The sequence below is a fragment of the Papio anubis genome, chromosome 15 (genome assembly GCF_008728515.1).
Source record: "Papio anubis isolate 15944 chromosome 15, Panubis1.0, whole genome shotgun sequence".
Classification (NCBI taxonomy): domain Eukaryota; kingdom Metazoa; phylum Chordata; class Mammalia; order Primates; family Cercopithecidae; genus Papio; species Papio anubis.
In genome coordinates this window covers 48,819,756-48,963,934 of record NC_044990.1, presented here as the reverse complement: position 1 = coordinate 48,963,934, position 144,179 = coordinate 48,819,756, and positions in this window count along the sequence as shown.

The window sequence follows — 144,179 nt, the reverse complement described above, 5'->3', positions numbered from 1 at the left end:
AAAATTTTTTATTTATAAATTTTTAACCAATAGACTGCTGTGTTTAACATGAATATCTTTCAGAAATGCCTTAGCCTATCAAATACAGAAACATAATGACATTTCAAGGACCCAACATTTACATAGCGCAAATCAATATTGTAAAAATACATTTAAAATGTGTTATTGAGAATATTTTCTAATGGACATTAGTGTTGTACTGTTTTATCATTAAATTCTTAAAATTACATAAAACTGATAGAAATAAATCATTACAAAAAGATAATATGCCCAGTTCCATTTAGACAGTGATTCACGTAAGGCGATTAGATACTCAACAAGTTTTTCTTCACTTGCACTGACCCTGCTTTAAATCAATTTATTCTCACAAAATAAAATTGATATTAGCAAACCACATCTACTATGTGCTGACCACAATGCTCTTCTCTGCTTACTAGCAAAACGTTTTCATGAGAAACATGGTAGATCCAATAAGACTGGTTCATTGATTTATTTTGGAATACTAGGCTGCGTCTCTTCAACTCTTCCCACAGCAAGGAATGAAGTGATACTTTTTTCTTTTGGAAATCTAAAAAGCCTTCAGGGTGGATCCCTAGGTTGACTTTCAAGGAATTGCTCTGGAATTTTGATTCAGACCCTTCCATTCTGTGAGATATGCCATTGCAGTTGGTCACAAATAAAATTACACCAACTTGTTGCCCATTATTTCTAATATCAAATAATGAACACACCTCAGTGTTACCTCATAATTCCTAGCTAAAAACAGAATCTAGAAATAGATATAATCAATATTCTAGCTACAGGAAATATAGTACCCAGGATATGTATTTATTTGTCTTTAAACTTTTCTTTAAGCCTGCATAGAAATAATTGAGGCAAGTCCTAGGGCACTGTGCTATTAATAATTCAATAGCACTGACTGTGCAAGTAGTGACATATCGAGCAATGAATATCTGGCAATTCATATTAATTGATATCCTCTAATAAGCTTCTCCAGGGCATCTTTAGTAGTTTGTACCACCTTTCACCAGACCATTTGCTTGAGGGCATTGAGATTTAATAGTAAAAGTCTGAATATATATTTCCTTTTTATCTCAAATGAAATCATTGAAGACTCATTTTCAGGAAGAGTAGAGACTACCAACTCATTTAATGCTAATAAGAGGTACAGATCTATAATTAGAGAAGTTGAATTTTAAATTAAACTGGAAACACATTTTTTTGAAGAGGTTGTTTTCTAAGATTGAAACAACCTTTTTAAAAAAGTCATTCTGCAATCTTCTTGAATTTCAATGGCAAATAGGATGCCTACTGTAAGATCACCATGAATATCAGTATTCTTTTTTTGAGGTCATTGTCATTACACAATTAATTTAAGACAAGTGACAAAACTTCTTCCTGAAGAGCGATAGTGAACAATTCTTAAACTTGACACATTGAGTGCGTCAAGATGACGTGAGATTATCATCTGAAGGAAAACTGTGTTTTCATCAAAACACAGAAACTCCACAGCTAAATTGCTCATGTTAAAACCTAAACATTGTTTTTATTTCCTCAAGTATCTTATATTCCAATCACCAGCTTCACATTCAATGTGACATTTCCTTTTTAAGAAGTGGCCCACTCTAAAATCCTGTATGGTTACAATGTGATCTGTTCGGCCTGAAAGGGTAGGTCAAAGAAGACTTCTTATATAACTCCCAGGGAAGTTGACCCAGCACAATCTGAGAATGTCAGTGGCAGATGGCTCATAGAGTCTGCCTGAGCTATTACTCCCTCAGGCTTTGAGACAGGTGTCTGGTGATAAGCATTGAACAACAACAACAACAAAAATCTACACTGAATGCATAGTACCACAATTAACGGTTTAAGCTTAGAAAATAATTCTCAAATAGAATTACGATCCATCTATGCTAGAGGCAACTGTAAGTACTGGTTGCTTTTTAAAGAAAGAGACAAAGATAAGTAGTTCTTGATTTTGGGATTCTTGATAATATCAATATTTTCACCCTTGAAAAGTAAATAGATCTTCTGTAGCTGTCATGGGTCCTTAGTGGAATGCATAAGTTGAAGTCTCAGTGATGGCTCTAGGGAATGGTTGAATATAACTGAATTTGGATGTTTAAGTGAAGGACTTGATGAATTTGTATAACTCATAAATTATTTGTCTTAGAGTCTTTTACTTAACCTGTTTATTTTTCTTGGTTTTCTTATCTGTAAAATAGAACACAAATAACATGTCTGTCCAACGGGGATGTTAAAGAAAAAAAAGGATGTGGAAACTTACCTTTAAACTTACGCTTAAAAGAGTACTTCCTGTAATAAAATGTAATCCGTATGTATATTTCTTGAGTTAGCTTCAAAAGTATTGTTTTATAATTCTAGAAATTTTGAAATGGTCACTCATTATTAGGAAAAACATTATTCACCTTTTATTGCACATAAGTTTTAAGGCCTTTCTAATATTATAAGTATGTAATATTTATAATATCGTTATAGTTGTTAGATAAATGGAATTCAGATGAGAAAAAATGAAGACAGGTAAGAATGGCCTACAGATTTGTATGCCCCAAGACTCTATTCATCCCTACGTCCCAGCAAAAGTTTGATGCCTTTAGTAGTTAAATAAAAGAGAACAATGTTTTCACAATATAACGTTCATAAACATAAAATCATAGATATTTAAAATAAACAGTTTTCTTATTGCTGAGACATTTTCATAAAGACTTCAGAGTAATTAGTGAAAAGTCCTTGAAAACATTTTCACAAGACATGCAGTAAAGGATTTATGTGACTCTTAATAGAGCATCTCTAATGCATGTAGATAATATGATAAGGGAACACTTTTAGGATCTAAAATGTTGTGTTTTATTTTCTGTTTATTGAGATGTCACATGTTGGCACTTTTATAATCTCTTGTGACAACAATGGTGACTAAGAAACCTATCATTGCCATCTTTATGGTGTTTAAAATTTTGTGGAGTGAGATGAAAATTAAAACACAGGTAAGTCAATAATGTAATTCCAAATTGTGATCTGTGCTGTGAAATAAATTTGAAAAGAGACATGAGGTCAGATGAAACTGGAACTATCCAAGTGAAAGGTGTTTGGTGGCTGCATTAGCTAGAATGGTAAAAGAAAGTTTTTACAATTAGGTGAAACAACCTGAGAACCAAATGATTAGTATAAGCATTTAGGTCTGGACAGGGTAAATCCAGAGGTAATGCCTTCAAAGAGAAAAAATGGAATGCTCAAAGGACCAGAGCAGAAATGAGATTGGTATGTTCAACAGAGGAAGAAAGGCAGTGTAGGCAGACACAGCAGATGGTGAACAGTTCTTAAACTTGACATATTGAGTGCAATCAGTGTGAGAGGAGGTGGAGGAAGCAGATTAATCAGGCCATGGTTGGTCTTTTAGGCTAGATTAACATATCTAAATTTCATTTTAATTTGCAGTAAGGACTTATTGTAGATCTCTAAGAAGAAAAGGGGTGGCACACACATTTAGCTTGATAAAAATTTTAAATTAAAATTATAAAATATAAGAGAAGTATATTGACTATTTTTACTCAATTCTTCCCTACAAGTTACTTTTTTTAACTTGGCTTTTGTCAAGGATTTGAAGGTATATTCTTAAATTTATAATACGAATAATATTTGAAGAGTAGGAATATATTTTCTTGCTGACCAAAGTTAATTTTCAATTCATATATTGCAATTTATTGCAAAGTTACATGTTGCAATTCATAGAGCTTATGTCAAACATGAATAATACTCTGTCTGGTGGTGAACCAGCAAGATACCATAACAATCTTCAAAGCAAAACAATGTTTGAAGAATAAATATTTACAGTGCACTGAGAGGAGAAAAATGTTAATACATCCAAAATAGTCTAGAAAGTATCCTCATATAGCTAAGTAAAATGTAGTATCATTCATCCTTCCAGTAAGCAATGAAGGAGCTAAGAAATCACTGCATTTATTCAGATGTGGTAGACATTAGATGTCCTATTGTGTCCTAGGGAACTTGCTAAATTGTTTCTGAAGTACACTCCCTGTGCTTTCATACAATTTATTTTGGAATTTGATGAATAGCAATAATATTAATACTGAAAGTTAATAAAGTTACAGTGAACATATATTTTCAAGACTCTATAGCTGACCTTTTTTTTTTTTTTTTTTAGATAGAGTCTAGCTCTGTCGCCAGGCTGAAGTGCAGTAGAGTGATCTTGGCTCACAGCAACCTCCGCCTGCCGGGTTCAAGAGATTCTCCTGCCTCAGCCTCCCGAGTAGCTGGGACTATAGGCACGCGTCACTACGCCCAGCTAATTTTATTTTTTAATTTTTTTTATTTTTAGTAGATACGGGATTTCACCATGTTAGCCAGGATGGTCTCGATCTCCTGACGTCGTAATCTGCCCGCCTTGGCCTCCCAAAGTGTATATCTTACTTTTTCACTCTACAGGATGCATGAAGATGGCATGAGTTTACATGTAGATGTGTGTATCATCAGAACATCGGTAAAAAGAAAACATCCTTCTTCTTACACAATCAGCGTATGTTTATATGAATATTCTTACTTTGAACAGCTTCATACTTTAAACAGCATTTGTACTAAAAACTGTGTCTTTAATTTCTGTGACACCATGTAACTGCATATTTTCCCTCATGGAAAATTCAAATCTGTTAATATTAACTGTCCATCGTCAAACTACTCCTCTCACCTTACCTCAAATAACTCGTTTGCTCATTCCTCACATTTCAGCAACATAGGCCCTTTTTGTTGTTTCTTTCTTCTTCTCTTTTTTGCTGTTGTTTGTTTTTAAAGCCATATTGTTTTTCATTTTGTAATCCTGTGTCTGTAACTTAAATGTTCCCTGCTCATAAAGTCTTTTGCTAACACAACTTTCCTTCAGACCTATTTCTTTCCTTTATAGTTTCCACCTTATTTTAATTACATAATGTCACTCATTTAACTTTGTTCTTATATTGTTTTTCTCGTTTGATGTCTGCCTCTTGCTCCACTCCTCAACTGCAGATATAAGTGTGTAAGAACCACATAGAAGTTTATATTGCCCATTCTGGAACAGTGCCTGGCTCATGTTAGGCATTCAGTACATTTTGCTGAATGAAGGGTATTGTAGATGGAAACAGAGTTCCAACAATCCAAGTTCACGGTTCTTTAAATTGTCTTCTCTTTAGTGAAGAAAAGGGCCTGAGTGACCTTACTAGGATATATTTAGGTCCCATAAACTGATGGGTGTTTTTGCTTTCACACAGAATGAAAATTGCTTAACCTTTAACCCAGGGAGCTCTTGAAGTCAAATAAATATAGAGACTCATCTTTTCAATGAAAACATTTTATTTAGGAAGAAAGAATGGCAATTTGTGGCATGCACGCACATGGGATGGTCTTAAGTATGTCTCAATAATAAATAAAAGGTTAGAGCTTTTATTTAAAAAAGGGAAATATTATGCTTTGTTCTTGGAGAAAATTCATTGCCATTAGTAAAGTCTTGGGGACCTGGCAGCTTTTGATTGGCAAGTGAAGGCCTTAGATAAAACATTCAGGGTTGTTTCAGTGGTCGTTAGATAAAACTGGTTTCCGGTTACAACAGGCAATTTTAGCAAGTTGACTTGTAGGAAATTATCTTCCTGGAGCAATGTTATGTGCTCTGAGTGCTTTCTCCCCCTGGCTTTTTGACTCTGTTTTAATTGGGTATGACAAAATGACCTAATTTGTATGACCAAGTTTCATAAAGTAAATTGACTAATGTTAAGTGTCTGTAACAGATTCCAATGTAGCCATTTTAAGCACGGAGTATGCTCAAATACTAAGTTAGAGGTCAATAAGACTTGCTCACCATTGGCTAAGTATAATTATGCTGTCTCCTTCTTTTTTGACAATTCCTCATCCTTACCGACAACAGATTTTGTTTTGGGAAATTGTGAAGGAACACAGGATGAGCAGACTTTCGTTAAACAGGCTTTGTTTACCTAAATGAAAATCTAAACAATAAACAAATGAAAATCTAATTATAATCTATTTCAAACTTTTGAAAGAGAATATAGTGAAAGCATAGTATACGTAAGTATACCTTACGGTTCCATGTTTGCCTTTACTTTTTAAATTTTCTTTCAGGTTAAAGGGTCCATGTGGAGGTTTGTTACATAGATGAACTTTTATCACACCCAGGTACTAAGCCTAACAACCAATAGTTATTTTTTTCTGATCCTTTCCCTCCTCTCACCCTCCACTTTCAAGTAAACCCCAGTGTCTTTTGTCCTCCTCTTTGTGTCCATGTGTTCTTATCATTTAGCTCCTGCCTGTAAGTGAGAACATGCGGAATTTGGTTTTCTGTTCCTGTTAGTTCTCTTAGAATAATGGCCTCCGGCTCTATCTATGTTCCTGCAAAAGATATAATGTCTTTTTTACGGCTGCATGGTGTTCCGTGATATGTATGTACCACATTTTCTCTATTTAATCCACCATTGATGGGCATCTAGGTTGATTCCCTGTCTTTGTGATTATGAATAGTGCTACAGTGAACACACAGGTGCAGGTGTCTTTATGGTAGAGTGATTTACATTCCTTTGGTTACATGCCCAGTAATGGGATTGCTGGGTTGAATGGTAGTTCTATTTTCAGCTCTTTGAAGAATTGCCACACTGCTTTCCACAATGGTTGAACTGATTTACACTCCCACTACAGTGTATAGGCATGTCATTTTCTCCACAACCTTGCCAGATTCTGTTATTTTTTGACTTTTTAGTAATAGCCATCTGACTGGTGTGATATAGTATCTCATTATGGTCCTTATTTGCCTTCTCTAATGATCAGTGATACTGAGCTTTTCTTTCATGTGCTTGTTGGCTATGTATGTCTTTTTTTGAAAATTATCTGTTCATGTCATCTGTCCACTTTTTAATGGGGTTGTTTTTTTCCTTGTAAATTTTTTTAAGTTTCTTATAGATGCTGGATATTCGACTTTTGTCGGTGCGTAGTTTGCAAATATTTTATCCTATTGTGTAGGTTGTCTGTTTATTCTGTTGATAGTATCTTTTGCTGTGCAGAAACTCTTAAGTTTAATTAGATCTCATTTTTCAATTTTTGCTTTTGTTGCAATTGCTTTTGGCATCTTTGTCATTAAATCTTTGCCCCTGCGTATATAAAAAATGTTATTGCCTCGATTGTTTTTCAGGGTTTTTATAGTTTGGGGTTTTACGTTTATGTCTTTAATCCATCTCCAGTTAATTTTTGTATATGGTGTAGAAAGGGGCCCAGTTTCAATCTTCTGCATATGGTTTGCCACTTATTCCACCACCATTTATTGAATAGGGACTCATTTCTCCATACATGGTTTTTGTCAGCTTTGTCAAAGATCAGAAGGTCATATTTGTATGGTCTTATTTCTGGGTTCTCTATTCTTTTCCATTGTTTTATGTGTCTGTTTCTATAGCAGTACCATGCCATTTTGGTTACCGTAGCCTTGTAGCATAGTTTGAAGTTGGGTAATGTGATGCTTCCAGCTTTGTTCTTTTTGCTTATGATTGCCTTGGTTATTTGGGCTCTTTTTTTATTTCACATGAATTAGAAAATAGCTTTTTTGTAGTTCTATGAATATCATTGGTAGTTTGATAGGAATAGCATTAAATCTGTAAATTGCTTTGGAGAGTATGGTCATTTAATTTATTGATTGTTCCAATTCATATTGCTTGTGAAAATTGACTTCATTCTCAAATCAAACTCAAATAAGTTGAGAAGTTGTGTATATGTAAATAATTAATACTAAAAGAGACTCTGTGCCTTAATCATTATGCACATGGATTTAGGAATCAGAAACTGAACTTGAATCATGGTTTTGTAATTTACTAGTCTATGACCTTGGATAAGTTATTTTAATCCCCTGAGGCATATTTTCATCTGTGAATTGAATGTAATATTGTTTGCACAGAGATTATTGTGAGGATTATAAGAGATCACCCTTACACAGTGCCTGGAGCATTGTTTGGCACATAATAAGTGCTCAATAAGCAGTAGCTTTTATTGTCATTATCTTGAGTTATTGAAATGCTGAAAATTTCAACTTTTAGAGAAAATCATCATAACAGAAAATAATTTAATAATAGAAATATTAATTGTTATATGTAAACAAGTTAAAATTCAGAGATATTCTCTAAAAATAAAAGCCCCATCAAAAGCCCCATGAAATTCAATTTCTCAGTAAGAATAGAGTTTTGAGAGTCTAAATTAGGAGCTGTGCTATATAACAGTGCTTAGAATGACTCCACACTAAAACATGTTGTCAATATCAAAGATATTGACCCTAAGAGAAAATCTTACACCAGACAAAATTAATCTGCAAATCCTTGCCACCAAATAAAGTCTTCTCATGTTCCCTAAATAAACACGAGTGAAATGTTTGTATATCAATATTCATTGATTTAATATTACATCATAGGACATAGTTTTTCAACATAATTTTTGAATATGAGAGTATCACTATGAAAGAAAGATAAAATTTGTTTTAAGAAAATATATCTTAAATACTACATACAATAAAATATATAAAACTTACTCTTTATTTAGTGATTCTGGAAAATTAGAAATAAACTTTCAGGCCGGGCGCGGTGGCTCACGCCTGTAATCCCAGCACTTTGGGAGGCCGAGGCGGGCGGATCACGAGGTCAGGAGATCGAGACCATCTTGGCTAACACGGTGAAACCCCGTCTCTACTAAAAATGAAAAAATTAGCCGGGCGAGGTGGCGGGCGCCTGTAGTCCCAGCTACTCGGGAGGCTGAGGCAGGAGAATGGCGTGAACCCGGGAGGCGGAGCTTGCAGTGAGCCGAGATCGCGCCACTGCACTCCAGCCTGGGAGACTAAGCGAGACTGTGTCTCAAAAAAAAAAAAAAAAAAAAAAAAAAAATAAGAAATAAACTTTCACCCCTGATTTTTAAATTTTACCTCCTAATCTGTTCTACTTGCAACTTTTGTTTCTTCCTAAGCCTCTATTTACTGTAAAATATATAGCATAAAGTAAATGGAAATATTAGACAACCCAAAACCCAAACTACAATTTCCTCTTTTTCAATATCTCTCTCTATTATATATGCATTTAATAATGCAGCTAATTAAGGTTAATGCCATTCAATCAATTGTAGTCCAATCAAGTCAACATATTCTTTTCTTGTACTGTGTTTTTATTTTAGAGTTGATCAAATATTCTGTACTAAGATGTGAAAAGGTTGTTAAAAATATTGTGTTTCAATTATTTGGATATTCAGGAATATCTATAAATCAACCTCTAGTTTGAACCACTAATACTGGAATGAGAAGGTGAGTACCCAAAAATATTCAGTGGAAATGTTTCATGTATTGTAACAAAATTGGTAGTGCATTTGCAATATCCTTTCTTGTGATGGCAACATACTTCACAGTGTCACAATTAACTCAGAAGATTCATACAGGTAGTCACACATACGTCATTGCTTTTTATTGTGGAACAGTATTCCTTGGAAACAAACATATTGACTCTGCCTTATTATGCTGTATAAATGTAATTGTAGATTTTGCATGAGCCTATTCATGCATTCTTTGGCTCCTATAGACAGCAACCTACTCTTTCCTTTGCTCAGTTTATTAATTTTAGAAAAAAAGGAGTCTCTGGGGCTTTCATCTCAAAGCAACTAGAATAAGCATTAAAGAACTGGCTATACTCTTGACTCCACTAAGACCAAGAACAACATGATCAAGGTTCAGGAACTACTTTTAAACTCCAGTTGCAAACACTTTGTCGATTTTATACTGATCATCTTAGCAAAAAAATAAAATATGTCTCTCTAGGCAGAAATCCTCTTACAAAGTGCATAGACCTTGTGCACCCAGCGACAAAATAGATGATAAATATGGAACAGGCCTAGGAGAAAAATACCCCAGCTTCCCTACACCAGTGTATCCATTATGCTAGCATATAGAAAAGGCCATGTACTCTGGAAAGTAAAATCTAAATGATCCATTCTTCATCGTACTCTCTACCATTTATACATCGTGTGAATATTATTCTACCAAGAAATGAAGAGCTCCAAATGTGCATTTAAAAATTCAATTTGACTGGCATTTATTAAGCATTCACTATGAACTTTGCCAGGCATGGAGAATTATAAAGATGACAAAACTTTGAAACACATGCATTCTCAAACTAGAAATAAGGTAAAATATTATATTTTTAGTTAATCATTAAAGATATAAACCTCATTTCATAAACTTTGGGCCTGAATTTATGAAATGTGAACACCACTACTCTCTTCACTTATGTAAGTCTTTTCACCTTCAAGTATTATATATATTTATATATTATGTTTACATAATGTATAGATATAAATTATATGTATAAAATATACACTATGTATATATGCTGAGTAAATATTTCCCTTCTCATAATGTTTTATTTATTTATTTTTAAACTTTTTCCTCATTTAATTTTTATTGAAGGATTGATTGATTTTTATTTCAATAGCTTTTGGGGGAACAGGTGGTTTTTGGCAACATGGGTAAGTTTTTTAGTGGTGTTTTCCCTTCTCATAACCCTTAATGTCACTAAGCATCTAGTCAATTTATTGGAAGATGCATAGGAAAAGCTTTCTGTAAAAAGTAGAAATATTAAGGCAAAAATGCCTTTTTAATGGGCACATTTGCAACAACACTGTACAGTTTCAGATTATAAGCATTCTATAATTATTCATCCTATTGCCAATGTTTATTTTTAAATAAAATATTTTTATTTAGAAAAATAATTTCTTTTATATTTATAGTTTGTCTCAGTAGAATAAGGCATTTAGCTTTCACAAATGACCATAAATGATCGAAAATGTGAACAATTTTGGCAAAAAAATAGAGTTTATCTTTACAGCATGTATTATTTTCTATGCTAAAAACATGTAACCTAGAAATGAATTTTACATATGGTACAGTATTTTATAGAGAATTTCGTAGTTTACACATTTTAGTGACATATTTTCTTCAGATTACTTTCTCAAAGCTGTTATATATTTGTGGTTGTGTAAAATTTGAAGCCTATACAATTTCTGAATTTAAAAGATTGCTCTCAAGAATTTGTCCAAAAGTTGAAAATAATTTAGAAGAAATCAATTCTTTAGCAAATATTATTTTACAAATTAAATTCAGAGGAAAGAGTACAGAAGAGGGAACACTGGGCTCCCCTAGAAGACACAAATGTTAATTTATATCATTAGTCTTTTCTATGACCTTAGGAAAACCATTTAATATTCAACATACTTAGTGTTATTATTGTAATTTGACTGTTCTCTAGCAACATTTTACAAGTTGTCTATAGGAATTCTGAAATGCTTACTGTTTGTAAAAGTAAATATATTAGGGAGTATGCAGTCTGCTAAAATCTTGTTCTATAATGACAATTCACTAAACATGTTCCACAAAACCCAAGAGTTTCATACAGACTTTCTGGGGGATTCCCTGTAGTTCACACTCTTTAAAATAATAGTGCGGAACATCATTTCTCATATCTACTGAGTTGATATATTCACTGGTCATGCAAAAGCAATGAAGGGTAAAATTGCTCATGCCTTAGCATGATTCAAGATACTAAAGCTTGGCCTAACTAGTAGTTAGTCTTTACCAGCACACACTAACAATAATAGTAATGCTAAAAAAACAAGAAGCCAAATTTGATTTATGAATGCTCTGATGAAGCAGCAAAAAGTCACTTTTATAAATCTCGATTTTTGAATACAGCTCTTTTTAATAAAATATTAGATAAATAAAAACTAGATATATAAAAGATATTAAAAGGGTGTGAAAAATGCGAAGTACAAATGAAGTACTTCTGCTGCATATGCCACTGCAAATTATTGTCTCAAGCAAAAAGCATTTACATGACTGTGAAATTTAGCATTTAACTGCTACTATTTTCATGAAGAGTTCTTTTTACTTCGAAGAACATTGATAAACTATGGTTATTTAGATATTGGTATTTAGTAGATGCTTCTCAAAAATTAATGAAATGATTCTGCCACCTCAACAAAAATAATAGTGTTTCTGTCAATGATAAAACTGAAATTTTCAAGTGCAAGCTAGGATTTTGGAAAAATAGCACCCTTCCACGTAAGCTTAACATCTTCCCAGTGTTAAATATTTTTCTCATGAGCTATGGTAATATTAACAGATGTGATTTTAAAAATATATTGTATATTAAAATGTTTAAATATTGTGGTGGCTCACACCTGTAATCCCAATAATTTGGGAGGCTGAGGTAGGAGGATCGCATAAGAGTTCAAGACTACCCTAGGCAGCATAGAAAGACTCCATCTTGGTACAGTGGCTCACGCCTGTAATCTCAGCACTTTGGGAGGCCAAAGTGGGCAGATTACCTCAGGCTGGAAGTTCGAGACCAGCCTGGCCAACATGGTGAAACCCGTCTATACTAAAAATTTAAAACTTAGCAGGCTGTGTTGGCACATGCTCATAATCTCAACTACTTGGTAGGCTGCGGCATGAGAATCACTTGAACCTGTGAGGCAGACGTTACAGTGAGCCAAGATCACACCACTGCACTCCAACATTGGTGGGGGGCGGGAGGGGAAATAAAATTCAAAAAACAACTAGCTGAGCATAGTGACACACAACTGTGGTCCTAGCTACTTGAAAGGCTGAGGTGGGAGGATTGCTTGATCCTTGGAGGTCAAGGCTGCAATGAGCTGTGATCATGCCACTGCACTCAAGCCTGGGCAAAAAAGTGAGGCCCTGTCTCAAAAACAAATTTTAAAACACCCTCAATAAATGCATACATATATTTGTAAGTAAATATTGGTAGATGTGTATAACTTAGTGAGCCAATGGCGATCATTAAAAAGTCAGGAAACAACATGTGCTGGAGAGGATGTGGAGAAATAGGAACACTTTTACACTGTTGGTGGGATTGTAAACTAGTTCAACCATTATGGAAAACAGTATGGCGATTCCTCAAGGATCTAGAACTAGATGTACCATATGACCCAGCCATCCCATTACTGGGGATATACCCAAAGGATTATAAATCATGCTGCTATAAAGACACATGCACACGTATGTTTATTGCGGCACTATTCACAATAGCAAAGACTTGGAATCAACCCAAATGTCCATCAGTGACAGATTGGATTAAGAAAATGTGGCACATATACACCATGGAATACTATGCAGCCATCAAAAAGGATGAGTTTGTGTCCTTTGTAGGGACATGGATGCAGCTGGAAACCATCATTCTTAGCAAACTATCACAAGAACAGAAAACCAAACACCACATGTTCTCACTCATAGGCGGGAACTGAACAATGAGATCACTTGGACTCGGGAAGGGGAACATCACACACCGGGGCCTATCATGGGGAGGGGGGAGGGGGGAGGGATTGCATTGGGAGTTATACCTGATGTAAATGACGAGTTGATGGGTGCAGCACACCAACATGGCACAAGAATACATATGTAACAAACTTGCACGTTATGCACATGTACCCTAGAACTTAAAGTATAATAATAATAAATAAATTAAAAAAAAAAAAAAAGAAAGGTGGGAGGATAGGAGGCGGGGGTGAAGGATGAATTACCTGTTGGGTACAATGTACACTACTTGGGTGATAGCTACACTAAAAACGAGACTTTACCATTACACGATATATCCACGCAACATGTATCCCATGAATTTACAAAAATAAAAACTAAAAATAAATTAAAATAAAAATTTCAAAAAACAAACAAACAAACAAACAAAAAACAGTATTTTTCAAAATATATTGCCTAAGATTTTGAAATCATGTATGGGTAAAAACTGCATTCAATTGGCAAGATAGAATACTGGATAAATGTAGCACAATACAGTAAATTCATTTATGTGGTTTAAGATTCTACATTGCAATTTATTTTAAGGAAACTACCACTTGTCTGTTTAGTGGAGTTTCAAAAAGAAATACTCATAATTATCAGACAAGGCTTTTAAATTCACTTTCTGTTTCTGAAAGAATAAAAACCTGAGGCCAGATTTTCTTTTCATATTTTAGCCAAAACATATATATTATAGATAAAGTGCAGTAGAATATATGAAAATCTAATTGTTTTCTAAAAAGACAAATTTGCCAAGATACATTTCTCAATAATAATTGCATGGGAAAATATGTTTGTTTTTATAAAAATATAAGTCATTTTTGTTTAACTGTAATAGATTTATTAATGTTGGTATGTGAATTAAAAATAAGTATTTTAAAAAGTATTGGGTATAGTATTTAATTTAGTAAATATTACTAGATAAAACTCAAAGGAACAAAAGGGTTTTGGGTCTCCTCAATAATTTTTAAAAGTGTAAAACACCTGTGGAAACCAAAATGTTTAAGACACTCTACTTCTAAGGAACACAATTTTCCCTCTCAGTTTATTATCAGTCTCATGTGACCACTGTGTAATGCCATTAATACTAGATAATATCTGTAGCAAAAAGAATGAAAAGTCCACATTAGGAGAAACATACTCCAAATTAATAAAGAGTTGTCTGGTAATATTCATGTTGCAAACTTTTTCTGGTGTAGTGTTCCTGGTAAATATACGATTACTTTTCAAAAACTTAGAAATCAGCTATTTATGTCTTTGTCTGTTAAGGACAATAATTTAGAAAAGATAAATATTCTATAGAATATGGAAATATTTGAAATAATGGTAGAATACATATATATTTGAAATATTGATGGAATAATGATGGAATGAAATAGTGATGGAACAATGGTGGAACAAGTATATTGAATTGTTTGATATTAATTTTGTTAATATCAAATATATAAAGGATGTCAAATTTAAGACTTGTTAGTTCCATTTAATATTTTGATATAAAATAGAATTTTTTGAAACATAAATTAGTATAGTTATAGTCAAGAAATGTATATACACACACACATATATATGCATATACATATGTAGAGAATAATATTTTATTCCATTCTGTGTTTTTTCTCACATACATATGGAAAATGCACAAAGCTCTTAATGAAGACAAGGAAATTTTCTAGGGAAATCCAATCTGCCTGTTGCATTTCATAGGTTGTACAGCATATAAAAATACACATTTGATTCTGAAGGTGATAAATGAGAAGCAGTAAAATGTGCTAGCACTAACATTTACACACATACCATATGTAATGCTGTGTAGAGCAGCATTTTAATTAACACTTCATGAATTTAATAGGAATTATAATTTATGTTGGTATCAATATTCACTCAGAGGAATACCATTAGTTTTGATTTGTTTCTTTTCATGCCTGTATCTAGGGGTTCCTGTGCTGTCACTTTGAATCATACTAATTTATTTATTTTTTCTACACATTCAATTTGACATTTTTAAACACTCTGTAATAGTGTGAGATGGGTAGAAATAGTATTGTAGACGCCATTAATTAAATCCTTTTACATCCTGATACTTTTTCTTACAGGTTTCTATCACTTTTTGCTGATCATTTAATTTGTTCTAGCAGGAAGAATTTAATTTCCTGAAAGATAAAAAGATCCAGGAGTTACTTGTGATTTTTCTGTTGCCACATTTTATATAGCTCAGATTGTCATAAGTAGGTTGTGAGCTTTTCTAAGGCACAACCTTGAGTTACAGTTCATATGTACTCCAGCCAGACCCTGGTATGAAGTTGTTTATTCACACGTTGTGTGCTCTGTGGGGGTGCTCTATCAGGCTTTATGTTAACTACCTAGTAAACAGATATAAAACAAAAAATTCTTCCCTTAGAAATTCATGGGCTACTGTGTAGATTAAAAATCTACATGCAATTAAAGTGAAGTGTAATCAGTGCTCTGAGGTTAAGTACAATATAGTGATATGAAAGAAACAGGCAATCCCCCAGACACAAAATTTTTGGCATTTATTGAGACCAACTGATTGAAAAAATGTTTTCCAAGAGGGGAAAAAAACTAAAAGAAGTTTGTCACTCTCAGCGTTTCTGATATAGGCCAGTGACAGAAACAAGGAAATATGGCCCGTGAAAGTGATGAGGCGTTATGAGTTGTTACGGTAGATAGTAAATTTGAAACTGGGAGGATATCACTAGCAAATTTAAATTTAGATGTTGATTTACTCAGGTTGCAATTTTCAGGGACTGTCCAAAGGACTTCAAAGGCCAAATGTTGTAGCAAGTGAAGAGGAAGACCTAGTGACTCTCACAGGTACAATAAGATTCAAGTATAGGGCAGAAAACTTACTTCCCTACTTTTATACAATGCACTTTTACTGAGTCTCAATTTTATCCTTCATGTACGTGTAGCACTATTAGGTCTTTGAGGTAGGAGCACTGCAGAAGAAAGGGAGTCACCTGAATGAGTAATAAATAGCCCTGACTTTAGTATGGAACAAAGACAAATACACCAATATGGACCATATATCAGAATAAATACTTTAAAATTGATATATATCAGCTATAGAATTTTAAAGAAAAGATTCTTAATGTTGGCTTTAGATGATTAGGGAAGGCTTGCACGTTTTAGAGGTGTACTTTTAGGATAGATAATTGTTAGTAGTCTAGAGTTAAGTGGGCAATGAAATTATCTATACATATGTGATGAAATTAACATCATAGTAGAACACAGGATTTCAGAACTCAAGAGTTTTTAGAGGTATCTTAATTCAAGCTCCCTGATGGACAGATGAGAAAACAGAGACCCAAAGAAATAAAGTGACTTACCTAAGGAAAACCTAGTGAATAAATAGGAGTCATAGGACCATTACTCACATTTCCCAGTTGTCAGAATTGTTTTTTTTCCCATTATTTTCCTCTATTACTTCCTTTGCTGATGAATAACAACCATTCAATATTATGTACCTCTGAGGTCTTTTCATGGGTTATGAAAACTCATAACTTACAACTTATAAAATAAAATATTCATAAAATATTAAGACTGCAGACTCAATGTTTAAAAATATACTATACTCTAGAGTCATATAACACAGTCCTAATGGTTTTGAACTACACTACACAGTGACCACTATTAGCTCCAATTTATAATAAGGATTTGATTCCTCCCAAGGCAATGAGAGTAAATCCCCACGCAATTTCTTACTCTCACTTGTTCCAAGCAATTTTGAGGGGTGGATTAGTCAATGAAATGTTGCATTCTTTTGCTGCATTGTATGATGTGACTTGAAATGAATTGAAACAAATAGGTTTAATTTGCCATGGAAAACGTGCCGTTAAATGGCTGAAAGCTTGTGTTTTACCACACAGAAGGTATGTAAAGAAAATAAGCACTAAGGAAAAATAACTTAAGCATCATGATGTAGTTTTGTCTCCCCCAGTCTTCTCAGGTATAATAGCTTGATTTAATTTTTGCTTGTAGATCGACTGCCAATACTATCTATGGTATTGACTAAAGTGACACAGGAAAGCATTATCAAGAAATTGATTAACTTTTAATATGTTGTTCCAATGTATGAATGTTTTGGTTAGATTAACACATCTTAATTTTAAAATAACAACAATAGTCCTAATAGACCCTGGAGTTTGTCTAAGTTATTTTAAAAAACTGCATTCATGCCAAAATATTACCTTTAGTAAGAATTCCAAAATAAAATATTATTTTTGAATAATCTGGGCTTACTTAAGTTATTTTTAAGAACATGTATGTGTTTGCCAACAACATTGTGTGACACAATAGTGTACTACTTCAATTAATAGAGACTAATGAGAAAAGAAGGTAGATATACTACATAAATGATGATTAATTTTAGCCTGGGAAAAGGTGTAGATAATAATGAATTATTCAAATGATCACGGTATATGTTAGTATAGAAATGCTAACCTTCATAGAACTATTGTCAGTAGTGGCTACTATCATAGTGATGTTGAAAGAAGCTATTTTGTTTCATAAAAACAGCATCATCTATCACATGAAATCGATGACGTTTTAAATGTGGTATTTTGTATTTAATTAACTTGGATTTGTGTTTGGTAGAATCAGAAGAATATGTAGTTTACAAGTACATTTAAATTTGCTACATGATGAAGTATATTATAATAAAAATAATTTAATTAAAAAGTAAATGTTCATGTGAATATTTTACTAGGTTTATACAACCTTCACATTTTGAGAAACAAATATATATTCATCTTTAAATATATTTAAAGACATTCTAAGTGATATTAATTATGTAATAAAATTTCAAATTCTAATAGCATATTTTTAGTGTTATTCAATTAGATACTATTAATCATAATAAAGAGTACCTCAGTTTATACAATATTTTAGGAGAACAGAAGTTGAATTTTACCAATTTATTTTCAATCCCTATTAGAATAAATTTTAACCACTTTATTAAACATTAAATATTTTCATTGAACGTTATAATTGATTGTACTAATTGACTTTCTAACTTTTTTATTACCCTGAAAAGACTCTTATTTGTCTATGGTTATCTATTATTTTATTTTACTACTGGATTAAGGTTCTAGTGCTTTTTTCTAATATTATTTGCTATTTTTTCTAATATTATTATTTTCTAATATTACTTTTATAATGTTATTTGAATGAATGCTTATTTCAAAATTATGCTATTTGAAATATATAACCATAAATTTAATAGAAAAAAGTTTTAGTCTTTTGTTTGTATTGAACTAGATTACTGGACATGAAAATGATCAGCATCTTGAGAGCCTGAGAGAATTTTTGTGATGCCATCTTTAGATGTAGTTCTTTAAAATAATTAATTTAACAATATCATATTTATTGTATGCATACACTTTGCATATTCTATTTTCTCTGAAAATTTTAATCAAGTTTATAAAACAAGTGCCATTAATTTTAAATGAGACTATATTGCTCTGTCTTGCATCATTCATGTTTTTACTTTTTGTCCCTTGATTAGATTTTATTAAGTTAAATTTATTTCTTTTGTATTGCTTATTTTATCAAAACGCACTTTTTCAAATATAAAGTATCACATTAAATCATTATCCATGTTTTAATTAAAATTGTTTATTGGATTTTTTCTTTAAATTCCTAAGTAATATTTAACCTTTTGTTGATAAAATATATATGATATAATGTGATTCAAAAATGAGCAAAATAATAATAAGGATAATCCTATAGACTTTACATGTATTTTCTTTTTATATTTTATTTTCTATTTTATTGAATGTTGTTTTGGTGCCATGTTCTACTTTTTCTTTTCCTTTCAAATGGTTACTTTATTTACTTATTTATTTTCACTTCTATCACTATTATTTGAATTTACTATGTCATTTGCAAAAAGTATAGACTGAGTAATTTCTAATTGGGGAAATTTATCAAAGTTTTATTTAAGATTATTGTATGTTTACGTAATTTTTACACAATTTCACTGTTGAAGAAAAAACAGAAAAGGAAACGTATTATCTGCCTATAGCACAAATTGTTAAAGTTCTAGCTATTAAATATATCTTAGTGATTTTATTGTTTTAGTTACCTGTGTTCTTTCCTTTTGTCTAACTTTTCCTTCAAAATGAAAGCTAATATTTTATTACTCTCACATTTATTTTGATATTATAATATTACTTAGAGTGCTATATTGTCAATCATGGATGTTAAAAATAAATGATCTTCCTAAAATAAATTAGAAAAATTGGTCATTTTTCTTTATTCTGGAATATATTAAATAAACTAAATATGTAGTGAGTAAATATTTATTCATTGTAAACATTTGCAATATTTTATTTATCATGAATATTACCTTCTCAACACATTTATTGTAAATGTATTTTTTATATAATATAAAATTTGCATTTGTTATGGATTTTACTTTAAATCCTAAGACATAATTTGTCTTTTTAAAATTTTTTTTATAAATACTTAGCTCAGTGAGTTGGAAAACCATGCATAAGAACAAAGGAATATTTTTTACTTGCTTATGATTTCCTTTTCCTAGGATGATGGGTTACAGAAACTCATAAATAAAGTGGCATATCTTTAACTGCAAGCAATAAAAATGAAAAAAAAAATAGAATGCAGATGAATGGAGAGTAAAGCAAGACCTGTGCTTGCCATCATGGCCTATGCAGTATTTTATATGAGTCATCAATTTGACTCCAGGATTTCTGATAGCTAGTGTGGAAAGAGAAACTCTGGCTGTCAAAATACTTCTGTCCACAAGATAACAAATAAATAAACAATTTAAAAACCTACTTACTCATGAGAATTAAAGCTGTTCTTGGTACTTACAGCAGTGGGGAAGTAATCTAAGGTGCCCTAGTTAGAGGACATTAAATAACTACGCGTTTTTGAATGAGAAACATTATCATCTTTACAGTGCATTTTATAGGATTCTTTTTCAGAGCAGACTTCAATATTACTCAGTGACTTCAAATCAAAGTAAAAATAATGAAAGGCAGCTGAATGGGAAGCAAATACAATATGACCAAATGTGAGTGTGAGGATGCTGTAGAATGTTCTGGTCAGGAAAGTTGTCGGAGATTTATAAAACAAACAAGAACAACCAGCTGGTCTCAGTCTATAAAACTGAGAGAACTTGATTGCCCAGGGGTGAATCAGAATCTAATACTCCAAAATTGTCTTCCCTAGCCTCTTCCTTCTGGTAACATTGATATGGAATCTAAAGTCAATTTTATGCCTTTTCAGAAGGAAATTAATGATTCTTGTCCAAAATGACCCTGACGTGTGTGATCTAGACTATCTCATCTTTGGAAAGCTTATTGGTGAAACACTCAGAGAAGGAAATTCAGAAATTTCCCTGGAACAAGATAGGTGACAGAGGACTGCAGATTGCCCTTGCTTGACTGTAATGAAGAATTAGTATTAGATATAAAGTTGCGATCGCTAAGCAGTTTTCTTCCTTTCTAAAGTTAATTTACTCCTAAAATGTTTCTATCATATAGATTTTCACGTGGACATTTCCTGAAATGTAGACAGCTCCTCCTTAAAGAATTCTTGTGGGCTGGACGCGTTGGCTCACCCCTGTAATCCTAGCACCCTGGGATGCTGAGTGGGGTGGATCACTTGAAGTCAGGAGTTGGAGACCAGTCTGGCTAACATGCTGAAACATTGTCTCTACAAAAATACAAACAAAAAAAAAAAAAGAAAGAAAGAAAAAAAATTAGCTGAGCGTGGTGGCGCACACCTGTAATCCCAACTGCTCAGGAGGCTGAGACACAAGAATCGCTTAACCCCAGGAGGCAGAGGTTGCAGTGAGCCGAGATGGTGCCATTGCACTTCAGCCTGGGAGACAGAGCGAGACTTCATCTAAAATAATAATAATAATAATATTAATAATAATAATTCCTATCACGGAACCCCATGTGTGGGTTTGCAGAAGGAAGAATTGCCAGAATTATGAGCAGTGTGTACCAAATCTTGTAAGAATAGATTGTGATAAGGTATTTATGGCTCTGATATAGATGAGTATGATTGTTGGTCTGGAGTTGCCAAATGAAGACGTGATAGCACAGTGATTTTGTGGTTTATTGAATTCTTTTTATTCCAATTTTAACTACTATTTGATAGTCTTTTAAAAACTTCAAAAAGTATTGTTTTCTACATTAGCAATGACCTTGGAATTTTTCTTAGGAACTTGTTTAAATTTTACCATTTGTTCATTTGATTTTACATAATTTTTTAACAGTCTCTAAATTTTTAAAATTTAGAAATTGGTTTATTGGATGCTAGAAATCAGGGACTAATTCTTCCTATGACAGATTTTGCTAAATTTTCATTAAAATGTAAAAAGCTGTTTGAATACGTCTTATGATTATTAACTAATTCATAACTTCAAATTAGGAGTCTGTAAAGAAAAAATAATGAAAATATTTTGTGTAAAATTAAGTAAATTACATAATAAGTGAATAGAGAAATTATAAGTGAAAGTATCGTCTATTCTCCCAGGAAGGTGAAAAATATATAAGAAGAATACTTTTCCTCATTTTCTTACATGGTGATATTTTCTTTTATCTTTACAAACAACAGATTACCTTATTTTTGTTATCTACTTTGATAAGAAAAATTAGTTTAAAAATGTAACACATATGCAAAAGATACATAAATGTACATCTCAATGCATTATATCACAACAAATAGCGATGTAATAATGTTAGCACTCCAGAGTAGGCATTGCATTTTCTCCTTGAGTCATTGCACAGTTCTCACCCAAAATAATTATTGACTTCATGGTAACATTTTTTCATGTCTTTCTTTTGTTGTTTAGCAACTAAGCATATATTTCTTAGTAGTATAGTTTAGTTGTATAGTTTAATTTTTAATGAGTGAAATATTTTATACATTCATAGAAACATTTGGATATGTATTAAGGCTTATGTTATATTACATTATATTATATAACTAATCATCTATATACATAATTTTGTGCATACACAACTTTGCACACTTTCTTGATGCACATATATTTCTATTTCTATGTTACTACCTCTAAAAGTAGAATTGTTGGCTCATCTCATAGGAAAACCTCCACTTTTAAAATATAATGCCTAACTGATTTCAAAAATATTTGCCAATTATACTTCCACCAGCAAAGATGCAAGGCCCTTTTGCTTCAGGTTCTCACCCAAACTTTACAGTCAAGTTTTAATTATAGCTACTTGGCAGATGTGTATTAGCACTCCATTGTCTATGTGCTTTCTCAAGTGTATCAAACTGTTTTTTACTGAATGAGAATACTACATAAAAGTACTAATTCAAAAACATAAATATTTAGCAATTACAATTTTACACAATTTCATTTATTTGATTTGAACACAGTTATTTATTTTTCTCTTATGAACAAAGATGTCAATTAGCAATGAATAATGTTAATTGGTTAGTAAAATTCTTAACAAAACTCATTATTGAGTCTATTAACTAGGAAAAACTTTGGTATTTCCCAATATAATAGAATGGTTTACACAACGTCTTTTTTATAGTATCTATTTTATATAATCATTTTCAGTATGTTATACAATTTTGGCATTTCAACATTATCATATTTAGTGTCCCATAGTTTGGTACTTTATATGAATCAATTCCATTTATGAGCCTTAATTTATTTTCATATTAGTTGAAAAAGAAAATCAAATGCTATTAAATCATTTTCGTAAAGTTTGAAATTAGGGAACAGTTTTTGTTTTAATCTGAAACTCTAAAATTATTGGAATGTACCTTAGATCATCACTTTTATTTTCAAAAGCTGCTTTCAGTGTAGCATACTCATTTAAATTGTTTTTGTCAAATCCAATTTCCAAAGATACATTTTTGCTAATATTAAACTAATAGAACAAACATTTGACTAGTCATGGAAACCCTTCCAGAGAAATGAGCAAAGTGTTAAAATGTTTTGTAACATCAACCAAAAGAAAAAAAAAAAAAAAGAAAAAAAAAGGTAAACCTTAGTGTGCAGATGTCTTATAATGGCAACCCCAAATGGCTAACCCTTGGAGGAAATAACAAATTCCATTTCTTTTCAACAGTTCAAAACACAAAATTGGTATCGTGTTCATACATCCTTCTGTAGTATAACACTCTCGTGCTGTCTTATTCTGTGCTGCTATAACAAAATATAAGTAATTTTTTTAAAGGGAAAATTTACTTTCTCACAGTTCTGGAGGCTGGGAGGTCCAAGATCAAAGCACCTATAGTCCTCACATGGCAGAAAAATGGAAGAGCAGGCTAGCAAACTAGCTGAATGTAGCATGAAACGTCTGTTATAAGGACTTTCATCCCATTAACAAGGAAGACACCTCACAGCTTGATCACCTCTTCAAGTCTCCACCTCTTAATACTATCACATTAGCAACATCTGAATTTTGGAAGAAAGACATTCAAATCATAGCACATGTCATGCATGTATTTGATCAAGGAGAGCATTAAACTTGTGGTTCAATGCAGTAAGTGAAACAAACAAACAAACAACAACAACAAATCTAACCCAGCCATTTATAACTTTTTGAAGAAGTGTGGTGTGCTATCGAGATTTTCTCCTTCAGGAAGGAAGAACTCATTGTCGTAGATTCTGGGAGTACTGACGGTTGAAAGTTCTCGGCTGAGTAACCTCTTTGCAGTTGGCTTGGACTCAAGAGAGCTTCCTTGCCCAAAATTTTGTTCACCGTTTCCGGGACAGGCTGAATCCAGTGATAGCTCAATGTAATGTATAAATGTCCCGATCCCCTGACCTTACTTAGAGCAATTTTGTAAGCCTAACTCTGCTCTAGAGCTCCCTGAAGAATTAACTAAAACTTTTACTCTTACTTCAGTACATTTCAACTTTTCCCTCTTTCCCATCCTACAGTTGTTCATCCTAAGAACATCCATTAACTTCTTGCATGAATCTCTTTCTTAGAGTCTTGCTTTCAAAGACATTTACCCAACCTACTAGAGTCATTGCCAGGAGAGGTCCAAAAGAACAGACTCAAAACTAAGATTTTGGAGCTAGATCGTTGTTAGCAGGCAATGAGAACCACATCAGTGTTTGTAGATGGACTATTCATAGTCCTTGGCATGTGGTAGCAGTACAATTGTTAAAAATTTCACTCAACTAAGGTTACGTACTGGAAGTAGAAAATGAAACGCCTGATGCAACATATTAAGAATTCAAGATGTAATGGAGGAATCAGAAAACATAATTGTAAGGGAAACAGAATTGGATAGCTGTTGCTTGGGTGTTAAACGCTTTAGAGAAAGACAAGAGAAGTGTGAGGCCAGAAGGTCCCCTTAAAAACTATAAATAGACTCTTATCTCCTAAAATCAGTGGGCAGAAAATCCAAAGACTAGGTCTAGGACTCAATATAGGAGTAAGCAGGAACCTAGAGAAGATTGAATTATCAGTCCTAGAAGATACACCACACTAACATCAAGTTGAAAAGTAAGTGTGTAGGATAAGTGATGGGAAGATCTGGTTGAAAATTTTGAATTTCTGGATTTCCCTGAGAATCAAATTTCTCTGCAGTCATAGCCTACATCTGGCTATTAAAGGCTAGCACTCTCCCTGTTTTGGAAGATAATGCAAAGGGCTCTTCATTACAAGACAGGAACTACCCTAGGTATCTGGACAAATAAATAAGGACGTAAAATGTAACTTAGCCAGCATAGTGCTAGACATCCTAAGGAAAAAACATAAAACTATATCTAAATCCAAATACCCAGTAAGTAAGTATTCACATAACCCAATAAAATAAATATAGGACTGCATTCTGAGGGTACCGAATCAAGAGAAGATATGTAGATAACAAGGTCGGTTAAAGGAGAGTTTATCAATATGGAAACATTGTCTTATGATACAAAATGTAACATCCCGGCAAGGACATTGACATGCTCTTAGGATGGCTATTAGAAGCATAAAGACATAGCTGTAAACATTGAGTTAAAATGCCAAAATTGCTCTGGTAGATGGTAACAGAAGAAACCAAAAGGTTCAGATAATTGGATATTCTAGAGTGCATATATTCTGTAAGGTTGGAAAACACACGAAGTGGACATTCTGTGAAAATGTGTGAACATGCCATTATAAAATCAGTAAGTGACTCTCTTAAGACAGGCACCAACATCACCAAGAGAATCAGTGGAGGTTGTGCTTGTAGGTTACATTTTATGATGGCAAAACCATCTGTGAAAGGGCACTCTAACTGTACTCAGGCTTTTATAGTCTGTGCCACACTGCCGACCTGTGTGAATGCCTCCTTACCAAACGTAAGCTTTAACACCTCATGCTTGTTTGCTTTATTTTGCCTGTGTATTTATTACCCAACATGTGATGATCACGCACTTTGCACTTGTCCATCACCCTCCTGCACAGATATTCTTCTCACCTGGCTTGAGTTTCAACACCCTGCTTTAGATCACCGATACTCAACACTCCACACACACACTCTTTCTCACACACACACACACACACACACATGCAGACACCAGCTTCTGTCCTACTTAATAGATTTTCAACGGATCTATTCAGGAAGTGAAAGCTAAGGGGAAGAAAGGCAAAAGTGAAAGATACAAGAAAAATGGAAGAAGAGATACAAAGAAAAAAAAAGAAAAAGACTTTACATTATGGTCTGAAATCATATTGTTCTTGCTTTTACATTGTTGATTTCTTTGTGCTTTTAAGTAAGATCAAGTTTCAGCTTTCTTTCTAATTTAAATATTTGCTATTGTTCAAGAATAATGTATGAAAAGTTTCATACTTTCTACTTTGGAGACCACTTTTATTCCAATATGTCTTATATTAATCTTTCTTTTTAAAAATTTTATTATTATTATACTTTAAGTTCTAGGGTACATGTGCACAACGTGCAGGTTTGTTACATATGTATACATGTGCCATGTTGGTGTGCTATACCCATTAACTCATCATTTACATTAAGTATATCTCCTAATGCTATCCCTTCCCACTTCCCCCGGCCCACAATAGGCCCCGGTGTTATGATGTTCCCCTTCCTGTGTCCAAGTGATCTCATTGTTCAATTCCAACCTATGACTGAGAACATGTGGTGTTTGGTTTTCTGTTCTTGCGATAGTTTGCTGAGAATGATGGTTTCCAGCTGCATCCATGTTCGTACAAAGGACACAAACTCATCCTTTTTATGGCTGCATAGTATTCCATGGTGTATATGTGCCACATTTTCTTAATCCCGTCTGTCACTGATGGACATTTGGGTTGATTCCAAGTCTTTGCTATTGTGAATAGTGCCGCAATAAACATACGTGTGCATGTGTCTTTATAGCAGCATGATTTAGAATCCTTTGGGTATATACCCAGTAATGGGATGGCTGGCTCAAATGGTATTTCTAGTTCTAGATCCTTGAGGAATCGCCATATGGTCTTCCACAATAGTTGAGCTAGTTTACAGTCCCACCAACAGTGTAAAAGTGTTCCTATTTCTCCACATCCTCTCCAGCACCTGTTGTTTCCTGACTTTTTAATGATTGCCATTCTAATTGGTGTGAGATGGTATCTCATTGTGGTTTTGATTTGCATTTCTCTGATGGCCAGTGATGATGAGCATCTTTTCATGTGTCTGTTGGCTGTATGAATGTCTTCTTTTGAGAAATATCTGTTCATATCCTTTGCCCACTTTTTGATGGGGTTGTTTGTTTTTTTCTTGTAAATTTGTTTGAGTTCTTTGTAGGTTCTGGATATTAGCCCTTTGTCAGATGAGTAGATTGCAAAAATTTTCTCCCATTCTATAGGTTGCCTGTTCACTCTGATGGTAGTTTCTTTTGCTGTGCAGAAGCTCTTTACTTTAATTAGATCCCATTTGTCAATTTTGGCTTCTGTTACCATTGCTTTTGGTGTTTTAGACACGAAGTCCTTGCCCATGACTATGTCCTGAATGGTATGACCTAGGTTTTCTTCTAGGGTTTTTATGGTATTAGGTCTAATATTTAAGTCTCTAATCCATCTTGAATTAATTTTCGTATAAGGTGTAAGGAAGTGATCCAGTTTCAGCTTTCTACTTATGGCTAGCCAGTTTTCCCAGCACCATTTATTAAATAGGGAATCCTTTCCCCATTTCCTGTTTCTCAGGTTTTCAAAGATCAGATGGCTGTAGATGTGTGGTATTATTTCTGAGGACTCTGTTCTATTCCATTGGTCTATATCTCTGTTTTGGTACCAGTACCATGTGGTTTTGGTTACTGTAGCCTTGTAGTAGAGTTTGAAGTCAGGTAGCGTGATGCCTTCAGTTTTGTTCTTTTGGTTTAGGATTGTCTTGGCAATGAGGGCTCTTTTTTGATTCCTTATGAACTTTAGAGCAGTTTTTTTCCAACTCTGTGAAGAAAGTCATTGGTAGCTTAATGGAGATGGCATAGAATCTATAAATTACCTTGGGCAATATGGCCATTTTCACAATACTTATTCTTACTGTACATGAGTGTGGTATGTTCTTGCATTGGTTTGTGTCCTCTTTTATTTCACTGAGCAGTGATTTGTAGTTCTCCTTGAAGAGGTCCTTTACATCCCTCGTAAGTTGAATTCCTAGGTATTTTATTCTCTTTGAAGCTATGGTAAATGGGAGTTCATTCATGATTTGGTTCTCTGTTTGTCTGTTACTGGTGTATAAGAATGCTTGTGATTTTTGCACATTGATTTTGTATCCTGAGACTTTGCTGAAGTTTCTTATCAGCTTAAGGAGATTTTGGGCTAAGATAATGGGGTTTTCTAAATATACAATCATGTCGTCTGCAAACAGGGACCATTTGACTTCTTCTTTTCCTAACTGAATACCCTTGATTTCTTTCTCTTGCCTGATTGCCCTAGCCAGAACTTCCAACACTATGTTGAAAAGGAGTGGTGAGAGAGGGCATCCCTGTCTTGTGCCAGTTTTCAAAGGGAATTTTTCCAGTTTTTGCCCATTCAGTATGATATTGGCTGTGGGTTTGTCATAAATAGCTCTTATTATTTTGAGATACTTTCCATCAATACTGAATTTATTGAGAGTTTTTAGCATGAAAGGCTGTTGAATTTTGTCAAAGGCCTTTTCTGCATCTATTGAGATAATCATGTGGTTTTTGTCTTTGGTTCTGTTTATATGCTGGATTACATTTATTGATTTGCGTATGTTGAACCAGCCTTGCATCCCAGGGATGAAGCCCACTTGATCATGGTGGATAAGCCTTTTGATGTGCTGCTGGATTCGGTTTGCCAATATTTTATTGAGAACTTTTGCATCGATGTTCATCAGGGATATTGGTCTAAAATTCTCTTTTTTTGTTGTGTCTCTGCCAGGCTTTGGTATCAGGATGATGTTGGCCTCATAAAATGAATTAGGGAAGATTCCCTCTTTTTCTATTGATTGGAATAGTTTCAGAAGTAATGGTACCAGCTCCTTCTTGTACCTTTGGTAGAATTCGGCTGTGAATCCGTCTGGTCCTGGACTGTTTTTGGTTGGTAGGCTATTGATTACTGCCTCAATTTCAGAGCCTGCTATTGGTCTATTCAGGAATTCAACTTCTTCCTGGTTTAGTCTTGGAAGAGTGTAAGTGTCCAGGAAATTATCCATTTCTTCAAGGTTTTCTAGTTTGTTTGCATAGAGGTGTTTATAGTATTCTCTTATGGTAGTCTGTATTTCTGTGTGGTCCATGGTAATATCCCCTTTATCATTTTTTGATTGCGTCTATTGATTCTTCTCTCTTTTCTTCTTTATTAGTCTTGCTAGTGGTCTATCAATTTTGTTGATCTTTTCAAAAAACCAGCTCCTGGATTCATTGATTTTTTGGAGGGTTTTTTGTGTCTCTATCTCCTTCAGTTCTGCTCTGGTCTTATTTATTTCTTGCCTTCTGCTAGCTTTGAATGTGTTTGCTATTACTTCTCTAGTTCTTTTAATTGTGATGTTAGGGTGTCAATTTTAGATCTTTCCTGCTTTCTCTTGTGGGCCTTTAGTGCTATAAATTTCCCTCTACACACTGCTTTAAATGTATCCCAGAGATTCTGGTATGTTGTATCTTTGTTCTCATTGGTTTCAAAGAACATCTTTATTTCTGCCTTCATTTCGTTATGTACCCAGTAGTCATTCAGGAGCGGGTTGTTCAGTTTCCATGTAGTTGAGTGGTTTTGATCAAGTTTCTTAATCCTGATTTCTAGCTTGATTGCACTGTGGTCTGAGAGACAGTTTGTTATAATTTCTGTTCTTGTACATTTGCTGAGGAGTACTTTACTTCCAACTATGGGGTCAATTTTGGAATAAGTGTATGTGGTTCTGAGAAGAATGTATATTCTGTTGATTTGGGGTGGAGAGTTCTGTAGATGTCTATTAGGTCCACTTGGTGCAGAGTTGAGTTCAATTCCTGGATGTCCTTGTTAACTATCTGTCTCATTGATCTATCTAATGTTGAAAGTGGGGTGTTAAAGTCTCCCGTTACTATTGTATGGGAGTCTAAGTCTCTTTGTAAGTCTGTAAGGACTTGCTTTATGAATCTGGGTGCTCCTGTATTGGGTGCATATATATTTAGGATAGTTAACTCTTCCTGATGAATTGATCCCTTTACCATTAGGTAATGGCCTTCTTTGTCTCTTTTGATCTTTGATGGTTTAAAGTCTGTTTTATCAGAGACTAGGATTGCAACTCCTGCTTTTTTTTTGTTTTCCATTTGCTTGGTAGATCTTCCTCCATCCCTTTATTTTGAGCCTATGTGTGTCTCTGCATGTGACATGAGTCTCCTGAATACAGCAAACTGATGAGTCTTGACTCTATCTAATTTGCCAGTCTGTGTCTTTTAATTGGAGCATTTAGTCCATTTACATTTAAGGTTAATATTGTTATGTGTGAACTTGATCCTGTCATTATGATATTAACTGGTTATTTTGCTCGTTAGTTGATGCAATTTCTTTCTAGCATCGATGGTCTTTACATTTTGGCATGTTTTTGCAATGGCTGGTACCGGTTGTTCCTTTCCACGTTTAGTGCTTCCTTCAGGATATGTTGTAGGGCAGGACTGATGGTGACAAAATCTCTAAGCATTTGCTTGTCTGTAAAGGATTTTATTTCTCCTTCACTTATGAAACTTAGTTTGGTTGGATATGAAATTCTGGGTTTAAAATTCTTTTCTTTAAGAATGTTGAATATTGGCCCCCACTCTCTTCTGGCTTGTAGAGTTTCTGCCGAGAGATCTGCTGTTAGTCTGATGGGCTTCCTTTTGTGGGTAACCCGACTTTTCTCTCTGGCTGCCCTTAATATTTTTCCTTCATTTCAACTTTGGTGAATCTGACAATTATGTGTCTTGGAGTTACTCTTCTCGAGGAGTATCTTTGTGGCATTCTCTGTGTTTCCTGAATTTGAATGTTGGCCTGCCTTACTAGGTTGGGGATGTTCTCCTGGACAAATATCCTGCAGAGTGTTTTCCAACTTGGTTCCATTTTTCTCCTCACTTTCAAGCACACCAATCTGACATAGATTTGGTTTTACATAATCCCCTATTCCTTGGAGACTTTGTTCATTTCTTTTTACTCTTTTTTCTCTACATTTCTCTTCTCGCTTCATTTCTTTCATTTGATCTTCAATCACTGATAATCTTTCTTACAGTTGATCGAGTTGGTTACTGAAGCTTGTGCATTTGTCACGTAGTTCTCGTGTCATGGTTTTCATCTCTATCAGTTCTTTTAAGGTCTTCTCTGCATTGATTATTCTATTTACCCATTCATCCATTCTTCCATTCTTTTTTCAAGGTTTTTAGTTTCTTTGCGCTGGTTACATAGTTCCTCCTTTAGCTCTGAGAAGTCTGATCGACTGAAGTCTTCTTCTCTCAATTCGTCAAAGTCATTCTCCGTCCAGCTTTGTTCCATTGCTGGCCATGAACTGCATTCCTTTGGAGGGGGAGATGCACTCTTATTTTTTGAATTTCCGGCTTTTCTGCCCTGCTTTTCCCCATCTTTGTGGTTTTATCTGCCTTTGGTCTTTGATGATCGTGACGTACTGATGGGGTTTTGGTGTGGGTGTCCTTTCTGTTTTTCAGTTTTCCTTCTAACACTCAGGACCCTCAGCTGCAGGTCTGTTGGAGTTTACTTGAGGTCCACTCCAGACCCTGTTTGCCTGGGTATCAGCAGTGGAGGCTGCAGAAGATAGAATATTGCTGAACAGCAATTGTTGCTGTCTGATTCTTGCTCTGGAAGCTGGGTCTCAGGGTGTACCCAGCCTTGTGAGGTGTGATGTGTCGGTCTGCAACTAGGGGGGGATGTCTCCCAGTTAGGCTACTCAGGGGTCAGGGACCCACTTGAGCAGGCTGTCTGTCCTCAGATCTCAACCTCCATGCTGGGAGAACCACTCCTCTCTTCAAAGCTGTCAGACAGGGACTTTTACATCTGTAGAGGTTTCTGCTGCTTTTTGTTTAGCTATGCCCTGTCCCTGAGGTGGAGTCTACAGAGGCAGGCTGGCCTCCTTGAGCTGCGGTGGGCTCCACTCAATTCAAGCTTCCCCGTGGCTTTGTTTACCTACTTAAGCCTCAGCAATGGTGGGCGCCCCTCCCTCAGCCTCGCTGTCACCTTGCAGTTAGATCTCCGACTGCCGTGCTATCAATGAGGGAGGATCTGTGGGCATGGGACCCTCTGGGCCAGGTGTGGGATATAATCTCCTAATGTGCTGTTTGCTAAAACCCTTGGTAAAGTGCAGTATTAGGGTGGAAGTTACCCTATTTTCCAGGTGTCGTGTGTCTCAATTTCCTTTGGATAGGAAAAGGAATTCCCTTCCCCCTTGCGCTTCCCAGGTGAGGCGATACCTCGCCCTGCTTCAGCTTTCACTGGTCTGGCTGCACCTGTGGACCAGCATCAACTGTCTGACATGCCCCGGTGAGATGAACCTGGTATTTCAGTTGAACTATACTACAAGACTAGAGTAACAAAAACAGCATGGTACTGGTACCAAAACAGAGATATAGACCAATGGAACAGAACAGAGTCCTCAGAAATAATACCACACACCTACAGCCATCTGATCTTTGACAAACCTGACAAAAACAAGAAATGGGGAAAGGATTCCCTATTTAATAAATGGTGCTGGGAAAATTGGCTAGCCATAAGTAGAAAGCTGAAACTGGATCTTTTCCTTACTCCTTATATGAAAATTAATTCAAGATGGATTAGAGACTTAAATGTTAGACCTAATACCATAAAAATCCTAGAAGAAAACCTAGGTAATAACATTCAGGACATAGGCATGGGCAAGGACTTCATGTCTAAAACACCAAAAGCAATGGCAACAAAAGCCAAATTGACAAATGGATCTAATTAAAGTAAAGAGCTTCTGCACAGCAAAAGAAACTACCATCAGAGTGAACAGGCAACCTATAGAATGGGAGAAAATTTTTGCAATCTACTCATCTGACAAAGGGCTAATATCCAGAACCTACAAAGAACTCAAACAAATTTACAAGAAAAAAACAAACAACCCCATCAAAAGGTGGGCAAAGGATATGAACAGACATTTCTCAAAAGAAGACATTCATACAGCCAACAGACACATGAAAAAATGCTCATCATCACTGGCCATCAGAGAAATGCAAATCAAAACCACAATGAGATACCATCTCACACCAGTTAGAATGGCAATCATTAAAAAGTCAGGAAACAACAGGTGCTGGAGAGGATGTGGAGAAATAGGAACACTTTTACACTGTTGGTGGGACAGTAAACTAGTTCAACCATTGTGGAAAACAGTATGGCAATTCCTCAAGGATCTAGACCTAGAAATACCATATGACCCAGCCATCCCATTACTGGATATATACCCAAAGGATTATAAATCATGCTGCTATAAAGACACATGCACACGTATGCTTATTGAGGCACTATTCACAATAGCAAAGACTTGGAATCAACCCAAATGTCCATCAGTGACAGACTGGATTAAGAAAATGTGGCACATATACACCATGGAATACTATGCAGCCATAAAAAGGGATGAGTTTGTGTCCTTTGTAGCGACACGGATGCAGCTGGAAACCACCATTCTCAGCAAACTATCGCAAGAACAGAAAACCAAACACCACATGTTCTCACTCATAGGTGGGAATTGAACAATGAGAACACTTGGACTCGGGAAGGGGAACATCACACACTGGGACCTATCATGGGGAGGGGGTGGGCGGAAGGACTGCATTGGGAGTTACACCTGATGTAAATGACGAGTTAATGGATGCTGAAGAGTTGATGGGTGCAGTACACCAACATGGCACAAGTATACATATGTAACAAACCTGCACATTATGCGCATGTACCCTAGAACTTAAAGTATAACAATAATAATAATAATAATAAAGGCACTTAATGAAAAAAAAAAAAAAGAAAAATGTGGAAATCACCCATCTTCTGTGTCGCTCACGCTGGGAGCTGGAGGCTGGAGCTGTTCCTATTTGGCCATCTTGGGCCATATTAATCTTTCATAAAGTCATGGACGTTTCTGCACTCTCAATTTTACCTCTTTTGCTATTTATCTTCATTACTGTAGTTTTATTATATTTTTTGACATTTATTAGAGTAACTTCTCCCACTTTGTTCTTTTCATTAAATGTCTTTAGATATTCTTGGTCCTTTGCATTTCTGTATACATTTTATAATTAGTTGCCAAGAATTCCGTTTATTATCTGCATTTGTCATTATCAGAAGTGGAACTTTTTTTTATTTTTAGTATTCTCCAGGCAAATAACTTTAAAGCCATTCCCTTGTAAGCTAGTGCAATGCAGAAAACACTACATTTCCTGAAAAAATTATTAAGTGCAATATTAATTTGTATTCTATACTTTTAGTAGTTCAATTTGTCTCTAAATTTAATGCAACTTAGCTAACATAGAATTTTCCTATACTTGAAAAGGAAATTAACTCCTTATATTCCTTCATTTAGTTCTTTCAGATTTTACCTTTCTTTGATTCTAAGTGGTGACTAGAGTGTTTTCTAGAACTGTTTTGGAATTTATTTGTAGGGTTATCTATAGAGTTTATTTATTCTTGAATAAAATAAATGCCTATTACTGTAAAATTACCTAAAAGTTCCTAATTTTTATTTCACTATTTATTCATGTCCATTTCACCATACCCTTTTCAACTCTTAATATAATAGAATGCTTTTGATTAATAAACACTGGGATTCTTGGCATTTTACTGTTATACCTGCATGTTGCTAAATTCTCTCTTTCTGCTATTTTCACAGTCAGGTTTCCTTATGGAGATACATAGTTCTGATTTTGTTATTCCTAGGTTTGCTGCTTATTACCACTTTATGCATATATTTTAAAAACTTCTGAAAATACCCATCCAATAATGTACAATTGTGAGGTTCATTTGACATTAAGTAAAATTCTCAGGCCCCAGATGAAAGTGTTAAATATGAGGTCTAGGAGCATCCCCCACAGGATATTTTAAAAAATTGTTCTTCAGTTTGACACTGATTAACAACTATGTAAACAAGGAATACAGTGTCTTGTGGTTTGTAGGAAAGAGTGAAAATTTATGGTATTGATTTTGTTCTAATCGCAAAGATTTTTTATGGAATGAGATGTTTACTTATTATAAATATCAATAGTGGTGTATTCAAATAAAGTAATTTATTTACATTAGTGTTACTTTGTCATAATGTAATTATTCAAAATGTAATCCATGTGTAAATCAAATTAATTAATATCATAAAATAGACACAACAATTCCAATTTTTGCAGCAATTGCAATCAATAATATGAAAATGAGAAAGTAAATGTAAGTACAAAACCAGCCTCTGTTGAAAGTAAATAAGCACAAGCTATGCAGAAAAATCAATTACAATATTAACTTGATTTATTCAGTAGGTGACATTTTATTATTATATTTGCTTAACTACATAAAATTAATAGTAATTATAAGCAGAGTACTTGAAAATAAAAATAAAAAAACATAAAATGGTGTTATTGTCTAAGTTCTTAATTGCTTTTTGGAAAAAAGAAAGTAGGGGGGTGTATAGGGAGAAAAGAAGGAAAGAAGAGAGGAAGGAAGGAAAAAACCAGAAATTTCACCTAGGATTTAAATGAATTCTGTACTTTCACTGAAACTATTTCAAGTTCAACTACTGTATAGATGATTTTTCTTTAAGATTCTTCGAGATTCTCAATAAATTTGGATTAGAAAATAATACTAATTTTTTACCACTGTAGTCCATTTTATGTAAAAGCCTGTGCCTTATTTAAGGAAATATTAATAATGCCCCAAATTAAGAGCCTATATGAAATTTCACTAAGTAGACCTGACCAGCTTCTCATCATAATTCTGTTTTCTAGTTATGCAAGGGGAAACATTTTCTGAGTTCTTTACATGTTCCATAACATGTTCATGCCTGAATTAAAAAAACAAAAAAACACCAGTGCATGCTATTGTTAACTAATAATTATAAATTATCTTTCATGTAAATGGAGACATTCGTTTTTCTACTGAATGTTTCCTATTCTAATCCAATTTAAGGTAGTATTAATGTAAGAACTGTATTTCACCCTAAGAAAAATAATTCATATTTTTATAGTATTTTTAATGAATCTTTCAAACTGTATCATGTGTTTTATTTTACCTATATTATTTAAAGGAATTATTCCATTTTGGTATATAAAAATATCATAGAATTAAATAACACTAACTTTGAATGTGTGTTTTATCAAAGATGAAGACACAGCTATATTTCTAGTGTTAAAGAGAGGCTATCTTATATTTAAACTATATTTTATATCTTCATGAGTGTTCAGAATGGATTAAATTTGTTTAAAAATATGTTAGGAAGGGCCAGGCGTGGAAGCACATGCCTGTAATCCCAACACTTTGTGAGGCCGAGAGTGCAGGATTTCTTGAGGCCAGGAGTTTGAGAATAGCTTGATCTATATGGGGATTTTTTGTCTCTAGAAAAATAAATAAATATAAATAAATAAATAAATAAATAAATAAATAAGTAAATAAGCTCGTTTTGGTGGCATGAGCCTGTGGTCTCAGGTACTTGGGAGGGTGAGGCAGGAGGATCCCTTGATCCCAGGATGTCTAGACTGCCATGAGCCAAGATCACTCCAGCCAGGGTGAAAGAGCAAGGCTCTGTCTAAAAAAAAAAAAAAAAAAAAAAAAAATTAGGAAGAATTCAAGCACTTGATTGGTGGTGTTTGTGGTATCTTAGAATGTATTTAAGTTATCTGAAAAATAGTAGTGCATAAATATTTGATTTAATGCTTATGTGCAAAATACTGAGAGATAAAAAGAAATATAAGGTTTAATCTTAAGTAAAAAAATTCAGAGTTTATATGGAAAGAGAAGATACATGTACATGTATGTGTATAAATTTATGTAAGTAACACCCTGATTTTAGTTTGAAGAAAGTTAATGATTTACCAAGTGAAAGTTACAAAAACTTAGTTTATTGATTTTAAAGTGAAAGAGATCATGCTTCCACCTGGGGTGTTCAGTAAAAGTTTCACAGAGGGAGAGAAACCTGAATTTCCCAAAGACTAATTAGATCAGACCTGGCTTAGTTTCTTCCCAGATGTTTGATATGAGAATCACATCCCTGAGATCAGATGTAGGTGGGGATGTGTAGTTACTTGAAATGGTGAAGAGTGGACATTGTCACATGGCTTAATCATTGCAGAGCACTGATTGCATAAGTAAGAATAACATTTCTGGCACAACAAAGGATTCACAAGACAAGGAATGATGACAAAAACAACAGGTCCAGAAGAGGTACTAATACAAAGACAGAGGGGATACCAAAAGAAATAGGGAAAACAATAGACTGGGTCAGATTACAATAACAATAACAAAAAAATGGTGCTGGAGAATTGAGCATTGTTTTTGATTCTGACCACCTATACAGTAATTTAGTAGAGAAGGATGGGGTTTTTGTTGTTGCTGTTGTTGTTTTTTAAGTAACCATTTTACCTACATAGATTTCATATTTTGTTTAAAACTTTGTCAAGTATCTGAGAAAAACAATTTCATGACAAATTTCTACGGCAGTGCGGTTTAAGTCTAAAATGATAGGTGTTCAAGTGAACATTGAATTATTAGATACATTTTAAATTTTAAAGATTAAATTGAAAGATTACATTTTATTCCTTTGGCAGTATGATTTCTGTACCTGCAGTTGCCCAATTTCCCTCATAAGTGAGATATTATAAAATTATAGGACCCTATTACAATCAGGAAATTGACAGTGACAAAATAAAGATACAGAATATTTCCATCACTGCAAGGATCCCTCATTTTGCCTGCTTTTGTTTTGTTTTGTTTTGTTTTTTGTTTTTTGAGACGGAGTCTTGCACTGTTGCCCAGGCTGGAATGCAGTGGCACTATCCAGGCTCACTCCAAGCTCCACCTCTCGGGTTCACTCCATTTTCCAGCCTCAGCCTCCCCAGTAGCTGGGACTACAGGCACCCACCACCACGCCCGGCTATTTTTTGTATTTTTAGTAGAGACGAGGTTTCACCGTGTTAGACAGGATGGTCTTGATCTCCTGACGTAATGATCCGCCCACCTCGGCCTCCCAAAGCGCTGGGATTATAGGCGTGAGCCACCACGCCTGGCCCATTTTGTCTGTTTTTGGCCACGTCAAATTCCCATCTCCATTCCTTGCTTAAACCCAGACAACCACTCATCTTTTCTCTATAATTCGGTCATTTAAACAACAAATGTTATGTTAATGGAATCATACAGTATGCGACCTTTTGGCATTGTTTTCTTTTTTTTTTTTTCCGCTAAGCATAATCCTCTGGGGATTCATCCAGGGTTTTATATGTACCAATGGGTGATTGCTTTACATTGCTGAGTAGTATTCCATGATATGGATCTACTACAGTTTGTTTAGTCATTCACCCATGTACAGACATCTAGGCAGTTTCTAGTTATTGACTACTGTGAATAAAGCTGCTATATACAGTCATGCACATGATTTTTGTCAACGTAAGGCTTGATTTCTTTGGGATAAATGTTTAAGAATGTTATAGCTGAATTATATGGTAGTTGCATATTCAGTTTTATGAGAAACTGCCAATTGTCCACAATAACTTTACTAATTTACATTCCCACCAACAGTATATAAATGATCCATTTGCTTTTCATTTTCTCTAGTACTTAATAATATCATCCATTTTTAATTATATACATTCTTACAGGTGTGTGCTAATATCTCATTGTGGTTTAATTTGTATTGCCCTAATGGGAAATGATGAGGATCTTCATGTTTATTTGTCAGTAAAATGTCTGTTTGTCTCTTTTGCCCATTTTCTAATCAGATCCTTCATTTTTTTTTAACTGATGAATTTTGAGGATTGTTTATTTATTCCAGATACTAACATTTTGTTGAATATATGATTTGCAAACAATTTTTTTCCAAGAGGTAGCTCTTAACAGGATCTTTCTTAGACCAAAAGTTATTTTTTTTTTGATTAACTAAAATGTATCTAAATTTATTTATGAATTATGCATAGTATCAAGTCTAAGAACATTTTTTGCCTAAACATAGGTCCAAATATTATTCTCTTATGCTTCTTTCTGAAATGTTTATACTTTTAATTTTTCATTTATAGTGCATGGTTTGACTTCTTATAACCAACAGACATAACTCATTTTGAGTTAATTTTTGCACAAGTCTTAGAATTTTTTCTTTAATTTGGCTATGGATATCTAATTTTTTAAGTAAAATTTGTTGAAAGGTCGTATTTTCTTTATGGAGTTACTATTGTTCTTTTGTCAAAAATAAAACAGGCATATTGTACAGGTCTATTTCTTCTTTCTCAGTTGTGTTTCATTGATGTGTGTGTCTCATCTTCTAATAAAACAAGTCTATTGAGTAGATTATTCCTCCCACTTTATATTTCTTTTTCAAAATTATGTTGCCATTTCTGGTTCCTTTGCCTTTCTTTACACGTTTTAGAATAATCTTGTCTATAGTATATTCGTCTATTGCATATTTATGTACAAAAATTAATCTTCCTGGATTATGATAAGAATTGCATTAAACGAAAATATCAACTTGGGGAAAACTGATATCTTTATTAGGCTGATTGTTCTAATCCATGTACACTATTTGTCTCTTCATTTATTTAGATAATCTTTGATTTCTTTCATTGACGTTCTAAGTTTTCAACATGAAATTCCTGGGTGTGTTTTGTTAGATGTGCACATTAAGTGTTTAATTGGTTTAATTATTGTAAATGCTATTGCATTTTAAATTTCAATCTCCACATGTTTACTGATGGTATATAGAAATACAAACTGAATTTTAATTTTGTATTATATATACATAATATATTTTAAATTTGCCATGTTGACCATTTTAGATATACAGTTGAGTAGCATTAATTGGATTTACAATGTTAACAAACATTTTCATTAGCTATTTGCAAAACTTCTTCATCATCACAAACAGAAGCCCTGTAACCATTAAAAGGCAATTCCCAATTCTTCTCTACAGCCAATGGTAATCATTACTTTGTCTCTATAAAATTGCCTACTCTGGATCCTTACTTCGTACAATTGGAATTAAACAATATGTGTCTTTTTGTGTCTGGATTACTTTACTTAGCATGTTTCCAAAGTTCATCCTTATTGTAGCATGCATGAGAATTTCATTCCTGTTTATGGCTGAATAATATCCCATTGTATGTATCTACTACATTTTGTTTTTTATTTATCTATTGACAGAAACAGGGGTTATTTCCATCTTTTGCGTGCTGTGAATCATTTTGCAATGAACTGTGGCCTACAAGTATCTGTTTGAGTCCTTGTTTTGAATTATCTTATGTATATACATATAAATGAACTGCTGAGTCATATGCTAATTATAATTTTAGTTTTCTGAGGAACCACTAAAGTGTGTTCCACACTGGCTGCACCATTTTTCCTTCCCACCAACAATGCATGAAGCTTCTAATTTCTCCACATCCTCACCAGCACTTGTTATTTTCTGTTTTATTTAAAATAATAGCCATTTTATTGTGTGTAAAATGATATCTCATTGTGCTTTTGATTTACATTTCCCTATTTACTAGTGATTTTTCTTCATGTACACATTGGTCATCTTTATATATTCTACAAATAAATGCCTATTCCGATTCTGTGACCATTTTTTAATTTGAATATGTGCTTCTGTTGCTGAGTTTTGGGGTTTTCATACATTCCACATATTAATCACTCACCAAGCATATAATTTGCAAATACTTCCACTCATTCTGTGGGTTGCCTTTTTACTCTACTGATGGTGTCTTTTAAGCTGGTAATTTTAATGAAGTCCAGTATATCTATTTCTTTTTGTCTTGTTACTTATGTTTTAGGTGTCATCTCTAAGAAATAATTGCCAAATTTAATGTTCTGAAGGTTTTCCCCCAGGTTTTTCTTCTAAGAGTTTTATAATTGTATTTCTTACATTTAGGTCTTCACAATAGGTTTTTACATATTTATCTTATATGTTATCATCTTGCTCAGCTAACTTAGTTCTAGGAATTTCTCTGTGTGTGTTTTACAAAACAGGAACTTCTATGTAGAAAATCATGTTATGAGCAAGTAGGGACAGTCTTATATGATTTTTTTTCTAATTTGTATGTCTTTTATTTCCATATTTCTTATTGCACTGGTTAGAACTTCCAGCACTATATTGAATAAATAGAATGAGAGATGACAACTTTGCCCTATACCCATCTTAGAAGAAAACCATTTAGTCTTTCACAATTAAGCAAAGGGTAGGGTGATCATATTTCTGTACATTACATGCTCTTTTATAGAGTTGGGTAAGTTCCTCTATTTTTCTAAGAGGTATTTTTGTTTCATTTAGTGTTGTGTATGTGTGTGTGTATTTTTTGTTGTTATTTTGCATTATGAATAGATGTTTAATCTTGAAAGCAAATTTTCTTCTCCATCAATTAGTGTGACCATCCATTTCCTCTTTTACTGTTAATATGGTGCATAATATTTATTGATTTTCAAATGCTGAACCAGCCTTTGATGACTAAAATAAACCCTAGTTGTTCAAGAGGTATAATTATTTCTATATGTTGGTTTACTTTTTGGCTAATATTTTATTAAGGATTTTTATGCCTACATTCAAGAGGGCGTATTGGTCAGTAGTCTAATTTTTGTGTATCCCCTTTGTCTGACTTTGATATCAGAGTAATACTAGCTTTATAAGAGAGATTTTGAAGCTTGATTTTCACTTCTAATTTTTCAGAAACATTGTGTATAATTGGTGATTTTCTTTAACAGCATTTGGACTAGAGGGTTTTTTTCTGGGGGGGTAGGAGGAGGTGGGTGGTATTAAACGATAAATTTACTTTCTTTAAGAGTTATAAGGCTATTCATGTTATCGATTGCACAGTGAGACAGTTGTGGAAGTTTCTTTTTTTTTTAAGGAATTGTTTTATATTATCAAAGCTGTCCAATTTAGCTGTCCAGATTTATTCAAAATATCCCTCTATTCTTTTAATATCTGCAAAGTCTATAATGGTATCCCCTATTTCATTCCTGTGAGTTTTTCTGCTGTAGTATGGAGAGTTACTGTCTAGAAGTTTTCTGTGTTTCCAGCTGGCTCCTTTCCTGTTCCTTCGGCTAGAGAGAGGAGATCTTTGTTAAGACTACTTTTGCTTGTGCCTTTGGTTCTTTCCAGCTTGCTCACTCCTTGTTTTAAGTCTGGGATATATGAGAAAAAGAAAACTCAGGAAATTCACCGCCATACCATTCTTCAAACTCTGCTTTTTAAAGAGTTTTCTTATGTTTTTGTTGTATATAGTGTCTAGGATTTTCAGTTGTACTTAGTAGAAATAATAGACAATAGTTCATCTTCATCTTCCTGAAGCGGCATTTCCAGAAAGTTTTATGAGCAGCTTTTTGGTTGATTCTACCTGAGATTGTAACCTAACAGGAGTAACCCAGTAGAGCACTGTTGGAAAAATAAGTATCACAATTCTGATTCTTAGTCTATCCTTTGACAAATTATCTTCTATGGCATTCAATTTGTTTATTTGTCCTTTATCGGTAATGTAAAATATACTACAATATAAACAGATTCTAGAAACATTAAGATAGTTACTTCTTGGCTCAATAAATGCAATTTCACTAATAATTCCTTTTTCTTCTCACTGAGATGGCCCAAGAGGAGAATTTTCCACACAATTTAAACTGCATCAGATTGCCTCGCTAGCCTTGCCACATAGATTTTGTTCAATATCTCTTTGCTTATTCCATGGAGACCTACTTGTATCCTGCTCCGTTATTAATGAATTCAAATGGAAACTTTCCATGAAGTGTGAATAATTGATCCTATTTAAAAATTTTTTTTCTTCTATCATCTTGACTACCATCCTCAATTTTCTTCACATCCCTGTCATTTCTTGCTGCATCTTTGCTGCTCCAAGATTGCTATCCTGTGACAATATTCTTCAAGAAGGGAGAAATTCATTCTTACATGAATGAAACCTACTATGGTTTGAATGTCATCCAAAGTTCATGTGCCAGAAACTTACTTTCCAGTGCAACAGTGGTGAGAGGTGTGTCCTGAGAAGTGCTTATGACATGAGAACTCTGATCTCATGACTGCATTAATTTTGTTATGGTGGAAATGGGTTAGTTATTGTGAGAGTGGCTTTCTTATAAAAGCAGGTTTTGCCACTTCTTGCTCTCAGACTCCTTTGCTCTTCAGCCATGGGATAATGTGGCACAAAGGCCCTTGCCAGATGCTGGTGCCATGCTCTTAGACTTTACAGCCTCCAGAACTGTGAGCCAAATAAATATCTGTTCATTATAAATTACTTAGTCTGTGGTATTCTGTTTTAGCAACACAAAAGTAACTATGACAAAATATAAAATAATTTTAGGCATCACACATGCACTAAAAGAAAATGCTGAATTATGTTCTTCAGAAAGAACAGAAGTTATACCAGAAGAAACAAAAAATATTAGAAATAAAGGAAGAGCAGCAGAATGGTAAATATTTACATAAATATAAAAGACTATTCTCCTCTTGAGTTTTTAAAAAGTTTTATGGTTTAAGGCAAAAAAATAGTATTATTGGATGAGTATTTCAATAAATGTAGATGTATTACACAAAATGTTATAGCATGGATGGGGTAGAGGAAAATCTCTATTGTTGCAGTAAAGTTTCTATATTCAAAAATGAAGTTGTAAACTACTAATTCTAGTTAGATATTGAGAAGTTAACTACTACTATTTAATCACTAGAACAACTATTAAAATATATAAACAGAGATATTTTCAAAATCATGATATATCAATTAACATAGAATCCTAAAACATTCAAATAACCCAAAAGCTGGCTAGAACCTCTAAAGAGGGGAAATACAAGCAAATAAACACACAGAAAACACATGATGAACTGATAGACCTATATCCAAATATATAAGTAATTATATTAAATATAAATTCTCTAAATACAACATATTGTCAGATTAGACTTTTAAAAATGATCCAACAATATGTTTTCTACAAAAAGTTCAAATATAATAGTATGTTAAAAAAATAAAAATTGAAGAAGATATATCAAGCAAGTATTAACTGAAAGAAAAATAGAGTGACTATGTTAACAACAGTTAAAGTGGACTTCAGAGTTAATAAAATAAATACCCAGGGATAAAGAAGAACATTACCTACTGATAAAATGGTCATTTCGTGAAGAAGATTTTGATGATCCTAACTGTGTGTACACCAATAACTGAACTTCAAAATATGCAAAGCAAATAATGACAGAAAGAAATGAAAAAACAAGTAAACTTATATACAAGTCTACAGTTATATTTTGTGACTAAAATTATATTCTATCAGTAGTAAATAAAACCAATAATGGAGAATACCATCAACAACAACAGAAAGAACTAATACCACCAATCAATAAGATTTAATTGATATTCATAGAAACTCCATCCAACAATAGTAGAATATACATTCTTCACAATAACAATTGACCCATTCATCAGCTTGCCTATATTGTGGGTCATAAAACAAACTTGAATAAATTATAAAAATTGAAATAATTAAAAATACTTGCTGATTATCATAAAATTAGATTAGAAATCAATAACAGAAAGATATCAGGGCAATATCCAATCATTTGGATATTAAACTACATCATACTAAATAATTCATCAGTATAAAGGAAACTTCCAAAGGAAATTGAAAAATATTTTTAAATAGTGTCCCCACTGAAATTTCAACTTGAATTGTATCTCCTAGAATTCCCATGTGTTGTGGGAGGGACTCAGGGGGAGATAATTAAATCATTGACGCTGGTCTTTCTTTTGCTATTCTCGTGATAGTGAATAAGTCTCAAAGATCCGATGGGTTTATCAAGGGTTTCCACCTTTGCTTCTTATCTCATTTTTCTCTTGCCACCACCATGTAAGAAGTGCTTGTCACCTCCCACCATTATTCTGAGACCTCCCCAGACATGTGGAACTGTAAGTCCAATTAAACTTCTTTTTGTTCCCAATTTTGGGTATGTCTTTATCAGCAGCATGAAAATGAACTAATACAATAAATTAGTACCAGGAGTGGGGTGTTGCTGAAAAGACACCTCAAAATGTGGAGCATCTTTGGAACTGGGTAACAAGCAGAGGTTGGAACAGTTTGGAGGGCTCAGAAGAAGACAGAAAAATGTGGAAAAATTTGGAACCTCCTAGAAACTTGCTGAATGGGTTTGACAAAAATGCTGATAGTGATATGAACAATAAGGTCCAGGTTGGGGTGGCCTCAGATGGAGATGAAGAACTTGTTGGATCTAGAGCAAAGGTGACACTTGCTATGTTTTAGCAAAGAGACTTGTGGCATTTTGCCACAGCCCTAGAGGTTTCTGGAACTTTGAACTTGAGGGAGATGATTTAGGATATCTGAGGGAAGATATTTCTAAGCAGAAAAGCATTTAAGAGATGACTTGGGTACTATTATAAACATTCCATTTTAAAAGGCAAACAGAGAATTAAAGTTTGGAAAATTTGCACCCTGATGATGCAATAGAAAAAAAAAAACACATTTATTTTTTAGGAGAAATAGAAGCCACCTGCAGAAATTGCATAAGTAGTTATTCATAAGTAGCAAGGATTCTAATGTTAATCCCCAAAACCATGGGTAAAATGTCTCCAGACCATGTCAGAGAACTTCCCAGCAACCCTTGCCATCACAGGCCCAGAGGCCTAGGAGGAAAAAATTGTTTCACGGGTTGGGTTCAGCATCACCATACTGTATTCAACCTAGGGACTTGGTGCCGTGTATCCTAGCAGCTCCAGCCATGGCTGAAAGGGCCGATGTACAGCTCAGGCTGTGGCTTCAGAGGGTGGAAGCCCCAAGCCTTGGCAGCTTCCATATAGTGTTGAGCCTGAAGGTGCACAGAAGTCAAAAATTGAGGGTTAGGAACTTCTGCCTGGATTTAAGAAGATATATGGAAACACCTGGATGCCCAGGCAAATGTTTGCTGCACATGTGGGACCCTCGTGGAGAACCTCTTCCAGGGCAGTGCAGAAGGGAAATGTGGAGTCAGAGCCCTCACACATAGTACCTACTGGGGCACCACCTAGTGGAGCTATGAGAAGAGGGCCACCATCCTCCAGACCTCAGAATGGTAGGTCCACCAAGAGTTTGCACCATGTGCCTTGAAAAGCTGCAGACACTCAACTCCAGTCCATGAAAGCAGCCTGAACGGATGCTGTACCCTGCAAAACCACAGGGTAAAAGATGCCAAAGACCATGGGAACCCATCTCTTGCATCAGCCTGACCTAGATGTGAGAAATGGAATCAAAGGAGATCATTTTGGATCTTTAAAATTTGACTTCCCAGCTGCATTTTGGACTTGCACGGGCCCTGTAACCTTTTTGTTTTGGCCACTTTCTCCTATTTGTTATGGCTGTATTTACCCAATACCTGTACCATCATTGTATCTACGAAATAAGTAGCTTGATTCAATTTTACAGCTCATTGGTGGAAAGGACTTGCCTTGTCTCAAATGAGACTTTGTGCTATGGACTTTGGATTAATGCTGAAATGAATTAAGACTTTGGGGAACTGTTGGGAAGGCACAATTGGTTTTGAAATGTGAGGACATGAGATTTGGAGGGGCTGGGGCAGAATGATATGGTTTGGCTGTGTCCCCACCAAAATCTCAACTTGAATTGTATCTCTCAGAATTCCCATGTGTTGTGGGAGGGACCTGGGAGGGTGGTAATTGAATCATGGGGGGCCATTCTTTCCCATGCTATTCTTATGATACTAAATAAGTCTCCCAAAATCCGATGGGTTTATCAGAGGTTTCTGCTTTTGCTTCTTCTCTCATTTTTTCCCTTGCTGTGGTGATGTCAGAAGTGCCTCTCACCTCCTGCCATGATTCTGAGGCCTCCCCAGCTTCTTCTCTCATTTTTCCCTTACCGTGGCCATGTAAGAAGTGCCTTTCTCCTCCCACCATGATTCTGAGGCCTCCCCAGTAATGTAGAACTATAAGTCAAACTAAACCTCTTTTCGTTCCCAGTTTTGGGTATGTCTCTATTAGTAGCATGAAAACAAACTGATACAAGCACTAAAGAGCAAACATTGCAAGACTTAGCTAAGATATTGCTTCAAGAGAAGTTATAGGAATAAACACATATACTAAAAACAAAACAAAACAAACAAAAAAAATAAAATATTGGTAAAAAGAGTGGAATAAATCCAAATCAACCTAAGAAAATAAATAATTAAGATAATAAATATATTAAACCAAAAACAAAAGAATAGTTGAGAAAATAAATGAAACTGAAAGCTGTTTTGAAGGGGTGGCCTGCCCCTCCACACCTGTGGACGTTTCTCATTAGGTAGAACGAGAGACTTGATTAAAATAAATGAGACACAGAGACAAAGTATAGAGAAAGAAAAAGTGGGCCCAGGGGTACTGGCACTCAGCATACAGAGGACCCACACAGGCCCAGTCTCTGATTTCCCTCAGTATTTATTGACCATTGTCTTTACCATCTTAGAAAAAGGGAAGTGGCAGAATAATAGGATCATCATAGGGAGAAGGTCAGCAGTAAGACATATGAATAAAGATCTCTGTGACATGAATAAGTTTAAGAAAAAGTGCTGTGCCTTGATATGCATATGCAAACATCTCCATAAACCTTTTTAGTGCATAAAGAGCAGCACGGCCGCTAGCACATCCCACCTTCAGCCCTAAGGCGGTTTTCTCCTTTCTCAGTAAACAGAATATACAATCAGGTTTTACACCGAGATGTGAGGCCTTCTTTCCTCTTATACTAGTCCTCTTCATCACAGACCCTTCACAGGTGTCAGGCTGGGGGACGATCTTTCCCTTCCCATGAGGCCATATTTCAGACTATCACATGGGTAGAAACCTTGGACAATACCTAGCATTCCTAGGCAGAGGTCCCTGCAACCTTTGACAGTGTACGTGTCCCTGGGTACTTGAGATTTAAGAGAATGGTCATGACTTTTCATGACTGCCTTCAGGCACTTGTTTAACAAAGCACATCCTGCACAGCCCCAAATCCTTTAAACCTTGAGTCACCACAGCACATGTCTCTTGCAAGGACAAGGTTGGGGGTAGAGTCACAGATTAACAGCATCTCAAATACAGAACAAAATGGAGTCTCTTATGTCTACTTCTTTCTATATGGACGCAGTAACAGTCTGATCTTTCTTTTCCCCACACTGTTTATTTTAAAAGACAAATAAAATTGGTAAATCTTTAGCAAGACTGACAAGACAACGACTCAAATCGGCAATACCAAATATGAAAGATAAAGTATCTCTACGGACACTGCAAATATTACAAGAATAATGAATGAATACTGTGAAAGCTGCACACATAAATTCAACAACCTACATAAAATGAAGCAATAATTTGAAAAGCACGAACTACCAAAGCTAACCCTAATGAAATAGAAAAGTTAAGTAATCCCATAGCTATTAAAGAAACTGAATTGATAGTTAAGATTTTCTGAAAGAGAAAATCTCTAGGTATAGAGCATTTCACTGAAAAATTTGCCAAACATTTAAAGAAAGAATAACTCCAATTCTGTCCAACCTCTTCCTGAAACTGGAAACTGAAGGAACCTTTCCAAACACATTTTTGAACCCAGCATTACCCTGAAACCAAAACCAAAATAATTACATAAAGAAAACTTTAGACTAATACTCTGAGAAAATATAGACACCAACATTCTCAACAATATATTAGCAAATGCAATTCAGAGATATATAAAAAGAATACATCATGGCCAAATGGAGTTCTTGCAATAATGTAACATTGGCTCAGTTTTCAAAAATTAATCTATGTAATTCACCATGTTAATGATTTAAAGAAAATAAAACATAATTGTATCAATAGATGTAGAAAAAACATTTGACAAAATTAAACACTCACTTATAAAAACTCTAAGCATTCAAGTTTAAAAAGAAAGAAACTTATTTAACTTAATAATTGGCATCTGCAGTATACTTGCAGTAAACACCATGGTTAATAGTGAATGTGAGAATGCTTTTTCTAGATCAGGAACAAGCTGAGAATATTCAGTCTCACTACTCCTATTTATCATAAGACTCTAAGTCTTAGTCAAAACAATAAACAAGAAAAAGAAATAAAATATGTAACATTTGCAAAGTAGAGATAAAATTGCTCCCATTAACAAATGACATTCTTTTCTGTAGAGAAATCCCAGGAATATACAAAAACTTTCCTAGACATAATAAGTACTTTTAGTAAAGCTACAAAATACAATGTGATCATACTAAAATTCATCATAAAATTTTCATATTGAAGCCAAAAACAATTGGAATCCATACTTTAAAAAATACCATTTATTGGCCAGGTATAGTGGCTCATGCCTATTATAATCCCAGCATATTGGGAAGCTGAGGTGGGCGCATTGCTTGAGCCCTGGGCAACATGATGAAACTCCATCTCTACAAAAAAAAAAGTTAGCTGGGCATGGTGGTGAGCACCTGTGGTCCTAGCTATTCGGGGGTCAAATGTGGGAGGATAACTAGAGCCCAGGAGGTCAAGGCTACAGTAAGCCGAGATCATGCCACAGCACTCCAGCCTGAGCGACGGAGTGAGTCTGTCTCAAAATAAATAAATAAATGAATAAATAATAAAATAAAGTACCATTTAGAACTCCAAAAAATATAAAATAAAATATTTTGAATATTACAGAAGGTTTATATAAACAGAGATAAATACTATGGAAAATTCAACACAATGAAGATGTCAGTTCTGCCCAAACTAATCTTTAGTCTTAATGCAATACATGTCAAAATCCCAAAATCCCATGTATTTTTGTAGACATATAGAAACAGAATCTAAACTATATAAGGAAAAGAAAAGGAATTAGACTAGTGACAATAACTTTGAAATACAACAGTGTTTGAAAATAAGCATTACACAATTTTAAGAACATTTAGTATTAAACCTACAGTCAACAAAAATTGTATATTTGCAAACAGATAGATAGGCACATAGATAAATGGACCAGAATAGAATCCAGAAAGAGACCAACACAATTATGACTTTTTAATAGCGCTCCATTTATTCTCACCCCACTGGGCTATGAAGCACATCTTCAGTGTTGTCCAACTTGTCATCTGTCAAGAGTCCAGAACTGGCACATCTCTAGTTAATGTCTCTAAAAATGGTCCTGAGGGATAATTTTATATCCTCAACAGCCTAAGGTTAACACTCAGATGATCCAGAACTTCCTATGTGATTTGTAGAGGTAACTCAGAGTGCAGAAAGAATCTTCAATGGAATGGCCTAAGGTTGGAGATAATGAGATTCAAATTTGAGAAACCTCATGAATAAAGACTCCATTGGGGGTGGAAGATTTCAGTAGCAGTTCCCATCACAATGCTCCCATGTTAGGCAAAAAGTGTTGCCTTTTGTCATATTAGCACAGGACACATACTGATATAGTTACATGAAGCATATCTTAGCATTGTGTGTTAGTCTACTCTCACACAGCTAATAAAGACATAACTAAGACTGAGTAATTTATAAAGAAAATAGGTTAAATTGATTCATAGTTCCACATGGCTGGGGAAGCCTCACAATAATGGCAGAATGCAAATGAGTAGCAAAGTCACATCTTACATGGTGGCAGAAAAGAGAGCTTGTTTAGGGGAACTCCCATTTATGAAACCATCAGATCTTGTGAGACTTATTCACTGCCACAAGAATAGTATGGGAGGAAACTTCCCCCATGATTCAATTGTCTCCCACCGGGTCCCTCCCATGATACATGGGCATTATGGGAGCTACAATTGAAGATGTGATTTGGGTGGGGACACAGTCAAACCATATCATTCTGCCCCTGGTTTCCCCAAAATATCATGTCCTCACATTTCAAAACCAAGTATGTCTTTCCACCAGTCCTCCAAAGTCATAACCCATTTCATCATTAACTCAGAAGTTCACAGTCCAAAGTCTCTTCTGAGACAGGGCAAGTCCCTTCTGCCTATGAGCATGTAAAGTGAAAAGCAAGTTAATTACTTCCTAGATACAATGGGCATAAGGCATTGAGTCAATACAAGATAAATTGGCCAAAACGAAGGGGCTAAAGGCTCCACACAAGTCTGAAATCCAGTGGGGCAGTCAAATATTAAAGCCCCAAAATGATCTCCTTTTATACCATGCCTCACATCCAGGGCACACTGATGCAAGAGGTGGGCTGCCATAGCCTTGGGTAGCTCTGTCTCTGCGGCTTTGCAGGCCACAGCTCCCCTCCTGGCTGCTTTCATTGGCTGGCATTGAGTGTCTGTGGCTTTTCCAGGCACACAGTGCAAGCTGTCAGTGGATCTACCATTCTTGGGTCTGGAGGACAGTGGTTCTCTTCTCACAGCTCCACTAGGCAGTGCCCTAGTGGGGACTCTGTGTGGAAGCTCCAACCCCACATTTCTCTTCTGCACTACCCTAGGAGAGGTTCTCCATTAGGGCCCCACCCCTGCCACAAACTTCTGCCTAGACATCCAGGTGTTTCCATACATCCTCTGAAATCCAGGCAGGGGTTCCCTAACCTCAGTTCTTGACTTCCGTGCACCTGCAGGCTCAATATCATATGGAAGCTGCCAAGGCTTGGGGCTTACACCATTTGAAGCCATGGCCTGAGCTGTATCTCAGCCCCTTTTAGCTATGGCTGAAGCAGCTGTGATGTAGGCACCAAGTCCTTAGGCTGCACAGACTAGGCAGACCCTGGAACTTGTCCACGAAACCATTTTTTTTTTTCTCCTAGGCCTCTCAGTCTGTGAAGAGAGGGCCTGGTATGAAGTTCTCTGACATGCCCTGGAGACATTTTCCCCATTGTCTTGGTGATTAACATTAGGTTCGTTGCTACTTACGCAGATTTCTGCAGCCTGGTTGTATTTCTCCTCAGAAAATGGGTTTTTCTTTTATATCACATCATCAGCCTGTAAATTTTTCTAACTTTTATGCTCTACTTCCCTTGTAAACATAAGTTACAATTCCAAACCATATATTTGTGAATATATATAACTGAATACTTTTAACAGCACCCAAGTCACATTTTGAATGCTTTGCTGCGTAGAAATTTCTTTTGCCAAATGCCCCAAATCATATCTCTTAAGTTCTAATTTCCACAAGTCTCTAGGGTAGGGACAAAATGCCAGAAGTCTTTTTGCTAAAGCATAACAAGAGTCACCTTTGCTCCAGTTTCCAACAAGTTCCTCATCTCCATCTGAGACCACTTTAGCCTGGGTTTCATTGTCCATATCATTATCAGCATTTTGGCCTAAGCCATTCAGCACACTTCTTGAGAGTCCCAAAATTTCCCAGTTTCCTGTCTTCTTCTGAGTCCTCCAAACTGTTCCAACCTCTGCCTGTTACCCAATTCCAAACTTGCTTCCCCATTTTTGGGTATCTTTACAGCAGCACCCCACTCTACAGGAACCAATTTACTATATTAAACTGTTATCATGCTGCTAATAAGGACATACCCAAGACTGGGTAATTTACATAGGAAAAAAATTTAATTGACTGACAGTTCCACATGGGTGGGGAGGCTTCACAATCATGGTGGACAGCGAATGAGGAGCAAGATCACATCTTACATGGCAGTCTGCAAGAAAGCTTGTGCAGGGATACTCCATTTATAAAACCAACAGATTTCATGAGACTTATTCACTACCATGAGAACAGTATGGGGGAAATCGCCCCCATGATTTAATTATCTCCCACCAGTCTCTCCCACGACATTTGGGGATTATGGGAGCTACAATTCAAAATGATACTTGGGTGGGGACACAGACAAACCATGTCAGAGTGGCCAATGAAGACTCTGAAAACACTAAACAAAAAAAGTAGATTATTCACGCCTCTCCTCTCTCCCTGTATAATCTACACACATTTTCTCATGAAAAATTGCTACCTGGGAACCTGACCAGTGAGGAGCAAAGGGAGAAGATCTTTTAAAGCTAAAAGAATATCATTGAGAAGTTTGAATTTTGTATTTATGTTTTCTCAACTCCTGTTTGAATTAGAGTTGCAAGGAATCAGAAAATATGATGTTATTATCATATGCCTGCTGCATAATATTTACAATCCATTTCTTATAAATGACGCCCCACTAGAGAAGGTTAATAAGAAATTAAAGGCAGTATTTTCTTCAGGTTAAATTAACTATATATTCTACATATATTTAGGTAGTAGCCTATTGTATTATGTTTAAAAACTCTCATAATAACAATAAAACAAATCAAACAAACACAATTTATTTTAAGAGTGCCTTTGTCTTATTAAATGACTTATTGATTATACAGTGTTTATTTATTTTTTTTTTTTAATTTACTTATTATTATTATACTGTAAGTTGTAGGGTACATGTGCATAACGTGCAGGTTTGTTACATATGTATACTTGTGCCTTGTTGGTGTGCTGCACCCATCAACTCGTCATTTACATCAGGTATAACTCCCAATGCAATCCCTCCCCCCTCCCCCCTCCCCATGATAGGCCCCGGTGTGTGATGTTCCCCTTCCCGAGTCCAAGTGATCTCATTGTTCAGTTCCCACCTATGAGTGAGAACATGCGGTGTTTGGTTTTCTGTTCTTGTGATAGTTTGCTAAGAATGATGGATTCCAGCTGCATCCATGTCCCTACAAAGGACACAAACTCATCCTTTTTGATGGCTGCATAGTATTCCATGGTGTATATGTGCCACATTTTCTTAATCCAATCTGTCACTGATGGACATTTGGGTTGATTCCAAGTCTTTGCTATTGTGAATAGTGCTGCAATAAACATACGTGTGCATGTGTCTTTATAGCAGCATAATTTATAATCCTTTGGGTATATACCCAGTAATGGGATGGCTGGGTCATATGGTACATCTAGTTCTAGATCCTTGAGGAATCGCCATACTGTTTTCCATAATGGTTGAACTAGTTTACAATCCCACCAACAGTGTAAAAGTGTTCCTATTTCTCCACATCCTCTCCAGCACCTGTTGTTTCCTGACTTTTTAATGATCGCCATTCTAACTGGTGTGAGATGGTATCTCATTGTGGTTTTGATTTGCATTTCTCTGATGGCCAGTGATGATGAGCATTTTTTCATGTGTTTGTTGGCTGTATGAATGTCTTCTTTTGAGAAATGTCTATTCATATCCTTTGCCCACTTTTTGATGGGGTTGTTTGTTTTTTTCTTGTAAATTTGTTTGAGTTCTTTGTAGGTTCTGGATATTAGCCCTTTGTCAGATGAGTAGATTGCAAAAATTTTCTCCCATTCTGTAGGTTGCCTGTTCACTCTGATGGTAGTTTCTTTTGCTGTGCAGAAGCTCTTTAGTTTAATGAGATCCCATTTGTCAATTTTGGCTTTTGCTGCCGTTGCTTTTGGTGTTTTAGACATGAAGTCTTTGCCCATGCCTATGTCCTGAATGGTACTACCTAGGTTTTCCTCTAGGATTTTTATGGTATTAGGTCTAACATTTAAGTCTCTAATCCATCTTGAATTAATTTTCGTATAAGGAGTAAGGAAAGGATCCAGTTTCAGCTTTCTACTTATGGCTAGCCAATTTTCCCAGCACCATTTATTAAATAGGGAATCCTTTCCCCATTTCTTGTTTCTCTCAGGTTTGTCAAAGATCAGATGGCTGTAGATGTGTGGTATTATTTCTGAGGACTCTGTTCTGTTCCATTGGTCTATATCTCTGTTTTGGTACCAGTACCATGCTGTTTTGGTTACTGTAGCCTTGTAGTATAGTTTGAAGTCAGGTAGCGTGATGCCTCCAGCTTTGTTCTTTTGACTTAGGATTGTCTTGGAGATGCGGGCTCTTTTTTGGTTCCATATGAACTTTAAAGCAGTTTTTTCCAATTCTGTGAAGAAACTCATTGGTAGCTTGATGGGGATGGCATTGAATCTATAAATTACCTTGGGCAGTATGGCCATTTTCACGATATTGATTCTTCCTATCCATGAGCATGGTATGTTCTTCCATTTGTTTGTGTCCTCTTTTATTTCACTGAGCAGTGGTTTGTAGTTCTCCTTGAAGAGGTCCTTTACATCCCTTGTAAGTTGGATTCCTAGGTATTTGATTCTCTTTGAAGCAATTGTGAATGGAAGTTCATTCATGATTTGGCTCTCTGTTTGTCTGTTACTGGTGTATAAGAATGCTTGTGATTTTTGCACATTAATTTTGTATCCTGATACTTTGCTGAAGTTGCTTATCAGCTTAAGGAGATTTTGGGCTGAGACAATGGGGTTTTCTAAATATACAATCATGTCATCTGCAAACAGGGACAATTTGACTTCTTCTTTTCCTAACTGAATACCCCTGATTTCTTTCTCTTGCCTAATTGCCCTAGCCAGAACTTCCAACACTATGTTGAATAGGAGTGGTGAGAGAGGGCATCCCTGTCTTGTGCCAGTTTTCAAAGGGAATTTTTCCAGTTTTTGCCCATTCAGTATGATATTGGCTGTGGGTTTGTCATAAATAGCTCTTATTATTTTGAGGTACGTTCCATCAATACCGAATTTATTGAGCGTTTTTAGCATGAAGGGCTGTTGAATTTTGTCAAAAGCCTTTTCTGCATCTATTGAGATAACCATGTGGTTCTTGTCTTTGGTTCTGTTTATATGCTGGATTATGTTTATTGATTTGCGAATGTTGAACCAGCCTTGCATCCCAGGGATGAAGCCCACTTGATCATGGTGGATAAGCTTTTTGATGTGTTGTTGAATCCGGTTTGCCAGTATTTTATTGAGGATTTTTGCATCGATGTTCATCAGGGATATTGGTCTAAAATTCTCTTTTTTTGTTGTATCTCTGCCAGGCTTTGGTATCAGGATGATGTTGGCCTCATAAAATGAGTTAGGGAGGATTCCCTCTTTTTCTATTGATTGGAATAGTTTCAGAAGGAATGGTACCAACTCCTCCTTATACCTCTGGTAGAATTCAGCTGTGAATCCATCTGGTCCTGGACTTTTTTTGGTTGGTAGGCTATTAATTATTGCCTCAATTTCAGAGCCTACTATTGGTCTATTCAGGGATTCAACTTCTTCCTGGTTTAGTCTTGGAAGAGTGTAAGTGTCCAGGAAATTATCCATTTCTTCTAGATTTTCCAGTTTATTTGCGTAGAGGTGTTTATAGTATTCTCTGATGGTAGATTGTATTTCTGTGGGGTCGGTGGTGATATCCCCTTTATCATTTTTAATTGCGTCGATTTGATTCTTCTCTCTTTTCTTCTTTATTAGTCTTGCTAGTGGTCTGTCAATTTTGTTGATCTTTTCAAAAAACCAACTCCTGGATTCATTGATTTTTTGGAGGGTTTTTTGTGTCTCTATGTCCTTCAGTTCTGCTCTGATCTTAGTTATTTCTAGCCTTCTGCTAGCTTTCGAATGTGTTTGCTCTTGCTTCTCTAATTCTTTTAATTGTGATGTTAGAGTGTCAATTTTAGATCTTTCCTGCTTTCTCTTGTGGGCATTTAGTGCTATAAATTTCCCTCTACACACTGCTTTAAATGTGTCCCAGAGATTCTGGTATGTTGTATCTTTGTTCTCATTGGTTTCAAAGAACATCTTTATTTCTGCCTTCATTTCGTTATGTACCCAGTAGTCATTCAGGAGCAGGTTGTTCAGTTTCCATGTAGTTGAGTGGTTTTGATTGAGTTTCTTAGTCCTGAGTTCTAGTTTGATTGCACTGTGGTCTGAGAGACAGTTTGTTATAATTTCTGTTCTTGTATATTTGCTGAGGAGTGCTTTACTTCCAATTACGTGGTCAATTTTGGAATAAGTACGATGTGGTGCTGAGAAGAATGTATATTCTGTTGATTTGGGGTGGAGAGTTCTATAGATGTCTATTAGGTCTGCTTGCTGCAGAGATGAGTTCAATTCCTGGATATCCTTGTTAACTTTCTGTCTCGTTGATCTGTCTAATGTTGATAGTGGAGTGTTGAAGTCTCCCATTATTATTGTATGGGAGTCTAAGTCTCTTTGTAAGTCTCTAAGGACTTGCTTTATGAATCTGGGTGCTCCTGTATTGGGTGCATATATATTTAGGATAGTTAGCTCTTCCTGTTGAATTGATCCCTTTACCATTATGTAATGGCCTTCTTTGTCTCTTTTGATTTTTGATGGTTTAAAGTCTGTTTTATCAGAGACTAGTATTGCAACCCCTGCTTTTTTTTGTTCTCCATTTGCTTGGTAAATCTTCCTCCATCCCTTTATTTTGAGCCTATGTATGTCTCTGCGTGTGAGATGGGTCTCCTGAATACAGCAGACTGATGGGTCTTGACTCTTTATCCAGTTTGCCAGTCTGTGTCTCTTAATTGGAGCATTTAGTCCATTTACATTTAAGGTTAAGATTGTTATGTGTGAACTTGATCCTGCCATTATGATATTAACTGGTTATTTTGCTCATTAGTTGATATAGTTTCTTCCTATCCTCGATGGTCTTTACATTTTGGCATGTTTTTGAGATGGCTGGTACTGGTTGTTCCTTTCCATGTTTAGTACTTCCTTCAGGGTCTCTTGTAAGGCAGGCCTAGTGGTGACAAAATCTCTAAGCATTTGCTTATCTGTAAAGGATTTTATTTCTCCTTCACTTATGAAACTTAGTTTGGCTGGATATGAAATTCTGGGTTTAAAATTCTTTTCTTTAAGAATGTTGAATATTGGCCCCCACTCTCTTCTGGCTTGGAGAGTTTCTGCCGAGAGATCTGCTGTGAGTCTGATGGGCTTCCCTTTGTGGGTAACCCGACCTTTCTCTCTGGCTGCCCTTAAGATTTTTTCCTTCATTTCAACTTTGGTGAATCTGGCAATTATGTGTCTTGGAGTTGCTCTTCTCGAGGAGTATCTTTGTGGTGTTCTCTGTATTTCCTGGATTTGAATGTTGGCCTGCCCTACTAGGTTGGGGAAGTTCTCCTGGATGATATCCTGAAGAGTGTTTTCCAACTTGGTTCCATTTTCCCCCTCACTTTCAGGCACCCCAATCAGACGGAGATTTGGTCTTTTTACATAATCCCATACTTCTTGCAGGCTTTGTTCATTTCTTTTTCTTCTTTTTTCTTTTGGTTTCTCTTCTCGCTTCATTTCATTCATTTGATCCTCAATCGCTGATACTCTTTCTTCCAGTTGATCGAGTCGGTTACTGAAGCTTGTGCATTTGTCACGTATTTCTCGTGTCATGCTTTTCATCTCTTTCATTTCGTTTATGACCTTCTCTGCATTAATTAGTCTAGCCGTCAATTCTTCCACTTTTTTTTCAAGATTTTTAGTTTCTTTGCGCTGGGTACGTAATTCCTCCTTTAGCTCTGAGAAATTTGATGGACTGAAGCCTTCTTCTCTCATCTCGTCAAAGTCATTCTCCGTCCAGCTTTGATCCGTTGCTGGCGATGAGCTGCGCTCCTTTGCCGGGGGAGATGCGCTCTTGTTTTTTGAATTTCCAGCTTTTCTGCCCTGCTTTTTCCCCATCTTTGTGGTTTTATCTGCCTCTGGTCTTTGATGATGGTGATGTACTGATGGGGTTTTGGTGTAGGTGTCCTTCCTGTTTGATAGTTTTCCTTCTAACAGTCAGGACCCTCAGCTGTAGGTCTGTTGGAGATTGCTTGAGGTCCACTCCAGACCCTGTTTGCCTGGGTATCAGCAGCAGAGACTGCAGAAGATAGAATATTTCTGAACAGCAAGTGTACCTGTCTGATTCTTGCTTTGGAAGCTTCCTCTCAGGGGTGTACTCCACCCTGTGAGGTGTGGGGTGTCAGACTGCCCCTAGTGGGGGATGTCTCCCAGTTAGGCTACTCAGGGGTCAGGGACCCGCTTGAGCAGGGAGTCTGTCCCTTCTCAGATCTCAACCTCCGTGTTGGGAGATCCACTGCTCTCTTCAAAGCTGTCAGACAGAGTCGTTTGGGTCTGCAGAGGTATCTGCTGCTTTGTTATTGTTTACTGTGCCCTGCCCCCAGAGGTGGAGTCTACAGAGACAGGCAGGTTTCCTTGAGCTGCTGTGAGCTCCACCCAGTTGGAGCTTCCCAGCAGCTTTGTTTACCTACTTAAGCCTCAGCAATGGCGGGCGCCCCTCCCCCAGCCTCGCTGCTGCCTTGCCGGTAGATCACAGACTGCTGTGATAGCAATGAGGGAGGCTCCGTGGGTGTGGGACCCTCCCGGCCAGGTGTGGGATATGATCTCCTGGTGTGCCTGTTTGCTCAAAGCGCAGTATTGGGGTGGGAGTTACCCGATTCTCCAGGTGTTGTGTGTCTCAGTTCCCCTGGCTAGGAAAAGGGATTCCCTTCCCCCTTGCGCTTCCCAGGTGAGGCAATGCCTCGCCCTGCTTCAGCTCTCGCTGGTCGGGCTGCAGCAGCTGACCAGTACCGATCTTCCGGCACTCCCCAGTGAGATGAACCCAGTACCTCAGTTGAAAATGCCGAAATCACCGGTCTTCTGTGTCGCTGGCGCTGGGAGTTGAAGACTGGAGCTGCTCCTATTCGGCCCTCTTGCTCCGCCCCTGATTATACAGTGTTTATTAACTTAGTTGCGTTTCAAATGAATTGAAAAAACAATTATTATTTGGACAGTATGAATGCTATTAGTTTATCCTATATATATAACAGTTGGGTTCATCTTTTGTCCCACTTTCTGAAACTTAAAAATCAGAAAAACATTTCAGGTAAAAAAAAAAATCTAACATTTCCATAATAATCAAATTAAATAATCCATTTAAAATGTGCTTGTAAATTGAAATGTATTTGTACCTTAACACCAGAACTATCTTCTTTGGCTCATACCACAGATCACCACCAGATGGTGGTAGAAGACTGACTGATACTTTCAATATTATCAATGGGCAAGACATACGTGCTTGGCAGTTTTAAGCTTTTGCTTTTTTCAGTGTTCCACATACAAATAATTTCTTAATTCTTTACTATTACAGCTTTATTCTATGTATAGGACTGAGGCTGTTGGGACCTGAGGGTTGCTACGATTATACCCATCTAAATTTAAGACAATGGAACTCTCAGGAAGGAGATTAAAAGGTTAGGGAAACATTTATTAAATTTCTTACTTTCAAATAATTTTAGAAAAATATATATTTTTCTATATATAAATACTATATTTACATATTCTGTAGATTCTTTATACTATGTACATATATATTGTACATGTATTATATTGTAACATGTGTAATACAACTGTTCATAAAAAGAATGAAAAACATCTACTGTGTAAAACCTACTACTTCAGCGTGTACATGATAAGAAGTTTGGAATTCTTTTAATGTTCTATTATTGTTTCAATATCTAGCACCACAAAAATACTAGAGTCTTACTTTCAAAAAATATAATTGACCTTGTGGTACTTTCGTATTGCACAACACACAAGTGTGGCTTTGTATATACACAGGGAAGACACACGACGGAAAATAAAGTAAGAGTCAGGCTAATCTTTCATGGTAGAACATTGTCCACACTAAAAATGAATTTCATATTTTTTAACTCTTCCAATCTCTTTGAATTATTTCTCAATTTGACGCATGACCTAAAATTCTTAATCCATTAACTCCACATTAATTTTAATTTTTTCACAGATATGTTCATACAGAATTTTAAATGTTTGAAATTCCTGTGTAATGTGAAATCTAATCTTCATGAGAGGTATTTTTTCATTTTCCAGTAAAAATTCCTTAAAATGTGTTTTTATATTATTTTCAAGAATAAAATAAAATGTATAACAAAAAATATTTTTTGTTATTTTAGGATTCCTAATACATTCTAGAGTAAAGGATTATTTTTGTTCTTTTGCTCTTCTATTAAATACTTTAACAAAATCACATCTTTAACATTTTTATCACAGATTTTAATGTTTTTTCTTTTTTTTTTTTTTTGAGACGGAGTCTCGCTCTGTCACCCAGGCTGGAGTGCAGTGGCCGGATCTCAGCTCACTGCAAGCTCCGCCTCCCGGGTTCACGCCATTCTCCTGCCTCAGCCTCCAGAGTAGCTGGGACTACAGGCGTCCGCCACCACGCCCGGCTAGTTTTTTGTATTTTTTTTAGTAGAGACGGGGTTTCACCGTGTTAGCCAGGATGGTCTCGATCTCCTGACCTCGTGATCCGCCCGTCTCGGCCTCCCAAAGTGCTGGGATTACAGGCTTGAGCCACCGCGCCCGGCCTTAATGTTTTTTCATGTTTTCCATAAACAAGCATATTCACAAACCTATTCACTTCAGCCAAAGGTCACCTAAAATAAAAGTTGTGGCATGACGTGATTAAAAAATAGGATATATTTTGAGAGTTTAGTAGTATATGATTTAACAAATGAAAATAATTTATGCATTTATATGACTCTCCTGATAAATATTGCATTTGATTTTAATAAGAATGTGTCTCAATTTATTTTATCTCAAATTAACAAGTGGAAAAACATGTTTTTTTGTTTTTTTGTTTTTTTTTTGAGGCAGAGTCTCGCTTAGTCGCCCAGGCTGGAGTGCAGTGGCGCGATCTGGGCTCACTGCAAGCTCCGCCTCCCGGGTTCACGCCATTCTCCTGCCTCAGCCTCCCGAGTAGCTGGGACTACAGGCGCCCGCCACCACGCCCGGCTAATTTTTTGCATTTTTAGTAGAGACGGGGTTTCACCGTGTTAGCCAGGATGGTCTGGATCTCCTGACCTCGTGATCCGCCCGCCTCGGCCTCCCAAAGTGCTGGGATTACAGGCGTGAGCCACCGCGCCCGGCCAAAAACATGCTTTTATCATTAATAGACATTGTTCTACATTTCTGAGAAAAACTTCAAGAAAGCAATAGATACTAATATATAATATTACATTTTAAATGCTTTTGTTTTGGTAGTTAACTCACTGAGGACTTGACAGAAATATTGCACACAATGATCTAGGTAACATGAGATGGGTTTTGATTGAGTTAGTTCTTATTGCATAAATGTGGAATACAAGTTACTAAAATTTGACAATATCAATCATATATAATTCTTATTTTATTTTCCTTTATTCTATTTTGGCTTCTTCTGTCACTACCTTCAGATACTTTCAAGACAACACAATGTTTATTTCAGTTTCTGCAGTAATGTCCTGTGGACATTTCAAAACTTGAATGATCAGCCTAAAAGGCAGACTACTGGGCTTACTCAAGTTCATTTTTAAATACTTGGTTTTAAAAAATGTAATAGTTATTATTCCTCCTTTTTCTCTAAAATATTATATAGGGAAAAAGCTAAGTCTGTATATCTGTTGGGCAGCAATCAGCTTAGAGTTGAGGGTTGGCTGAGCTGTTTAGACTGAGTGTGTATGTCCAGTTCCTCAAAGTTTATATCCTTACCTTTTGGATTCCTAAAAAATTGTTCTTAAACGTCGGTTATCATTTATTAGCACATTACTGCTGTTGTCTTTACTAGAATTGTGAATTCTTTTTTATGTCATTGTGTCTCTCTCAAAGATGAAAAATAAAAGCTGGTCAAGAAACGTGGCAAGAAATATGCGATAAAGTGTATAAGCTGGTATGACTGAACATTCTTTCTTTGCATTTAGTTAATAACTCTTAAGCTCCTGTAGGAACAGAAATTTGTTACTTCCATTTGAAACCTGTCCAAAATAATACCATGCCTTAAAATTGACCTGTTACAAGAAAAGTTATATGGCTACATTTTCATCACCAAAAAATACTATGTAACAAATAGTTCCTAAATTGTTGCTGGATAACTCTGGCATTACCAGAATACTTCTGTATGCCTATAGGAATTCTTGGACATCTATCTTTCTTCTTTGTTATTTCAGGTAACATACATTTTTTTAAGCAGTAGCTTTTTGGAATAAATTGTGATCAGCTTTCTATAGTTACAACTATAATGGAAGATTTCAGATAAATAGCAGGCAGATGAGCTGTCTTGTTAAAAAAAAAAAAAATGATGCTTTCTCATTGCATTCAAGATATTCCAAGCAATTTTGAATAAAAAACAGGATTCTTTATCTCAGTTTATCGCTTCAGATTTTCAGAAACTACCTCTCTTAAGCATTCTGAGCTTTAGCCACAGAAAAGTACTAAATAATCCTGTCATGTCATATGCATATATTACCTCCAATAATTTTTTCTCTTATTCTTGAATTCAGGAACACTTCTGAATTTCCATCAATTTTTCAAAATCTTGTTCAATGGTTATATATTCTCAAAAGTTGTTGGTCCCTAGCTTTCAAAGATTAGCTATTTTCATATTATTTTCTTCCTAATTCTAATTAGAAAACTTTTTGTAATATAATTACTTATTAAAATATCAATTACACATTTAATTCATAATTTCATAGCACTGAATACAATATATGGCACATAGTAGGGTTTAATAAATTTGAGCCTTATTAAAATAATACAAAGATAAAATTTAAATATCAAAGTAGATGTGAAAAAGAGAAAAGTTTAAGTATATATGTTAAATCCAAATTCTCAAATTTTCTGCTCCTGTTGGAGGTACAGACTCTGGAGCCTAACTGCCTCGGTATAAATATTGATGGCTTTGTAGCTGTATTCTCCAAGTCAGGTTTCTTAACACTATGTCTTTTTCCATCATTGTTGAAATGAGGATGGCAATAGTTTTTATTTTAGGATTGTAATCAGGGTTAAAGAAGTCAATATATACAAGGGCTTAGAACAATGCCTAGCAATAATGCATACTCCGTAAGTATTTATTATAATTAATCTTATTGAAAAGCCAACATTTTGAAGCACTAAACACTTTTTTCTGACCACTTAAAATATTAATACAGACATTTAAAAATATGGTTTCATGAATGTTCTGGTACACAAAACGGGATATTTAAAAAGAAAAGAACTATCTTGAAATAATAATAATAAAAATGAACAAGCTATTATGCAGGCAACAACTTGGTTGAATTTTAAAGAAATTGTGCTGAGTGATAAAAACCAGTCTTAATAGATTGAATACAGTATTATTCTATTCGTTATAATATTATAGTAATGGAGAACAGATCAATGGATACTAGGCTTAATGAAGTGAGTGGGATGGGGAATGGTTATAAAAAGGCAGCGTATGGATCCTCCTGGTGATAGAACAGTTCTGTATCTTGAATGTAGTGTTGGCTACACATACATGGACCTAAATTTGATTAAAATGCACAGAAATAAATGTACACACACTCTCTCTCTCTCTCTCTCACACACACACACACACACACTAAACATAATGAGAATAACTTGGAGAAGCAAATTTGAAAATGATACAAATGTAATCAGAGATGTCCTTACAATGACCATGCATATATCAACTACATGAATGAAAAGAATGCTAACTTCAACAAAAACTTGGAAAGATTCTGTGGGAAATACACTTAAATTTAACAAATCTCGCAAAGAGAAACAGCTGTTTGATTTGCTTCAGGAATTACTTTCACTGCCAAATTGTACCAGGAAACCTGACTCTGTCTATACCTTTCTACTTGAAAACAAGTGCTCAGTGAATATCTGAGCATTTCATGCTAATATATTTCTTATTCCCTTGTTTTAGAAAATGTCATGTCATGTCTTTCTGTGGATAAAGAGAAGACATAAAAATAAGTATAAGTAAGGCTTGGGAAATTTTAAAAAGTTTGGCTGCTTGAATCAATACCAGCATCCTGGTTGTAATATTATACCAAGTTTTGCAAGATATTATCTTTAACAAAACTGGGTAAAGCATACGTGAGTTCACTCTATATATTAATTTTACATCTGCATGTGAATCTATAATGATCACAAAATGTAACATTTAATTAAAATTTATTAAGGATCAGGCTCATGATTGGTTCCAAAATGTTTCAGTAATAGTTAAACGTCTATTTCTATTTAGGGATTAAATTAGGTAGTTACATGTACTATAAAAGAGTAGGATCAAATGTTGATCATATTACCATCTCCTTTTGCTTTTTTGCATTTCATGAACAATAAAGAACAGAAAAAGTAAACTTAATGGTATTTATATATTTCATAAAAGCTGTTATTAATTAAGCAGCCCATATTTATTATAATATTAATTAATTCAAATCTGGAATGATAATCTTTTCTTAATGGTTATCTAGCTGATTAATTCTTTTTACATGTACTTTCATATAAGAAATCCTCATCTTTGAAGATTAAACCCTCATCTTTGAAGATTAAATATTTTCCCCACCTTTCACATTTGAGGTGAGGAATATCTAACAAAATCTAATGCCAGGCAATTTCTTCGTAGTACTGACCAGACAATTATTAACAACTTAGAAAAAACAAAAGATTTATCTGGAAAAGGAGAGATTTATTACTAACATTGTTTGAAACTACCAAGCCATAGTGAAAATACAAAGCAGTTCAGCTTTTAGATGATTTGATTGCTATTTCTGAACTCTGGATGGATAATGGAATAAAGACCCTCCCCCAACACCCCACGTTCACTGTCTACCCTTTCTCACCCCTCATTAGGCCTTGGTCTTTAACAATGTTTCTCACTTCCTTACCTGCCCTTAGCATGGTATATGAATCCTAGACCAAAACAGAAATCATATCTATCCTAGAGTCAGCCCAATCATGTTGTAGAATTCAGAAAAGGCATAAAAAATCTAGCAACTTCCTGGGATATGTCAGAAGAGGTGACTGAAGGAGATGGCCATGGAAAGAGAAGAGAATAATATAAAGAGTTAAATAAAAAGATGTTAAAAGCTACCTGATAAGGTAACAAGATCACAGGCCATTTTATCTGCACCTTTCAGAGGGTTACTAGCCTTAGATTTTTGAGCACTACATATATTTTGCATACTGGACTTGGGGAGGTTAAATGACACACCTGAATTCATATTGGAATTCATATTGAATGAATTGCAGACCAAAAACTTAGACTCAAGTCACTTGTTGACTCATCGACGCACAGCATATTTAGTGCATAGAACTTACACCTTGTAAATAAATACTATCTTTAACTTTCATATAGTTTGCACATGATAAAACAGAATCAGAAAAATCAGGGAAAAAACCACTTTATGAATTAATGTATTTTACTGTTGTTTTAGTTACTTTTATAAGCACGTACTATCAATAACTGGAGAAAGGGAAGCCCACCTACCTTTTTTGTTCCTAATCTTATTGTACAGCACATCAAGTCAAGGCCCATTACCTTCCCTGGAGTGCAGTGGATTATCTTCTAAGCAAGCTCACACTTGGACATTTTACCCTTTGACCTCCTGCATCTCACTGATCTGGGTACCATACCAGAGACTTTCCTATAAAAAAGGTTTAAGGATTTTAAGATCCATAGTGACATAAATTAAATGAGAGCTGTCTCTGTGGAACAGTAAAACAAAAGCCATTTAACTCTTACATTTACTGACCTTTTGCTCCTGCATTTGCAAAGAAAGTACTACTCAATCAGGTTCCTGGCTTCCATGAAACTGTTGAAATGGGCCCGCTAAAGCTTTTAGTATTTTATTAGAACATTTTGCTACCTATTGTTTGTATCCATCTCTCAAGGGGTGAGAATTTGTTTATGAGTGATTTTTAGAAGTGTGTATATAAATATGTTTTTTTCTAGTTTTAGTTTTCTTCAAAGTGGTTTTATTTTCCCTTGGGCTTGATGATAGTACATTAAGTTCTACTTGCAAGAGGAAAGGTATTTGTATACTTAGATTAGAAACAATATTTCTGACGTTAAATAAAATTCCAAGAAGAAGTTGACTTACCTTTATTGATATAAAATATTAAAGCATTTGTTTTCAAGTATTAAACTTGAAACAAGGTCACAGGATTCCAGGTAAGGTCACTTGAGGTTGATTTGGTTTAGAAAAATATGTGGTAAAGAAATGCATCTTGGGATAGCCTGCCCCCATGATCAAATTTTTAGTCATTAAAACAAATGTTTTCAGACTCTTCTCTTGATATTTTTATAAGAATGTGGGCAGAACTGACAAATAGAATAAAACCTTAATGCAAAATTTTATAAATAATTTTTAAAGAAAAGTATGTATACCAATGTGTTAAAAACATTTTAAATATTAGATTGCAAACACCATGAAAGCAAATTAAACTTTTGTAAGGTCATTTGGTGTTATTGTCTACCATGATTGAATGGCCATACCCCTAGTTCAGATAACCAACTTAAAAAACTTCATGAACGGTATAGGTTTCTGCAAGACGATGCCAGATTTTTTAAATCATTTTTTCTAGATCCATTATTTCTCTCTCAAAGTGACATATATTACCTAGTGCATAACTAAATACTAATCTTCAGTACAACAATACAAACTAGAGCATGTATATAGCTCCATGTCACAAAATAAATTATTAATGTAGTCAAATTCAGAAAGGCTCATTTGATTTATAGATAGATCTTAGAGAAATAATTGCATATGCTTTTGTTTTGTTTTATTTTCTCCCAAATTGGACACTCTGCTATTCTGTAAACATTTAATAAACATTTAATATAATACAATATTAAAGATGGCAATTTTAAGAAAAAAAAAACCTGGTAAACTTTTCTAATTTTTCTCATTGCTTGTGTTATGCTATTTTTCAGTAAATATATTGAAATCACATGATTATTGCTGACACTATTCAGTGAAGTTGGCATATATAACACAATTGTTTCCTATGTTGATCTTCATTTATTCTTCCATTTACTCTTCCATTAATTCATTCAGCACCTATATCTTGGGTAATTTCTGTGATTCACAACTAGTGCCGAACACTGTTGAAACACACAGAAAAGTATAGGTTATCAGGGTCTATTTTTTTCATGGAGCTTGTCTTTTTTTCATGTTGCTGTAATGGAATACCTGAGATTGGGTAATGTACAAATAAATTAGGTTTATTTGGCTTATGATTTTGGTGGATGGCAAGTCCAAGATTGGGCACCTGCATCTGGTGAGGGCCTCATGTTGCTTGCACTCATGGTGGAAAGCAGAAGGACAATGGGTGAGTGCAAAGAAATCACACGGTGAGAAAGAAAGCAAAGAAAGAGAAAGCCAAGGAAGCCTTTTTTTAACAACCTGCACTGGAGGAAACCAATCCTTTGGTTCCAGTCCTCTTGGAACCTTCTTTAGAACCAATCCTCTTGCTTTCTGTGAAACCAAGAACTCACTCACCCTCTCTGGAAGGCATTAGTCTATTCAAGAGGGATCTGCTTCATGATCCAAACACTTCCCATGGGGCCCTGCCTCCCAACACTACCACATTGGTAATCAAATTTTAATATGAATTTTTGTGAGGCCAAACAATATTCAAGCCATAGCCAAACTCATAACACTCAAGTGTTAGCAAAGCAAACAAGCAAGTGCTTTGCTGCATATGAAAAATTCGATGGTGCTTTAAAACAAATAGGCAAAATGACCGTAGAGGATCAAAAAAAGCTGACAAAAGGATTTGGCAGCTAAATTGGCACCTGTATGAGAAACAGGATTTTAGATGGTCAAAAGTGAGAAGGGTGTTTCTGGTAGAAACAAACCAACAAACAAAAACAAAAAGGCAAGAGGGAGGAAGCAGAGGAGGGCAACTGATAAGTATGGCTTAAGAGTTTTTACAAAAGGAGTGGTAAAGGCAATGACCAGGGGCCAGATCATAATTGGCTCATCTAAATTTTGATCTATTGAAGAAAGGAGTAATCGAATATGCAGGAATTGAATGGAACATGTCCAGATAACAGATTAAAATGTAGAATTATTCTATTCAGATAACAGATAAAAATGTAGAATGAAATTATTTGTGTTTATACTACACACATAGTATTTTGGATATCATATTGAAATTTAGAGAACACGTATCTGTCCATCATTCTTTGTCAGAAAAAATAATTCTTTCAGGACCCTGGATCTAGGTTGATTTTTGAAAGTAAAAAGTTACATTTAAAAGTGCAGAGTGAAAGATAGAAACAATAGATGAAAATTCAGAAAAAGTGCTGGGCATGCTAATATCAAGATCAGTAACTTTATTTCATATTTTTAATACAATTATTTTCTTCTGCCAACAAAAAGACAATTACAAAAGTGGCCTTTTCTATCTCCTGATTTCTGTTTTCACTGTGAACTCTACATTTCCATTTTCATAGGCACAGAGCGAAATATATATCCCTATCTATATATGGCTATATATGTATAAATAGATATGGATGTGTGCAGAATTCTATAGCAATATATGATTCAGAAAGGACTGATAAGAAACAAAATATTAGAGAGGTATTTAAATTGTTTTGAGGAATAAAATATTGTAATTTTAAACACATTGATTTAGAAACTAAGTTTATTTTCTGAAGTTTATTTACAATGATAAATCCAGCATCAATGACAGTTCAGTGTATACTATCAGAAGGCTGTCTTTATAAAGGTTTTAGAGTTTCTGTGTTTTATGACTTACAACTATTAATCAGGGTTATTTTCAGGTTTTTTTTTTTTTTTTTTTTTTTTTTTTGATGGGGTTTTTAACTCAAGGCTGCTTCTAACCTCTGTTTTCAAGACAACTGAAATTAGGCAATTAACAACATTAGTGTATTGATGGTCTTGTCTGTAGGAATGGTAATAGGCTTCAGAAGATTAATAGCATGGGTATAGTTTCATAATGGAACATCTGCAGAATAACCATTAGGCATATTTTTCATGATGATTTTTATTGCGGCACCTATAACAGAATTCATGATATTCAGCTAATAATGTAAACTCACCAAATACGTATGTGAAAACCTTGTTCCCCCATGGATCCATGCCATAGAATGAGGGCATTAGTACTTGGGTTATGAATAATTCAAACATAACATAATTGACCAATAACATTACAAATTCAATTCACCTGTATTGTGCCTTGAGCTGAATATTAAACAAAAACCAATAAATTTAACTAGCTAATTAATATTTTCCATCAATAAGAAAATTTTATACACACATTTATTCATTATAAATACTAACTGAAACAATTTTTTTTAAGTTTTCTGATTATTTTAAGAAAGGAAATACACTTGCAAAGTGAATTATATTTTTCTTTTTAAATTAGGAATATACATAATAGCCACATTAATTATAAACATATATGCAGCTCATACGATCCTTTCAAGCTCAATAGGGTACAATAATGCACACTAACAGGAAACATGAAGAAGCAAATCCTCCATTTCTGTCTATCCAAGTAATGTCTGATGAATCCATTGTGTATATCCATCTTAGTTGAAAGGTCTTCCTTTTACCTACACCCATTTTTTTCTCCATTTCAGATCCATATGGGAAGCTTATTCAAAACAAGCAGAGAAAAATGACTGTGTGAGTACAGTCTCCTGTATGAACACAAATTATTGTTTTTGGCTTTCATCTTGCCTTGTGTTCACATTTGTCCCCAGAGGAAATATGTACCATTTGCCAGTACCTTCTTAATGTTCCTGGTAGAGTAATAAAAGACATCATTTAGAAGGACATATTTAAGCTGAGTCAAGCTCAGCAATGATAGGTCAAGAATCATGAAGTAATTGGGAATTTTGTGGGGATGATGAGAAGTTCAGTGTCATGGGGTGATTCCATGAATTGTAAATTAAAGACAGGATGGTGATAGGGCAAGAGTTTACGATAAAGAGTTTATCTGAGTTTAGGTTATAAGCATTGCTGTTCTCCACATTAATGTGATTTGATATTAACCTGGAGATAATGAAAATAATTAAAAGATAGAGCATTACCCATTCTGGTGGCTATGTGAATAGCAGCTTAGTTGAGAAAGGATCACCAGAAAAATTTTAGGAGGCTACAATCACTACACGATTGTAAATAGGAGATGATGAAGGACAATGAAGGCCTAATAAATAGGGACAAAGACATAAATAAATAAGGATTGAGAAATTTGAAAACTCTAAGTGAGGTAGATTAGACAGATTTGATAATAGACAGTGCAAAATAGCAGGGAGTGAATGGAGAGTCTAAAATGGTGCCCAATTTTCCAGTTTCGGAGACAGGGAAGTGATTACTCTATTACAACAGCAATTAAAAATTGAAGCAAATGCTTACCTGTGAGAAAAAAAAGTTTGACTTTTGATTTCAGTTTGAAATCCCTATATATTTAAGTAAATAGGATCACTTGATCCTATATGGAAACAAAATTTGGAAAGAAAATTTGAAGCTCAAGATAATAATCATAACAATGGGAACAGATTACATCATCTGGGGAGAAACAATAAAGGGAAAACAGAGGAGTGGAAAATCTCAGCTTAAAGGAAGAGGTATTTTTGTTTTCTGTTTCTACCAAAAATGGCATCGGAAATTTGATAGTGATTGCATTTACTCTGTAAATTGCTTTAGAATATTTTAGCAATTAATTCTTCCAGTTCACACATATGGAATTTCTTTCCATTGACTTGTGTCTTCTTCAATTGCTTTCATCGATGTTTATTGTTTTTAGTGAAAAGATTGTCACTTCCTTTGCTAAATTTATTCCTAAGTACTTTATTTTTTGATGGTATTATAAATGGAACTGTTTTCTTGATTTCTTTTTCACATAGATTTTTATTTATGTGAAGAAATAATGCTTTTTGTATGTTGTACCCCATAATTTTACTGAATCCATACTTCTAACAGCTTTTTAGTGAAGTATTTAGGGTTTTTTACATAGAGGATCTCTGACATCTGCAAACAGGTATAACTTTACTTCTTTCTTCTGACTTGAATCCTTTTATTTATTTTTCTTGTCTCATTGTTTTTGTTAGTACTGGAAGAACTGTGTTAAATACAAATGGTGAAAGTTGGGCATTTTTACTTTGTACCAGGTCTTAGAGGATAAATTTTTGTTTTTTTCCCATTGATTATGGTATGAACTATGAGCTTTTTATAAATGACTACTTTCGTGTTGAGAAAATATTGTTCTATACCTACCTAATTTGTTGAGAGTTTTTATCATGAAGATATGTTGACCTCTGTACAATGTGTTTTTTCCTGCATCTGTTTAGAAGATCATGTATTTTATACATTATATTTCTTTAGTGTGATACATCACATTGAAGGCTTTGCCTGTAAAACATTAAATCCTGCATCCTAGAGAAAATAATGAATCGCCAAAACCATCTTGAGAAAGAAAAACAAAGTTGGAGACATCATATTCTTTATTTCAAATTATTAAAAGTAATAGTAATAAAAACAGGCACACAGATCATTAAAACAGAGTAGAGAACCCAGAAGTAAACCCAAGCAGTAATTTTTTACAAAGTCACAAAGAAGGCACATTGGGGAAAGGACGATATATTTCAGGGTTAGAAAAATTGAATACCTAAATGCAAAATAATAAAACTGGACCCTTATACCATACATAAAAATCCTCTCAAAATGAATTAAAGACCTAAATGTAAGATGTGGAACCATAACCTTCTAGCAGACATAGGAGAAAAGCTCCCTGGTATTGGTATTGGCCATGATTGTATAGCTATCTCACCAAAAGCACAGGCAATAAAAGCAAATAAATAAACAAATAAATAAATAAATAACTGGAACTATGTCAAACTAGAAAGCTTCTTCACAGCAAAGGAAATAGTCAACAAACTGAGAAGCCAACAGATTTGGAGAAAATGATATGTGAACCACATATCAAATAAGGATATAATATCTAAAATATATAAGAAACTCATAAGTCAAAAGCAAAAACACAATTACGAAATGGGCAAATGACCTAAATAAATATTTTCTAAACAAAGCATGAAACATATCCAACAGGAGTATTAAATGGTGCTCTAAATCAGTAATCATCTGGGAAATATACATCAAAACCACAATGAGACATCAACTCACATATATTAGAACGGCTGTGATCAAAAAGACACGAGATAAGTATTAGCAAGGGTGTAAGAAAATAGACAAAATTTGTCCTTTGCACACTGTTGGTGGCAATGTAGACTGTTGCAGCCATTGTGGAAAACAATATAAAGATTCCTTAATCAATTAGAAGTAACACTGCCATATAATTCAGCAATCTCACTTATGGATATATACCCAAGAAAATGAAATTATCACCTTGTAAACATATCTGCACCCTTATATTCATTGCAATATTATTCATAATATCTCAGCTATGGGGAAAAATCTGTATCTACCAGCAGAGGAATGGATAAAAAAAAATTGTGATATACATATACAATGAAATACTTTCAGCCTTTTAAAAGGAGATCCTGCCATTTTTGACAACACAGATGAACCTAAAGAACATTATGCTAAGTGAAATAATCTAGGCACAGAAAGACAAATATTGCATGATCTCATTTGTATGTGGAATTAAAAAAATAAACAAAACAAACCCAAAATAAACAAACAAAGCAAAACTTGAATACATAGAAACAGAGTACAACAGTGGTTACTAGGGTCTGTGGGTGATGGGGAAGAAATGAAGAGATGGAGTTTAAAGGCCACAGAGTTACAATTATGTGGAATTAGTACATCTAGAGTTTTAGTGTACAGCATGAAGTCTGTCATCAATAATACTGCAATGTGGAAGGGCGCAGTAGCTCATGCCTGTAATCCCAGCACTTTGGGAGGCCAAGGTAGGTGGATCACTTGAGGCCAAGAGTTCAAGACCAGCCTGGCCAACATAGAGAAACTCCATCTCTATTAAAAATACAAAATTTGTTGGGCGTAGTGGCCTGCAATCCCAGCTACTCAGCTAGCTGAAGCATGAGAATCACTTCAACCCGGGAGATGAAGGTTACAGTGAGCAGAGATCACGCCACCACACTCCAGCCGTAGGAGACAGACCCTGTCTCAAAAAACAAACAAAAAAAGGATGAGTTCATGTCCTTTGTAAGGACATGGATGCAGCTGGAAACCATCATTCTCAGTAAGCTATTGAAAATGTGGCACATATACACCATGAAATACTATGCAGCCATAAAAAAGGATGAGTTTGTGTCCTTTGTAGGGACATGGATGCAGCTGGAAACCATCATTCTCAGCAAACTATCGCAAGAACAGAAAACCAAACACCGCATGTTCTCACTCATAGGTGGGAACTGAACAATGAGATCACTTGGACACAGGAAGGGGAACATCACACACCAGGGCCTGTTGTGGGGTGGGGCGATGGGGAGGGATAGCATTAGGAGATATACCTAATGTAAATGACGAGTTAATGGGTGCAGCACACCAACATGGCACATGTATACATATGTAATCGACCTGCACGTTGTGCACATGCACCCTAGAACATAAAGTATAAAACAAAAAATGAACTAAGTAGAATAAACAAGGAAAATCACACACACACACACAAAGAAATAAATAAGCATTATGATCATTATCCAAAACAAACAAACAAACAAACAAACAAACAAACACATTACATTGTATACTGGCAATTTGCTAAGAGAGTAGGTGTTAGGTAGTTTTATCACAAAAATGGTAACTCTATGAAATAATCGATATGTTAATTTGCCTGACTATAGTACATGCATATCAAAACATCATGTGTATACCTTAAATATATACATAATTTTTTTATCTAATGTGTTTATTAACACATGAATAAAAATGCACAGTAGTCAAAAAGTGGAAACAACTCAAATGTATACTAACTGATGAACAGATAAATAAAATGTGATATATTTAATTTTATATGAAGTTAGGCAGAGGTAGAATATCAGCATTGGAGATCATGGTAAAATGTCAGAGATACTGGAGAAGCAAAGGAGACAAAAGCTGCATTGAGGCCAACAAAAGGTATATAAAACGATATTCAGAATTACAGTCGGTCAGCATTGCTAGAAGGCATGAAGTCCTTTAGGATAATTAATAAAAGATAATGTTAGCCTTTGGCTATAATAATTAGCAGGCAATTAGTTATCTTAAAAAGAAAATTGTCAATAAGTGGTGATGGTAGTCATTTAGTATTTATCTAACTCACCAACGTTTAACTACTTTTGCATCAAAAAATAGAAAAATTAATTTTTCAAAGAGCTATTTTTTATTTCAAAGCAGACAATGCAAATCTATTCACTCAAATAAAGTATTTGAGGTAGTTTAGATAGACAGTGGAATAATTATTACCCTGTAAAAGATTTTATTTAAATTTACCTATTGATTGTCTAGGACAATAAAAATTAGTTAAATAATAATTAAACCTTTTGTGTATTATTGCTGATCTGATATTCATAAAGCAGGAATGACAGAAAATATAATTGGGTCATTCCCCATGTCCTTATAATATGGCAAAGCCAAGTGATTTGTATGCACATTACATCGCCTTTGAACCTTGCAAAATTATTTAGCACCTTTATCAAATTGGCACATGAATATACTATCTCAAAAGAAGCTGGACTTTAAAACAAAAAGAGAGAATCCTAAGGAATAAAAGGAATCTGCAAAATCACCTCCTCCAAATTCGCAAATATCAGGCTCCCAAAGTTTAACTTACTTAAGGTAATATATTTAATCATGAGATGGCTAAATCTAGAACCCACATGACCATCTTTCATATGCTTTTATTCCTTTCAAAAGGAATATGCAAAGCTTGGGGTACTGATCAAATATTTAATTTTGTTAAAGGTAGTTAGATAGGCATGAGCAGGGCAGGAGAGGACTCTCCTCACAACCACTAGAAATGCTGGGGGGTGATTAGGGAGTTATCTCATTGCCTCTTTAAACATGATAATTCAGTAGCCAGGGAGAGAAAATCTCCTGATGGTCCACACTTGTTAACATTAAAAATGTTAACCGAATGCATACCCCAGGGAGAAACAGCTTCCTAGGCATGCACATTAAGAGACAAAAATGGTGAAGCATGATCTTTTGGGTATACTCCACCAGAAAAAGGAAGAAATCCTTAAGTGAGTATGTGTATAACTCCCTAAACATATTGCACATGTTCACTTCCCAAGGGTAAGGAGGGTTCTGCGCATACGGGCAGACCACCCTAAGAGAAGAATCATAGGAAAGAGAAAAGCTTATAAAAGTCCTAGGATAATGGTTAAACGGGGCACTTGACCTTCTCTCTTTAACCTTCACATGCCCAATTGGGTCTCTTCCAAGTGCACCTTCATTTCTTTCCTGTTCTAAGGTCTTTTTAAATAAACTTCTATTCCTGCTCTGAAACTTGCCTCGGCCTCTTTTCCTGCTTTATGCCCCTCAGTCGAATTCTTTCTTCTGATGAGGTAAGGACTGAAGTTACAATGGACCCGTATGGATATGCCACCTGTAACTCAGTGTAACTTGGATCTCTTCCACCAATAACAATTTAACATGAATCATTTTATTCCACTCATTTGCACAAATGTGTATTATTTGTCTTAAAAATGCTTTAAAGGTTTATATTAACTTTCTCAAATTACTTCCATTTTAAAAAATGCTTTAATCTCAAGATGTTATTTTAAAACAAATTTAGATTACAGGACTGATCAGTAATTAAAGATTATTGTTGGATACAATTTACTTAAACTAGTATTATAGTCATAGGATTAGCTCTATTATGCTAAGCCTTCAGATGTATGGGGCTGGAGAATTCATTAAAAAAGTTTAAGGCACAAATAACAACGCAAGGTCTCCCTAGAGTACAGTGCTTGAGTCACATGCTTCCAAGAATAGCAAGAAGACTATACAATTTGCCCACCATCCCTACCAGCTCTTTTTCAATTATAAATTTGTGTTCCCATAGCATTTATGATGTCTTGAGGGGAAAACTAATACAGCTCAAGTCCATCTTAAGACATATTATAGTGAAGTAAAAGTGGCTACTGAATTAACAGACTAATAAATCATTTTCAAAACCAAGAATTTTCTCATCTCATTTCTGTTCCAGTACAACAATAGATTGTCTCCCTTGTTGTAATGAATCATTGATGCTGGAATTTCTACTTAGTAGTGTCATATTTGCTAGATGAGATCTGAGTTCAGTTGGCCATTAAGAAAGCAGGAATTAGGTTTTGCCAACCCTATCATACTAAGCATCACCATTGTAGATGCAAGTCAATGCAGCTTAGGAATGTGAGAGTTTGGCTGATACTTGTAGACTTCAAGCCTCTTAAACAGAGAGAGGATAGGTTCTATATTTGAGGCCCAATCCTTCAAAAGTTACCAGTAAACTTTGTGAGCCCTCTTCAGAACCATACTCGGCTTTGAGATGCCCACGTCCCTGTAGACAAGATCCTAACATGATTTTGTAATCATTTCCTTCAGTTTACATACAGACACTCACCAGTGAAAGCTTGTGAAGTCTTGGACCAGAACTGGTCCTGTATCTACCAGTGCACAAAATCCTAAAGGTGATTTTATATTCCTCCCAAAAGACCACACAAGACAGCCAAGGAATGTATGATGTTTTTAAACTTCTTGAATCATAGAACGACTTGTCACATACATTCATCCCAGAGGTATACCTATGTAAATATAGAATAAGAAATTTTTCTCAGGAAAGGCAGTTTCTGCTTCACAGTGATTTTCCAACTCTAAACATAAAGAAAGAAAAATATAAGAAAAATAATTTTTCAACAGACATTGCTTCCAGAGTCTTCTCACCCCAGTTCTGGAGAGATGTGCAAACCCACATGCAAAAAAAAAAAAAGAGTAGTAGACATCGAACATCAGCAAGGTTTGTGAATAGATTCTACACAGTATCAGTGCTAGTATAAGCTTTCTTATTATGGGACTGAATCTTGGTGTATCTATTGTCTACCTTGCTGAGTAATTTCCTCTAATTCACAGCTTTGTTTTTTGATCTATGTCTTCTTTTTCCTCCAATTTGCTCAAACTAAAGTATTAGCAAAGGAATTGACTTTTTTCTCCAAATCCCCATCCCAATCTAGGAATATTTTTAAAAATACTTGAAAACATTCTAAAATGCATGAATTGAGTTGAACACTTGCACAGTTGAAGTATTAGAATCATTCAAATCTTATAATAAATTGCTTCCTTAGTCCTGCTTATTTGGAATTATATGTGTAGAATTCTGCAAATGAATGTAAATGTTCTATTAAACCCAATTTGTTATGGATAAAATTTCCTTTCTTCTCCGTGCCTTTATTCTTATCTCTCTTGTTTTTCCTTATTTCTTCTTTTTCTACCTTCCTTTCCTTTTCATTTTGGTATTGGTTTCGTTTTTACCATCTGAGAATTTTGGCATACAATTATATTTTGTACTCAGAAGAAGAATGCAGCGGTAGAGTACTATTGTTATTATGCTGTGTTTGGGGGTTTGGAATGGTTGCAGGATATTAGCTTATCCAGGAGCAACTTTTCCCCTAGAGTTGAATTTGCATCAAAGATGGATGTTAGACGAAGTCTGATGTACAAGCAGTTTATTCTGGCAGTCCTCTTACAAGCCGGAAAGCAGGAACAAGCTGGCATGGGCTAGATACATTCAGGGAGTCAGATGATTACCTGACCAGGAGGGTCTCCATCTAGAGACCATACTGAGTTCGAGAAGTTCTTCCTCCTTTTTTGTACTCTTGTTCAGCCTGGATCAGTTACCAGGTGTTCTTTCAAAAAGGGAGTTTTAAGTTATTCCTGTAAGGGTAAGCTCTGTTTTAAAGGTTCTAAGAGCTGCATCTTTGCTGAGGTGGTCTTGTCTCCTGGAAACCTCCAGATCAGGTGGCTTCATATTGCTGAGTGACACGTAGTGTTGGCCCTGTGATATGCATGAGTGAACCTTATGGCTATCATCAATCTTATAGTCACATTACCTCCGTAGTAGTAGTATCAAGATCAACACAACTATTATCCTTTTCTTTACTATGATCATTTACATCTTAACTCATGCAAAAGTTGCCTGATTTTAAATGTTAGCGTTATGTTTCCCTAGATGTGTAGTGAAAGTCTCTTTCCTAATTTATGAAAATGCTACTGTGGAATTAAAAGCCCAATGATGCAATTTAGGAAAGATCAATATCTGTATAAAATAGGAAATTAAATACACAGTGAGAATTGGTATATATGTTTTTAAACACGGTGACAGAAAAAAGGCCCTCAATATTATATGCTAGATTTTAGAAAATTAGGAGATCTAATAAATTGTATTTTGCAGGAACTTCATTTGAAATGATTCAACTTCTTCAATGTAGTAGAAATTAACTAGAATTATAGCTTGTCTTGAATTTTTATAAAATGTCTACATGATATAAGGTTAAGTTTATATGGGCTGAAGGCTGTATATTACATTGATGGATAATTTAAAATTAGAATAAAAGGTAAGTTCAAAGTATCAATTTATTTGTACTACTTTCTTTGATTCTCATGTTCACTTTAAATATATGAAATGAATTGCTAATTCAGTAATAGATGCAATCAGGCTCTAAATAAATAATTCAGATTTCCAGAAATAAGGAATTTAATTATTTCACTTACAAACTTCCCTGCTTTGAAAATATGTCATGATAGATGATGGATGAAATATATTCACAATAAAGGAAAAGCTTATCATATTATAAAATTGTAGAAATATATTCAAGGAAAATTATATAGTAAACATAAAGAAACTGGAAGAATATTTTATAAGTCTACTGTGCTCTGCTCAAAGATTGAAATCTATTGTGTTTTGGAAAATTCTAGATATCAATCTATCAGATTTGCATGAAATTAAATTACAAAGTATCTTTTAAAAATTAATGATGCAGTAAAAAGATTTGATTTTAGATTATAAAATGCAATTTAAAACATTAATTGAGGACTTATAGATATATACAAAAATGTAAATATTTATACATATGAAAATCAACTTTATTCACATTCTTTCAAAGACATTTCTAAGATCTATCTTTTTTTCAATTTTCTTCTATAATTTTAGAAAGTATAAGTGTACTGGCTATATATATTTATATGTATACAAATATAACATTAGCAAAATTAATCTAATTTTCACAGAAACAGACAAAATTTTGTTTTCATGCTACACATACAAGAAGTGAATCTTCAGTGGCAAATGGACTCAAAATTTTAATTGGGCTTATTTAATTAGAGCACTTTGTCCTTTGATGAATTTTGATACCTATTAAAATCTCCCCCAATGATAAACTTCTACTAAAAAGAAAAAAAGTTGAAAATTTCCTATGCATTATATAATAAACTTTTAAAATAGAATTTTAACAACAAGAACAACAAAAGAAATGCAAATTGCATCATTAAAACAGATATTCTGGTCTATCTGGAAAGATAGCAAGAATAACTTTTCAGCATCAATTTAGGAGACATAATTTCCCTGTCTAGTCACTAGCTTTCAGTTGCTAAATTATAAATGTCAATTAATGTTCTATGGGTGGGAAAAAAAAAACCCTCCAGAGTCACATATCTAAAGAGTTAGTGTATTTTAAATGCCACTAACATATATGGCATTAGGTGATTTTGCAGGAACTTCATTTGTAATGATTTCAATGGTGATTTATGAGATTTTGGTGCACCCATCATCCGAGCAGTATACACTGCACCCTATTTGTAGTCTTTTATCCCTCAACCCCTCTCCCACCCTTCCCCTCAAGTCCCCAAAGTCCATTGTATTATTCTTATTCCTTTTCGTATTCATGGCTTAGCTCCCACATATCAGTGAGAACATGTGATGTTTGGTTTTCCATTCCTGAGTTACTTCACTTAGAATAATAGTCTCCAATATCATCTAGGTCACTGTGAATGCTATTAATTCATTCTTTTCTGTGGCTAAGTAGTATTCTATCATTCATATATACATATATGTATAATATATATATGATGGAATATATATCATATGATATATATGATGAAATACTACTCAGCCACAAAAGGAATGAATCAACGGCATTCACAGCGACCTAGATGATATTGGAGACTCTATCTATCTATCTATCTATCTATCTATCTATCTATCCCATAGTTTTTTTATCCACTCATTGATTAATGGGCATTTGGGTTGGTTCCATAATTCTGCGATTGTGAATTGTAGTACTATGAACATGCGTGTGAAGGTATCTTTTGTGTATAATGACTTATTTTCTTCGGGGTAGATACCCAGCAGTGGGATTGGTAGTTCTACTGTTAGTTCTTTAGGGAATCTCCACACTGTTTTCCATACTGTGGCTGTACTACTTTACATTCCCACCAGCAGTGTGGAAGTGTTCCCTGATCACCACATCCACGCCAACATCTACTGTTTTTTGATTTTTTAATTATGGCCATTCTTGCAGGAGTAAGGTAGTATTGCATTGTGGTTTTGTTTTGCATTTCCCTGATCATTAGTGGTGTTGAGCCTTTTTTCACATGTCTGTTGGCCATTTGTATATCTTCTTTTGAGAATTGTCTATTCACATCCTTAGCCCACTTTCTGATGGAATTTATTTTTTCTTGCTGATTTGTTTGAATTTGTTTCAGATTCTGGACATTAGTCCTTTGTCAGATGTATAGATTGAGAGGATTTTCTTCCACTCTGTGTGTAAAATCTGTAAAATCTGTTTACTGTGCTGACTGTTCCTTTTGCCATGCAAAAGCTCTTTATTTAAGTTCCCGCTATTTATCTTTGTTTTATTGCGTTTGCTTTTGGGTTCTTGGTCATGAAATCCTTGCCTAAGTCAAGGTCTAGAAGGAATTTTCCACTGTTGTCTTCTAGAATTTTTATAGTTTCAGGTCTTAGATTTAAGTCCTTAATCCATCTTGAGTTGACTTTTGTATAAGGTGAGAGATGATTATCCAGTTCATTATTCTATATGTAGCTTGCCAATTATCTTGGTACCATTAGTTGAAAAGGGTGTCCTTTCCCCACTTTATGTTTTCGTTTGCTTTGTCAAAGATCCGTTGGTTTTAAGTATTTGGGTTTATTTCTGGGTTCTCTATCATATTCCATTGGTCTATGTGCTTTTTTTTTTTTTTTTCTTTGACAGAGTCTTGCCCTGTCGCCAGGCTGGAGCGCAGTGGCGTGATCTTGGCTCACCACCTCAACCTCCCAGGTTCAAGCGATTCCCCTGCCTCAGCCTCCCCAGTAGCTGGGAATAAAGCCACGCGCCACCATGCCCTGCCTAATTTTTTATATTTTAATAGAGACGGGGTTGCACCTCATGATCTGCCCGCCTTGGCCTCCCAAAATGCTGGGATTACAGGCATGAACCACTGTGCCCGGCCTATGTGCCTATTTTTATATGAGTAACATGCCATTTTGGTGACCATAACCTTATAGTGTAGTATGAAATAAGGTAATGTGACACCTCTAGATTTGTTCTTGTTGCTTAGTCTTGCTTTGGCTACTCAGGCTCTTTTTCAGTTCCACATGAATTTTAGAATTGCTTTTTCTAAATCTGCCAAGAATGATAGTGGTATTTTGATTAGGATTGCATTGAATTTGTAGATTGCTTTTGGCATTATGGTCATTTTCTTAATATTGATTCTACCCATCCATGAGTATGGGATGTATTTCCATTTGTTTGTGTCAATTACGATTTCTTTCAACAGTGTTTTTTAGGTTTCCTTGTAGAGGTCTTTAGTCACCTCGGTTAGGGGTGTGTGTGTGTGTGTGTGTGTGTGTGTATATATATATATATATATATATATATATATATTTTTTTTTTTTGCAACTATTGTAGAAAGGGTTGAAGGGTTGAGTTCTTGATTTGATTCTCCACTCGGTTGCTGTTGTTGTATGGAAGAGCTACTGATTTGTGTACATTAATCTTGTATCCAGAAACTTTGCTGAATTCTTATGTCAGTTCTAGGAGCTTTGTGGAGGAGTCTTTAGGGTTTTCAAGGTAAACAATCATCATCATCAAACAGTGACAGTTTGACTTCCTCTTTACTGATCTGGATGCATTCTATTTCTTTCTGAGAGCAAGACACTGTCTCGGAAAAAAAAAAAAGGAATATGCATTAAGTACTTGTTTTTGTTAGGCATTGTTTTGGTTTGTGTGGACTGCTATAACAAACTATCACAGACTTATTGGCTTATAAACAACAGAAATTCATTTCTCACAGTTCTGGAGTCTAGAAGTCTGAGATCAAGTGGTCAGAGTGGTAGGACTCTGCTGGGATTCGTCTTCTGGGTTGCATTCTGCTGGCTTCTGGTTGTATACTTAGATGGCAGAAAGAATGTGATGTAGCTCTCTGGTCTCTTCTTATATGAGTACTACTAATTCCATTCATGGAGACTCCACACTCATAATCTAATTACCTCGAAAAAGCCCACATTCAAAGAGTATCACATGGGGGTTAAACTGGGGTTAAGAATTGTATAATAGAAGGGCACACACACTTATTCCATAAGCATTCCCCGAACCTGAGCTTCCTACAAACTACTAAAATCATTCTAATATTTGTAAAATGTTACTTTGTTACCGTGGTGTATACAGAAGTGGAAGCCTACATTTTATTTTAAATACTCTGTTTTTGCTTAAAAATCTACAAAAATTTGCATTTCATATTATGACAAATCTGCATTTCCCTGAATATAAAATAAAAACTCCCCAGATATTTTAGCAAAATTGATTCTCCACGAAAATGCTCTGTTTGGCCAATATCTTTAAATTTGCTTCTCCCATCGCTGTCTAACCCTTGGACTTGAGTAGTCCATCTTCAAATCAAGCAATATAAATAGGCTTGTGGCTTGACGGTTTAATTCATAGACTCTGGAGCCCAACTGCTTCAAATCACTGCTCTTCTACTTACCTTGGGCTCATTTTGCAACTTCTTTAAATGTCAGCTTTGTAATCCGTAAAGTGGTTTGGGTAATAATACTTCTTTTATAGGGATATTGTTAGAACTATTGGAGCTAGTCTGTTCATAATGCTTATACAAAACTATTAGTATTAGTATCATGTGGAACTAACACTCTCTCTTACATTACTGAACAGATGTCACATATTTAGGGAACTCATCATATCCTTTCAAAAACCATCTGGCACATAGGAATTACTTAATGTGCAGTTCTTATTCTGATTATTATTGGCCTTTCAAAGTCCAGAGAAGAAACTGCTTATCTCTAAAAATCACAAGTAAAATGATTTACCAATCAGTTACACCATTGATTAGTCCATATGTATATTTATTTGAGGGAATTATAAACAATTTATAAAAGTTATTTCCTTTCCCTTCTGAAATATGTGGATAGAATGTATCACCTTTTTTGCAAATAATGAACATTTTCTATATGAGTATTTTTATTGTTTGAATTATGTTCTTATACTTAATAATTTGTGGATAATTAGAACATTAATCAAAACATTTCACATATATATTAACAATATATTATTTCTTATGTAGTTACATTTTCTTTAATTCAGTCCATAGTTCAAAATTTGGCATGTTTTTCTGTGAGAAAAGGTTAAAACTTAGAGTTTCAAATATGGGACAGCTGATTTGAATTTCTGGCAGAGAAATTCACAACTTGATGTTTAAAATGCTGCTCTGCAAAATTGACCACTCTAGTTTTAGCTGAAATTATCTTTTCTCTAAGCATTTTAATTTTTTCCTGTCCTGGTATATGTCTCAAATTTGGAGTATAAGACTAGTACCCAGGAAATACTTAAATTCATAAAATTTATATAGAAAAACAATTTAACATTTTATGCATATTTTGCTGCACTAACATGTATTCATAAATTAAAATACCCTTATTTTTCTGCCTAACAATGAACCTGTCTGGTTAAAACATGTTGGTTAAATATGATATTGCAGGTCTTCCTTTAATTGAAACTCCAGAATTTCATTTTGGGCTCCAGTGAACAATTCTAAGTGCCACTCAAAATGACAGGTCAAGTCTGCTATTTTTGGTCACCCAAATCTGCAAAGCTTCCATGTTTTGGAGATGATCTTCAGGGAGCAAGAGGGTAAATGGGGTGAAGTCAACTGCTTGCTGGCTGCGACAATACAGTAGCTGTCCACATAGATTTCATGGTCCTCTAACACATATCCTGCTTGCTTTTTAAGCCACCAGACTAATTAATGGAGTCCATGAAGTTCCACTAGAAACAAAAACTGCAACTAGTATGTGTAAATCAAGGCTTGATAAGCCATAAAAAGCACGTGGCATCTAGGTTATAGCACAGGCTTTAGAACTCAGCAGAACTGGGGTCAAATCTAGGTCCTCATCACTTAAGGTTTCACTTTTGAGATTTTAAGATGGCTCCATTTTCTTCAGTTGTAGAAGGGCAACAATAAAAATTATCTCACAAAATTTGAGGACAGATTAAATAACCACGTATTTGTACAGTGTCTGAGGCATATTAGCACCAAAAAGTAATCATTTTATAAAATGTGCTGGTACTGGCTGGTACTGCCACAGGTAGTAGAACCATTCAGGCTAACAGCTCAACTCAGACCATTCATGGCAGAATGAAAACCATGTCTAGATTTTATTTTAAGAAATCCTGTCCTTATTAGTGGGATAGGACAGTGGTTTATGTTTTCTGCCTTAATTAAACCCACATTGCCTCTGACTTCAAAACCTCACTACCTGTTCTCCAGCTGTGCTGCTGGAGTACCTTGCCCCATTTCCAATGTGGGCTAAGAGATTCTTCTTAGATATGATTGGTGATTGGTCAGGACATGGGTTAGAGTTCTCTTGAGTAGGGCTTTGACAGATGTCTTGGCTTAATTATCTCTCATTTTGTAGCAGACCATTCTTTAACTTTCTGGCCCAGCTGTTGGCTAAATTCTTGTTTTCACTTAGGTCTATTATACTACCTGGTCACCAAAATCTTGCCCTAGAACTTGGGTGTTGCTACCACCCTTCTAAAAATGAACACCAGCAAACCCATTAGAACTCTGGATCATAGCCCTCAAATCCTGGAACTAAGTCTCAGGCTCTCTTCTATCCTCAAGTCAGTTCTCTAGTTTGCCTCTTTGATTCTTGTTCGTAGCTGTTGCCCCTGTCTAATATAGATGTGGGATTTCAGTATCAGAGCAATAACCCTTTCTTCACTACTACCATCCTGCCTTGGTTGTGAATTGTGATTGGCAGACCCCATTATACTAACCGTATTCCCTTCAGTAATGGTTGATTTAGGTGTGCTCATGTAACCTAGATTTCACCAATAAGATCTAAGAGGAAAACTAATGAAAAACTTCTAGAAAAATTAATCTTCGCAGGAAAAGAGATTTCTGAAAGAACAAAACTCATTTTCTCTTACTACCACATTTTACTATTTAGAATATTGTTATGTAAGAAGATCCAAGACTTAGAGCTGAGGCATTGATCTTTCAAACATTAGATGACAAATCTGGTGATAAAAGTCAAGGCCATGATAGAATAGAGAAAGCAGGCAAGGGTCTAGGTCCTTGAAGACATAACTGATGTATCAAAGAGCCCAGTGGCTGCCCAACTGAAGGTTTTCTATTTGCATAATTTGACCAAACTCTGAATATGACCTTCAGTTGCTGTTAGCTATACTATCCCACTGACTTAAACAATATGCTTAGTAATAATGTCAAGTTCAATTTTAAAATTGTATTAGAATTTAAGTAATCTAAACCTTCTTTGTTATTCAGTGAATCAGAAATTTTCTACTTTTTCATGAACAATTCACTATGCAAAAAAGTATTCAGAGGATTGTTATTTTATTGAATTTCATTTCACTTGATTATAACTTCAGTATTTTTCTTTCCATAGGGAAGAATGTTCACTCATTCAAGTATCTTATCACATTCTTAGTGTATTCTATGTTATGTACAAGGCATGTAACAAAGAAATGCCCTTAAGGAGCAGATAATTGACAAGAAGAGATGAAAGTTGCTCATAAATAACTATAATACAAAGCAATATGAGATACATAGTCTGTGAAAAAGCAAGATATGGGTTGTTGTAAAGTAGAAAGATTACTTCCTTTAAGTTCTTTCTAAACCAAGTATCTTAAAGAAGTAAAATGGGAATCTTGAAGTAATGAAAAAATTAAAGGTTTTGAAGTGGGGAAAATATTTGAATTCAGTCTGTAAGGCTTACCAAGTGAGCGATCCTGTACATGTTAATTAAATTCTCTGTTTTAAAGTTTACATATATGTAAAGTGAACATAATAATACCTTTATTTAGGAAATTGTTAATAGATTAAATGATGCATATAAATCCTCTGGGGCATTGCTGTGACACTATATATTTTAATTTTCTCATTCACTTTGGATATATAGAACAATTGTTTTAGGATAAGGAATGTCATTTTTTTATATCTCTATTTTGCACTGATATGTATTCTTATACATTCATTAGCTTTTTTTCTTAAAACAATCCTAAAAAGTAGGCATTAGAGTTAGCATCATCGATAATTTTATAAAAGGGATTTATAATGTAGGGATTTTGTATTGCTTTGTGAAAGGCCAACAAACTGGGAACCTACATGACCTATGATCCAGTCTCATTTTTTCAGTAATCTGTCCAATGACAATGGGTGTATGATATAACCTCTCATGTCCACATTTAACACTTTATAAACTAGAAATATTCATCTAGATAATCTCCAATTCCCTCGATAACTCTTTAGCTACTAAAATGATGTAGCCTTCAAAAACACGAAACCTGGGCTTGAACTTTGAGTCAGGTTCAGTTTTTTTTTTTTTTTTTGACAATACATACTAATAAATGAACTGGTAATTAATAAGAATTTAGGCCACTTCAAAAATAATAGTTTAACCTCAGTTTCTACCTTCAATGCCTCTAATACACATTTATTACTATTAAATCATTCACAGTTTTAGTTTAAAAATGATTTACTGTTATATATACAAATATCAGATAAGACGCTTTGAAAAAGAATTTTACGGGAACAAGATGGCCGAATAGGAACAGCTCCAGACTCCAGTTCCCAGCGCGAGCGACACAGAAGACAGGTGATTTCTGCATTATCAACTGAGGTACTGGGTTCATCTCACTGGGGAGTGCTGGACAATCAGTGCTGGTCAGCTGTTGCAGCCCGTCCACTGAAAGCTGAAGGAGGGCGAGGCATCGCCTCACCTGGGAAGCGCAAGGGGGAAGGGAATCGCTTTTCCTAGCCGGGGAACTGAGACACACAACACCTGGAAAATCGGGTAACTCCCACCCCTGTACTGTGCTTTAAGCAAACAGGAACACCAGGAGATTATATCCCACACCTGGCTGGGAGCATCCCACGCCCATGGAGCCTTCCTCATTGCTAGCACAGCAGTCTGCGATCTAATCACAAGGCAGCAGCGAGGCTGGGGGAGGGGCGCCCACCATTACTGAGGCTTAAGTAGGTAAACAAAGCCCTGGGAAGATCAAACTGGGTGGAGCTCACAGCAGCTCAAGGTGACCTGCCAGTCTCTGTAGACTCCACCTCTGGGGACAGGGCACAGCTAAACAGCAACAACAACAACAACAAAGCAGCAGAAACCTCTGGAGATGCAAGCGACTCTGTCTGACAGCTTTGAAGAGAGTGGTGGATCTCCCAACACGGAGGTTGAGATCTGAGAACAGACAGACTGCCTGCTCAAGTGGGTCCCTGAACCCTGAGTAGCCTAACTGGGAGACATCCTCCACTAGGGGCAGACCAACACCCCACACCTCACATGGTGGATTACACCCCTGAGAGGAAGCTTCAAAGCAAGAATCAGACAGGTACACTCGCTGTTCAACAGTATTCTATCTTCTGCAGCCTCTGCTGCTGATACCCAGGCAAACAGGGTCTGGAGTGGACCTCAAGCAATCTCCAACAGACCTACAGCTGAGGGTCCTGACTGTTAGAAGGAAAACTAACAAATAGGAAGGACACCCACACCAAAATCCCATCAGTACGTCACCATCATCAAAGACCAGAGGCAGATAAAAACCACAAAGATGGGGAAAAAGCAGGGCAGAAAAGCTGGAAATTCAAAAAATAAGAGCGCACCTCTCCCTCCAAAGGAACGCAGCTCATCACCAGCAACGGATCAAAGCTGGATGGTGAATAACTTTGACAAGATGAGAGAAGAAGCCTCCAGTCCATCAAACTTCTCAGAGCTAAAGGAGGAAATACGTACCCAGCACAAAGAAACTAAAAATCTTGAAAAAAGAGTGGAAGAATTGATAACCAGAATAATGAATGCAGAGAAGGCCATAAACGAATGGACAGAGTTGAAAACCATGACACGAGAAATACGTGACAAATGCACAAGTTTCAGTAACCGACTCGATCAACTGGAAGAAAGAGTATCAGTGATTGAGGATCAAATGAATGAAATGAAGCGAGAAGAGAAACCAAAAGAACAAAGAAGAAAAAGAAATGAATAAAGCCTGCAAGAAGTATGGGATTATGTAAAAAGACCAAATCTGCGTCTGAGTGGGGTGCCTGAAAGTGAGGGGGAAAATGAAACCAAGTTAGAAAACACTCCTCAGGATATCATCCAGGAGAACTTCCCCAACCTAATAGGGCAGGCCAACATTCAAATCCAGGAAATACAGAGAACGCCACAAAGATACTCCTCGAGAAGAGCAACTCCAAGACACATAATTGCCAGATTCACCAAAGTTGAAATGAAGGAAAAAGTCTTAAGGGCAGCCAGAGAGAAAGGTCGGGTTACCCACAAAGGGAAGCCCATCAGACTAACAGCAGATCTCTCGGCAGAAACTCTACAAGCCAGAGGAGAGTGGGGGCCAATATTCAACATTCTTAAAGAAAAGAATTTTCAACCCAGAATTTCATATCCAGCCAAACTAAGTTTCATAAGTGAAGGAGAAATAAAATCCTTTACAGATAAGCAAATGCTTAGAGATTTTGTCACCACCAGGCCTGCCTTACAAGAGACCCTGAAGGAAGCAATAAAGATGGAAAGGAACAACTGGGACAGCCATTACAAAAACATGCCAAAATGCAAAGACCATTTAGGCTAGGAAAAAACTGCATCAACTAACGAGCAAAATAACCAGTTAATATCATAATGGCAGGATCAAGTTCACACATAACAATATTAACCTTAAATGTAAATGGACTAAATGCTCCATTTAAAAGACACAGACTGGCAAACTGGATAAAGAGTCAAGACCCATCAGTGTGGTGTATTCAGGAGACCCATCTCACATGCAGAGACATACATAGGCTCAAAATAAAGGGATGGAGGAAGATCTACCAAGCAAATGGAGAACAAAAGAAAGCAGGGGTTGCAATACTAGTCTCTGGTAAAACCGACTTTAAACCATCAAAGATCAAAAGAGACAAAGAAGGCCATTACATAATGGTAAAGGGATCAATTCAACAGGAAGAGCTAACTATCCTAAATATATATGCACCCAATACAGGAGCACCCAGATTCATAAAGCAAGTCCTTAGAGACTTACAAAGAGACTTAGACTCCCATACAATAATAATGGGAGACTTCAACACTCCACTGTCAACATTAGACAGATCAACGAGACAGAAAGCTAACAAGGATATCCAGGAATTGAACTCATCTCTGCAGCAAGCAGACCTAATAGACATCTACAGAACTCACCACCCCAAATCAACAGAATATACATTCTTCTCAGCACCACATCACACTTATTCCAAAATTGACCACATAATTGGAAGTAAAGTACTCCTCAGCAAATGTACAAGAACAGAAATTATAACAAACAGTCTCTCAGACCACAGTACAATCAAAGTAGAACTCAGGACTAAGAAACTCAATCAAAACCGCTCAACTACATGGAAACTGAATAACCTGCTCCTGAATGACTACTGGGTACACAACGAAATGAAGGCAGAAATAAAGATGTTCTTTGACACCAATGAGAACAAAGATACAACATACCAGAATCTCTGGGACACATTTAAAGCAGTGTGTAGAGGGAAATTTATAGCACTAAATGCCCACAAGAGAAAGCTGGAAAGATCTAAAATTGACACTCTAACATCACAATTAAAAGAACTAGAGAAGCAAGAGCAAACACATTCAAAACTAGCAGAAGGCAAGAAATAACTAAGATCAGAGCAGAACTGAAGGAGATAGAGACACAAAAAACCCTCCAAAAAATCAATGAATCCAGGAGTTGGTTTTTTGAAAAGATCAACAAAATTGATAGACTGCTAGCAAGACTAATAAAGAAGAAAAGAGAGAAGAATCAAATAGACGCAATTAAAAATGATAAAGGGGATATCACCACCGACCCCACAGAAATACAAACTACCATCAGATAATACTATAAACACCTCTACACAAATAAACTAGAAAATCTAGAAGAAATGGATAATTTCCTAGACACTTACACTCTCCCAAGACTAAACCAGGAATAAGCTGAATCCCTGAATAGACCAATAACAGGCTCTGAAATTGAGGCAATAATTAACAGCCTACCAACCAAAAAAAAGTCCAGGACCAGATGGATTCACAGCTGAATTCTACCAGAGGTATAAGGAGGAGTTGGTACCATTCCTTCTGAAACTATTCCAATCAATAGAAAAAGAGGGAATCCTCCCTAACTCATTTTATGAGGCCAACATCCTGACACCAAAGCCTGGCAGAGACACAACAAAAAAAGAGAATTTTAGACCAATATCCCTGATGAACATCGATGCCCAAATCCTCAATAAAATACTGGCAAACCGGATCCAGCAGCAAATCAAAAAGCTTATTCACCATGATCAAGTGGGCTTCATCCCTGGGATGCAAGGCTGGTTCAACATACGCAAATCAATAAACGTAATCCAGCATATAAACAGAACCAAAGACAAAAACCACATGATTATCTCAAGAGATGCAGAAAAGGCCTTTGACAAAATTCAACAGCCCTTCATGCTCTTAATAAATTCGGTATTGATGGAATGTATCTCAAAATAATAAGAGCTATTTATGACAAACCCACAGCCAATATCATACTGAATGGGCAAAAACTGGAAAAATTCCCTTTGAAAACTGGCACAAGACAGGGATGCCCTCTCTCACCACTCCTATTCAACATAGTGTTGGAAGTTCTGGCTAGGGCAATCAGGCAAGAGAAAGAAATCAAGGGTATTCAGTTAGGACAAGAAGAAGTCAAATTGTCCCTTTTTGCAGATGACATGATTGTATATTTAGAAAACCCCATCGTCTCAGCCCCAAATCTCCTTAAGCTGATAAGCAACTTCAGCAAAGTCTCAGGATACAAAATTAATGTGCAAAAATCACAAGCATTCTTATACACCAGTAACAGACAAACAGAGAGCCAAATCATGAATGAACTTCCATTCACAATTGCTTCAAAGAGAATAAAGTACCTAGGAATCCAACTTACAAGGGATGTAAAGGACCTCTTCAAGGAGAACTACAAACCACGGCTCAGTGAAATAAAAGAAGACATAAAGAAATGGAAGAACATACCATGCTCATGGATAGGAGGAATCAATATCGTGAAAATGGCCATACAGCCCAAGGTGATTTATAGATTCAATGCCATCCCCATTAAGCTACCAATGACTTTCTTCACAGAATTGGAAAAAACTGCTTTAAAGTTCACATGGAACCATAAAAGAGCCCGCATCTCCAAGACAATCCTAAGTCAAAAGAACAAAGCTGGAGGCATCACGCTACCTAACTTCAAACTATACTACAAGGCTACAGTAACCAAAACAGTATGGTACTGGTACCAAAACAGAGATATAAACCAATGGAACAGAACAGAGTCCTCAGAAATAATACCACACATCTACAGCCATCTGATCTTTGACAAACCTGAGAAAAACAAGAAATGGGGAAAGGATTCCCTATTTAATAAATGGTGCTGGGAAAATTGGCTAGCCATAAGTAGAAAGCTGAAACTGGATCCTTTCCTTACTCCTTATATGAAAATTAATTCAAGATGGATTAGAGACTTAAATGTGAGACCTAATACCGTAAAAACCCTAGAAGAAAACCTAGGTAATACCATTCAGGACATAGGCATGGGCAAGGACTTCATGTCTAAAACACCAAAAGCAATGGCAAGAAAAGCCAAAATAGACAAATGGGATCTCATTAAACTAAAGAGCTTCTGCACTGCAAAAGAAACTACCATCAGAGTGAACAGGCAACCTACAGAATGGGAGAAAATTTTTGCAATCTACTCATCTGACAAAGGGCTAATATCCAGAACCTACAAAGAACTCAAACAAATTTACAAGAAAAAAAACAAACAACCCCATCAAAAAGTGGGCAAAGGATATGAAGAGACATTTCTCAAAAGAGGACATTCATACAGCGAACAGACACATGAAAAAATGCTCATCATCACTGGCCATCAGAGAAATGCAAATCAAAACCACAATGAGATACCATCTCACACCAGGTAGAATGGCAATCATTAAAAAGTCAGGAAACAACAGGTGCTGGAGAGGATGTGGAGAAATAGGAACACATTTACACTGTTGGTGGGATTGTAAACTAGTTCAGCCATTATGGAAAACAGTATGGTAATTCCTTGAGGATCTAGAACTATAAGTACCATATGACCCAGCCATCCCATTACTGGGTATATACCCAAAGGATTATAAATCATGCTGCTATAAAGACACATGCACATGTATGTTTATTGTGGCACTATTCACAATAGCAAAGACTTGGAATCAACCCAAATGTCCATCAGTCACAGATTGGATTATTAAGAAAATGTGGCACATATACACCATGTATATGCAGCCATCAAAAAGTATGAGTTTGTGTCCTTTGTAGGGACATGGATGCAGCTGGAAACCATCAGTCTTAGCAAACTATCACAAGAACAGAAAACCAAACACCGCATATTCTCACTCATAGGTGGGAACTGAACAATGAGATCACTTGGACTCGGGAAGGGGAACATCACACACCGGGGCCTATCACGGGGAGGGGGGAGGGGGGAGGGATTGCATTGGGAGTTATACCTGATGTAAATGATGAGTTGATGGGTGCTGACAAGGTTATGGGTGCAGCACACCAACATGGCACAAGTATATATATGTATCAAACCTGCACATTATACACATGTACCCTAGAACTTAAAGTATAATAAAAATAAATTTTAAAAAAAGAAAAAGAATTTTACACCCAGCAATGAACACAAACAATGCCCTGAACTTGGTTTCTAATGTTATGCTCTATAAAAAGAATAAGAGTTCTGTGGATGATTGTCTGGATTTAAAGATTGGTGAGGAAATACAATATGAGGTTGGAGCACCTTTTCGTCACAAAAAATGTAAAAATGTTTCAAAAATAAAAATGCAGAGCCATGTCTAAGAGACATAAGTATAAACCTGAAAGAGCTTCCAATGCCCAAAGCTGAAACAATTTGAGCAACAAAATAAATAGCATATATTTTGAATAGCATTTACAATGAACTAGATTATAGCATGAAGCATAAAATACATATTTTTGAATCTATATTGATATAAATAACGAATCAAATAAATAAATGTGGTACAACAGATAAATCTTCCATGTAGAAATATTCCACACAATTTATGTAAGTGCACCTCCAAGCAGTGGAGTTAAATCCTCTCCCACTCCACCAGCATGGGCTGTAGTCAGCTACTTTCTTCCAAAGAATAGTGCATTCAAAGGCATGGGAGGGTGAAGGTGGAGTAGGAGCTGGCAGTAATTTCACAGAGGAGGAACCTGGCAAACACTACGTAAGTCAGTGGCTAAGGTTTACATCGACCACGTTAAGTCATGTTATATCATGTAACCCTGAGAATCATGTAATCAGAAGGGCATTTTGTCTAAATGGTATTTTTCTCTCAAACCTTAAAGCCCAATATAATCAGAAAAATCTCAAACAGACCAAAATTGAGAACCATTCTACAAAATATCTGAGTCCCACTCATCAAAATTGTCGAGGTTATGAAAAAGAAAAAATGACGGTTACAGGCCAGAAGAGCTTAAAGAGACATGATGACTAAGTGAATTAATGCAATAAGGTAACCTAGAAAGAAACTTGAAATAGAAAAAAAATGACACGAATGTGAAAAACTATTAAAAAATAAAAAAATTAAGCAGGGGTTTACCTAAGAGTAGCATGCTAAAGTTGATTAGTTGTGACAATTGTACCATGGTAATGTAAGCAACAGTGTAAGCTTGGTAAGGAATACACAGGAGTACTCCATAAATCTTTCTGTAAATTCACAGCTATTTTAAAATTAAAAGTTTATTGAAACAAAAAGAGATTTGGGGTTATTATAATTCTTCTTATATTTTAATTTGTGATAAAAATATAAGCATGAAAATGAATCGTCCTGTATGACAGATGATGAATTATACCCTTCAGTGACCTTTAATAAATATCTTTGACTTATGGAAAATTTGTACTTTCAGCTCAAAATGTGTTGTGTGTATGTGTATTAAAGTATTTATGTATGAGTGTGTATATATTGCAATTATCCAAGCATTTTAATTATTGTCACTCTGGATTTCCTGGTCACTAGTGTCACAGATGAACATTTTTTTTTTTCAGTTACAATACATTAACAATTAAAATCTAGGGCTGACAGAATTTATGACATGAATTCTCATTAATGATGTATTTTCCCCTAGCAATATAATTAGTGGAAAAGTAAAAAACAAAAGTCAAAAATAATTCTATAAAAAATGAAATATTGTCAAAAGGAAACCTAACTAGTGTAGAGCAAAGGGTTTGAGAAAGAGTCCTTAGTCTCTATTTCTTGGTGTTGACAGGAACCCACAGTTCATCATGGGATAATCTCATTTTATGCACATTTTTTGCAGGGACATCACCTGGATTTTGCACCAGGAGTATCCTGTATCCCAGCTGCTTCCCTCTTGTTTTGGGGTAATGGGTATGAATGACCTTTCAAGTAGAGGAGGAAACATTCTAAGCCTGAGCACCAACTGCTTGGGGAAATTGCACACCAAAGCTGGGAATATCAGCTGTCTCAAAACTCAGACATGGAAGATTTCTTCGTCCTCTATAATTAAACACAATTCCTACCCCTATCTTATCTACTTTAAATATAAGTCCTACTTCGTGGGGAGGCCTCTTGGCTTGGATCATATCAGGTTTCAGGGAATACTGTCAAGTGCAATTGGAGATAAGACCAATATATATGACTATCAAATCATATGTTAATGTTATCATTTGCATTGACCAAATCTTTAGGCACATCCAGGTCTGAAATCCTCTGCTGCTATATAATGATTTTTCAAGGATTCTTTTGCAAGCCAACCTAGATTTTTCTTTAAGATTTTTATCTTGCACAAGTTCTGCTACTCACCTCATAGACCAGTCAGAATAGCCAGAATTCTAAAGTATCTAAAAACATCACTATCTTTGTATATCTAGTCTTCTGAGGAATCTCTTTACAGTCTATCAACGAGAGATTGAAAATGTAGAATTACTTTGTTGCTTCTTCAAAGGCATTTCTCTATGTCCATAAATGCTTTTGTCCTATCATTTACTTTCTTAAAATATTTCTAATAAATGTTAATTTGGTCCTTCCAAAGACAACAGCTATAAGGATGTACCCTAATCTAGTCTGTCTGCCGTAAAGTAACATCTAAAACCTCTTACCAGATTGAGAAGTGACAAGGGACTAGAAAAAAATGCTTCTAAGAAATGAAAAAGACATAAACACATAAACACATAAACTAATGTCTTGGACGTGTACTTTAGTTACCCATGTTAAAGCCTTTATGTTTGGAATCATGGAACTAGGAAGCACGAGACAGCCTGCTGGCCCAGAGAGGGTTAAAGAACACTGTAAAGTAACTGGGCAACACATTTGAGAGACCGTGATAAACACCGGAGTTTCTCAGGTATGTTGTGACTCCGTACGGACAGATAAACACCTTTGTCTTACATGATAATGTCCTGATTTGTAGGAGGCATTTCTAGACAAATGCATCATTTTGGACTAAAAATGAATGCTTTTCACTAGCTGTATCTAATGGCAAATATTAAATTCAAGAATATATTGGGTTGAATGAACTTTTCATTTTGTAATTTAGGAGAAGTACAACAAAACCTACCATTACAAAAAAAAAGGTTGAAGATTTTGAGAAGAATATAATTACTGGAAGGACAACAATTAGGTAGTAACATAGTATTATTTTAGTGAAGAGGAAAATGGAACAAGAAAAAACACATTAAACTTTTGCATATCATAAAGAAAGAACAAATATCTATGCAATAAGATAAATCGGCATCTTAAATTATTGACAGGGGAGGGCTGAGCATGGTGGCTCAGGCCTGTAAACTCAGCACTTTCAGAGGCCAAGGCAGGTGGATCACCTGAGGTCAGGAGTTCAAGACCAGCCTGGCCAACATAGTGAAACCCTGTCTCTACTAAAAATACAAAAAATTAGCTGGATGTGATGGTGCGCACCTGTACTCCCAGCTACTCAGGAGACTGAAGCAGGAGAATCACTTGAACCCAGGAGGCAGAGGTTGCAGTGAGCCGAGATCGTGCCATTGCACTCCAGCCTGGGCAAAAAGAGTGAAACTCCATCTCAAAAAGCAAACAAACATTTAAAATAAATAAATAAATATTGACAGAAAGTGGGGGGGGAAAAAAAAAGCAAAAACACGCTATGACAAATTCAGGGGTTAAAATGTGTAAAAAGAAGAATAAAACAAATACTGACCGATGATGGGAACCCAAAAACACTGGCAATGAGTGAATGCCCTGTGCAGAAAATGTTAGGAGGTTATTTCCTTGAAATAGAAATTTGAAAACCACAAATTAAGTTTCTGGATCCAAATTGTCAAGGTTGCCCAAGTAGGATCTAGGCAGTGAAAGACATGTTATGTTTGAAAATTTAGTGGTCCTAGAGAGAGCGCTAGTGACATTGGTTTTTAAAAAGATACGGTTTAATTAGAGTTTGGTGAAAAGAACGAAACTGAACGGACATGGCATGGGAAGAGGCAAGAAGATGATGCAGTGTGTGCGTAGACTGCACTTTCAGGAGGTTTGTTCATGAATGGAAGGAGAACCGGGGCTCCTGCTTGAAGGCGATAAAGGTCTAAAGATGCATTTACCTAGACACTTTTGAACATTGCTGTAGGTCAGAGAATCATCAGTGCTAAGGCGAAAAACAGAAGCAGAAAACCAATGAAGACTGATACGAATAAAGCCCTCGCCGATGTGGTATGGGACAGGGAGCTGCAGTTCTTTTTGAAAGGGTCAATATGAGGACGAAGAAAACCTGTAAGTTTAAAAATAACCACAAAAGGAGCACGGAAAATTTTTCTGTGAGACATCTATGTTCTCTTGGACTTGACTGTGTGGGTGTATATATTCATTTGCAACAGAGAATCTGGCAACAATTTGTTCTTTGGGAAAACAATTTGTAAATATTGGCAAATATTTGAGAGTGAATTCTTGAGAGTTTTTTCTGAGTCCTGATACTTTGTTTTTTACTTTTAGTAATTTTAGTTTCTTTTGGATGAATATTGATATCCTTTCAGGATATCTCTGCATAAGAAGTTAAAATGAAAGTATGTGGGATAAAAAATAGAATTTTCTCATAATTATATACCACTGAAATGATACAGATTTGTATTTCAACAAAATAGCTAATATAGACAGGAAAAATAGGAGAAAAGAGAATATAAAATCTGCAACCTACTACTGTTAGTTCCATTTTCATGTAATACTAAAATGAAAACATTGCAAATGGAAAATAATTATAATAACCAATATCACAAGTGAGCTTCAGATTATTAAAAGCCAGTGGTTTCATTACAGGAAAATGTCATGAGTTTTAAAATGTTAAAGTAGTCAAATAAATGGAAAGACAATAACCAAAGGTATGAAATTTGTGTTTCCAATTCAAGAGTCCTTATGCTAAGTTCCTATTTAAATTTTCTCTTTAGTGTTTACTATCAAATCAAACAAACTAAAAAAATATAAATGTGAAGCCATGATAATCAATACAGGATTGTTATTTCTGGCCTCTAGCTAAGAGTTTAGAAAGTCACACTGAATTTGTGTGAGAATTTAAAATTACACGTGTGTTATATGTTAAGTGTCTAGTTCAATTGCTATATTTTAAAAATAAGGTAATTAAGTCCAGGCAAGTAACTAACTGTTAATATGAAAATGAATGTTAGACATTGTGGCTCATCACTTCTGGGAACATGCAGGGATGAAATTTATTCACATCATTGAACTTAAATGTGGTCACATGGTTGATTTGGCCCATAAAATTTAAGCAGAGTAGATAGATATCCATCCTTTTTTCCGGGAGGCATTTAGGAGGCAGTGCTTGGGTTTTCACTCCCCTTCCTTCTGTTATTAGTCTTAGAAACACAGGCCTATATATCTGAGGCCTCCCTATGAAGAATAAATAAAGATTTAAGGTGATGAACTGATGAGATTATGGATTATTTTAAAATATGCCAGCACATCCTAGCTTATCTTAAATTATATAAGATGTTTAATTTTTTGTCAAACATTTTGATATCAATTTATAAAAGTGAAGTGTAACTGAGAAGATTACACGAGATAATATAAAAGAAGACCTGGCTTAATAAATTTTAAATAAATGTTAATTACTTTCTATTCATATATATTTGATGCATATTTGATAGAAGATTTAATTTTGTAATGTTTTAAATATTTTTATTATCTTTCTATGTACTTACAGTATGGTTAATATAGATGGTGTCCAATATTATCAAATACCGTGTTAAAATATTAGATTATAATATAGATACTCTTCAGTTTCTGATGGGGGTATGTCCTGGTAATCCTATCATAAATTAAAAAAATATTGTAAATAAAAAATGCACTTGATGCCTGGATAAACCTTTTGTAAAATCAGTAAGTCATAAGATGAACCATCATAAGTCCTGAGGCTCTTTGGCCTACAATAGGGTTACATCCCAATAAGCCCATCAGAAAGTTGAAAACTACTAAGACAGATCATCATTAGTTGGAAAATGTATTTCTTCTAAGGAAGCAGAAATAATTTATATGAATGAGCGTATTGTTTTTATCATATATATACATAGTGTTAGCATGTAATTGATTAGTATAATTTTAGCCTGTGTTTCAGAGAAATAGCCAAAAAAGGATATTCATATTTTTATAATTGTGTTAGAAAGCTGAGCGTTTGAAAGATAAGTTGTGCAGATATAACCTAAATATCATCCCTGTGAAAGAAAAATTGCACTATACAAATTTAAAAGGTAAGGTAGACTTTATTCAAGATTATTACAGTGGGGTAGAGGGATTGACCTCAACTCCACAGAAACAAAAGGCAGAAGGATTTTTAAAGTCTGCAGTGAGCTAATGGAAAAATACTGGAGGATTCGTGGGGAGGGCCATCAGTGTTTGCTGATTAGTACTTATCAAAGGTAGAGCCCTACCCTTCCACAGACCCGGGGAGATAGCGGCACTGTCTTTCTTGATGATTACATTTTGAGGAGACGAATCCCAGCAACTCGAGAAAGATATTCCTGGGGTGTAAAACTGACAAGATGCTGGAAAAATATTTACATCTCAAATGGACAGAGAAAAAAATTACAATGAAAGTTTTCTAAAGTAAATGCCATTAGAAAAGGGAGGTCAGTGGCCTATGGTCAGGGAGAAACTTGTCTAAAATTTCGTCAAACTGAGGGGAGTGTTAAGGTCATCCTGGTCAGCACTTATCTCATCATTTTTATTATTCAGTCATGATCTGTCTTCATAGAGACACTTCACATACCTCACATTATGAAGAAAATATTTTCACTCCCTGAAACCCAGCCTCAGCAATGTAACCTTTGTATATAATGAGGTGCTTGGACTATATTAGTGGGAAGAAAAGAATAATTTACATGAAAAATGATGAATGCTTTTTCTATCAAATTAATAAATGGCTATATTTGAATTAAAATAGGCTTAAGGGATTCAAATTATCTGAAATGCTATAGTGTTAACAATTTGTATAGTATTAGTGTTCATAAAAAGAGAAACAGTCGTGTAATAGATACATCATTGGAGGTATTTTGTTTCTTCTTCAAAGGCAGGAACAAAATTCATCATTTGAATCATTATTTAATTTATTGAATCAGACTTTCTTCGAGCATTTTAAAATGTCTCAGTTGTGGCAGGCATTTTAAAGTTCCTCTGATTCTCAAGTACAAATTATGAATCTGAAGACAATATAGTAAACTCTAGGACTTAGTTTATCAGACAAGCAGAAAAGCTAAAAAAAAGAAAAATGAGATTTTAACTTTCAATTTTATTGCTACTCAATTTCTTTTGCTCTGGAGGGAGGCTCCTACGACAAGCCAGTCAAAATAGTAAAAGAATCTGGTTCCAGTACAAAAGTAAGCCTTGTCATTTTTTTACACATTACGTACTCTTCATCACCAGTTTTTCCCTGTCATGTGCCGTCATTTAAACATCCTTTAAATTTCACTCCAAGGAACGGTTCCTCATTTCCATGGTTAATATATTCTTACCAAATATGAGCAACCCTTTTTTAACCAATGAGATAGAAAATATTTCACAGAGTTTTGCTGCTCTTTGTCATTAATTTTGGTGAATACTTTTGGTGAACTGTGCTGAACTTTTTCATACAACCTTGTAAATATCTACTTTCCACTTTAAAAAAGTTAAAAATAGGAGTCCTTGAAGTATTGAACTAGAGAGATGAATTAAATACAGTCACTGCCTTCAAGGACAGTAGAGTCTGAATGGGGTGGGAGGATCAGGCAAACAAATTAAAATATGATATAATATTGATTATAAAGATATGTACGTGATGATGAAGAAGCAAAGAGGAAGAATGCCTACCAGTCTGGTCATCTGAGGAAGATACATATTTTATACTGTATAGTTGTAAATTGGTCATTCCTCCATGAGCCTGCATTGATGACTGACTATGTATTAGAGATATTACCACTCCCTTCAGGCTCCAACTACCAGATAACAATTAACAAGTAAAATAAATTAAGTATGTATCTTTGTGGTGTTAACTCACTAATATATGGGTGTCAATTTTTTACCACAGCATAACCAGCCTATACTAACCAATACAGAAATTGTGACTTAACATAGGGTGGTATATTAGTCCATTCTCTCGCTACTAATGAACACATACCTGAGACTGGGTAATTTATAAAGAAAAGAGGTTTAATTGACTCACACTTTAGCAGGGTTAGGGAGGGCTCAGGAAACTTACGATCATGGTGGAAGGGGAAGCAAACACATCCTTCTTCACGTGGCAGCAGGAAGAAGTTCTGAGCCTAAGGGGGAAAGGCTCCTTACAAAATCATCAGATCTTGTGAGAAGTCACTCGCTCTCAGAGGAACAGCATGAGAGTAACCACCCCCGTGATAAAATTACCTCCCTCTGGGTCCCTCCCACAACACCTGGAGATTATGGGAACTACAATTCAAAATGAGATTTGGGTGGGGACACAGCCAAACCATATCAGGTGCCATCTTAAAGGTTAGCCAGTAGCTATTGAAGATTCATAATGAATGTTTTCCAGAAGGAGCAGTACTCATTCTAAGTTCTGAAATTCAAATAGATGTTAATCAGATGGAATGCAGAGAAAAGTCATGCTATTTAGACAACAATATTATGTAGAGCTCTTTGATAAGAAAGAACAGAGAATATTTAGCATACTCTGAAGAGTAGTACAGGAAGGTAAATGGATGGAGATAAGATTATTGGTAGGGGAGCAAACTGGATAGATAGGTATGTTATGTCTTATAACTGATATTATATTCTGTGAAAATAATCTCAGATTTTTATCCCAAGTATTATGTAGAATGTTTGCACATAATAAATGTTATAAATTTTAATAATTATTAAATTAATTTTATATGTGTCATTACATATGAATTAAATTCAATTTAGTAGTCACTCTTCATAAGTTACTTTCTAATACATTGTCTTCTTTTCTTTAAAAATAAAAATAGACGGGTTGAATGTGTTTGAATAGTGAACTTTCAAATCAATTTCATTTTAACTATGGGAATTCCATTACATTATGTAAGGTTTCTAGAATTTTAAACATTTACTTTAGGTTCCATGGGTGAAAGTGGAAATCACTGTGCTAATAGAGCATCACGGCGGTTATTCTGTCAGCCATGAATATAATTATTAGAAAAATGAGGAAGATAAATACAAAATGTCAGTTCCTTAAATGAAAAGGCTAAGCAAATTTTAAATTCATGAAGTCCCATGGATATTATGCTGCTTGGAAATAGTAATGTGAATATTATGGTGTGCAAGTTTCATGATAAGTGGTTACTGAAAAGCTAGGTTGCACTGCTAGCCAGTTTTTGGCATGTGACTACATTAATCTTGAATGCAGGGCTGTATGAATCCATCTTACTTTCTTCTCAGCAAAAATAAGAAATACGTCCTCCTAAAAACAAGCCTTTAAACAGGTCAGCATGAATTTGAAAGCCCATTAACATCAATGAGGAGGAACAAGAAAAAAATGTGTCCCTGTAGAACATGAAGATGTATTGTGGCAGAAGGAGAAGTTAAGGCACCTAGAGAAATGAGTTGCTGACTGCCTGTTTGTGTAAATAAAACGTTGTATAGAATTCATTTTGTAGAGCTGATATGAAGTTACAAATTAGTAACTCACGTCAAGGCCAACCATATAAGGAGATCTTTATAGTTACAATAAATTTTATGTTCTCTTCTCAGTTAAAAACCTGGATATACTTCAATGAAATATGTAAGAGTAGAGAATATCAATATACATATTTTTAAAAAATAACCATGAAACATGAAAAAACACATTGAAAAAACTTGAAAAGCACAACCAACTAATTACGCTAATGCTCAAATATCGACTTTGGAGTGCTTTCGAACTATGTGTATGCTATATGAATCATTATTGTAGAATACTTGTCCCGTGTAATCTATTGAACTTGGATACCATTTGTTCTCATTTGCTTTACTTTCAAAAATTTAACTTTCTAGGTCTTAAAGAAGATGTAATTGAAATTTAGCCCTGCTGTTAGTAGTTGCTAAATTAGACCAAAAATTCATGCAACAAAACTTAATGTATAGGCTTATTTTCTGAGTTATAGAATGATTTTCTTCAATAATTCTATAAATTTTATAGAGTGCCAACAATATGGAAGACACTTCTAATCTAGGGATGTACAATTTTAGAAAACATAATTATTATGCTTATTGTGTATCTATTGCAGTAAAAGATGACTGATTAGTTATAAATAAATACAATTCTGATATGTCAGGTGACAAAAGATTTATGGAGAGACATAAAATGTTTATTGTATTGGGGGGTACTTCTGATCAGATAATGTTTCAGCAGCAACAGTAAATGTATTTTGATTAAAAAGTTAAAAGATATGACATTCAGAACAATTAACATGATAAAGAAGTTAAAAATATGACTTTCAGAAAATATATAATTAACATATGTCAATGCTTTTATTCAACCTACTAATTAGAGAAGGGAAAAGGAAGATGGTAACATTGATTCCAAAAGTATTTTGAGAATATGATCTTTTATAGTCATATTGAAAACAAAACATGTTAGAATAAAACTTTTAAACTAGATGCAAACCTTGGTTAATATCCTTTATGACAATAAAGCACAACTTGTGGGATCATCTTTTCATCTAAACAGTACTTTACAAGTTAACATGTAACATAACTGGAGTTTATCTCTATCAAATAGGAAATAACAGAAAATTTATCCTAGGCAATTAAAGAATCCTTAGATGAGCTTCTTAATCTGCAATGTCCAATATCCCTTTGATAGGACAGAAAGTACTCTTTTTTGATTTCCATGTTTCTGATCATTTTTATTAGCAATTCTCTACGAATATTGATTTATAATCGTGTATTTTCCTTAGTCGAGGTATATGACTATTTTTGGTTAATAAGATATGGGTAAAAATTATGATAACTTGCTTATACTGTGTTGCTGTACTAAAAGTCACTTGTGACGCTTTAACATTTTCCTTGCTCTGGTATGCCAGCTGAAGAAGATACGTGTTTTATACTCTGTGACTGTAAATTGGTTGGTCCTCCATGAGCGTGTATTCCTGAATGACTGTGTATTTGAGATATCATCACTCCCGTCAGGCTCCAACTCCCAAATAGCAATTATCATGTGAAATAAATTAAGTATGTAATTCACTAATGTGTTAATGCACAAATATTTGTGTGTCAATTTGTTACCATAGCAGCACTAGCCTGTACTGACGAATACAGAAATTGTGGCTTAAAATAGGGTGGCATCTTAAAGGTTAACCAGTAGTTAATGAAGATTAATAATTATAAGAAGTTAAAAAAATGATTATCTAGGTACATAGTCCAAAGTAGTTAGTCAAATTCTCTTCTGAGTTTCCTTGGAAGGCAAATCACATATTCTATAAAACTGTATTTCTAGAGAAATAGGTTAGAACAACGATAATAGTACATGCTTGTTGCTGTTATGGTCTGAATTGTGACTGGCCGATCCACCCCCAAAAATGTATGTTGAAGCACTAACCCCCAATATGACTGTATGTGGAATTTAGGACTTCAAAGAGATAACTAAGGTTAAATGACATCTTAGGATGGGTCTCTAATCCACTATGACTGCTGTCCTTATAAGAAGAGACACAAGAGATGCACACTCAGAGAGAAAGGGTCATGGGAGGACACAGAGAAGTGAGCCACCTGCAAAACAAGGAGACAGGCCTAGGGAGAAACTAAACTGCTGTTGATCCTGGACTTCCGGGCTCCACAACTGTTGGAAAATAAATGTCTGTTGTTTAAGCCACTCAGTCTGTTCTGTTTTGTTATTACAGCCATAGCAAACTAATGCAATTTCTACTGATGTCATTTGGCAAAGAATTACAAGAAAAACATTAGCTCAGGAAAAAAACAAACAAACAAAAAAAAACGACTGGTTTACTCCCTCAATTTGACCTCAATTTTTCTAAGGCAGAGAGAGGACTGAGAAAACTGTGTGTCTCTCAAGGAAAGCAAAGAAGTCCCCAAGCACACTTCATATGTAACCAAACAGGATAAATGCAGAGGAAAAAAAGAATCTCCCAGAAGACAGCTCTAAGGGCAACGTTAGAAATGACAATTCTTCCAGGGAGCAAAATCAATGCCTAGTTAAGACATATTTAGCATTCCAAGGGTAGAACTCTCATAATTGCTAGAGTAATTGCTGGATATCTTCCAGTCATTTCCTTTTCAAATATTTGTTATTTCTGTTTGTATTTCTAAATTCTGCATTATTTGGAATTGGGGAAATAAAAAATTTTTCTTTTTCAGTTTGTAAGAAACCCAGCTGGACTGGATGTAGAGTTTACCACATATCACAATTGAATCCCAGGCTATGCCACAGATTCAATGTCTGGATGGAATTTTTGTTTACTTCCACTGGGAATAAGTTGATTATTCTAAATGTGGGAGAAAGGAAATGTTGGGAAATTTGATGCACAAAGAGGATTGCAGTAGAAACAGTGATGTTGATTTATTGCTCTCCTTTATTTCAATTATTATTTGAGGTAGAATGGAGTAGATGATAAGTACCAGAAACAAAACGTGATTGGACATGTCAAATATCATTATTAGACTAAGGCTATAAAATTTGGAAGTTCATTCTTAACCCAGCATAAACTAATAAATAGAAGCAGAAACATAAAGGAAGCTATAGATTAGCTTATGCAGATATCTGGGAAAATAATGTTCCACACAAAGAGAAATAGGTTTGTACAGTCTCCGAATTAAGAGTATGATCAATCTTTGTGAGGAAATTTCCATCCTTACATGCGATGCTTTGGTATTGTGAATATATTTATCAACATTATAACCTCATTTTACAGCTTAGACTAAGCATTGAGTTATTATGCCACTATCAAATATTTTTAGATAAATATGCATGTAGATTAATTTGAACCTTTTGGAATTAATGTTAACTATTTTCTATCCAACCACATTGATCATTAACTCATAGACATCCGAAGATGTGTTCATAGCTTTTAGTCTGGTTCGAATATTTTAATATTAAAACCCTAGCTACTTTTTAAACATCTTAAATACTTTCTACCCATTTCAATAAGAGCTTATTAACTCTGTCTAGAAATATATTGCAAAAACAGAGGAAACCTTGATTTGTTTTTCTGATCCTACCATTCTTACTATTTATAGAACTTTTCTTTATTTACCTATATGACAAAGAAAAAAATAAAATTTAATTGAGAGATATGCTTTATAAGGAAACAACCCATTACATATGTTACTACTAATACTTTTTTATTTTCTCAAGATGGGGTTGCACTTTGTGCCCAGGCGAGATTGCAGTGGCACAATTACAGCTCACTATGTCCTTGAATTTCCAGGTTGTGTACCCCTCCTGCCCTGGCCTCCCAAGCAGCTGGGTCTATAGGTGTGCACTACCATCTCCAGCTAAGTTTTTGTTTGTTTTTCAACTTTTGGTAGAAATGAGGTCTCACTGTGTTGCTCTGACTAGTCTCAAACTTCTGGGCTCAAGTGATCTGCTTGCCTCAGCCTCCCAAAGTGCTGGGATTACAGGCATGAACCACCACACTCAGCCTATTACTATTTAATACTCTTTTTATAACATGAACAAAGCACCAACAAAAATATATTTCTACTATAAATATTCAAAGATGACTTTTTTCTTACCAATTAGAATGCCATTTTCCTATTTTGTTTCTATTTTGTCTTATGGTATTTAACTCAACGGTTGAGCAGTTGATTTGTATGAAATTCTGTTTCTAATTTCCTAGTGTTATTAGGGATGAATTATTTCAAATATCTAAGAAGTTAGAAAAATTTCTCAATGGGTATTTAATCTTGACAAACATAAAGCATTTTAAAATATCAATTAAATTTTCATTTTTAAAAAGTATTTTAAAACAAATTTTATGCTATATATATTATAACATGATGTTATAATGATGCTATATATATTATAACATGATGTTATAAAATACATACAGGTAGTAAAAACATTATTATATGGATGGCAGTATCTCATATTTTATCCATTTTTTTTGTTTGTTTTTGTGGCAAGAACAGCTCCAATGTACTCATTTAGCATGAATCCCAAATACAGTTTAATTGTATTACCTGAAGTCCTTATTGGATTCTAGACGTGTTTAATCTAAATAGCTGTTACATTGTATTCTTTGATCTACATCTCCCCATTCTCCCCAGAACCCACCCCTAGTAACCATTGCTCTCTGGATACAGTTGACCTTTGAACAACACAGGTTTGAACTGCATGGCTTCACTTATATGCAGATTTTGCATCTGGCAGCAACAGAACACTGCTAATGTGCACTCGCTCTAGTGTGCCACATGCTTGGCGTCTGTGGGAAGCAGGGCACTGCCTTGGCCATGGTGCCGGTTGGGTGGGAGTGTGACCGCTCTGGTTTGTAGGAGGCCTGAAGTCCCCTGGTGTCTATCTTAAAATATTTTTTAAAAACTTTTATTAAACTATTAAGGCTATTCTGAAAATTTATTTTCTTGCAAAACTAAGGTTAATCCACTTGTCATCCTATAAATATCCAAACAGAATCAAAAGATTCATTACTTATTGCACATAAGTATGTTCACGAGTCTGAAAACACCTCAAATTTTTAAAGTTAATTGCAGTAGACTATCAATGTGGATTGGTTTATATTATGATTTTATTTATCATCATACCACTGAGGAAATCAGACACTGCAATGAGATGTTTATTCTGACAGCAACAGAATTATCAGTTATGGTCAGTACACATAACAGATTTTTAAAAAATATTCTGATTTTTATGACCCCTTCTTCATGTTTGTGTGTATATGTGTATACCTGTGCTTGTGTGTACATTATAAATCCTATTTAATGATCACAATGCCCTTATGATGGATTATTATCAACCTTCATATTACAGTTGAGGAAACTGAAATGCAATGAGATTAAGTAACTTTATTGTTCTTTTCTATTTCTGTGTAAAATCTCTCCACAAACCTAGTGACTTAATATGAATACTCTGTTTCGCTTATGAATTTGCAGATCAAAAATTTGGAAACGTCATGGTTGAGTAACTTTCTGATCAAGACAAAGTATAGGCAACTGTGGCTGGAAAATCTACCTCCAACCTAAAATGTCTTCACTCACATACTAGATGCCTCACTGCCTCTGTGCATCTCTTTCTATACATGCGCAGCATCCTTGCAGGTTGCACTTATCAGAGCATGACAATCTCATTAACAAAAGTAAATGATGAGAAAATAGCGAAACCTTCAATTACCACCAATAAAGGAAGTCAGGGATATTAGCATAACGAAAGTTTCAGATCATATAAGAACACCTTTATAACTTACCTAAGTCTTTTTTAACCTCTATTGTTTTAAAATGAATAGCAAAATAAACTCATGTTTATTTTTAAGACAATAAAGTAGAAGTAATAAAAGACACCATCACTTCACTACGCAAAATTTTTGGGAGTAGAAAATAGGGAAAATTCCTATGTTCATAGGATGTGTTTGGGAGGTAGAGAAGCTTATCAAAGTAGTGTGCTAAGCAGTCTTTCTGCAAAATTAACATTTAGGGTTTTGTAAATTTCTCAAACACACAAGGAAAATTTGATGTGCTGTTAATTATAGAAAAGATTTACAACAGTCTTTTCTTACAAAATTCTACGTCTTCTACCATTTTGTAAGGGGAAAAGATCATACAACATACATAAGATAATTTCTTTCAGCTTTGACATTTAGTTATCATTCATTTCTCTCTGACAAAATTTATCACTTTAGGAACCTGTATAATAAAATATAGGGAGATGGGCTTTGCTGCTAAATATACTTTAACAGTAGTGTGTCCGGAATTTGTAGGTTCTTCGTCTCACTGACTTCAAGAATGAAGCCACGAACCCTCGCAGCCAGTGTCACAGCTCTTAAAGATGGTGTGTTCACGTTTGTTCCTTCAGACATTCAGATGTGTCTGGAGCTTCCTCCTTCTGGTGGGTTCCTGGTCTCTGTCAGGAATAAAGCTGTAGACCTTCCTGGTGAGTGTTACAGTTCTTAAGAGCAGTGCATCTGGAGTTGTTTGGAGTTACTTGTTACTCCCTGGTGGATTTGCAGTCTCGCTCACTTCAGGAATAAACCTGCAGACTTTTGTGACGAGTGTTAAGACCTCATAACGACCACGTAGATCCAAAGAACCAAAAGAGAAACTTGCAACACCGCGGAAGGCTACTGGAGAGGATTGACGCTGGCTGGCTCAGGCAGCCTCCTTTTATTCCCTTATGGGGCCCCACCCACATCCTGCTGATTGGTCCATTTTACAGAGAGTTGATTGGTCCACTTTACAGAGGGCGGATTGGTCCGTTTTGACAGAGCGCTGATTGGTGGGTTTACAATCCTTGAGCTAGACACAGAGTACCAGAGTGCTAGTTAGCTAGATACAGAGTTAGCTAGATACAGAGTACCAATTGGTGTATTCACAAACCCTGAGCTAGACACAGAGTGCTGATTGGTGCATTTACAATCCTTGAGCTAGACACAGTCACAGAGTGCTAGTCCTCCAAGTCTCAGCTAGCTTAGCTAGATACAGAGTGGTGATTGGTGCACATACGATCCTCCTCCGTGTAGATATAAAAGTTCTCCAAGTCCCCATCCAGTTCAGGAGCCCACCTGGCTGCACCCAGTGGATTCTGCACCAGGGCTGCAGGCGGAGCTGCCTGCCAGTCCTGGGCGGTATCTGCCCTCTTCAAGCCTTGGGCTGTCGATGGGACCCGCAGCCAGGGAGCAGGGGGCGGCGCCCCTAAGGCTCAGACCGCGTGGGAGCCCACCGCAGGGGCGGAGCTCAGACTTGGCGATCTGCGGGTCCCGAGCCCTGCCCCCCCGCAGCTAAAGCCTGCGAGAATTTGAGTGCAGTGCGGAAGGGCCAATACTGCTGGGGGACCCGGCGCAAACTCCACAGCTGCTGACCCTGGTGCTAAGCCCCTCATTGCCCTGGGCCGGCGGTGCCGACTGGCTACTCAGTGTGCTGGGCCCGTGGAGCCTGCGCTGGCGCCCCCCGGAACTCGCACTGGCCTGCGAGCGGCGCGCAGCCGCGATTCCCACCCAGGCCTCTCGAGCCTCCCGCTCCACACCTCCCGGCAAGCAGAGGGAGGAGGCTCCAGCCTCAGCCAGCTCAGAGAGGGTTCCCACGGTGCCGTGGGGGGCTGAAGGGCTCCTCAAGCGTTGCCAGAGTGGATGCCGAGGCCAAGGAGGCGCCGAGAGCCAGGGCTGCTAGCACGTTGTCACCTCTCAGTAGTATCAAGTTCCCTGTGGAATGAAGAATATACTCCACTTGGTAAGAGAAAAGAGGCGCAGGGCAAGGTGGCTCACGCCTGTAATACTAGCACTTTGGGAGGCCCAGGCGGGCGGAATGCCTGAGCTCAAGAGTTGGAGACCAGCCTGGGCAACAATGGTGAAACCCTGTCTCTAATAAAATACCAAAAATTAGCCAGGCATGGTGGCATGCGCCAGTAGTCTCAGCTACTCGGGAGGCTGAGGCAGGAGAATCGCTTGAACCCAGGAGGCAGAGGTTGCAACGAGCCAAGATCGTGCCACTGCACTCCAGCCTGGGCAACAGAGCAAGACTCCGTCTCAAAAAAAAAAAAAAAAAAAAAAAAAAACAGAAAAGGAAGAGTGGCCCTAAGACTGGGGTTCAGGAATAAAGACTTGAATAAAACAAGTCCAGTTGGAAACTTTCAGTGAAATGCTAAGACCTGGGTCATGTCACCCTTCCCAGTCATCACCTGCTCTTCTTCCACTCCACCAATTATGTAACAAAATTGCAAAGTTATATTATGCTTGATTTGATTGCATTCATTGTGAAAGCTCAATCAATAGTATGTTTATATCCACCTTGATACCTGACTGAAAACTGTAAATCGGAGGAAATTATAGATGGGTTACTATCTGTCTGAATATATAGCAGAAAAGTGTATGGAATAATTTTAGTTAATAAATTACTACAACAGGATGTCAGATATTTCTAAACTTATAAATTTTTAAAGACTTTCTTAAATTTTAAAATATTTAAGATAAATTATAAAATTTTAATATTAGCTATAGTCACCTTGTGGTGAAAGAGAGCACCAAAATTGATTCCTCTTTTCTAATTAAAATGTTGTACCCTTTGACCAACATTTCTTTCTTCCCATCCTCCTGCCATCCCCTGGTAACCACCATTCTACTCTCTACTTACGTAAGTTTGAGTTTTTAAGATTCCACATGTAAGCGAGATCAGGCAGTATTTGTTTGTGCCAGACTGATTTCACTTAGCGTAATGTCCTCTAGATTCATCCACGTTGTCAAAAATGACAGAATTTTGTTATTTGGAAAGGCTTACTAGTATTCCGTTGTATATATATACCACATCTTAAAAACCCATTCATCTGTTGATTCTGAGAACTTAGGTTTTTATTCACATTTTGGTTATTGTGAATAATGCTACGAGTAATATAGTATAGCAGACATCTCTATAATTATTAACAATAATGTATCGTATATTTCAAAACTGGTAAAAGAGTAGATTTCAATATTCTCACAACAATGGAGTGATAATTATGGGTGGAGATGTGTATATTGATTAGCCTGATTTGCTCATTCTACCATTCACACATGTATTGAAACATCACGTTGGACTCCATAAACATACACAATTATTATTTTTCAGTCAAAAGTAAAATATATTTGTTAAAATGCTTTAATATTGGAATTATATATGGATTTTTAAAATTTATACATTATAGTTTCTATTTCCTGAAATAAGGCGAAATAAAGCGTGGAAGTACCACATTGTGTTGATAAAGGTTTTGAATAGGAATAATGCATATTATTTCTACACATACTTCCGTTGCATGCCCATATGTAACTGTATGTGAGGCTGGGATATGTAGTTTTGCCAAGTGACTGGAAAGAAGAACAAGTGTTAGATTAATAGCTAGTGGTCTCTACCCCATGTGGTAAGAAACCATGGTGCCTGCCTTTTTATCTTATATGATCTGGCCACAGGAATATATCTGCACATGTCTGTGATCATGTGCACCACTTTTAACCAAGATGATTTTGAAATGATTGTTCATTGCTTTAATTTTATAATAAATATAAATTATTTTAGAACAATAAATATTTAAACAAGAAACAAAACAGCCATTTTGTCAAATGTCTAATACAACCCAGACACTTTTCTAGGTATTAGGACTTTGGAGATAAATGTTGATGTTCTTTCACATTTGTAACACAGAAAAGTATCTAATAAAGTATACACAGAATTTTATGAAAACAAAAAAATACAAACAATACATCTCGAACATTCAAAACTAGTTTCTTGGAGACAATAATGTCTACTATGCATCATGAAATACAAATGTAGTCATAGTCTGGGGGTGTGGGGACAGGAGAGCACTTACAAATTCTCCCAAAATGTGTAATCTATATGTTACGTAGAGGATATACAAATGCCACCATGTTCTAATTTGGTCACAGAAAATAAAATGATAAATTTTCAAAATGTGGGTAGAATGAATATAACTTTATCATAGTTGTCTTCAAAAAGTTCATGGAAAAATGCATATTATGATAAAACACTATGCATCGGTTTAAAATTTTCTTTTGTACCAAAATAAACTCATATTAACTTGTTATAGCATGGCTGAACAGGGTCTAGTTTAAGGCACTGAGAAAGATAACACATTCGTTTGAAAAGAACCCTTATCAGAACAACATGGATTATGCTAAAATTTAAGCAAGAACAACATCAAATTTATGGTAAAGCTTGAGTAGAAGAATGGTGAAATCATGTATGCTTTCCAAAATTTGTGGGAACAACATCCTGAAGAAATTAGCAGCCTACAAATGGATAATATGATTTAAGTAGAAACGAGAAAATGTTGAAGATAAAGCTAATAGCAGCAGACCATACACATCTATTTGGGAAGAAAAAGTTTATCTTGTCCGTGCCCTCAGCAAAGAGGACTGATGATTAGTGGCACAAACAATATCCAGCACCACAGACATCTCACTCTGGTCATCTTACATATTTCTTAGTAAAAAATTAAAGGAGAGCAGATGTTGCACTGGATGGGTGCCCAACCACTCCTTCCAGATAGCTACAGAAAAGAGAAGACTTGCTTTAAATTGTAAACAAGTGGGATCAAGATCCTGAATCAAATCTTCAAATAATTGTGACAAGAGGTAAAACATAGTTTTACCATCCTGAAGACAAAGCATAAGCAAAACAATGGGTACCAAAAGATGAAAGTTATTTAGCAAAGCAAAAGCAGATGGTTTAAGAGCAAGGATCATGGCAACAGCTTTTTGAGATGCTCAAAGCACTTTGCTTGTTGACTTTTTGGAAGGCCAAAGAATGATAGCGCCTGCTTATTATGAGAATGTTTTGAGAAAGTTAACCAAAGATTTGTGAGGAAAACTCCCAGGAAATCTTCACCAGAGAGTTATTTTCCACCATGACAATGCTCATGCTCATTCCTCTCATCAAACAAGGGCAAATTTCTAACAGTGTCAGTGAGAAATCATTAAGCATCCCCCTTAAAGTCTTAATTTGGTTATTTCTAGCTTCTTTATATTTCTTAATCTTAAAAATTCTTTTAAGTATGTAGCATTAGTATCCTATCATCCCTTACAAATTGGCTTGAATTTGGTTGAGAAACAAAGTTTATATTTCTTATTTTTATATTTTCCTTCCATTTTCCATGTACTTTTTGAAGTCCCCTATATGATAGTGTAGTATTAAATATAGTAGCATATATAATTTGTATATAATATTAAAATACACAGAGTATTTACAATATAAATAGTAGTTTATATTATATGTATTAGTATACATATATGTATCACTTTATAGTGTAATGTTACATGTAGGTTATTTATACTATGTATTACATAAAATATGTTATATGTGCTGATATTTAGTAAAACTCCATTCTTGTTATTTGAAATTTCAAGAAGAAAAAAGCAATCTAGGAATAATTTTTAAGTATTTTAAACAAGAAACATATAATTACAAAATAATGTTATTAAATACAGAGATTTTAATTATGCTTTTCACCTATATTTTTTTCAAAGGTAATGACATATTAGTAAGTTTCTATTAAAATTGGTCAAAATAAGTTAGTATCATCATACTTTCTCCAACATTCCTTTCCTGCATCCTAATTTTAAATATGTAATGTAAGTATGTGTTATATGCTTTATGTGTGTATTATATGTATTATGTATGCAATCTGTATATACAGGTTATATTGTGTATTTATTCTTCAAATGTTTATGTCATTTATATTTTATAAATCCACAAGGTGGATAGCTTTAGTTTTACAGTTAAGTACGTTATTCACAATCAGTTCTCTTTCCCAAACCTTTCCCATTTCCCTCCCTCCCTCCCTCCCTTTCCTTCCTTTCCTTCCTTTCCTTCCTTCCTTCCTTCCTTGAGTTTTGCTCTTGTTTTCCAGACTGGTGTGCAGTGGCACAATCTCGACTCACTGCAACCTCCTCCTCGCTGGTTCAAGCGAATATCCTGCCTCAGCCTCCCAAGTAGCTGGGATTACAGGCGTGCACCACCACTCCAAGCTAATTTTTTGTACTTTTTTTTTTTAGTAGAAACAGGGTTTCACCATGTTAGCCAGGCTGATCTCAATCTCCTAACCTCAGGTGATCCTCCCCGCTCGGCTTCCCAAAGTGCTGGAATTACAGGTGTGAGCCACCGCACCCAGACATCCTTTTCCATTTCTAAGTCTTTTGAGTTATTTTTTTGGTTTGCTGAATTTTCTTACTTAGTAATAAAGTTTATATTTAATTTCAAAAAAGTTAATGAGTACTCTATTCCTTAAGATCTTGAAAGTGTTAATTTGTCTGCTTTCTATGTTTATAACTAAAGGAAAATTTTATTGACATGAAATTATTCATCATTCATTTCTAAATTTTTAGACATTTTGCCAATATGTACTGTCATAAAGAATTGCTATGAAAAGTCTGAGTCTAATCTCTATTCCACCCAATTCCATTCATTACTTTCTTCTGTCTTGATTTTCAAATGTTTTTAAAACTTTGAATCATTTTTTTTAGATCACAATATTCTCTTTCAATCTCCAAAACAGGTGTTCTTGCATGTCATAATCTGTATCTTTGATATTTTAAAATATATTCTATGTGTTGTTCATTTTTTAAGAAATATTCATTATTAATGTATCAGTCTAACATTACACATCTATGATCGTTTTTGTATTTTATGCTTATTTTTATTTTCCACAGTATGTATTGTGTAAAACACAGTTTTAATTCATGTTTATTCGATTTTTCTGCTATTTCTAATATGGCTTTTATGTTTTCATTGTTTTCTTGAAATTTGCTCATGTAATCATTTCACTTGGATACCTAATGATTTTGTCTTTGACATCCTATATTTCTTCCTTGATCTCTTCAAAAAATCTGACAAACTCTTTAGATGCCATAGAAAGCATTTTCTTATTTCCTTTGAAAATTCTTGTCAGTTTTTTTCATTTTCCTTGATTTATTTTCTTGATCTGTTTCTCTCTGTCTTCAAACAGACCTCATATGCTTTCTTTTTCTCTATTCTTTCTTAATTTTGCATGTAAATATCATTTATATACTATTAAGAAGAAGTGAGGCAGGCTATTATTTATACTTGATTTTATCTTTACAGAAACCCCCTTCACTGAATCCTTTACACTACAATACTTCTCCCCTTGATTATTGACATTTATGGGTCTGTGGCTTACAGCAAAGTCCTCTAATTCCAGTCTATCTGCGATGAAATCTTGGACTAACCTTCTTATTTCATTGCTTTACCCTATATAACTTTTGGGAATATCTACAGGCCACAGTTTAGAAAAAATATATATTAACTTATCCTAAATAGCAAAACTCTGTTAGCACTGAAAATGGAAATTAAACAAAATTTTCTGATACTGTGTTAAAAAAGAAAAAAAAAAAAAAAAAAAAAAAAAACCAAGACCAAGAAAGCAAATAACTTAGCTGATTGCTACAGAAAATGCTTTCTGAGAAGGACAATACTGTATCAGTTTTTTTTTTTTTTTTTTTTTTTTACATGAAAACTAACAGCTCACTCAAAAAAAAGTTCCAATAAATAGCCTGCTTACCAGGACTGCTTAAAGATCTTTGGTTTCCTATGCCTTTAGAGCCAAAGCAATGATGTCATAAGTTCTTCGACATCTCAGTGAGTTCTCCACCTTGTCAAACTCACTCTACCCAAGCAACTCTCTGCCAATGCTACTTTAGCATGTTGTCCCCTTCAGTTTGACCTCTTTTTGAAACTTAATGGGGTAGAATCAAATCTACCTCAGTAATATTTCCCTCCTCCAAAACCTAATCACACTCTTATACCTCCTTTTAGGGGCCAAATAGAGAGGGCTGCTTTATGAACAAAGCCTGAAGAGATGTGTGTTTGCTTTTAGGGTTCTTTATTTTTTTTTCCCTTTTCATTTTAGTCTACATTTCACTGCACTGTTATAGAAAAATATACATTACAATTTTATTGTCTGAGAATTGGGCTTTTTCCTGTTTGCTTTTCTATTTCAGGCAGGATCTTACTCTGTCACTGAGGCTGGAGTGTAGTAGCTGGATCAAGGCTCACTGCAGCCTGGAACCCCAGGGATCGAGTTATCATCCCATTTCACCCTCCCTGGTAGCTGGGACTACAGCCAAGTGCCAACATGCATAGCTATTTTTTTTTCTTTTCTTTTTTTTTTTTTTTCTTTTCTTTTTTGTTAAGACGGGGTTCCTTCATATTTCCCAGGCTGGTCTCAAACTCCTGCGCTCCAGCAATCCGCGTGCCTCGGCCTCTCAAAATGCTGGGATTACAGGCACGAGCGACCACGATCGCCCTGTTTGCTTGTCTTAATAAAAATGGGGCTGTTTATATGTTTTTTCAACAATGCAATGTTATTGCATTGTTTCTTTGAAGATGTAGTTGTTTCTCTGAATCCTTTTTTGTTGGAGGGAAATGAAGAACATGTATACTCACCAATTTTAATTGGAATTATCTCAGTAATGCATTATTTAAATAAACTAAGCATCAGTATGTTGAACAAGAAAACAAGATCACTATTTCAAGATTTTTATTATTTAGATGGAAATCCATTGTGTGTGTGAATATATGAAAATCCTCAGAATGAATTTTCACACTCTATCATTTCACAGATGAGGAGATTGAGTTTAAAATTGCATCTCTTCTTAAAGATTACATTTCCAATAGCCCTGGAAGCACTAGGTTTTAGTCTCTGTCCCATTTGCTTATTTTGGTTGTCAGAGTTCCTGAATTCCAACCAGAAGAATTAGTTTCTACGGCAGAATTAGTTTCTGTTGATCTCCATGCCTCCTCACCGACCAAACTATGGTTGGTTATAAAGTTTCATTTTCTCACTATTAGCTTCTATATGCTACAAGTTTTTCTTTTTATTGTCTTCTTGAATTAAAAAAAAAAGGGGGAAATAGGATTTTGCTATACATGTAAGTATTCTAAATTTTCTCTATAATCAGAAAACAAGCTACCTTGCTGGGTATTCACACATTGCTTATTGGATCTAGTTATTTATTATAATTAAAATACATGAAGAAAGGTTTTATGATGAGGGATTGTGTAGTTAATCACTGACCATGGCATTCTTGAAAAGGAAATCGTGAAACATCTTTACAAATTACTTATTTGGGATAAAAATACAACCAGTTTATGGACAGATAGCCAATGCAAATTTCTCAGCAGTGACGGAAAACATACCAGAGTTAATTACAAATCTGGATTTCTCAGCCTAGAATAAAATAGCCTTTCTTAAGTCTAAAATTAGTTCAAACTAAATGTGATCTAATTCCCTTTCTTTCTTTCTTTCTTTCTATCTTCCTTTACTGTTCAATTTTAAAACTCAGAGTAAAAATTGGGATGGTATTTTATAATGCTAAATATTCACTATTTTTATGTGTTTCCCCTTTTATGTTGAAAACAAAGCTTTACATTGGATTATGTACTTATTAAGTACATTTACTTACATAAATGAACATAGTAAAATGATTATGTCTTGGTATATTAATTAAAGAATAGCTTCTGATGTGAAATATTTCAAGTAGAATCAGATTGTATTTACCAACATTAGGTTTGATAAGAGAAATAACCAGGATGAATGAAAGAAAATTAAATATTTTTCTCTTTTAATTGATTCAGTTTTACTAGACCTGGCATTGATACATAAATAAATATGGAGAAAGAAGGCAACGCTTATCCTTTGTCAGGACTGATATCGGAGATACATGTTCTTGTCTCCCCATTTCCCTGCGCTGAACTTTGCATCCACTGACACAAATACATTTTGTTTATGGGATGAATAGTAGCTCTAAGTGCTTTCGATTTAAGGAATAGAAAATAAGACTTTTAAGTGGCCAGCTGATTTCCTGGATACACTTAGAGATATATTTAATAGAAAATGACAAAAGTGTTGACTAAATTGTTATGTTAGACTATATTTAGCTGTCAGTGACTGAAAATTCAAAGTAATAGTGGCTTATCTAAAAGAATTTTATTTCATTTTAATATAAGTAAAACACACCAAGTGATATGTTGTCCAGGTCTAATGTTTTTGGACCGTGGTATCAGAGATATTTCTTTCTACTTTGTTCTCTGCCATTCACATATTACAGCTTTATATGAAGTGATACAGCTCTCACCATCATAATCTTACCCCAGACTCCAGAAAAGAGGAGAGAAAAGGGAAAGGAATAAGGGAAAAATTCTCCTGAAAGTGCACATTCCACTTGCTGTTAAATCCCATTACATAATACTCACTCATTTTTCTATATCTAGATGCTAGGGATGTCAAGGTATGTAAACGTTATTTTGGGTGTTCATAGCCCAGCGAAAATATGGAGAGTTTTATTACTGAATAAGGGGGAGAAATTGATTTTGAAAGACAACCAGTGATCAGTTACACTGTTACATCATACTAAGCTTTTAGACTCAATTATGAAATATACTGTAACATGTAAATTAGAATGTAAGCTTCTTGAGAGCAAGGACTTCTACTTCTCAGTTTTGTAGGTGCTATATCCCCAACATGTAGCAGCCTATCACATCATAGGTAAGTAACAAAAATTTGGTGTTTTAACTGCTTTACTGAGGTATGATTGACATAGTAAGACTCTATATATTTAATGTATATAATTTGATGAGTTTGGAGAAAAATAGTATACACCTTTGAAATCATTATCACAATGTATGTTATAAAACTACTGTAACCTAAAAAAGTTTTCACTCATCTTCTTTATTTATAATAACAATTATTCTTTGTATCATTATTTTGTGATATGAGCACTTAACATCTACACAAAAAATTTGTTGAAGGAATACATGTCCTAATAAAGTGGAATAAGCTCAGAAATGATGAGACTTAGATTTGAATTTGGGTTCTTAGATATTTTTTTTTTCTCTGCTTGAATACGTGCCCATTACTTAACGTCTCAGTACCTTATTTTCCTTTTTTTTCAGTAGGGTTTGGTCCATTTATCCCAGGAGACTTTTTATAGCACTAATCATGACCTGAATTATCTAGAAAAAAAGGCCCAACCTGGATTCCTAGAATTTTTTAAATTGTAAAGAAAATGTTTAGAAAGAATATTTTTTATTAAAGTACTTCTTGCTTATAGACAAGTACACATAAACGCATAGGGAAAATTTTCACAAATTAAACAAGTCTCTTTAACCAGTAGACAGATTAGGATATAAAATATTTTTGATATCCTCAAAGTCTTATTATCCCATCCAGTCACTACATTCCAAAGTTAACTACTAAAATGACATTATCACCATAGATGTATTTTTAAAGCTTTAATATGTTTGGCTTTTTTCCATTAGGATGGTGTTTTTGACATTCACGTAATTTTGCGTGTAGCAATATCTTCTTTATTCTCATTGTTGTATTCATTTACCATATATCTCTATCTATATAGCACTGTATATCATCTATATATTATTATATACATATAATAGCTATATACATCATATATGTATCTTTATATATATGTCAGTTATTTCATATATTTATATATCTTTATATATGATGTGCATGTGTATTCATACACACACACACACACATGCATTCTAGTGTTGATAGAATTGTGGATTATTTCCAGTTTGAGCTGTAGATATATACATATGCATTCTAGTGTTGATGGAATTGTGGATTATTTCCAGTTTGGGCTGTTATCAAAAGTGCTGCTGAGAATATTCTCATAGATAATCTTCTGGTGGTGACTAGAATTTCTGCTAGGAATTATTTCTGTATCATAGGAAATGAAACATTTTAACAGATATTGCCAAACATTTTCTCCCAAAAGTTATACGATGTGTACTCCCATTATCATTATGTGATAGTTGCTGTTGCTCTACGTGATTATCAAAAATTAATTTTAACTTTCAAACTTTTAGCCATTCTGGTAGGTATGCGGTAATATTTCATTGTGCTTTTAATTTGCATATCCCTGCTGAGTAGTGCTGATGTGATTTTTTCTTCTGTAAAATGTGCAGTCTTTAATCATTTTATTTTAATTACTGAGACTTTAATATTCCATGTAGATACTAGTCGTTTGTTAGATATATGAATTATAGATATCTGGTGCGGTTGTATAGTTTACATTTTTATTCTCTTAATGTGGTAATTGAGTAAAATTTAATAAGTCGAATGTACATCAATTTACATTTTTTCTTTATACTAATACTTCTTTAAAAAACTTTGACAATAACAGGTTCATAAAGATATTCTTATATGTCCACCCCAGAAGCCTTATTATTTAGTCATTTTCATTTAAAACTGTACTCTATTTGGAATACATATTTTTATATGGTAAAATACGTGGGTTAGTGTTCAGTACATATAGTGTCTTAATCCATTTTGTGCCGTTATAAAGAAACACGTGAGTTTGGTTCTAAAGAGGTTTATTTGGTGCATGGTTCTGCAGGCTATTCAAGAAAAATGGCACCAGCATCTGTTTCTCATCAGGGCTTCAGGCTGCTTTTACTTATGGCAGAAGGCAAAAGGAAGCTGGTATGTGCCAAGTTCTCATTTCAAGAGAAAGCAAGAGAGAGAGAAGGGAAGCCACCGGGTCTTTTTTTTTTTTTTTTTGTAACCAGCTTTCTCAGGAACTAATAGAGCAAGAACTCACTCCTCAGGCCTGACTCCAGCACATTAATTTATTCATGAGGCATCTGCTCCATGACCTAAACACCTCCCATTAGGCCCCACTTCCAACATTGCGGATCAAAAGTTAACACAAGATTTGGTGGGGCAAGCACCCAAACTATACCACATTGTCAGCCAACTGATCCAGCATATTTGTTCAGGAGCGTATGCTTTTCCCACTGCACTGCAGATATAGCTTTGTCATGTGTCTTTTGATGTGTGTATATGGGTCTCTTTGGGCACTTTTGTTCCATTCCATTTGTCTATTTGTTTTCTTCGTGTCAAGAGACACATATTTCTTATTATATCTAAACATAAGTTTTGAGATCTATTAGTTAAAGTGTTAATTTTTTTCCTTCCTCAATATCATCTTGGCTATTTATTTTTACATTTTCTTATAAACTTAAACAATCTGTGAATTTTCATACAAACAGATAATAATAATTATTATTATTACTGCTATTATTATTGTAACTATTATAAACCTTTAGGGTTTTTTTTTTTTTTTTGAGATTGAAGTGAAACTATAGTTTAATTTGGGTACAATTGACATCTTTAAAAATAATTCAAAAATATTGAATACTCCAGTACATTGATATGGTTTCTGTGTATGTATCTATGCCTCCTTTAATGTATCTCAATGATGTTTTATCGTTTTTATTCTTGCACATACTTTACTTTTAATTATACATTTGAGATTTAATCCCAAGGATTTTAACCTTTCAAGTATTGTTGTCTTGACGATGTAAAACTCTGTTTTGTCTCTCCCAAGTTTTTGTTTTTAATTTGCTTATTTACTTACTTGTTTTCCATATATTATATGTTGTAAATATTATGATGATTCAGGAAATAAATATATACAATCATTTTTTTCTATCAAAATGAATACTATCTTTTTTTGGTATTTTAAATATACATTTTAAATAGTTATGATGTATATACAACTCGCCATCCTAGTTTTTCATTTTACATATGGCAAATATTATTTAATATATCTACATATTTTCTGTTACTATCACTTTTTAAGATTGGATAACATTTTTCTCTAGTGAACGATGCACAAATTTTATAATAGTCCCCCTGTTAATAGATATAAACATGTTTTATTTTTTATCAAAAGAAACTGAAGATTCTGCCCATAAGTATTCATATTTCAGATAAATTTCTTAAGGCATATTTTCTGAAGTGCAATTATCTGGTCAAAAACTATGAGCACTTTGATATGATATGCATGATATATCCTGCTATCTGCTATGAAATGGCTTTTACCTACTCACGGTACCAATAACAAGATGCAAGAAAATAGTCATTTCTGTATGCTCACCATCTGTATGCAACACCATTTAAAAAGCAGTAACAAAAGACCTAATATATCTTTGATTATCTTTTATTTTGCTTGTGTTTACATTGAACATTTTAATCTATGTTTGTTCACTGGTTATGTTTCTTCTGTTGTGTATTGTCTGTTTTTTTTTTTTTTTAATTATTATTATTATACTTTAAGTTGCTTAAATTTTTACACATGGTATAGCAGTGCAGGTTTATTTACATATGTATACTTGTGCCATATTGGTCCTGCTGCACCCATCAACTCGTGTTGTTTGGCATGGTGACCCATTGCAATCCCTCCCCTCCCCTCCCATGGTAGGCCCGGTGTGTGATGTTGGCATCCTTCCTGAGTCAAGTGATCTCATTGTTCAGTTCCCACCTATGAGTGAGAACATGCGGTGTTTGGTTTCTGTTCTTGTGATAGTTTGCTGGGAATGATGGTTTCCAGCTGCATCCCATGTCCCTACAAAGGGCCTTAAACTCATCCTTTTTATGGCTGCATAGTATTCCATGAATTGTATATGTGCCACATTTTCTTAATCCAATCTGTCACTGATGGACATTTGGGTTGATTCCAAGTCTTTGCTTTGTGTGAATAGTGCTGCAATAAACATCGCGATGTGCATGTGTCTTTACCCAGCAGCATAATTTATAATCGCTTGCATATCCCCCAGTATTAATGGGATGGCTGGGTCATATATGGTACATCTAGTTCTAGATCCTTGAGGAATCATATACTGAGAACATAGTGGTTGAACTGGTTCAATCCCACCAACAGTGTAAAGTGTTCCTATTTCTCATCTCTCCAGCACCTGTTGTTTCCTGACTTTTTAATGATGCTTCATTCTAACTGGTGTGGGGTAGTATCTCATTGTGGTTTGATTTGCATTTTACTCTGATGTGTGATGGGGCGTTTCATATGTGTTGGCTGTATGAATGTCTTTACTTTTTAACGTACTCTGTTCACTTATCCTTTGCCCACTTTTTGATGGGGTTGTTTGTTTTTTCTTGTAAATTTGTTTGAGTTCTTTGTAGGTTCTGGATATTAGCCCTTTGTCACATGAGTAGATTGCAAAATTTTCTCCCCATTCTGTAGGTTGCCTGTTTACTCTGATGGTAGTTTCGCTTTTAACTTATTGCAGAAATAACTTTAGTTTAATTAAGATCCCATTTGGTCTTAATTTTAGCTTTGCTGGCGTTGACTTTTGGTGTTTTTAGACATGAAGTCTTTGCCATGCCTATGTCCTGAATATAGTTGCTAGGTTTTCCTCTAAGTTTTATGGTAATTAGGTCTAACATTTAAGTCCTCCTAGTAATCCATCTTGAATTAATTTTAGGTATAAAAGGGTAAGGAAGGGATCAGTTTCAGCTTTCTACTATGGCTAGCCAATTTCAACGCACCATTTATTAAAAATAGGAATCCTTTCCCCATTTCTTGTTTTCTCTCAGGTTTGTCAAAGATCCAGATGGCTTTTTGTAGATGTGTGGTATTATTTCTGAGAGACTCTGTTCATTCATTAGTCTATATCTCTGTTTGGTACCAGTACCATGCTGTTTTAGTTACTGTAGCCTTGTAATTATAGTTTGAAGTCAGGTGGCGTGATGCCTCAATGTTCTTTGACTTGGTTAATGCTTGGAATCTTGGGCTCTTTTTTTGGTTCCATATGAACTTTAAAGCAGTTTTTCCAATTCTGTGAAGAAACTCATTGGTAGCTTGATGGGAGTAGGCATTGAATCTATATAAATTACCTTGGGCGGTATGGCCATTTTCGATATTGATTCTTCCTATCCATGACATGGTATGTTCTTCATTTGTTTGTGTCCTCTTTTAACACTGAGCAGTGGTTTTGTAGTTCTACTCCTTGAAGAGGTCCTTTACATCCCTTGTAAGCTAGTTCCTAGGTATTTTATTCTCTTTGAAGCAATTGAGATGAGTTCATTCATGGTTGGCTCTGTGTTTGTCTGTTATTGGTGTATAAGAATGCTTGTGGGTTTTGCACGTGAATTTTGTATCCTGAGACTTTGCTGAAGTTGCTTATCAGCTTAGGAGATTTTGGGCTGAGACAATGGGGTTTCTAAATATGCAATCATGTCGTCTGCAAACAGGGACAGACGACTGCTAACCTATCTGAATACCCCTGATTTCTTTCTCTTGCCTGATTGCCTATGGGAGCACAACACTATGTTGAATGGGGTGGTGAGAGGGGGCATCCCCTGTCTGTGCCAGTTTCAAGGGAATTTTTCCAGTTTTGCCCATTCAGTATGATATTGGCTGTGGGTTTTGTCATAAATAGCTCTTATTATTTTGAGATCGTTCCATCAATACCGAATTTATTGGCGTTTTTAGCATGAAGGCTGTTGAATTTTGTCAAAGCCTTTTCTGCATCTATTAGAGATAATCATGTGGTTCTTGTCTTTGGTTCTGTTTATATGCTGGATTATGTTTATTGATTTCGCGAATGTTGAACCAGCCTTGCATCCCAGGGATGAAGCCCACTTGATCATGGTGGATAAGCTTTTGATGTGTTGTTGAATCCGGTTTGCCAGTATTTTACGTGAGGATTTTTTGCGTCGATGTTCATCAGGGATATTTGGTCTAAAATTCTCTTTTTCATTGATGTCTCCTTGCCAGGCTTTGGTATCAGGATGATGTTGGCCTCATAAAATGGAAGTTGGGGAGGATTCCCTCTTTCCCATTGATTGGGGTGTGAACCAGGAGATGGTTACCAACTCACTCCTTATACCTCTGGAATTCAGCTGTGAATCCATCTGGTCCTGGACTTTTTTTTTTGGTTGGTAGGCTGGTAATTGTTGCCTCAATTTTAAGAGCCTACTATTGTGGTCTATTCAGGATTCAACTTCTTCCTGGTTTGGGAAGGTAAGTGTCCAGGAAATTATCCCATTTCTTCTAGGTTCAGTTTATTTAGCATTGAGGTGTTTATAGTATTCTCTGATGGTGGTTTGTATTTCTGTGGAATTGGGTGGGTATTATCCCTTTATCATTTTTAATTCGCGTCCGGTTGCAGTTCTTCTCTCTTTTCTTCTTTATTAGTCTTGCTAGTGGTCTGTCAATTTTGTTGATCTTTTCAAAACCAACTCCTGGATTCATTGATTTTTGGAGGGTTTTGTGTCTCTATCTCCTTCAGTTCTGCTCTGATCTTAGTTATTTCTTGCCTTCTGCTAGCTTTGAATGTGTTTTGCTCTTGCTTCTCTAGTTCTTTTAATTGCGATGTTAGAGTGTCAATTTTTAAGTCTTCTGCTTTCTCTTGTGGGCATTTAGTGCTATAAATTTCCCTCTACACACTGCTTTAAATGTCCCAGAGATTCTGGTATGTTGTATCTTTGTTCTCATTGGTTTCAATGAACATCGCTGGCTACCGCTATTTAAGACATGTGCCCAGTAGTCATTCCAGGAGTGGTTGTTCGGTTTCCATGTAGTTGAGCGGTTTTGATTGGTTTCTTAGTCCTGAGTTCTAGTTTGATTGCACTGTGGTCTGAGACAGTTTGTTATAATTTCTGTTCTTGTACATTTGCTGAGAGTGCTTTACTTCCAATTATATGGTCAATTTTGGGTAAGTACGATGTGGTGCTGAAGAATGTATATTCTGTTGATTTGGGGTGGAGAGTTCTATAGATGTCTATTAGGTCTGCTTGCTGCAGAGATGAGTTCAATTCCTGGATATCCTTGTTAACTTTCTGTCTTGTTGATCTGTCTAATGTTGACAGTGGAGTGTTGAAGTCTCCCATTATTATTGTATGGGGAGTCTAAGTCTCTTTGTAAGTCTCTAAGGACTTGCTTTATGAATCTAGATTGCTCTACTTATTGGGTGCATATATATTTAGGATAGTTAGCAGCTCTTCCTGTGAATTGATCCCTTTACCATTATGTAATGGCCTTCTTTGTCTCTTTTGATCTTTGATGGTTTAAAGTCCTGTTTATCAGGGCCCTAGGATTACAACCCCTGCTTTTTGTTCTCCATTTGCTTGGTAAATCTTCCTCCATCCTTTATTTTGAGCCTATATATGTCTCTGGGTGTGAGATGGGTCTCCTGAATACAACCAGACTGATGAGTCTTGACTCTTTATCCAGTTTGCCAGTGTGTCTTTTCATTGGAGCATTTAGTCCATTTACATTTTAAGGTTAGATTGTTATGTGTGAACTTGATCCTGCCATTATGATATTAACTGTAGTAATTTTGCTTTCGTTAGTTGATGCAGTTTCTTCCCTAGCCTCGATGAAGTGGCACACATTTTGGCATGTTTTAAACATTTGGTTGTTCCTTTCCATGTTGAGTGCTTCCTTCGAAGGGTCTCTTGTAAGGCAGGCCTAGTGGTGACAAATCTCTAGCATTTGCTTATCTGTAAAAGTTTTATTTCTCCTTCACTTATGGAAACTTAGTTTAGCTGGATGAAATTCTGGGTTTAAGAATTCTTTTCTTTAGAATGATGTTGAATATTGGCCCCACTCTTCTGGCTTGGAGTTTCTGCGAGAGATCTGCTGTGAGTCTGATGGGCTTCCCTTTGTGGGTAACCCGACCTTTCTCTCTGGCTGCCCTTAAGATTTTTCCTTCATTTCAACTTTGGTGAATCTGGCAATTATGTGTCTTGGGGTTGCTCTTCTCAGGAGTATCTTTGTGGCGTTCTCTGTATTCCCTGGATTTGAATGTTGGCCTGCCCTACTAGGTTGGGAAGTTCTCCTGGATATGATATCCTGAAGAGTGTTTTCCAACTTGGTTCCATTTTCCCCCTCACTTTCAGGCACGCCAATCAGAGGCGTAGATTTGGTCTTTTTACATAATCCCATACTTCTTGCAGGCTTTGTTCATTTCTTTGTTTATTTTTTTCTTTTGGTTTCTCTTCTTCCTTCATTTCATTCATTTGATCCTCAATGCAGCTGATACTCTTTCTTCAGTTGATCAAGTGGGTTACTTCAGGCTTGTGCATTTGTCCGCATTAATTTCGTCATGGTTTCATCTCTTTCATTTAGTTTATGACCTTCTCTGCATTAATTAGTCTAGCCGTCAATTCTTCCACTTTTTTTCCAGATTTTTGGATTTCTTTAAGCTGGGTGCGGTAATTCCTCCTTTAGCTCTGAAATTTGATGGACTGAAGCCTTCTTCTCTCATCTCGTCAAAGTCATTCTCCGATCAGCTTTGATCGTTGCTGGCTGATGAGCTGCGGCTCAGCGCTTGCCGGGGAGATGTGCTCTTATTTTTGAATTTCCAGCTTTTTCTGCCCTGCTTTTCCCCATCTTTGTGGTTTATCTGCCTCTGGTCTTTGATGATGGCGTTGTACTGATGGGGTTTTGGTGTAGGTGTCCTTCCTGTTTCAGTAGTTTTCCTTCTAACAGTCGGGATGATGACAGAGTCTGTTGGAATTGCTTGAGGTCACTCAGACCCTGTTTGCCTGAGTGGCATCAGCAGCAGAGGCTGCAGAAGGGCCGAAATGGCTGCAGGCAGCGAGTGTACCTGTCTGATTCTTGCTTTGGAAGCTTCCTCTCAGGGTGTACTCCCACCCTGTGAGGGTGTGTGGGGTGTCAAGACTGCCCCTAGTGGGGGATATGCCCCAGTTAGGCTACTCAGGGGTCAGGAGGACCCACTTGAGCAGAGCAGTCTGTCCGTTCTATCAGATCTCAACCTCCGTGTTGGAGATCCACTGCTCTCTTCAAAGCGCTGTCAGACGAGAGTGCGTTTCCCCGGTCTGCAGAAGTTCTGCTGCGTTTATTTTTACTGTGCCCTGTCCCCAGAGGTGGGTGCAGGACGGGGCGAGGCAGGTTCCTTGAGCTGCTGTGAGCTCCACCCAGTTGGAGCTTCCCAGCAGCTTTGTTTACTTAAGCCTCAGCAATGGGAAGCCCCTCCCCAACCTGGCTGCTGCCGGTAGATCACAGACTGCTGTGCTGGCAATGAGGGGAGGCTCCGTGGGCGTGGGACCCTCCCGGTAGGTGTGGGATATGATCTCCTGGTGTGCCTGTTTGCTTAAAGCGCGGTGTGGGGTGGGAGTTACCGATTTTTCCAGGTGTTGTGTCTCAGTTCCCTGGCTGGGAAGGGATTCCCCTTCCCCTTAAGCTTCCAGATGAGGCGTGCCTCTCCCTGCTCAGCTCTGCTTTGTCGGGCTGCAGCAGCTGACAACACCGATCGTCCGGCCTCCCCAGTGGATAAGACCCAGTACCTCAGTTGAAAATGCCGAAATCACGGGTCTTCTGTGTCGCTCGCGCTGGGAGTTGGAGACTGGAGCTGTTCCTATTCGGCCATCTTGCTCCGCCCCCCCCCGTGTATTGTCTGTTAATCGACTAAGAGTCAGAGAGAAACCTTGACTAAATTTGTGCATGTTGGTAACCTTACTGCCATTGCCTTAGGAAAAATAACCTTTGATGGAACAATAGTGTTTTTATATGCAGCATTGCAGATCAATGCAGATATCTGCTCCCATGAAATTAAAAAAAAAAAAAAAACACTTTAAATTTTTTGAGTTTGGAAACTGGGCGACCTGGAAGCTGACACTATAGATAAGGAACCGATGAATGAAGTTCATTCAGAGCTTCCCTGGAGTTGAACTTCTCTCTAGGGCTTGGATACCATTGTTTTCTATAGAAATGAGGACACTGACATTCAGAAGGTAAAGAGAAATTCTGGGGACCTGAGATGGGTAGTATTGACTGTTGTGTATCTTCCTTGATGCTAAATACAGTGTCTTAATCTTCTCAGTATCGTTGGTCCAGTCAATGCCCAGACGTAGCACAGAGATTTCCTCGATTTTCTCAAACTTCATCACAACCCACGGATATACTTGGGTAAGTATAACAGATTGTGGCTTTAAATGTCATATCAAGAGGGACAAATGCTAATGACCCAAACATGCTCTGTCTATGGCATGACCTCTTCACATTATACGGTATATTCTCCATAATGTGCACGGTGTCTAGTATCTCCTCACGTAAATAATCTATTCATAAATACTCTTACACTTGCTCTCCTTACATGTTACTTTGTTACATGATAGATGCATGTATATTTCTTCCATGTACTTATTATCCCCAGAGTGTAGAAGTAATTAGGCAGACTTATGAATGCCCTGTGGTTTTAGAACACAAATCCAACAAAGATAGAACTAAAATGCTAGCAGCTTATTTCTTTGCTTGCAGAAAAGATATTCTTTTATCTGAAAGAATTTTATTATACATCTTTCTATTTATCTATCTATCTATCTATCTATCTATCTATCTATCTCAAAGCCATGACATTCTAATATACATCTGGGTGCCATATATAGTGCCTGCAACTGGGTCATAAATGGAATTCAGCATACTGGGGACTGACTGTGGCTCCAGGGAAATGTACCAGCATAAGTCACCAAACCAGCTGTAAGTCACCAATCTGTATTCTTGGTAGGACAGCCTTGGAGCAACAGCAGCTTCTCATAATCCTGGAGGTACTTATTCCCCTTATAAGTCAGTGTTCCTGCGAACTTGTCTACTTGTTATTAGAAGGCTCATATGTCACCTGTTCTGGAGGAAAATTGAAGCATAAGTGAGAGAGTTTTGGTTTTGTCATTGTAGACTTTTCCTGAGAGGATGGAAGGAGGCTTAAGAGAAAAAAAGAAATAAATCCCCCTTTTCTAAATGCACATACATCCTTTCTATCTTCTCTCAGATACTACCTATTCTTTGCCAGCTCCCTGCAGAAAGGCAGACAATGGTTGCTGGGCATCAAAGGAGAGTAATTCTGCATGTGACACGAATCATAGTGAGATAAAAATCCTACATGGTAACTCATCCCCATCCTTACTGCCAGATCACAGGAGCTCTGAATCTGAAGTGACTTAAAAACTACCTAACATTAACAAACCTACTATTTTGTTTCAAAATTAAATTATATTGGCTTTTTCCTAATTACCTACCTAATTTCCTATTCCCTTTGTAGAAATGAGTATAATACAAAAAATATAAAGAAGAAAGTAAAAGTTAATATTTTGTCTAAAGATAATGGCTATTAACCTTCTGAAAAACGTAAGTCCAAGTGTTTGTTCTCTACACATACTACATATATTTCATTTATAAAATAAAATAACATGCAGTCTTTTGTAATGTGCATTCCTTACTTATTAATATGTTGTGAGTATTTATGCCAGTAAAACGTACCGTCCTGCTTTCAGTAAGTTGTATAAAATTCACTGTATGGATGTATCGAACTTCATATTACCAGTCCTAGACTAGCAAAAATTTATAAGGGCAAATTCTCATCCTAATTCACCAACATAAGTAAACAACAATAGGAGCTCCAGATGTCTTCCATGTCATTGGTGATTAAATGGCCTAGCTCACTTGCAAGTTCTCCTCAAAGGTGTAAAGGACACACATTCACAATACTGAAAAATAAATATACAACATCTAGCACAAGTGCCCAAATGCACCAACCCTCTCCTGTTTCCCTCACTTATGTGGGCTACTCTTCTCTACCAAAACTCGAGAAAGATTAGACGTTTGTCTCATTGATGTGGGGCAGTGTCTGTTTACAGTCTTAGAAAACAAAACCTGTGAATGTCATCTGCAGACAAGAAAACATAGATTTAGGATTTGAAAAGAGGAACTATGTTTTGTGGCAAGTGGGCAGAAAAAAACACATTGAACCTGCAGGAAATTATCCAGCACTGAATAACACACACACACACACACCCCACAAATTAACCATTCAATGAATTGTCCTGCCAAATGAAGCCAAAGTAGAGATGCACTTGGGGACAGAAATGTTGAGAGCTTGTAAAATAAGAGTATTCTGAGTAGATAGGAGACTATGCTAAGAAAGAAAAAGGTGAACCAGTTCAGTATCCAAACCTCAGCAAACCAGGGATTCACAGTTCTAAGCTGGTCTACAGCAACACAAGGGGAAGTTGACTTTCAATAGTGAAGCTGACAAAAACATCTTACTAAAAATCTTTCAAGGCGTAGGGCAAGATCATACAAACATTTCTCTGTTTAAGACTTTAGGAATTTCTGTTTTCCAGCCAAAGCCAAGTGATTATTTAAAAAAAAAAAAAAAAAAAAAAAAAAAAAAAAAATTCCTACCCTTGAAGAAACCCTAGGGAAGGCATTCTGCAATGGGCTTTACAGAGCAACTTCTCGCTGAAACATCACCTAAGAAAGTTCCTGAATTTGCATCCGTATGTACACTGGTAAAAAGGAACACAGGTAGAGCAATAAGTTAATAACATGTTTATTTTAAATAATTCCCATTAGTTAATTTGAGAGGACTTATAATTCACTGCAATAATTTTATCAACTCTGATGCACAGGAGTAGTAAATCTAAATTTAATTGACTAATCATAAACAAATATGAGAATTGTTTAATAAATCTTTACTGGTAGAGTATTTATTGAGAAAGTAACATTGGAGGACACTGTTTTACAGACTGAAAGTATAAAAAGGTACAAAACATGCAAAACCACTGCATTTAGGAAATACACTTTCTGTTGAGGAGAGGGGCTGGGCAATGGTTTCATGAGCTGCAATAACGAATCAGCAATCAGTGAGAGAAGCAGGTATGTTGGAATGGGAAACAAGCAATTATTCTCAGTTAATGATTTGGCCTAGTGAAAAGAGACTGCCAGATAGCAAGTTTTACCATTAGCAACTGTGATAGTTAATACCGAGTGTAAACCTGATTGGATTGAAGGATGCAGAGTATTGATCCTGGGTGTGTCTGTGAGGGTGTTGCCAAACGAGATTAACATTTGAGTCAGTGGGCTGGGAAAGGCAGACCCACCCTTAATCTGTGTGGGAGCCATCTAATCAGCTGCCAACTTGGCTAGGACATAAAGCAGGCAGAAAAAACGTGAAAAGGTTAGAATGGCTTAGTCTCACCGCCTACATCTTTCTCCCGTGCTGGATGCTTCCTGACCTTGAACATCGGACTCCAGGTTCTTCAGTCTTGAGACTCAGACTGGTTTTCTTGCTCCTCAGCTTGCAGATGGACTATTGTGGGACCTTGTGATCATGTGAGTTAATACTACTTAATAAACTCCCCGTTATGTATATATCGATCCTATTAGTTCTGTCCCTCTAGAAAACCCTAATTCAGCAAGTATATAATTTATAATTGTGCACCAATGTACAATGTAATGAAACTAATTATAGTTAACCTATATTGTAACTAATTTTTAAATAATTTTTAATACACTTTTAAATGTCTTCAGAAAGTAAATTTCCCAGGTAAAACTATGAGGTGGCAAAACCAGCCAGCCTCTACTGAATTTGATATTTAGACTTTAAGCCAGAGCAGACTAAATGATAACCTGTAATGTAATAATGCCTGGATGGTCCTCTGTCATTTTTGGATGAATTTCCTCTTCCATAATAAATTGAAGCTTGTTAATAAATATTGAACCATAAAAATAAAATAATTTTCAATTGAAAATCTAAATTAGAAGCATCTGAAAGCCTTTGTATCATAAAACAGATTATGCAAACATGTTACATAGGATATAAACTTTCTGCAAATATTTTATTATTTGAGCTGTCGATTCTGAATAGATATGCTAAATCTGAACTATCTGTGGGAAGAAATGAGATTCATTATCTGATGTGAATGAGTTGACAATCTGCAAATGAAATTTAGTCATTTGTGGATAATTGAATTTATTTGTTTAATAGTTATCTATTCTAAGTTCCCATTCCCCTAATTATCCAGCCTTTATTATTTATCCAGCAACTTAAGACAGATTTATGTTCCTTTGGGAAACACAAATGGTCAATGTCTTTTGTTTTTTCCAGCATCACCATTACTAAAACAATGGAGATGCCCATTCTCTGCCTCTTTCATACATACCCTGATATTCAAGATTATTTGTTCAGCAAATATTTAGTGAGTACCTGATTTATTTAATTTTTTTGTAGCCACAGGGTCTTGCAGTATTGCCCAAGTCAGTCTTGAACTTCTGTGTTGGTCTCCCAAAGTGTTGGGATTACAGGCTTGAGCTACAGCACTGGGCTGAGGCCCTGATTTGATCCAGCTTTTGCCTTCTCTGTTTTTTGGTGGGAATACAAATGAAGCAGTGTTTCTTCCTGAGGCCTTAAAAAATTCACAATAGTAGAATATATAGGAAATTCAATACATAATAATATTAACATCGGGATGATGTCTTATACAACTCTAAAAGTCATATAAGCTAATATATAGGGGAACAAGACAATTGGCAAAGAAAAGCTGATGTTTGACTTACATTTCAGTGGGGCTCACTGGGAGAATATAGATGAGAACAAAAAACCTCAAAAAATTTCCTGGCAGAGAAAACAACATAAAATAAGGAAAATGTGTCTATGGTCCAGGATATAAAAATGAAGACAGAGATGATATGTAAGATACTCAGATTTCTGAGGGCTGTGAATATAACAATAACAGAATTGGACCTATTATTCCCTAGAGTACCTGGCATTGAGACTGGCACAAATTGTTTGCTCAATTTAATGTCTGCTTTCATTTGTTAAAACTAAATTATTTCTCTTGAAGTTTCAAGATCTCAGATTGGATTGAGCTTTCTTGTTTTACTTCATTATTTTATTTGGGATATTCTTATTCTATTCATCAATTTTTACTACTCATCCTTCCTTTATTTCTTCTTTAGTATTCATGATTCGATATCAGTACCTTAAAAAGAAATTTATATTTACTCTCCTGGCATGGTGGCTCATGCCTGTAATCCCAGCACTGTGGGAGGCTGAGGCAGGTGGATCAATTGAGGTCAGGAATCCGAGACTAGCCTGGCCAACATGGTGAAACCCAGTCTCTACTAAAAAAAAAAAAAAAAGAAAGAAAAGAAAAAATGAGCTGGCATGGTGTTGCGCACCTGTAATCCCAGCTATTCCACTGGCTGATGCAGGAGAATTGCTTCAACCCAGGAGGCAGAGGTTGCCATGAGCTGAGATTGGACCACTGCACTCCAGCCTGGGCAACAGAGTGAGACTCTGTCTCAAAAATAAAATAAAATAAAAATAAAAAATTAATTTATGTTTTTCCTCTACATTCCTTAATCTACATTATTTTATTTCAACTTCTTAATTTGCTGTACCTTTGTATGCACATTGTCTCTCTTAGACACGTCGATTCAAAGTCTTCAGGTACTGACAAGGACTCCCTTCCTGACCAAACTTTAGTGAGAATCATTTGAGCACTCTTCTTGAATAAGTCCCAGCCTTCAACCTGCTGTCCTGCTCTTGGCCTGCTGAGTGCAGTTTTAACAAAGAATTCTGCTAAATTAGCAAGTATTCTCCCACTGTTGATGTTGATATCTGATGATATCCTCATTCCCAGTCCTTCACATCTAAGTCCTTGGCCTAATTTTAGAAAGAATCCTGTTAAGCAAGTTTAGAGAATCCCTCTATCCTTGACGTCTAGTCACATTCCTTATAGTAATTTTCTATCCACTCACTCCCTCACTCTACTGGTTGACCATAAATCTCCAGCTTTCTTTGCTGTAGTCAGAGGTGAGTTCGATCTCTCTTCTCTATTGCAATATTATCTTGTCTATTGCAATAGTCTTATACAAAGTCTGTTTGACTGCTTTAAGCATGAGTCAGAATAATTTTTCTATTACAATTCCACCTCCATATGAATAGCTATCACATAATTATCCCAGGCTTGCATTACTACCTGCTCTCTTTTTGAATACAAATTATCTCAGTCAGTTCTCAGATATATCATTATATTCCACCAGATCTCTTAAATGGACTCAGTATTTCTTAAAGATATCATCTGTTTCCTATCCCAGGCTTGGAATCTTAATATTCTGGAATCATAATTCTACCAACCTTTCCCATAACATTCCAGTTATGTGCATTATTTATTATACATATCTTCTACATTCATTCACCCCTCTCCTTCTACCTGCTAGCTATCTAATTTAAGGTGTCATCAATCCACGTCGAAACATTTCAATAGCCTACTTATCAGTCAGTCTCTTTCAACTCTTTCTCACTTTTAATATTCTTATAAAATACCATCAGCTTGCTTTTCACTTTTCACAAAATCAAGCTTAAATCCTATTCAACCTTGCTCGAATGTGTTTATTGCTCTCAGTGCCTAAAGATGTTGTGCCTCCCAAAGACTGTATGCAAACATCTGGTGACACCTAAAATAACCTAATGTAGTTAACAAGCATAAATTTATAGAAACATTATTATTACATATTAATATGTTATATTCAGATAACATAATTATAATATTATAAAATAACACTATTTTATGTGCATCTCAAATTTTTTTCTTAATAATTCACTAATTGAGCACTACTAGTAGTTAACAGTTGTCTAGTAGAAAAGACAGATATAGGAGAGTGAAGGAGATCGTGAATCCCTGGCTCAGAATCACAGTTCTTTTATTTATATGCCCTTTGCTCAATTATTTAATATCTTATATTTCATATTTCTAGTTTGTAAAACAAGAATAATTATAGAATATACTTGATTTGGTTGTTGTGAGAAATGAGTAAGATAGTGCTTATAGGTTAGAACAATGCCTAGTAATTAATGGATAATTCAAATTAATGTCAATTGTTAGTATTGTTATTCACTATTAAGAATCCATAATTGTATATTGGAATTTGCATTGTGATCTGTTTCTGTTTTGTTTGGTTTTCTCCTTCTTTCTCTTTTGTTCAACATCTCGTGGGCCAGAACTGAAAAAATAGGATTTTCAAATTTTTATATATTTTTTTAAAAAACAACTCACTTTGGCATATAGAGAAAGCACTTGTCACAGCATCACAAATGAAGATTTAAGATAAGTACTTAATAATGCTGTTATAATTGTCAATCATGTTAAGATTAGGTCAATAAATTTGATTTTCTTTTAGCTTTGTGAAAAGATAAATAGTATTTCCACACAACGTGTCCTTTATCATAAAACTTGCTGACTTTCATCGAGAAACATCTTCACTTATTTATTAAGTTGTGGAAAGGAATTCATCTTTCAAGATAAGATATTCAGCCGATGATATAGTCCACAGAGCTGGGGCAGGCTTTGCAGATTAGCATAAATAATTTGAACCAATTAAACTTCTCACAAAGCAAATTTATGACAAGCATATTATCATGAAGAGGAATGAGTATGATAATTATAAAACTCAAATTATGTGATCAAAACTGTGATAAGAATGAGTCAGGTGCATTACATTATCTAAAATGTATGATTAGGAGTTTATCTGAAAAATCATAGAAAATATTTTAAACATTCTGAAAACCCTTTAAATTACCTGATTTAAAATTGATAACAGGTATAACTAGAAATAGAACACTTTTATAATATTTTGTGAGTATTCCCAAATAAGTAAGTAAATTTAGGAGAAAATATAAATCACTAACAATTTTCATAGTTGTATCGAAACAAATGTTTACAAATTATTTATATAGTTTTGGAAAGATTTTCTAGAATTCAACCCTATCAAAAAAGCTATTTTAAAAAATGTCTTATTTTGAAACCGAGGAAATGTAAAGATACTGCAGAAAGTTCTAGTATGCCCTTTACCCAGCTTCCCCAATATTCACATATTACATAACCATGGTATAAATATCAAAAATAAGAAATTGACATCTTATGTTATTATTATGTTATTATTATTATACATGACTGTTAACTAAACTACAGATTTTACTTGGATTTTCCCAGTTTATCTACTAATTTTATACAATCCATTTAGGAGTTGGCTGTCACTTAACAAAATGAATTTAAGATTCATGCTGTTACCTGAATGAAGTTGTCCCTTTTCTTTATCGAGTAATATTTCATTGTATGCTATGGTTAGTCCTTCATCTTTGGTTCATTTAGTCCTTCATCTTTGAGACACACTTGACTTGTTTCATTTTAGGGTTGGAAAGATACTATAAATACTCATGGACAGCTTTTGTCTGTGAAATCCATAGTGAGAAAGCAAACATCTTAATTGAAAATAAAGAATTTGAAGAGTCACAGCTAATGTATGTAGGGCTTAAAACATAGGTGACGAGTTGATAGGTGAAGCAAGCCACCATGGCACACGTACACCTGTGTAACAAACCTGCACATTCCACACATGTATCCTGGAACTTAAAGTAAAAATAAATAAATAAATAAAAAGTAACAAAACAAAATAAGTAAAATAAAAAGGAATCTGAAGTGTCAACTTAGCAGAGAAATACAAAAGGCAACAAGCATTATTCAAAAATTTTCAACAGTGTTATCACTAGGGAAAAGCAAATAAAGCAAATTAAAACCACAATGAGATTCCAGTACATCTTTTTTGTTGTTGTTTCTTTGCTTTTTTCTTTCATACAGAGTCTTACTCTGTCACCCAGGCTGCAATGCAGTGGCTTGATCATGGCTCACTGCAGCCATGACCCCTCAGACTCAAGCAATCCTCCTGCTTCAGTCTTCTGAGTAGCTGAGACTACAGGCACATGCCACTACACCAGCTTTTATTTTTTTCCTGATTTTTGTAGATATGGGGCCTCACTATGTTGCCCAGACTGGTTCAAACTCCTGGGCTAAAGTGATCCTCCAACTCTGGACTCCAAAAGTGCTGTGATTACAGGCAGGAGCCACTGTGCCCAGTCTCACCACAGCTCTTAAAGTGATTATTTATTTATTTATTTATTTTTGACAGAGTCTTGCCCTGTCACCAGGCCAGAGTGCAGTGATGTGATCTTGGCTCACTGCAACCTCCGCTTCCTGAGTTCAAGTGATTCTCCTAACTCAGCCTCCCAACTAGCTGGGACCACAGGCACGTGCCACCATGCCCAGCTAATTTTTGTATATTTAGTAGAGATGGGGTTTCATCATATTGGCCAGGATGGTCTTGATCTCTTGACCTCATGATCTGCCTGCCTCAGTCTCCCAAAGTGCTGGGATTACAGGCGTGAACCACCGCACCCCACCATTTTTTTTTAAGCTGACAATTCAAGGTGCTGGTGTGTATGCTGGTATATATAAATATAACTGACCTCTGCATGTTAATCATAGTAGCTAAAACTTCCACTATCATGTAGAATAGGAGTGGTGAGAGAGGGCATTTTGCCTTGCTCCCCATCTTAGGGTGAAAATATTAAATCTCTCATCATTAAGTATCATGTTAGTTGTACCTTGTATTTGGATGATCTTAATAGATTAAGAACATTTTCTTCCATTGCTAGTGCGCAGGAAGAGAGTTGTGTTTTTCTTTTTTTTTTTAAAATAAAGTTCACTGACTTCAAATGTTGGACTAACTTGCATTCTTGGATAAACTCCACTTGGTCATAATGTATTTTCATTTTTACATATTGTTGAGTTTGATTTGTAAATACTTTGTTTAGAATTTTTGTGTCTAGGTTCATGAGAACTATTGGTTTACAGATATTTTTAAAAATGTTTATGTCTTATTTGGGGAAATATCTATTGAAATATTTTGCCCATTTTTAATTACATTATTCATTTTCCACTATTGAGTTGTATGAGCTCTTTATAAATGTTGAATATTAACTCCTTATCGGATATATGGTTGTAATTTTTTTCCCAGTCTATCGGCTTGCTGGCTTCTGAGTAGAATTGAGAAGGGTCTACTAAAACTTAAATTTTCTTAGGTGATATATTATTCTTCACATTACCATTTTTTGAGTGAGTCTTTGTATGTTAATACAAGTAGTCAAGCTTTCTTTTGTGTAGTGTTTGCTTGATATCTTTCCCTATCCTTTTACTCTTAACCTACTTATGTCTTACATTTAAAGTGAGTTTCTTTTAGACAACATATAGTTGAGCCTTACTGTCCTTTTTAATACAACCTGAATATGTCATCGCATTTTTATTATTGCCTGTTTAACTTGAAATATTTTTCAACAGGTGGTAAATTTCTTGAGAAATATGTTTTGTATTTTCACAATTTTATTCTTAAGAAGCAACATATTTCATTGAATATAAAAGTGTCAACAAATATTTGTATAATAAATACATCACTGGAGAATTATAAGTAAATGTTTTAATAAGAGTTAGGAGAGTTGGCCTTTGGGTCTAGTTCAATCATTAACTAGCCATGTGAGTTGAAGTATATCACTAAATTTCTCATCTAATTTTCTCACCCTTTAACTGTTTTTTTTTTGGAACAATCTGATATACAAGTTGAGTATCCACTATTAAAATGTTTAGCACCAGAAGTGTTTTGGATTTGTTGTTTTTTTTTTTAATTTTTATTTTGGAATATATTTATATAGAATGAGATATGATGGAGGACAGAATCCAAGTCTAAGCCCAAAATTCATTTATGTTTTACATCCACCTTATTCACATAGCATGAGATAATTTTGTACACTATTTTTAATAATTTTGTGCATGAAACAATTTTGTGTTGAGTATTTCATGTGTGCAGTTTTCTACTTGTCATGTCATGTCTATGCTCAGAAAGTTTCAGATCATTTTCTTTGTGTGGGAATGATAATCTACCACTGGAAATTGAGGTTAACTGAAATAATAATATTGGAAAAATTTCAAGTGTGACATTACAGAAAAACCAAAATATATGTTAAATTTTTAAAAAGTAGCTATTAAAAACTGTCAATTGAATGTCTGTAGAATGATTTTCAATTAGCTAAAAAAGAAACCACAAGTATGGGAAAGAATCCCAGTATAGATTAAGTGAGTTACAATCAAAATGGGAAGATTTCTGAATTCAATCAGCTCAATAGAAGCAGCAAAAGTTTTGTTAAGAGTTGACTATAAAACTTATAAAAACAGGCTCTTAGAAGGACTTGCAAAAAAAAAAAAAAAAAAGTTGTGCTAAAAATAAAAGTAACTTTGGTTGAAAATAAAACTTAAAAACTTAACAATGCTCAATGAGTACATGATACACTAGGTTTCAAGAAATTAAGTGGCAAGACTGAGGGATCCTAGGTTGTTGCACTGCTGTACTTGGCAAACATGGCCTTAGTAGAGCCATTCCAATCATAAACTGTTTGTGGTCGACTCATGCGGCAAGTCACATTTAGTGCCATATCCTGGTCACCAGTCTCAGATAATATTGAAATATCAGGAGTCAAGTTGGAAAATTTTCTCTCCTTCATTAAGTAAGTAAATGAGTAATACCGAAATGAAGAATTTAATTAAATAGGTATTTAAGTTGTGTTAGTTTTAAAGAAAATATTTTAACTATTATTGTGCTGAGGTGTGTGTTTGTTGTATTATTTCAGATTTTTGAAACATTTAGGGAACTAACATTTTAGACTTGTGTTTTTAATTTTAAATACTGAAGAGAATTTGAGCAATTAAAATTTTACATATTACATTTGTGTTTGAAACAATTTTGTGCATGAAACAATTTTGAGTGGAGTATTTTATGTGTGTGATTTTCCACTTGAAAGTGTTACATTAGTGTTCAAAAACATCTGACTTGTTTGATTAAGTATTTGATCAATTACATATTAATTAAATCTCAAGCTACAATAATTATTCTTATTCTTGATTATCAAAAGGTGCTAAAATACATAATTGTCAATGAAACTAGCATAGAAACAGTAGTATATAGAGATTGGATGATTTTATAAAACTTACAATAATTATAAAAATTAATTTAAAAAAATTATAAACAGGAGAGACAATAAGATTTCCTTATAAATAAAAGTGAAGCAAAATAAGGATGTTGTTAAAGACTTACTTGAACCACCTGTACAATTCTGCTTCTAAGAATAAATGTTTGATCAGTAGCTATTGCATATAAAATTTAAATAATTACTGGCTAATATATTATTGTGAAATTTATGACTTAACATTGGTTGAGGAGGTCATTTTGACAATGTATAAAATAGAACTTGGTGGAAAGAAAAAAGACTTTTAACTTTTTTCTAATATTTTTGGCCTTTAAATCTAACAATGATCAAAGGTAGATTTCTTCAATATGTACTGTGTCAACTGACATTTTTTAAAGTAGTAAAAGGTATTATTTCATACTGTTACTATTTTAGGTCTTGGACTCTGACTTGCAGTTTAAATGCACCATTCCTCTAAAACATATAGCCATATTTGCACAATTAGCTTTTGTTTAGCTGAAGGCAGATAGCCAATCCTAAACACACGAAGCATAAAGGTTCTGGGGACTGAAAGACTTTTAATTGGACCACATGCAGAGTAGGTGTTCAGTCAGTGCCAAATTATGTTTAAAAGCTTTTGCTTGGTACAAGCAGTTATCTTTTGCTGATTTTTAAGTAACTGTTCTTCTGCCATCCCCATTGCTAATTTCCTTTTCTACCTTCTTTCCAAGACATTGTGCTCTTTCACCTCTTTCTTTCTCCTCTCTTCTCTAGCAGGCTGGCTATGTTATTTTTCTAATTGCTGATAAAATTTGTTTATAAATGATACAAAACTGTGTGTGTGTGACTTGCTTTTGGGTTTGGTTGGGAAGATTCATTTGACTGCCCCTGGATGTTTATTATTGGGATTATATGAGAGCACACAAATCTGTTAAGACATTAGAGGTATTGTTTCGGCACAGCTTTACTAAAGGAAAAATGTTACTTTTAATCTTGAGGGTCACAGAGCTGCTACCTAAGTATTCTCCTTCCATCTTGACCCTTATTCTTTTACTTTCCTTGCTTCAGCATACAAGATTCTATCTTCTGTCTCAATTCTCAGCTCATTGTGAACCAAAAATCTTGGTCTTCTGTGTCTTATGCAATGTCACTGCCTTAAACTAGTCCTTTGTCTTATAGAGGATGTGAGTGCTCAAGAATGCACATTAATACCTATGTGAGTAACTAGTAGACATGTAATAGTACAGGATATTAGGAACACTGTGAAGTCTGATATTATTTATAGAAATTAAATGTAGGGGCAAAAAAGGAGGAAAGAGAAATGTCATTTGTGATGCAGAACTTTTTTTATATTTAAATTTCAATACAATGCTAAACTCATTTCAAGGTTTTCAGTTTAAGCCTTCACTAATCTGAGCCCTTGGTGCTCGTAAAGCAATTTTAAGAGCAGGGAGGGAGATAGGTGGAGGTCAGATGGCAAATGGGGATATATTCTGAAGGTTCCCATTATAGCTAAGAGATTTCTGATGATTCACTAAAAATGTGTTTATTTTACATTCAAGTCTATTTTATGAATACCAATGATTATTATGACAAGCTTTTTTTCTTTAAAATTGTCCACCATTCCAGGAAGATTCTGAGAATTTCTGTACATAAATACATTTATTTAGTCAATGACATATACCTCCCTAGGAGTGGATTTATGTACCAGTTTAAAAATCATGGGTGTATTCCTATGGAGAAGTTTAGCCATGTTCCTACAGGTAGTTCTTTAAGTTATAACCTAAGATATGGGTGCTCAAATGCTGAAATTATAAGCATCTTGGCAAGGAAATTCTTCCAACACATCCATTTATAAGAAAGCCTTAATTATTCCATTCATCTTTTTCTAAATAACTGAATACTTTGAATCTACCATCAGGAAGCCAAATAGTGACATTCAACTAAGTGTGATTCTTCAAGGGTGGTTAAAAACTGCATTGCCAGAGAAAATGAGTTGGGAATAAGACATTTCGGATAGCAGATCTGAGACCTCAAAGAAGTAAACAAATAGTTCAGTAATTATACTCACATTCTATAAGGAAACATGCATCTATCAAAGAAAATTATAGTTCCTCTATACAATTTCAAATGAATGTTAAATGGTATGTGAAAAATATAAAGGCTGTATTTAAAATATATACCTTTATTCTCTTAAAAATGTAATATGTACCTTTTTTCCTTTTATGTAAGCAATTTAAATTGAGGTAGTATTGCAAAACAAACACACTATTAGTTATATTTCCATAATAGGAGGAAATAAGATTCAGGATGCTTTTAGTTCACATGGGTAAAGTTTAAAGCAAATATCAATGCTATTGAAAATGCAAACATTCAGGCTGAAGACTAAATGTTTAACATTTGAAAGGTGCATAACCAACTAGAGAATAGAAAATAACTTAAAAAAAAACTGAACTTGATACATTTAATA